Here is a 144,179-nt window from a genome sequence, read left to right on the forward strand (position 1 = left end):
AATGTAAATGAACTAACTGGTTAGTACAAGAATGCCCACTCCCTGCCCCCTCAAAAAAAATTAACCCACAGTTAGGGTGTCCGGTCAAAAGCGCACCGGGACAAAGGTGCGCCCAGACAATTGAGCGCAGCGCAGAGGTGCGCGCCGCTCAAAATTCATGTTTTTAGGCCTCCGACGGGGGTGTGTGTGGGGGGAACCCCCCCCCCACTTTACTTAATAGACATCGCGCCGCGTTGTGGGGGTTGTAACCCCCCACATTTTACTGAAAACTTCACTTTTCCCTGTTTTTAGGGAAAAAGTTAAGTTTACAGTAAAATGTTACAACCCCCCATAACGCCGGCACGATGTCTATTAAGTAAAGTGGGGGGGTTCCCCAACAAAACCCCCCGTCGGAGCCCCTAAAAAGCACAGTTACTTACCGTAACAGGTGTTATCCAGGGACAGCAGGCATATATTCTCACATGTGGGTGACGTCATCTACGGAGCCCCGGCGCGGACAGCTTTTCAAGCAAACTTGCTAGAAGTTTCAAGTTTGCACACTGCACCACGCATGTGCGTGCCTTCTGCCCACTAGAGGGCGCATCCCACCTCGTGGTCCTCAGTTCCATAACTAGCTTAGAAGCCATCCCCGGGGAGGTGGGCGGGTTGTGAGAATATATGCCTGCTGTCCCTGGATAACACCTGTTACGGTAAGTAACTGTGCTTTATCCCAGGACAAGCAGGCATGATATTCTCACATGTGGGTGACCTCCAAGCCAAACCAAAAAGGGCAGGTGGGAGGATGGCAATTTTAAGAAAACAGATTTTGTAAAACTGACTGGCCAAACCGGCCGTCACTCCTGGACAGAGTGTCCAGACAGTAGTGAGAGGTGAATGTATGAACCGAAGACCAAGTGGCAGCCTTACATATGTCTTCCATCGGGGTGGAACGGAGGAAGGCTATCGAAGCTGCCATTGCTCGGACCTTGTGCCCCGTGACTCGACCCGGGGGAGGAAGGCCAGCCTGAGTATAGCAAAGGGAGATGCACGCCGCCAACCAGTTAGACAGAGTGCGCTTGGAAACTGGGTGCCCTAATCGATTGGGATCGAAGGACAAGAATAATTGCGGGACCTTCCGATGGGACTTGGTGCGTTGAAGGTAAAATGCCAACGCCCTCTTACAGTCAAGCGTGTGAAGCGCCGTCTCGCCAGGATGGGAGTGGGGCTTAGGGAAGAACACAGGAAGGACAATGGACTGATTGAGGTGGAAATCAGAAACAACCTTCGGGACAAACTTAGGATGGGTGCGGAGGACCACCTTGTCATGATGGAATACGGTGAAGGGTGGGTCCGCAACCAAGGCTTGTAGTTCCCCAATCCGCCTAGCGGAGGTGAGGGCAATCAGAAACACCACCTTCCAAGTCAGAAATTTCAAGAGGGACTTGTTGAGTGGCTCAAAGGGTGGTTTCATCAGTTGAGCTAAAACCACATTCAAATTCCATACGACTGGGGGAGGTTTGAGCGGGGGACAAACCCTGAGTAATCCTTTCATGAAGCGTGTCACCAAGGGATGGAGAGACAGAGGGCGTCCATCCAGGTGTTGGTGGAAGGCGGAAATCGCACTAAGATGGACACGCACCGAAGTGGTTTTCAGGCCAGAGCGCGACAAATGGAATAAGTAGTCCAGAACCGAGGGTACCGGGGCCGATACCGGGTCCAGGAGGAAAGAAGAGCACCAGGTGGAAAACCTGGTCCATTTCTGCGAATAGCAAAGCCTCGTCGAGATCTTGCGGGAGGCTTCCAGCACTTCCCTCACTGATTGAGACAGGTCCGGAGGGGTCAGGGAACAAGAAACCAAGCTGTCAGGTGCAATGACTGCAGATTGGGATGTAACATGGATCCTTGATTCTGAGATAGCAGAGAAGGACCGACAGGCAGAAGAAGGGGTTCCCTGGCGCTGAGTTGGAGCAGTAGGGAGAACCAGTTCTGACGCGGCCACCGAGGAGCTATGAGAATCATCGTGGCCGTGGACGATCTGAGGTGTACCAACGTTCGCATGATCAGAGGGAAAGGAGGGAATGCATAGAGGAACTTCCCGTCCCAATCGAGAAGGAAGGCATCCGCCTCCAGACGATCCCGCGAGTACATCCGAGAACAATATAGTGGTAGTTTGTGTGCCTCCGGAGAGGCGAACAGATCTACCTGTGGCGTTCCCCAGCGAGCGAAGACCTCGTGCAGAACTGCTGAGTGTAGAGTCCACTCGTGGGGTTGCAGGAGTCGACTGAGTTTGTCCGCCAGACAATTCAGTTCCCCCTGGATGTAGACCGCCCGGAGGAAGATGTTCCGGGAGGCCGCCCACTCCCAGAGGCGAAGGGCCTCGGAGCAGAGGGGCCACGACCCCGTTCCCCCCTGTTTGTTCACATAGTACATTGCTACTTGGTTGTCCGTGCGGACGAGGACCACCTGGTCCTGTACTACGTGAACGAAGGCTCGAAGTGCTAGGAAGATGGCCCGAAGCTCTAGCACGTTGATGTGACAGCGACGGTCCTCCGCCGACCACAGGCCCTGTGTGCGAAGACCGTCGAGGTGGGCTCCCCACGCGTAGTCCGAGGAGTCCGTGGTCAGAACCTTGCGAAATGGGGGAGTGCGAAACATTAGTCCCGTGGACAGATTTGAAGAGTCTGTCCACCAACTTAGCGATTTCCGCAAAAGCGGAGTCACCGAAATGAGGCGCGACTCCGGATCGCACTCCTGGCGCCATTGTGATGCGAGTGTATACTGAGGGATCCTCAGATGCAGCCTCGCAAATGGCGTGACGTGTACCGTCGAGGCCATATGGCCGAGCAGCATCATCATGCGCTTGGCCGACACCCTTGGTAGTTGAGAGACCTGGCGGCTCATCCGTACCAAGACTTCCAACCGTTGGGTCGGAAGGTAGGAGCGCAGGCGCACCGTGTCCAGCACCGCACCTATGAATTGAAGAGACTGAGCCGGCCTCAACTGAGACTTTGGAAAGTTTATCTCGAATCCGAGGGTTTGCAGGAAGGCAATAGACTGTCGGGTCGCTGAGATAACCTCCTCCCTGGTCGGGGCTTTGATGAGCCAGTCGTCCAGGTAAGGGAACACGTGGAGCCCGCGAGACCTCAGGGCTGCCGCCACTACTACCATGCACTTCGTGAATACTCGTGGGGACGCGGCCAGGCCGAAGGGCAGGACTCTGTACTGGAGGTGTAGGTCTCCCACCTGGAATCGTAAGAATTTTCGGCAGGTGGGGTGCACCGGGACATGGGTATATGCTTCCTTCAAGTCGAGGGAGCACATCCAGTCCCCTTCCTCCAAGAGAGGATACAAGACCGGGAGAGATAGCATTCGAAATTTCTCCCTGGCCAGGCATTTGTTGAGCTTCCTGAGGTCGAGTATGGGGCGCATGTCCCCGGTCTTTTTTGGGACCAAAAAGTAACGGGAGTAAAATCCCGTCCCCCACTGGTCCTTGGGGACCGGCTCGACCGCCCGAAGCTTCAGGAGAGCTTTGGCTTCGGTCATAAGGGTCGGTAGTTGCGACCGGTTGCACCAGGCTAAACTTGGGGGACTGTCCGGTGGTGAGGACACAAAATTGAGCGAGTAGCCTTCGGAGACGATCCGGAGCACCCAAGCGTCTGAGGTAATCGCGGTCCATGCCTTCCGGAAGGACCGAAGACGCCCCCCGATAGGAAGGGGTTCTGGTGAAGGTGCGGAGGGGAACCCGCCCCGTCCGCTCAGCCCGTCAAAAGGAAGGCGCGGGCTTAGAAGGGCCCTGCGCCGGGGCTTGGGTTTGTCCCCCTCTGCCTCGTTGAGACGAACGTCTCGGAGGCGGTCTTGAGAAGGACGGGGTCGACTTCTGGGGGTACCGGCGCGGCGGAGGCCGGAAAGGTTTCTGTGGCGGGGGCCTAGGTTTGGGGCGGACCAGGGATGCTAAAGAGCGTTCCTGTTCCGACAACCGTTTGGTCGCCGCCTCCAAAGACTCGTCAAATAACTCGGACCCCACACAGGGCAGGTCTGCAAGACGTTCCTGCAGGTTTGGGTCCATGTCGAGGGTGCGAAGCCAGGCCAAGCGGCGCATGGCCACTGCGAGGGCCGACACCCTCGAAACCAGCTCAAAGGTGTCGTACACTGAATGGAAAAGGTACAACCGCAATTGAGACAGGTTGGACATAAACTTATCGAATCCTGCTCTTTTGGAGTCCGGTAACGAGTTCCGATATTGAGGAAGGTCCTTCACCATCCCACGCAAGTAGGAGGAAAAGGTGAAGGAGTAATTTAGAACTCTGGTGGCCATCAGAGTGTTTGAATAGAGGCGACGGCCAAACTTGTCCAGGGTCCGCCCCTCCCTGCCGGGTGGAACCGCCGCAGAAACCCGTGAGGGCTGTGATTTTTTAAGGGCAGATTCCACCAGGAGGGACTGGTGGGAGAGCTGCGCCTTATCAAACCCTTTCGGGGGAATCGTCCTATACTTTGATTCCATTTTTGACGGGACAGACGTGCCTGTAAGAGGGCTCGACAAGTTCTTCAGCCAGGTCTGCAGGAGGACACTGTTGAGAGGGAGTCTAGGTACCTCTCTAGGGGGAGTGGGAAGGTCCTGTTCCTCTAGAAATTCCTTGGAATATTTGGAACCTACCATCAGGTCAATCCCCAGGGCTTGGGCCATGTCCTGGACAAAAGATGAGAAGGAGGACGGCCTAGCCTGGGGGGACGGGGTTCTCGACCGTCCCACCGAGGAGCGGGGGGAGGCCTCATGGGAATACTGAGGATTCCTAACCGATCCTGAATCCCAGGATCCTCTCTCCACGGCCCTCGAGGGGGAGGGTGAAATCATCCTCCTAGGGGAGTCCCTGGGGGAGGATCCCGGGGTCCGTGGGGTCCTCTCCCGTTTCCTCGGCGAGGCGGCGTGGGAAGACTTTCCCCGAGGTGAGCGGAGGAGCCTCGGATTATCGAGGCGCAACTCCGACACCTGCAGCGCCTCGCCCCCGAACGACGAGGAACGATCGCGCCGAGGCGAGCCCCGGGGTCGCTTAGGCTTCCTCGATCGGCGCCTCGTCCGAGGTCGCCTCGAGGGCGAGGCGTCCGGGGAAGATCCCGAAGCCGAGGAGGAAAGTCGGCGCACTCTGCGGAACTTTTCTTTTGGGCGGACACTGCGCTCAGGAGGCTCCCCCGAGGTCGAGGTCCGGGGCGGGGCCGAGACCGAGGTGGACGGGGCCGCAATACCCGAGACCGAGGTCGCCGAGGCCGGGGCTCCCGAGGTCGAGGGAGCCGAGACCGGGGCCTCCGAGGCCGAGGGCGCCCCGGCCGAGGTCGACGTCGCCGGGCCCGCAGCACGCTGCAGCACTTCCAGGGCTCCCGACAGCTCCGATGAGATCAAGGCTCGAAGGAGATCCTGGAAGGCCGGAATCCCCACGAAGGTGGGGAGTTCCGAGTCCGGGGCACACTCCCTGGAGGGCGACCTCGGTCTCGAGTATTCCCTCGGGGTGTGCGGAGTCGAGGTCCGATGCGGGGCCGGGGTCGACCCACCCGCTTTGGCCTGACTCGAGGATGGCTTCTTTGCTGAAGGGGATGGAACAGAGGACTTACCCGAAGCTGGCTTCGATGACGACGGCTTCGAAGATGAGGGCCGAGGCGACGCCGAGGCCCCCGAGGACGCCGAGGCCGAGGTCAAGGCCGGGGCCGAAGCCGGGGCCGACGTCGAGGCCTTGGGCGGCGCGTCGACGGCGAACAATTCCGCCATTCTGGCCTTACGGCGACGGAGGGCCCTGTTCTGGAAGGTAGCACAGCGATCACACGAGGCTGTTGGATGTTCGGGCCCAAGACAGACAATGCACCACCGGTGAGGGTCGGTGATGGAGAGTAGTCTCTCACACCGGCTGCATTTCTTGAATCCCGTAACAGGACGGGACATCGACGAGAAAAAGAAGAAGGCCGGGAACGACCGACGTTCCCCGGCTCAGGCTTCCGGGAGCCCCCGGAGCCCAACGAAAAACAATTATTATTTTTTTTTTTTTTTTTTTTTTTTGTAAGACGGACGAAAAATAAAGCAGCACCGCGATTAATCCGATCAATAAACAAACTAAACGCGGCAGCTAGAAGGCAAAAACACTGGAGCTCAGATCCACAGGGCTTTCTTGCTCCGCGGAAAAATTTGAACTGAGGACCACGAGGTGGGATGCGCCCTCTAGTGGGCAGAAGGCACGCACATGCGTGGTGCAGTGTGCAAACTTGAAACTTCTAGCAAGTTTGCTTGAAAAGCTGTCCGCGCCGGGGCTCCGTAGATGACGTCACCCACATGTGAGAATATCATGCCTGCTTGTCCTGGGATAAACAGTAATTTTGAACGGCGCGCACCTCCGCGCTGCGCTCAATTGTCCGGGCGCGCCTTTGTCTTTCGCGCCGTTGTCTATGAATCCACAGTTAGTGTATGCACTTCCTAAAACTAACATGAAACACATTAGTGCATTCATCTTTTTTTTTTCTGCGTTAGACTCACTTAGCACCTAGTGCAGCTTAGTAATGGGACCTCTAAATGTAAAATTATACTTAATCTTTTTTCCCTCTCTCTCTTTTTTTTTGCAAATCAAACCAAACACACAAGTCCAAGTAGGATGTTGGACACAGAAGAGGTTCTGACACCACAGTCCAGTGCTAACATAAAATATATTATTAGAAACAGCAGCAAGAATAAAGAAATCCTCAAAATGCAAACACACTTTTTGTATAAATATAAAGAAACCAACAGCTTTTAGGGAGAATTCTCCACTGGCAAAGTTTTGCATGTTGCACTCATTTCTACAATGCTGATGACCAAAAATTAATTTCATGTTGGGGAGATTTCAGCTTGGTCTTGTTCTTCCTGCTCCTGTTCCAAGACTTTCTAGCCCCTATCACAATGCTAAGGCTGAGAGAACAGATGCCAACATCTGGAAGCTCTTAAGAAGGACATATGCGGTAAGGAAGGAGGAACATGGCACCTCCTACAGGCATTGGAACAGGGGAGCCTTTTAAATGGGGCAAACTTGAAAAATACATCATACTTTCGGATTAAGAGGGAGGATGACCAGTTCTATTCCAAATGCAAGGTAACAAGAGGCAGGGCAATGGCAAGGGGGGGGGGGGGAAGAAGAGACAAGGCCAAGACTAGACTGAAATCTCAGAAAATAGCCAGACTGGGTCCCAATCCCATGGACAGCTGACATTTAAAGCCTGCCTTGGAAAATCTCCATAACTGTGCTCCAACAAAAGGGCAGAGGGTGAAATATATAACTGTCCCACGTTCACACAGAGAACAAACATGTCATCAGGATAAAGCTGCAGCTCCCACAGAATGGGCCAACCAAATGAAAAGGAAGAGAGAAAAATATGGGGAAAACCAACAACACAACCCAAAAACTCCAGCATGGAGGGGACGAGAAAAATGGATTGTCTGACCTTCAAAGTCATTTTTTTCTGTTTCTTTTCTTTCTTAGCACCCGTACAATAAAACTGTACCATTTACAATAATAATAATAATAATAATCATAATAAAAAAAATCTCAGTTCAAAAAAGAAGTTAAAGTGTCACCATATTTACTTCTTAAACACATTGCTAGTCTTCTGACAAAGGGGCTTCCTCACTCCTTTTTGCAGCTGACTCGCTTATTCTCTCTCTCTCGCTGTTAGAACGCCTTTAAAAATTAGTATTTTTGCTTACAAAAGTAAAAAATAATGGAGGAGGGGCAACAAAGCCCCATTCCACCTCATCTGTCCCAACATGCACTGCTCCTGATACCCAGCATTCCCTTGTGACAGCGATCTTTGCGACTGATGCATTCCCATGGTCCATAAGGTAGCTCTGCCTCTCCAAGTTGTGTGTGTCATGCAGCACAAGAGATTCTGGGAATGCAGCTCAGAGCTAACAGCCACAATCTCTGCCTGAGGGGAAAGGGTAGATGGAAAAAGGTGGGGAGAGGGTGGGGGGAGGGAGACTGGATGGTGATGAACAACACTGCTATCAACAGATACTTTGTCCTCTGGAGAAATCTGGCACCTCCCTACCCCGCCCCCACCCCTTTTGTGTTTCTTAATGGTCCTTCTTTACAGAGTGCTTTTCTTTCCTAGGGTGAGAAGCTAGTCCTTTCCCCTCCCAAACCCAGCTGGCACAAATCTCACCCTCTTTATGCATAGAAAAAACACTGACACACCACTGCAGCTGCCAGCTTCACATCTGCAGGACACCTCAAACACTAGCAGAAGTGTTCTCTATGACAGCAACTTCTGGCTGCCATTTTTACCCTATGTATTCTGCACTTGTTTGGGAGAAGCAAAGAAAACTCCTTTTTGTTCTTAATCACTACTGTTTTGCTTCCTGCATGCTTACTTTCTTCAGAGAAAAGCAGCAGGAGCATTCCCTCTGGGCACACAAGTCTCTCTCCATCAGTTAGGAAGAGAAATTTTGGATGTGTAGTGGGTAAGGTGATGAGCCAGACTGTCACTGTGCTTCTGTTTTCCTGAGACTCACTATGCCACCAGGAGGCACTCAAATAATTATTAGGCAGACACCGTGGAAAAGGAAGATGAGCACAGACAATTCAACAGGGCAGAGCAGCAGGAGAGAAAAGTGGTTTGGTTTTAGAAGTGGGTGGCAACATTACAGGATGAAAAAGGGAGAGAGTGAGAGAGCAAGCAGCATGTTTTCCCTGCACAGTAAATCCCAGCTTTGGCCAGCACTGTCCCACCTCTCCAAGAGGATTCACTCAACTCCTCAGACCCTACAAGGGGCCTACACATCTTGTCAGCAGAGGCACTGGCCTAGTATAGGATAGAGGGCACATTCCTTCCCCTCAGAGCCTCTGCTACTTTTTTCTTTCTCCTCTGATACAGAAGTTCAGACAAAATTTAACTCTTCAGAGGACACTTCCTGAAGAGTCAAAGACAAGATGCAGTAGTGCCTTCCTCAGGCCTCACATGAACAGTTGCATCACAAGGCTCCTTAGATCACCTCCAGCACAGAGTGTGTACATCTCTGTCTTTTCACGTCTTCTTCACCAGTCAATGACAAGTCAATGTGAAAGGGTGGAGAGAGAATTAAAGTAAGGAAATACGCCAGTCACCATTGCTGGCATTTGTAAGGTTGCCTCCCATTGGTCCAGATTATTGCCTCATGATGCAGCAGATGCCAACCTGAAGTTTGTTTCCCCCGTCAGCTGCTGTCAGCGTAGAACTCCACCTCTGACCCCAGAAGCTTCAGCAGCTCTGGTTCATACCTCACCAACTCTATAGTCTCTCCACCTTCCTGTGGCCACATCTCAAGGCCCTCGGGCTGGGACAGCAGCTGGCTCGTGGACACCTGTCGGTGGAACTCCTTCTTAGACAAGCTGGCAATTTCAAACTGGGGGAAACGTGCCTGGAATATCCGGGAAGAAATTTTCAGCCTCTTGAGAACATCAGAGAACAGGAACCAGTTACTTGGCCTGTGGAGATGGATAAGATATAGTTATTCTTTTTGAAACCTTACACACAATATAACCCCTTGGCCAACTCCATGCTCTCAATTGTTTTCTTTATCATGCTGTGAGAGACACTACCAGCTCCCAGCCTCTCTCAGATCCACCAATTGCACAATTTAAAGGGCATAACATTACCTCACAAGGCTACATATACCACACCCATGGATAATATTCTTAGAAAACTAAATAATTTCATGAAAAGTAGATGTACTCGTGGCAATGGTGATTAACCCTATAGGTTACTATGACAACCACAAGTAGCTTGAACACAAGGAAATTTGGTTCCCTTAATTCTGTGTTATTATTTTCAGCTTTCAGTCTTCCCCATTTTCTTCACTGATGGCAAGACAAACACTTCACATGCAGCATATAATAAAACAACCTTCCAAAACCACTGCACATTCAAGCCCTTGCCTCAAATCCTCCAATTGAATGTGTTCTATTACTGCTATTTCAGCATTCCATATTCACAACTTTCCCACCCCTTCATACTCATGCAGAAACAAGGCTATCCCAGGTTATCTAAAGTCCTAGGCCTTCCTTGAACATCTGAAATGGGCTCAGGCAGATAGAGTGCACAAGAGCTGAGGGCACTGGTGTGGTATGGTGATGGTCAAACAGTAATTTGGAACAATTCTAAATCAATTGGGACTGCTCCCTTCAGTACAGTGGTCTCAAACTCAAACCCTTTGCAGGGCCACATTTTGGATTTGTAGGTACTTGGAGGGTCTCAGAAAAAATAGTTAATGTCTTATTAAAGAAATGACAATTTTGCATGAGGTAAAAAACTCTTTATAGTTTATAAATCTTTCCTTTGGCGAAGTCTTAACAATAATATTGTAATTTATAGCTAAAGAGACATGATCAAGAAACTTTTATTTTACTTTTGTGATTATGATAAACATATCAAGGGCCGTGAGTTTGAGACCACTGTTTTAGTACATACACCTGCATTTCCCGCTTCTTTATAGCAAGGGAATCATTTCAGTGCCTTTGTATTTTCGGAAGTTAAAGGTTTCCATATGTTCAACTTTGAAGATATGCTCATTAAGAAAGAAAGAGAAGCTCCAATTCTTTAAACAATGGAACATTTTGATATACCAATTAGAGTCATCATCCAATGTTTGTGAAGTTTAGTCAGTACAGAGAATCCACCAGAATAAAGTAAACTGAAGCCTGCTTGTTTCATGCTGTTCTTCCATACCACTGATGCATAAAATGAGACTGTTTTCATTCTGCTGGTTGTTTTGTACAACTAACTGACTTTTAAGATAGTAAATGACTGAATTTTTATAAATGATGCCCTTACATTTGTTTAGTTTCTAAGTGGAGATGAAAAATGGCAAATTGCTTGAGACATCCTACACCCCAAGCATGCCTGAAGAGGATATGGCCTACCTAATATAAGCCTACCATTGCAGAGCTCAGCCCCAAAGGCCATTTCCTGTATGGCCCTGTACCAGCTAGAAAGACTTCATACAATGGTCATGTAAATACAGGAAAAATCACAGGCTAAAAGTGTTCCAGTCTGTCCCAGAATTTATGAACTGTGTGTACTATACATTACAACTTTCAAAAAAGAGGAGAAAGGACTTTGGTCAACAACAGTGTCATGAGTGCTTGGAACAGAGCTCAGAATGAATGAGTCCTTTAATTGAATATGACAAAAGACTCCATTTGTTCATACTGTATTAAGTATAAGATATTATCTAAATCAAAGGTACAATACTAGCATCTTATGCCAAAACACAAACCAACTGATCTCAAACTGAAATCCAGATTAAAAATGTACTGAAACACAGAAAATGATGAAAGATAAAAATCATACAACCTATCCAGTCTGCTTATCCATATTAACCACTAATCCCTTTTACCTTACAGATCCTCTGTACCTGTCCCATGCTTTTTTGAATCTATAATTAAAAAAACGCTAAGCGCTCATGCGCACTCGCGCCGCGTGTTCCCTGATCCGTCGGGATGTGGCAGCACAAGTGCGCATGCGCTAGATGGCGCGGAGTGAGGGGCCGGGACTTAGGGGAAGGAGAGCAGGCCCGGGATTCGGCCGGCCCTGGCCAGGCAAGACCCCCTTCCTCACCGCACCCAGGCCCCGGCGCTCCCCGCCGGCAGAGGCGGAAAGAGATCTAAGCCCACAATTCTGTTCCTTTTGTACTCCCCAGAGAAGGGGGAGGTGCGAGGCTGCTGCGGCCTTCCTCCCCCGGTTCTCCCACGGTGATCAGCCTCAGTGTGTGAAGAGAACAAGCAGCGCTGAGGGTATGAAGTGAAGAAGCTGACCCGTGAGAGATGGGGGGAGGGGTAGCGGGGGCATGTGAGCTGACTGCGCAAGCGAAGGAAGCCTCAGTGACACTGAGCCGCGAGGGAGAAGGTGAGCGGAAGGGGGAGCGGCGGAGAGGCGGGGCCGGCCGAGAATGGTCCTGGAGACCCTAACCCTGCAGCGGCCTGGAGGCTCTCAGGTGCGTGTCCTGGGCAGGTCCCCGCTTTCCCTGCTTTCAGCGGTGAGGAGCAAAGGCCCAGGTAAGGGCTGCCATTGTTCCCGCAACGCTAAATTGACCTCACTCCTTCGCCCGGGCCAGGTTGCAGCCAGGTGGCCAAAGTTTACATGCTCCGGTCGGAGAACAGGCGGGTGGCGGTCGCTGCCTCTTGGTGTGCTGTCCCGTCTACCCGGTCCTAGCCTCTGACTCGGATCCTATATTTCTTCCCAGCAACTGGCAGGAAAATTTGTGTCACTAACTTACTGCCTGGCCATATGTCTGTTGCAGTTTCAGTTGGCTTGCAGATGGGAAATGACTGGTTCGGAAAGTTTTTGGGAAAGCTGCACCAGTGTCCTGGTTAGAAATGTTGAACAAAATAAATAAAATAAAAATTGTGCATTGCTCTGCAGTCTCCTCAGGCGCCGTCTCCATCCTCACTCCGAATCCCTACAGCAAACTCCATCTCTGACAGTGTTCAAGGCCCAGTTAAAAACCCACCTCTTTTTAGATTACTGTTTAAGCAAGAGGCTTAATATGGAGGGCAGACCCGAGAGGAGGTAAGGGGTGCTGCTGGACAGGGGAAGAGGTGCTGACGACAGAGGGGAGGGGCAGAAAAAGGAAGGGAGGCGTACTGCTGGACAGGGGGAGCAGGGATGGACAGGTGAAGAGGTGCTCATGGACAGGGGGGCAGAAAAAGGAAGGGAGACATACTGCTGAACAGGGGAGCAGGAAAGAGGTGCTGATGGACAGGGGAAGAGGTGCTGATGGACAGGGGGGGAAAGGAAGGGAGGCCTTCTGCTGGACAGGGGGAGCAGGAAAGAGGTGATTATGGACAGGGGGAGGTAAAACAAAGGGGAGGCCTGCTGCTGGATAAGGGGAGGGGTGGTGGTGGACACAGGGGACGTAAAAGGAAGGGAGAATGGACAGGGGGAGCAGGCAAGGGGTGGTGGTGGACAGCCAAGGAAAAAGAAAGAAAGAAAGACAGAAATACAGAAAGCGGCTAAGGAGAGAGAAAGAAATAAAGACAGACGCACACACATATATGCTAGTACCCGCTAATGTAACGGGCTATAAGACTAGTTCAGATATAATTCTCTACTCCAGCACCTCCACAGGTAGGCTGTTCTTCTAACCAGCCATCACTTTTTCATAAAGAAATATTTCATTATATTACTTCTGAACCTGTCCCTTTTCACCTTAATCCTAGGTCCCCTCATTCCAGAATTTTCTTTCAATTGAAAGGAAAGGGGAAAAGGGATTGGGACTTGTATACCGGATGAGATTAAACACAACTGCAAGGGAGGCAACACAGTTATCATGGGTGACATCAATTATCTGGGGATAGACTGGAACCTAGACACCTCTTGGTGCGATAGGGAGACCCTGGATGCTATAGGCGACTGCTTCTTGGAACAACTTGTCAAGGAAAATATGAGAGGAAATGCAATTCTGGACTTATTTCTAAATGGACTACAAGGACCAGCGCAAGGTGTGGAAGTAGAGGGGACGCTGGGAACCATTGGTCAAAATATGATCTGCTTCGACCTGGACACAGGGGCGAAACATCGATCCAGAACGACAGCCACGGCATTGAACTTCCGAAAAGGGAATTACGAAGGGATGAGACTCATGGTGGGGAAGAAGATTAAGAAGAGGATAAACACTGTAAAAACACTAGAGCAAGCATGGTCCCTTTTTAAGGACACAGTCACCAAGGCGCAAAATCTATATATACCATGTATCAACAAGGGATCCAAGACGAAAAAGTACAAGAAACCGGCGTGGCTCACTGTAGTGGTGAAGGAAGCGATCAGAGACAAGAAGACTTCGTTTAAGGAATGAAAAAGGTCAAAAACGGACGAAAACTGGAAAAAGCACAAACAGCATCAAAGCAGGTGCCATAAGGCGGTAAGAGGAGCCATAAGATACTATGAGGAAAAAATAGCCAAAGAGGCAAAAAACTTCAAGCTGTTCTTTTGATATATTAAGGGGAAATGACCCGCGAAGGAAGTGGTGGGGCTGTTGGATGACCATGGAAAAAATGGAGTGCTAAAGGAGGACAAAGCCATCGCCGACAAACTGAACACATTTTTTGTGTCTGTATTTACTGAAGAGGATATACACAACATACCGGAAGCCAATAGGCTATACGCAGAAAACAAAGATGGGAAACTGACAGGGTTGACGGTCAGTCTAGAAGAGGCATGCAGGCTTAAAAACGATAAAACCCTGGAACCGGATGGCATCTATCCGAGGGTAATCAAGGAACTGAAAGGGGCTATAGCTGAACTGCTTCAACTAATAGCCAATCTGTCGATCAAATCGGGAAGGATTCCAGAAGACTGGAAAGTGGTGAATGTTACGCTGATCTTCAAGAAAAGATCGAGGGGAGATCTGGGAAACTACAGACCGGTGAGTCTGCCATCAGTACCGGGAAAGATTGTAGAGGCGCTGATAAAGGACCGCATCACTGATCACCTTGACGGACACAATCTGCTGAGGACCAGCCAGCATGGCTTCAGCAAGGGAAGATCTTGCTTGATGAACTTGCTGCACTTCTTTGAGGGAGTAAATAGGCAGATAGACATGAGCGAGCCGGTCGACATTGTATATCTGGATTTTCAGAAGGCGTTCACAAGGTCCCGCATGAACGACTACTTCAAAAAATTGCGAGCCATAGAATCGAGGGTGAAATACTCATGTGGATAAAAAAACTGGTTGGCAGATAGGAAACAGAGAGTGGGGGTAAATGGACAATACTCGGTCTGGAAAAGCATCAAGAGTGGAGTGCCGCAGGGTTCGGTGCTTGGACCCGTGCTCTTCAACATATTTATAAACGACCTGGAAATCGGTACAACGAGCGAGGTGATTAAATTTGTGGACGATACGAAGCTATTCAGAGTAGTGAAGACGCAGAAGGATTGTGAAGACCTGCAACTGGACATAAACATGCTCGAGAAATGGGCTGCGACATGGCAAATGAGGTTTAACGTGGATAAGTGTAAGGTGATGCATGTCGGTAGCAAAAACCTTATACATGAATACAGGATGTCTAGCAGTACTCGTAGAGAACCCCCCAGGAAAGAGACTTGGGAGTACTGGTCGACAAGTTGATGAAGCCATCCGTGCAATGTGCGGCGGTGGAGAAAAGGGCAAACAGAATGCTAGGAGATCACGAAGGGGATCACAAACAGATCGGAAAAGGTTATCATGCCTCTGTACCAGGCCATGGTAAGCCCCCACCTGGAATACTGCATCCAACACTGGTCACCGTACATGAAGAAGGACACGATACTACTCAAAAGGGTCCAGAAAAGAGCGACTAAAATGGTTAAGGGGCTGGAGGAGTTGCTGTACTGCGAGAGGTTAGAGAAACTAGGCCTCTTCTCCCTTAAAACACATCTGTTCCTGAAATACTTAGGTAACTGACCTATACAACCTTAGTCCTCAACAAATGATCTCTAGTACTGTTAATCACTGTTAATCACTAATTTTGAACGTTATTTATTCCACTCAACCTGTAACCTCTTTAATCATTGTAAACCGCATAGAACTTTATGGTCCTGAGGTATAACAGTTTGTTCACCCTCTCCAAGGTAGGGAGAATGAAAGGGCACTTACTAAAGTTAAAAGGGGATAGATTCCGTACAAACGTAAGGAAGTTCTTCTTCACCCAAAGAGTGGTGGAAAACTGGAAAGCTCTTCTGGAGGCTGATATAGGGGAAAACACCCTCAAGGGAACCGGAACATACGCAGCTAGGGCTGCTCTCAGTTAGGGCACTGGTCTTTGACCTGGGGGCCGCTGAGGAAGCAGACTAATGGGCACAATGGACCACTGGTCTGACCTAGCAGCGGCAATTCTTACGCTCTTATGTACAACCACACTCACATATGGGTACTTCAAGCATTTACTGTGTGTTTATGCCATGGAGGTATTAAACGCCTCTATCATATAACATAACATAAAACTTTATTTCTATGCCGCAATACCTTGCAGTTCAACACGGGTAACATGATAAAGAGAAATGTACAGACAGTGAAATACACTAATATGACAATATCATTCCCTTTAAAACTTTCTAAACAGATACGTTTTAACAGATTTCTATAATGTAAATAAAAAGTAGATGTCATAATCAAAGGACAAAATTCTTGCTCCCAGTGAGTTGCCTGATAAGAAAGCGTTTGCTTTAAACATTTGTTATATGTACAGCCCTTAACTGAAAGAAACACAAAATAAGTGAAACTGTGCAAAGGACACTGAGAAAGATTATAAGAAAAACGATCAACTAAATATCCAGGAGCTAAACCATGAAACACCTTATAACGCAGGCAACCAAATTTAAAAATGGCCCTAGTATCTAAGAGAAGCCAGTGTAACTTGCAATAATAAAAGGTTACATTACATGGTGAAACTTACTCAGATGAAAAATCAAACATACTGCTGTGTTTTGGATTACACGTAATCTATGTAGATGTTTATAACAACCACCCAACAATGTTACAGTAATCCAAAATAGACAATACTTATAGATTGTATTAGATAGAGAATGACATGGGGAAAAAAATCTGTCCCCGTCACTGCACCATCCCCGGCCCACCGTCCCCTTCACTGCCATCCCATTCACCGCCCCATCCCCATCCCCACAACATCCATATAAGCCTCAGTACTGCAATATTTAGCTTATTCCTTCCTTATAAATCAAAGTTCTGGCTGCTGAACTGGAGAAAGTTTGTTCAGCTGGCAGGGCTTTGTTTATAAATTTTTATCAACACAACTAATATACTACTTTATCCTAAAGAAAGAAAAAGAAATATAATTTTTTTTTCTACCTTTGTTGTCTGGTTTCTGCTTTCCTCATCTTCTCATTCAATTCCTTCCATTCACTATCTGTCTTCTCTCTGCATCTTCCATTTGCTCTGTTACTGTGCCTCTCCCTTTCTCCCTCCCTTTCAAATTGGTCTGGCACCCATCTTCTTCCCTCCGCTCCCCCCATAGTCTGGCATCTCTGTCTTCTTCCCTGCCAGCATCTTCTCCCCACTCTCTCTTCCCCATTTCCCTTCAGCGTCTTCTCCCACTCTGTTTTCCCCATGTCCTTTCAGCGTCCTTCTCCTCCCTCTGTTTTCCCCATGTCCTGTCAGTGTCCTTCTCCCCACTCTGTCTTCCCCATGTGCTTTCAGCATCCTTTCTCTCCTCTGTCTACCCCATGTGCATTCAGCATCCTTCTCCTCCCTCTGTCTTCCCCATGTGCTTTCAGCATCCTTCTCCCTACTCTGTTTTACCCATTTCACTTCAGCGTCTTTTCCTCTCCACGCCACATTTCCTCTTCCCTGCTCCTTACCTTCGTGATGCTTCCCCCCCTCCCCTCGGACAACAGGCCCGGTCCGACAAACCTCTCTGCCCTTTACCTGTGGCCAGCGATGTCTAAACTGCCTTCTTACAGCAGCCGGAGCGTTGTAGTTGCATATGGCTGCTGTAAAGGTTGTCTCTGATGCAACTTCCGGTTGCGTCAGAGATGACCTTTATGGCAGCCACACGGAGCTTCAACGCTCTAGCTGCTGTAAGAAGGCAATTTAGACTCGCGGCCACGAAGGTAAGGGGCAGGGAGGGAAAAAGGGAGCTGTTTCAACTCAGCGGTGGCAGTAGGGAGGGAGCGTGATAGGTGACCGCATGCGTTCCTTCCCTTAACTGCGGGGACAAGGCCATTCACCGCTCCACGGAGCGGTGAATGACCTTGTCCCTGAAGCCACAGTGAACACAGGTTTTTCCTCACCGTTTTGACGGGCTACCCGCGGCTAGCCACAGGTAACAGCCACCGTGTCATTCTCTAGTATTAGAATCTGAAAGGATATCTCATCAAAATAAGATCTAATGGAGAGTAACTGCCAAAGCACAAAAAAGCTTTTTTGAGCCACAGCATCTACTGGTGCACCCATTTTCAAGTTTCTATCTAGCTGTACACTTCTCCTTCCGTATCCATGGTTTCCGTATCTGCGTATTCGCTTATTCATGATTTTTCAGCTGCTGACTCCGCCCCCCAAAATTACATCATCATTAAAGTACTTTTTTCTTTTACTTTACCATACTGAACCGATAAAAAAGTTTATTGCTTACCATTAACTCTGAAAGTCGCGGCTTATAAACTTTCTCCCAAAAATTCGCTGTTTCCATGCTTCCCAGTATGCACTGAGAAAAACACTGCTTCCCAGCATCCATAGAGAGAAAAGCTTCTTCCCAGCATGCCTGCCCAGAAATCGCTGCTTGCCTGCCCTGAAATCACTGCTTCCCTGCCCTGAAATTGCTGCTTGCTTGCCCGCCCAGAAATCGCTGTAGAAAAGTTATTCGCGGTTCCAATAATAAAAACGGAAGGCTTTTTCTAAAAACCGCAAATAACATTTAAAAAGTTATTTGCAGTTTTTCCATATTCACGCCTATGGTCCGCCTGCATCCCCTGTGAATACGGAGGGAGAAGTGTACTTCTAAATTTTTTTATAGCAGATTATATAGAATATACCATTTCATTCAAGTTCAGGCCATCCTCTGTAAGTCTAGTAGGAATGGCAAAAAATCTCTTATCCATTTTTACACTGTTGATATTATCTATTAAATTTGAATGCAATATGTTGATGGCAAAGACACAAGAACAAAAACACTGTGGAGAAGACGATGTCCAAGATGCAGGCTTTATTGAAAATACAGTCAATTAATCCACATGATGAGATGTCTAGGACCCAAGTTGGAGACTATGGGCCCAACACGGACTGTGTTTCGACAACCCTGTCTTCCTCAGGGGTTGCTGAAGGTCCTAATGCAAAAACTCGTGGTCAAATATGGGAGTAAACCGATCCTGGGAGAAAACTCTGCACAACTGAGAAATTCTCAATAGCTGGAGAGACCCAGGATGGCAAAGATGCAACAGATAATACAATTGTAATATCATCTGTAAAACTATAAAGTTTGACCCCAAGTCTAGACAACCAATGAAGACAGGTGGAGAAAGGGGCGATCCCTGTGGAAATCCACATGAATTACTCCATTTATGTGACAAACCTCCATCAGATAACACCTGATAGGTGCGAAAAAGCCATAAAATCATTGGTAAACATAACCTGTAATACCAATAGAGTCTAAACATTGTAGCAGTAGCCTAAAGGCACTGTTAAGATCGAATGTAAAATGTCTTAAAGCACCCTTTAAATTTAAAAGTTCAAGATCGTACCACTGGTTTGATTTATGTTGATATTTATTACGTACACATTTGGGCAATATCATCTAAAATATCAACAGAGTAAAAATTATATTGAGGAGATGGAGGAATTCTTAAATCATAACATCGCCCCTCTCCTGCCTTTCTTCGAAAGTATATTTAAATGTCCCCATATACTTTATGATGAAGACCACTGAAGCCAGAATATTGTTTAAGTTTAGTTGCACCTGTTTTAAAGTATTGTTTGGTATGGCTCCTAATTACTTGTCTTTATGCTTTGAGCGACACAGACCTAATAGGAATACTCGAAGGCAACGTTTATTTACTTTTCCAACTATTAAGCCCTGTCGATACAAGAGATTTTTTGATAAATTGCTCAGTTTTCAGGCAGGTAAAATGGATCAGTGGCTAAGAACCATTATTTCTCAAGCTCATTCATATATGTCCTTCAGAAAATTACTAAAAACTGATCTATTCAAAAAATTTGTAAACTGATGTCCCAGATTATTTACTAGTAAATTACATACTGATCTTATAGCTAGTACATTTTTGCCAAATTTTATTGTATTCCAACATATTGTATTTTATTCATCTATTGTATAATTCTAGTTCAACTTTTTAGAATATTGTATTTTATTCATTGACTGTATATTTTTAGTACTGTATGTGAACCGCCTAGTACTATGTGGTAGGGCGGTATACAAAAATAAAATTATTATTATTATTAGCCATCTTCTGGACTAACTCCATCTTGTTTACATGATTTCAAAGGTACAATCTCCAGAATGGTAGACAGTACTCACCTCCTTTTTCCTGCTGGTCATTCCTCTCACTATGCCCAAATCTTTCTGACTTTTGCTGTTGCCTCTTCTAACTGTATAAACTACCTTAAGATCATACATGCTCGCACCTGAATCCTGCTCCTCTTTCACACACAGAAGTACTTCATCCCCTAAACCAGGGCTACTCAATTCCAGTCTTTGAGGTTCACAGGCAGGCCAGATTTTCACAATATCCACAATGAATATGCATAAGAGGCAGTGCATGCAAATCTCTCTCATGCATATTCATTGTAGATATCCCGAAAACTTGGATTACCTGTAGACCTCGAGGACCAGAATTGAGTAGCAGGTTTTCAGGATATCCATACTGAATATGTATGATATTGATTTGCATGCACCGCCTCCTTGGTACAAAAATCTATCTCATACATATTCAGTGTGGTTATTCTGAAAACTTGACTGGCTGGGTGTGCCCTGAGGACTGGATTGAGGAGCACTGCCCTAAACTGTACCAACCTGTCGGGGTTTTGCAGCTCAAATGCATAACTATATTTTTTTAGCATTAAAACCTGGCTGCCAAATTCTAGACCAATCTTCAAGCTTCGCTAGACAACCCCTTTATTACTCACACCTTCTAGGATATCTACCCTATTGCAGATTTTGATATAATTTGTAAAAAGTCAAACACTTCCCAACAGCCCTTCCACAAATCTGAGTAAACGATAAAGGTCAAGAAACCAGTTGAAAATCTGTTGTATACACTGCCTTTTAATCCCTCTCTCCTCATCCTCTCCCATTGATGGAATGATCCATTAAAAAAAAAAAATAAAAAAAAAAAAGTGCATCTGTTAATCCTCTTTCACAACCTCTGGTCTGTAACTAAAGCTGACCACACCCTTAGCATCAAGGCCTCGATGATTCTTACTTTTTTCCTGTTTCTAGGCTCCTGTTAACAATTTAGCGAACTAGATGGTAGGTGTCAGAAGCAGCCATCCAAATAACTAACAGCTCTTTCGCACCATACATGCATCCTGTTTGAACAGAGATAGGCTAATCTTATATAGTTCAGATTCCACAGAGACAAGCTACTCACCAGCCAGATACAGAGATCTGGATGCTATAAGAGGGCAGAAAGGGTTTGTCTGAGAATTCAAACAAGAAGCTGTCTGATTCGGAGGGTTCTTCAGCCCCGTCCAAACTCTCTGGGGGGTTCAGTAAGATGTCGACACCAATCTCTTCCTTCCCCTCTGAAATATAAAAAGAACACTTGTTTCTCTTCCTTTCTTATTTATTCAGTTTTCTCTACCGTCATGTATTTATTCAGGTACTCAAGCAGTTTTCCCTCTCTGTCCCTGCGGGCTCACAATCTATCTAATGTATCTGGGGCAAAGGGGGGGGGATTAAGTGACTTGCCCAGAGTCACAAGGAGCAGCATGGGTTTGAACCCACAACCTCAGGGTGCTGAGGCTGTAGCTTTAACCACTGCGCCACACTCTCCCCTTCATTGTCAAAGTCCACGGGAACTGGGAATGACAAAGGCTCCTTAGAGCAGGACTTCTCAGCCAAGTCTTTGGGACATACCTAGCCAGTTGGGTTTTCAGGAAATCCACAACCTCCACTCTATGCAAATTATCTTATGCAAGTTCACTGTAGATAGAACAAAGCCTTGACTGGTTGGGAATGTCCCAAGGACCACAAACATAAGTAATGTATATAAGACAGAGTGAAGAGTGACCCATTACCTGTCACAATCTTCCAAAGTATGCAAATTAACTTCACTCTTAAACCAATACAGCTAGCTTGCTATACTGAAGGTGCCCAATTCAATCTTAGAGTCAGCTAGGGCACTGCAAAGACTGAATACTTTTCAGGTCCAGAAAGACTGTTTCAGCTTCCCTCAGGTAAAGCAGAAGAAAGTGTAGGAGAAATGCAGCTGAACTCACCAAATATAGCACTGCTGTAGAAATCCCAGGACGTGCGAGGGTCCCCTTCAGAGCGCCCTCGAAGGTCGGAGAGGTAATCTGGCAGAGAGAAATCATAAAGTCGCAAATGAGAAGGGCAGGGGCAGAGAGAACAAAATACAGGAAAAAAAAGGGGATTCTAGAGAGGATGAAGAAGCAAGCAAATGTTACTACTGAACAAAAAGGTCCTCGGGAACAAACACTGTAGGGATGACAGAGCAACAGCCTGGAAGTACTTACCACTGAGAAACCCCCTCATCACCTCGCTGCTGGCGAGCTTCATGGCTGTCTGTCCCGAATATGTGGCCAGGGTGGGGTCAGCACCATAGGACAGCAGAAGCCAGACTGTCTCAAGGTTGTCATTCACCACTCCATCATGAATGGGTCTGTCCAAAGAGAGACAAGCATGAATATAGGATTAAGAAAAAGCACAGTTACTTACCGTAACAGGTGTTATCCAGGGACAGCAGGCATATATTCTCACATGTGGGTGACGTCATCTACGGAGCCCCGATGCGGAAGCATTTTCAAGCAAACTTGATTGAAGATTTAAGTTTGCTCTGCTGCTCCACGCATGCGTGCCTTCCTGCTCCACTAGGGGGCGCATCCCCTCGTGGTCTCCAGTTCATTTAACTAGCAAAGAAGCCAACCTCGGGGAGGTGGGCGGGTTGTGAGAATATATGCCTGCTGTCCCTGGATAACACCTGTTACGGTAAGTAACTGTGCTTTATCCCAGGACAAGCAGGCATGATATTCTCACATGTGGGTGACCTCCAAGCTAGCTGAAAAGGGATGGAGGGAAGTTGGCAATTTAGGCAAATAGATTTCGCAAAACCGATTGGCCGAACCGGCCATCGCTCCTGGACAGAGAGTCCAGACAGTAATGGGAGGTGAAAGTATGAACCGAAGACCACGTGGCAGCCTTGCAGATTTCCTCAATAGGTGTGGACCTGAGGAACGCTACGGAGGCTGCCATCGCTCGGACCTTGTGTCCCGTTACTCGACCATGCAGTGCGAGACCAGCCTGAGCGTAGCAGAAGGAGATGCAATCGGCCAACCAGTTGGACAAGGTGCGCTTGGAGACTGGGTGACCTAACCGGTTTGGGTCGAAGGACAAAAACAATTGTGGGACTTTCCGGTATGGTTGAGTGCGTTGGAGGTAGAAGGCTAACGCTCTCTTACAGTCAAGAGTGTGGAGCGCCACCTCTCCGGGATGAGAGTGGGGCTTGGGAAAAAACACAGGTAAGACAATGGACTGATTGAGATGAAAATCAGACACTACTTTAGGCAAGAACTTTGGATGAGTGCGGAGTACCACCTTGTCGTGATGGAATACCGTGAAGGGTGGGTCCGCCACTAGAGCTTGTAGCTCACTAACCCGCCGAGCGGAAGTGAGCGCAAGCAGGAAAATCACCTTCCAAGTGAGGAATTTTGGATGGCATTTGTCTAGGGGCTCAAATGGAGGTTTCATTAGTTGAGCCAGAACCACGTTAAGGTCCCAAACCACCGGAGGAGGTTTGAGAGGAGGGTGGACATTCAGAAGACCCTTCATGAAGCGAGAGACTAGGGGGTGGAGCGAGAGGGCTTTCCCTTCCAGGGGCTGATGAAAGGCTGCAATCGCACTGAGGTGTACTCGAATGGAGTTGGTCTTTAGGCCGGAGTGAGATAATTGAAGTAAATAGTCAAGGACCAGGGGGATGGGGACCAACACCGGGTCCTGGCTGTGAGAGGAGCACCAGGCTGAGAATCTGGTCCACTTTTGGGAGTAGCAGGTTCTCGTTGAGGTCTTTCTAGAGGCCTCCAATATCTCCTTGACTGATTGAGACACGGGGAGAGAAGTCAGGGGGAAAGAAACCAAGCATTCAGATGAAGAGATTGAAGATTGGGATGTAACAGCGAACCCTGACCCTGTGATAGTAGAGAGGGAAACCGAGGCAGAGGTAGTGGATCTCTGACACTGAGTTGAAGTAGAAGGGAAAACCAAGGCTGGCGTGGCCAGCGAGGAGCAATCAGGATCAGGGTGGCTTGTACTGTTTTCAGGTGGACAAGCGTCCGCAGGATCAGAGGGAACGGCGGGAACGCGTACAGGAACCTTCCCTCCCAGTCGAGGAGGAAGGCGTCGGCCTCGAGCCGGTCCGGAGAGTACATCCGGGAGCAGAAGAGAGGCAGTTTGTGATTGTGGGGGGATGCGAACAGATCTATTTGAAGTGTCCCCCACTGTTTGAACACCTGTCGTAGGGTTTGAGAGTGCAGTGACCACTCGTGTGGCTGGAGGAGGCGGCTGAGTCTGTCCGCCAGACAGTTTTGTTCTCCTTGTATGTACACCGCTCGAAGGAAGGTGTTGTTGGAGATTGCCCATTTCCAGAGGCGCAGGGCTTCCCGACAGAGGGACCAAGACCCTGTTCCTCCTTGTTTGTTTACATAGTACATTGCTACCTGGTTGTCGGTTCGGATGAGGACCACCCGGTCGTGGAGCAGATGTTGAAAGGCTACAGCTGCGAGATAGATGGCCCGGAGCTCTAGCACGTTGATGTGACAGCGGCGGTCTTCCGCTGACCACATCCCCTGCGTGCGTAGGCCGTCCAGATGGGCTCCCCAAGCGTACTCTGACGAGTCTGTGGTGAGAACCTTGCTGTGATGAGGGGCGAGGAAGAGTAAACCTTTGGAAAGATTTGAAGGGTCGGCCCGCCAGCGGAACGATCTTTGCAAGGAAGGAGTCACTGTCACGGGACGGTCGATCGGGTCCCGGTCTTGACGCCATTGAGAGGCCAGGGTCCATTGAGGGATTCTCAGATGGAGGCGGGCGAAGGGTGTGACATGGACGGTGGAGGCCATGTGGCCTAGGAGAGTCATCATCTGTCGAGCTGATACCGAGGTCAGCAGAGAGATCCTTCGACTCAGACTTACTAACGCCTCTAGGTGCGGAGGGGGGAGGAAGGAACGGAGGCGAACCGTATCCAGCGTGGCCCCGATGAACTGTAGGGACTGCGAGGGGCGTAGTTGGAATTTTGGGAAGTTTATTTCGAACCCCAGACTTTGTAGGTAGGTAATAGTCTGTTGGGTTGCTGAGATAACCCCTTCCCTGGACGGGGCTTTGATTAGCCAGTCGTCCAGGTAGGGGAATACCTGGAGGCCCTGGGAACGTAAGGTTGCTGCGACCACCACGAGGCACTTGGTGAAGACCCGAGGTGATGATGCTAGGCCGAAGGGGAGGACTCGGTATTGTAGGTGCCAGTCCCCTACCTGAAAACGCAAGAACTTGCGGTGAGTGGGGTGTACTGGGACATGTGTGTACGCCTCCTTCAGATCGAGGGAGCAGAGCCAGTCGCCCTCGTCGATCAGGGGGTAGAGGGTCGATAGGGAAAGCATCCAAAATTTTTCCCGTACTAGAAATTTGTTGAGGCGTCTCAAGTCTAGTATTGGGCGTAGGTCTCCCGTTTTTTTCGGTACCAGGAAGTAACGGGAGTAGAAGCCCTTCCCCCGTTGGTCGGGGGAAACCTCCTCCATTGCCCTGAGGCGAAGCAGGTCTCGAGCCTCGGAGAGGAGTAGGGGTAGCTGCGTTCGGTTGGGAGGGCAATTCCTTGGGGGGTTGTCTGGAGGAATGGCCCGAAAGTTGAGAGAGTATCCTGATGAGATCACGCCAAGGACCCATGCGTCCGACGTGACTTGTTCCCAGCGAGGGTAGAAGGCTTTGAGGCGGCCCCCGATGGGAAGGAGGCCTGGGACTATGGCGGAGGGGGCCCGCCCCCTTCCGCGAATCCCGTCAAAAGGACGGGGATGGTTTGGAAGTCGCAGGCGGTTGGGACTTGGGCATGGCCCGGTGGTGGGCTTGCGGACGCCTGGGTGGAGGCCGCGAGAAGGGAGGGGTGGATTTTTGTGGGTAGCGGCGTAGAGGGGCCCTGAACGGCCTGGGCGCGGGCGGTTTAGGTTTTTGCCGGACGAGGGAGGCAAACGAGCGTTCGTGTTCGGAGAGGCGTTTTGTAGCCGCCTCGATCGTGTCGTCGAACAGTTCTTTTCCCACGCAGGGTAGGTTAGCCAACCGGTCCTGTAAGTTGGGGTCCATGTCGACCAGGCGCAGCCAAGCTAGTCGGCGCATGGCGATAGCAAAGGCTGCCTCTCTGGAGGAGAGTTCGAAGCCATCGTAGGCCGCGTGGAATAGATGGAGGCGCAGGTTGGAGAGGGACTCTAAAAGCAGGCCAAACGCTCCTTGGCGGGAGGCCGGTAGGTCAGTCTCAAAGGCTCTCAATAGTCCAATGAGGTGTTTGAGGTAGGATGTGAAGGTGAAAGTGTAGCTTTGCACCCTAGAGGCCATCATGGCGTTTTGATATAGTCTCCTGCCGAACTTGTCTAGGGTTCGGCCTTCTCGGCCTGTGGGGACCTCGGCTGAGACCCGAGATGGGTGGGCCTTTTTCAAGGAGGATTCTACTAGCAGCGACTGGTGGGAGAGCTGTGGTTGTTCGAATCCCGGGTAGGGTACTGTGCGGTACTTGGCCTCCATTTTGGAGGGTACGGCTGTGACCATGTAGGGGGTCTCCAGGTTCCTGAAGAAGGCCTGTTGGAGTACCGGGTTAGGCGGTAAGCGGAGGGACTCTCTAGGCAGTGATGGCATATCCAGCTCCGCTAGGTATTCCTTAGAGTATCTGGAGTCGGACTGGAGGTCTAAGTCCAAAGCATGGCCCATGTCCTGGACAAAGCGAGTGAAGGATGGGCGAGATGTTCCCGAGGCCCCGTGCGGGGTCGGTGAACGAGACCTCCGTCGGGTGGAGAAGGATGGGGAGGCTTCCCTCAAGTATCGAGGTTCCTGCTCCGATCCACGCTCCGAGACCGGGGAAGTACTGTGAAAGTGTTCCGGGGTCGTAGATCTCCGACGTCTCGAGGAGCCCCTCGGAGACGATGTCGGGGTTCGAGGTACCGATCGGTGTCGAATCGGTGACCTCGACCCGGACTCCCTCGGTGAAGACCTACAACCTCGGGTCGGAGTCCCGGTCCGAGGGGGAGTTTGGAGGATGCGCGGGTTGGAGAGTGATAACTCAGCCACCCTTAGCGGTCCCGTACGAGGTGTAGGTGAATGGCCTCGTAGAGTGGGGGAACCCCGGGCCTTCTTGGAGGTACCGCGGTTCGAGGTTTCTGTCGTTTTATCACTACGTTTTGCACCGCGGCGGTCTGTGGAGGGAGAGCGCCTCGGGTGCCTCGGTGAGGAGTCCGAGGAGGATGGAATGCGGCGAAGCTTGCGCGCTTTTCTTCGAGGTGGCTCGACGCGAGGCTCAGGCTGGTCTGGCACATGCGGGGTCGAGGTCGAGGCCGGTTGCAAATGGGCCATTGCAGCGGACAGCTCCGACGAGATCATCGCACGGAAAACGGGCACGGACAACATCGAGGGCATGTCCACTGCCTCGGTGCACTCCACCGGGGGCGACCTCGTATCAGAGTATTCCCGTGTGGTGGAGGCACAGCCCGAAGGCTTGGAGGGCTTCGCCGGGGCTGTAAGCATGGGACTTCCGCCATGCGTCGCCGGTGTCCCCGAGGCCGGTTTCTTTGCTGGTACAGAACCTGAAGAGGGAAGAGGGGACTTACCCGGAGCCGAGGTTTTCTGTTGTCCCGAGGACTTCGGGTTCGAGTCTCGAGGCGATGCCGAGGTATTCGGGGCCGAGGTCAAGGCCGGGGCCGAGGCCAGGGCCGACCTCGAGGCCGAGGTAGAGGGTTGGTCTGAGGCGAAAAGATCCACCATGCGGGCTTTCCTTCGACGGAGGGCCCGGTTCTGAAAAGTAACGAACTGGGGGCAGGAGTCGGTTGGATGAGCGGCCCCCAGGCAGAGGATGCGGGTCTGTGATGGAAAGAAGCCGCTCGCACCGGGAGCACTTTTTAAAGCCGGTCAAAGACCGGGACATAGAATAGAAACTGGCCGCGGCTCGAATAGCCACGCGGCCACGGGGACCCGGAAGCCTCCGGGTCGGTGAAAAACGAAGCAAGAACAGTTGAAACAAGAAAAAACTCGCGCACAGCGACTAAATCGAGATAAACAAGAAAAAATTGCGGTGCTAGTAGGCAGTTGGGGCAGAGCCTGAAAAAACACGACTTCTAGGCTCAGTGGAAAATGTTGAACTGGAGACCACGAGGGGATGCGCCCCCTAGTGGAGCAGGAAGGCACGCATGCGTGGAGCAGCAGAGCAAACTTAAATCTTCAATCAAGTTTGCTTGAAAATGCTTCCGCATCGGGGCTCCGTAGATGACGTCACCCACATGTGAGAATATCATGCCTGCTTGTCCTGGGATAATGCTTTCTTCACATCACAATGGCTCTAATCTACCTTGTTCCTTACAGGTATATGCAGGCTTTACTATAAAGCAAGAGGGCTTGTGCAGTGATGATGATGCTTTGGGCAGAAAAGACTGTTGGGGAGTGGGAATACTTGGTCCTGTTGAAGCTGCAGCCCCGGGTTCTTAGTCCAATATTCAAAATGATTTAAATGGCCAGGAAAGGCTCCTGGGAGATTAAAATGCCTGTCCAGGCTATCTGGGGATATTCAGTGGCACTTAACTAGTTAGTGCCCAAGCTAAAACCAATTATTTTGTGAGCATTAACCAGTTAAGAAAACTGCATAACCAGTCCTATCTTTATGTGGTTCTTTATATTTGGTTAAGTACCAAATATAGCACTTAACTATCTGTGTTTTAGCTGGCTCCCTATATTTGGAAACTCAATGCTGGAGCCCGGACATGGCCCAGCATTGAATTTCACAGTAAAAAGCCGGCAACAGTCAGCAAAACACTGATCACCACCAGCTGAATATTAGGCCCCTGGTTATTTGTTCCTAGCTAGAACTGGTGAGGGGCTGGAACTCTTTGGGATACACACACCAGTTAGCACAGTCCTCTGCTCCCGCTGGGACAACTGGAGCGAGAGGGATGCATACAACAGAGACTTTGGGGCATGAATTTTCTTTCTCTTTCCCAAAGATATTCCCAAGGTTGCTGCCTGGAGGCGAGAAACATCACTGGCAAGATTGAAGAGGAACTTTCTAAGAAAAATTGAATTTTCATGCAATAGAGAAGCAAGTTGTTGCATGAAAAATCAATTTTTCGTAGAAAGAGTTTTCTTAAGAGTTGTTCCTCAGTAGCAGATTCAACCATTAGCATTAACTTCAGATAAATATCAGAAGCAGATGTTAGAAAGCTTCTTCTGAACCTGTTGTTCCTAGTCACAAGACACCTGCAGGATAAGCTGGTGCCAGGGGAGTCTCTGCACTGTGGCAGCATCAGGAGGGAAGTCCAAGAACTCCATGCCAAACTGCAGTGCTATCAAATACCCCTCCCTTGCTTTCTATTATCCCCTGCAGTCTTTCTCCTTGACTTCAGAATCAAAGCACATAAGAGCGCCAGCCCTTATTCAATTTTCCCTTGCCATGCAGGGAAAGTCTTCACTCTCCTTACCTTGTACCATCCTGGGCACTGCAATTCACGTTTGCCCCATGGTCCAGCAGGATCTGCAGAATGTCCGTCCACCCTCGGGAGCAGGCCTCATGCAGGGCCGTGTAGCCGGCATTGTCCCTGTGATTCACGTCGCCCTGATCTCGCTGCAGGCAGTACAACACCACATCCTAGAAGCAGACACATCCATGCAAGAGATGAGTGAGAGCCTAGCAATTGCCTTTGGGAAGAGATGCTTTCATGGCACAATCTTTGCATAAGAACCTCTGTGCTTGAGAGCACAATAGACTACCTCATCATTCCCTTTTTGTGCTAGCGCAGCCTCAATGTGCCCACAACCACATCTGCAGAAATTGGGAGATGCTCCTGGGTTTAACCACATGTCTAGGCAAGTGTCACATGTACACTTCTCTTTCAACATTTCAGATTTTTGCAGATTGGGTTTCAGAAGGCAATCTTTAAATCTAATCAGCCAGGCCCCAAGTCTGTGCATACTTTTTCCCATGTACCTCATTTTGGAAAATGCAAAATTACATGAGCTATTCCGCCCTCTAGGTCTAAGCCCTTAATAGGGACACCCCCACTATCTGTGAAGAGGATGGGCAATATTTTTTTAAAAAGTCCTTCTATATGGTTTGTATCCTACAGAATTGCTCTGAAACTGTGCTCTATTGGGGTAGTTTTGAATTGCTCACGTAATATCTTCTTTTTGTTGTGTGTAATCTGCTAGATTTTCTGAGCAAAGCAATTCTATACCTGAGCAACCACCCCCCCAGGCAAGTATTGGTGTGCCCAATAGCTAGGCACCCACAGTTATACCACTCAGCTCGTTTAAGTGTGGATGTCTAAATGTGGCAAGCAAGCACATAACTCACATGCATGCAAGTGGGAGCCCCGCTTATGGCCCACCTGTGTATATGCCACCCTTACATTACTCGCTCTGAAATATTAACCCCCTAATTCTATTTTAAAAAACACTGAAAATTGCATGTGCAAATTTGGGCATGTACCCAATATGTGTGTCCAGCGAAAACAAAAACTCTGTGGAAATGGTGATGTTCAAGATGCAGGCTTTATTTAAGACTATACAATTTGATAATCCACATAAAATATATCTAAGACCCAAACCATTGGGAGTTATGGACCCAACACGGTCCGTGTTTCGACACTGCTGTCTTCCTCAGGGGTCCCTAAAAGTCCTGATATGAGAACACGTGGATTAAAAACGGAAAACAATACTGAGTGGTAACTCTGCACGGATGAGGATTCCTCAAAAGTGGGATTCGGGAGACGGGGACACATTTTTTCCCTGTGTCATTCTCTATGTGCATTCATTTGCAAGCTAGCTGTGAGTATTTCCACTACATCTACTGCTGCGTTATTGGTCACGTGCATTAAAATTCTACATAGAAAAAGAGGCATCCACTTCATTTATTTATATAATAGCATAGCCTTCGAATAGGCACTTTCCTAGAGTTTAAATCTAGGCATCCTGTTATAGAATTATTCCCATGTGGCTACTGAACATTTAAGGATGCAAATCTAAGGACTCCTAAAACCTTCTCTTTTAAAGCTATTATCTCCAATATTGCCTTTTAAATTACATTCTTTCTGCCTTTTTAAAATTATAAACTAAACTTAGATAAAGGATTCACAAGATTGCATCAGAGGTTTTGATGGATGGATTTTCAGATACTGTGCTGGTTCTGTTTTGCTGGATATTATGTATAAAGCTGACAGGAGCTTTGATTATTACAATGTTTTTTGGGGGGAAAGGGGCATGATTTTTATTTGAGTTTTGCAATTTGGGTTTCCGAGACTATGTTACATTTGGAGCAGTTTGGAGCCCTAGGTTAAATATGGTATTAGTATGCATTAACTGTTAGGAAATATGAATCATTATGTTGTTTTGTATGTTTACTGTTAGAACCATATTGGTTGTATTTAGTTATCTCGATACCAAGATTAACATAAAACTCAGGAAAAAACCCCATCTTTTAGTCAAGAGGCGAGCACAGTGACACATTCCTAGTCCAGACAACACTACCTGTTCAATACAGAGTGAAGATTCAGGCATGATGTTGGCACCACGGTGGAACTACAGTGGTTCCTCATTATACCATCACATTTACTGAAACTGGGGTTTGCAGGGAAAAACCCCCTAGGTTTTTTTTTTATGTTTATGTTATTTGTTTTTGCAGGCTGGTGATTTTTTTTTCTGCATTATGTTCCGTCCTGTACCCTTCCCCCCCTCCCCCCATAACATATCATCAGGTCATGATAAATAGGGTCCTGACCAAAAGGTGCAAACTGTGGCTCGTTTTATTACTGGAGCATGAATTCCAGAGTTTAATTACACATTTGAGTGAAGAAATATTTTCTCTGGTTTGTTTTGAATCTATTTAGTAGCTTCATCACATGCTCCCTAATATATTTGGAAAGAGTAAACAAGCGTTTCATATTCAAATTGTTACAGGACAACTCGCTGTCTGTTTTACATTCTGTTCTGCATGCGGACTGTGAAGAATTGCAGGCAGACCTTAGGAAATTGGAAAACTGGGCGTCCAAATGCCAGATGAAATTTAATGTGGACAAATGCAAAGTGATGCACAGTGGGAAGAATAACCTGAATCACAGTTACCGAATGCTAGGATCCACCTTGGGGATTAGCGCCCAAGAAAAGGATCTGGGTATCATCGTAGACAATAAGATGAAACCTTCCGTCCAATGTGCGATGGTGGCCAAAAAAGCAAACAGGATGCTAGGAATTATTTAAAAAGGGATGGATAACAAGACTTAGAATGTTATAATGCCCCTGTATCGCTCCATGGTGCGACCTCATCTGGAGTATTGTGTTCAGTTCTGGTCTCCTTATCTCAAGAAAGATATAGTGGCGCTAGAAAAAGTTCAAAGAAGAATGACCAAGATGGTAAAGGGGATGGAACTCCTCTTGTATGAGGAAAGACTAAAACGGTTAGGGCTCTTCAGCTTGGAAAAGAGACGGCTGAACGGAGATATGATTGAAGTCTACAAAATCCTGAGTGGAGTAGAATGGGTACAAGTGGATCGATTTTTCACTCTGTCAAAAATTACAAAGACTAAGGGACACTCGAAGTCACAGGGGAATACTTTTAAAACCAATAGTAGGAATTTTTTTTTCATTCAGAGAATAGTTAAGCTCTGGAATGTGTTGCCAGAGGATGTGGTAAGAGCGGATAGCATAGCTGGTTTTAAGAAAGGTTTGGACAAGTTCCTGGAGGAAAAGTCTATAGTCTGTTATTGAGAAAGATATGGGGTAAGCCACTGCTTGCCCTGTATCGGTAGCATTGAATGTTGCTACTCCTTGGGTTTTGGCCAGGTACTAGATTGGCCACCGTGACCTGGATTGGCCACCGTGAGAACGGGCTACTGGGCCATTGGTCTGACCCAGTAAGGCTATTCTTATGTTTTTATGTTTATCAGCTGGCGTGTACTTTACACTCTTCAGACAGGATGTGTTTGGAAGTGCAATACTATCCGTTCAGGCACCAGTGTTCTGGAATGCCCTAATCTTAGAATTAAAACAGAGTCTTACCTTTCTGCAGTTTAAAAAAGGTCTAAAAACGACCTAATTTGAGCACTGCTTTGCAAATTGAGGAGATAAGGAGCTAGACCCCTTTTCCCCCGAGATGAAGCGAGAATGCAAAAGTGGTTACACGGTTGTTATGGGAGACTTCAACTACCCCGGGATAGACTGGAGTCTTGGAAGCTCAAGATGCGCTAGGGAGACAGAATTCCTGGAGGCTATACAAGATTGCTTCATGGAACAGATTGTTAGAAAACCGACGAGAGGAAATGCCACTCTGGATCTAATCCTAAATGGGCTAATGGGTTCTGCAAAGGAAGTGGAAGTAGTGGGACCGTTGGGAAACAGCGATCATAATATGATCAAGTTCAAGGTTGAAGTAGGAATACCGAACGGAAAGAGAACCATAGCGACAACTTTCAACTTCAGGAAAGGAAACTATGAAGCAATGAGGGAAATAGTAAGGAAGAAACTTAGGAACACTTCAAAGAAATGGCAAACGGTAGAACATGCCTGGTCTTTTTTCAAGGACATAGTGAGCGAGGCGCAAAATCTGTATATCCCCAGATTCAGAAAGGGGTGCAAAAAGAGTCGAACAAAAGACCCGGTATGGACAATAAGCAATAAGAAAAATTCATTCAGGAAAGGAAAAAGGACAAAACTGAAGGGAACCGGAAGGAGCACAGGAAGTATCAAAAAAAATGTCACCGTGTGGTTCGAAAAACCAAAAGAGAGTATGAAGAGAGGCTAGCCAGGGAGGCACAAAATTTCAAACCATTCTTCAGATATGTTAAAGGGAAACAGCCAGCTAGGGAGGAGGTGGGACCGCTGGACGAAGGAGACAGGAAGGGAGCGGTGAAGGAGGAGAAAGAAGGCGCGGAAAGACTTAACATGTTCTTTTTGTCTGTATTTACAAACGAAGACACAACCAACATACTGGAACCTGAGCAAATCTTCAATGGAAATCAAGCAGAAAAATTAACATCCATGGAAGTGAGCCTTGATGATGTACACAGGCATATAGAAAAACTTAAAACTGACAAATCCCCGGGTCCGGACGGAATCCATCCAAGGGTTTTGAAGGAATTAAAGAAGGAGATAGCGGAGCTACTGCAGCAAATTTGCAACCTATCCTTGAAAACAGGCGTGATCCAGGAGGATTGGAAGATAGCCAACGTCACGCCCATCTTTAAAAAGGGATCAAGAGGTGACCCGGGAAACTACAGACCAGTGAGTCTGACCTCGGTTCCGGGGAAAATGGCGGAAGCACTGATAAAAGAAAACATCAATGAACATTTGGAAAGAAACGAACTTCTGATAACAAGCCAACATGGTTTCTGCAAGGGGAGATCGTGCCTAACTAACTTATTGCACTTCTTCAAAGGAATTAACAAACGGATGGACAGAGGAGACCCCATAGACATCATATACCTTGATTTCCAAAAAGCCTTTGACAAGGTGCCTCACGAGCGTCTACTCCGGAAACTGAAGAACCATGGGTGGACGGAGACATACATAGATGGATCAGAAACTGGATGGCGGGTAGGAAACAGAGGGTAGGGGTGAAGGGCCACTACTCGGACTGGATGAGGGTCACGAGTGGTGTTCCGCAGGGCTCGGTGCTCGGGCCGCTGCTATTTTAATATATTCATAAATGATCTAGAAACAGGAACGAAGTGTGAGATAATAAAATTTGCGGATGATACAAAACTATTTAGTGGAGCTGGGACTAAAGAGGAATGCGAAGAATTGCAAAGGGACTTGAACAAACTAGGGGAATGGGCGGCGAGATGGCAGATGAAGTTCAACGTTGAGAAATGTAAAGTATTGCATGTGGGAAGCAGAAACCCGAGGTACAACTATACGATGGGAGGAATGTTATTGAATGAGAGTACCCAAGAAAGGGACTTGGGGGTAATGGTGGACATGACAATGAAGCCGACGGCACAGTGCACAGCGGCCGCTAAGAAAGCAAATAGAATGATAGGTATAATCAAGAAGGGTATTACAACCAGGATGAAAGAAGTTATCCTGCCGTTGTATCGGGCGATGGTGCGCCCGCATCTGGAATACTGCGTCCAATATTGGTCGCCGTACCTTAAGAAGGATATAGCGTTACTCGAGAGGGTTCAGAGGAGAGCGACACGTCTGATAAAAGGGATGGAAAATCTCTCATACGCTGAGAGATTGGAGAAACTGGGTCTCTTTTCCCTGGAGAAGAAGAGACTTAGAGGGGATATAATAGAGACTTATAAGATCATGAAGGGTATAGAGAGAGTAGAGAGGGACAGATTCTTCAAACTTTCGAAAAATAAAAGAACAAGAGGGCACTCGGAAAAGTTGAAAGGGGACAGATTCAAAACGAATGCTAGAAAGTTCTTCTTTACCCAACGAGTGGTGGACACCTGGAATGCGCTTCCAGAGGGCATAATAGGGCAGATTACAGTACTGGGGTTTAAGAAAGGATTGGACAATTTCCTGCTGGAAAAGGGGATAGAAGGGTATAAATAGAGGATCACTGCACAGGTCCTGAACCTGTTGGGCCGCCGCGTGAGCGGACTGCTGGGCACGATGGACCTCAGGTCTGACCCAGCAGAGGCATTGCTTATGTTCTTACTTATTGTTACTATGTATGTCATGTTTAAGCTGCATAGAATTGTTGCATATGCAGGCTATAAATATTTAAATAAATAAATATCAACCCATTCCACTCCACTCAGTATTTTATAGACCTCTACCATATCTCCTCTTAGCTGTTTCTTCTCCAAGCTGAAGAGCCCCTCCAAGCTGAAGAGCTTCAGGCGTTCCTCATACAGATGTCGCCCATCGCTTTTATCATTTTCGTCGCCCTTCTCTGTACCTTTACTAATACTGCTAAATCTTTTTTGAGATAGTGACCAGAACTGCACACAGTATTCGAGGCGCAGCCGCACCATGGAGCAATACAAAGACATTATAACATTCTTATCTTTGTTTTCCATTACTTTCCTGATTACTCTTAACATTCTATTTGCTTTCTTAGCTGCTGCTGCATACTGAGCTGATGGTTTCAATGTCTTCTTAACGAAGATACCTACATTCTTTTGCTGGGTGGTGACTCCTAACATGGAATCCTGATTCACATAGCTATAGTTTGGGTTCCTCTTTCCCATGTGCATCACTTTGCACTTGCTTACATTAAGCATCATCTGCCATTTTGATGCCCAGTCTCCCAAGGTCATCTTGCAATTTTTCATAATCCTCTTCTGATTTAACAACTTTGTGTCATCAGCAAATTTAATTATCTCACTAGTTATTCATATCTCTAGATCACTGATAAATGTTATAAAGCAGCTGTCCCAGAACAGATCCCTGGGGAACCCCACCATTTACCCTTCTCCATTGAGAATATTGACCATTTAACCCTACTCTCTGTTTTCTATCTTTTAACCAGTTGTTAATCCATAGTAGGCCATTGCCTCTGCTAGCAGTTTCCAGTCCTCTCTAGGGACCCCAGAATCTGAAATCCAGCAATGTGAGGGCTGTATGTGTTGCTCCTTTCACCTTCCTACCCTCCTAGGAAAGCACACAAACCTATGGGCTGTTCTCTCACCTTGTAGCCCAGGCGGGCAGCACGCTGGAGCAGAGTCTCGCCTGCATTCTTGTTCACAATGAGTCTCCGAGCCTCTGGAGGGATATGCTGAGTAGGGCTGCCTGGGGAGCTGAATGCACTATTACGCTTCCCCTTGCATAGAGGAACTGTGTCACGGGACTTCCTGGGAGATGATGATTTCAGAGCGTGGCTTCTGGGTGACTGACCCCACCACTGTGCCTTTCCCTGGACAAGCAACAGAAAATCATTTGTTTATGCCAGAAAAAAAAGGGGTGGGGTGGGGAAGGTAGCAAGAATCAAACCCTGTACATGGCAAAATAAAGAAAGAGCCCCTCACCAAGGACAGGAAAAATAGTATAGAGAGAAATCTAGAAGTTAAACAATATAATTATGAAAAACAATTTATGAGGGTTAATTGGTACAGTACTTTCGATTGGTCTGAAGGACATTGTGCTCAGCCTTCACACAACCAAATATCAAGCTCTGAGTGCTGATACAATTATAATACTTTGTAGGTATATGCCGTTATACTAATGATTAATATATCTGCAAAACAATTAACATATTCAGATCCTCGTGACTTTCAGAATTATAAAAGTTTCAAAGGAATTTTACTAGTAGCCCATCAGGGACCCACTTTATACTCTTCATTAAGCCAAATTCCAATCATATTTTTATATCTTTCAATTGCAGTTAAAATCTCTTTTTTTGGCAGTTTTCACACTTATCATAGAAAAATTGACTGATGCGTCTCAAAAAATATATATGGCTCTGGAGACATTATTCCCCCAACATGAATCCATGTTTCACCACAGGTGAATCATGGGAGTCTCTGATTTCCTCCGTGGAGTTGAATATATAACCTGGAGGAAGTCAGAGACCCCCATAATTCAGCTATGACGAAACATGGATTCATGTCAGGGGAATAACGTCTCCAGAGCCACATTTACCTTTTGAGATGCTTGAATCAACTTTTCTAACTATGGAAATTGTCCAAAAAAAAGGTTGTTTTATACTGCAACTGAAAGATAAAAATGATTGGAATTTGACTTAATGAAGAGTATAAAGTGGGTCCCTGATGGGCAACTAATAAGATTCCTTTGAAACTTTATGCTTCTGAAAGTCACAAGGATGTGAATATGCTAATCGTTTTGCAGATGTATTATTGGTTTTTACTGGTTACATTTTGATATACAGTAGAATCTCCGTTATCCGGCACCCACGGAGATTGGTGGATACCACATAACTGTTTTTCTGGTTAATTGAGAGTGTGTTAGAAACCTACGCATCAGAGGAAAGGACTCGCCAGGGCTGGCCATGAGCAGCCTGTTTTGAGGCTGTCTTCTGCTGACCTCTCTCTGCCCTTTGGGTAAGGAAGAGAGGGAGAGAGGGAGGGAGCGGGGTACCGCCACCTGCTTCTGCCACTTCAGGGCTTGAGGGAGGGAGGGAAGAGGGCTTTGCGGCTCAGGATCGCTGCCATGCTAGTGCTTCAGCGTGGAAGGGAAGAGATTCAAAGCTGCTTGAGGGAGGGAGTGAGGATTTGCGACTCAGGACAATGCCACTGGTACTTCAGGGGATATTTTTTCATTTTACGCCGGCGATTTCTTTGCCGGTTGTGTGAGACTCTCGGTTAACTGAGACCCAGTTAACAGAGATTCTACTGTACCTGCTATTTATTGTTTTTGTACCGTTTATAACTTCTGGAAGATTTTATTAGCAGACACTTGGTGAAATTCACTGAAGGATGTTTGACTCCTACCCCAGAATGCTCCCTTGTCCCCTCCACATTGCTTCTGTCCCTTTTAAGCCCATTTCGCTCACACAGCTATTTTCTCCACCCTTTGTGCAGCGTGGAACACAGCCTTCATATATGCCTGTACAGCCCATGCTGCCTCTTTCTGTCTGAGCTGCCCATCTTGCTACTTCCTGGTGGCTGTTTTCTAGTGCTTCATATGGATCACTGACAACAAAGCTCTACCGCTGAAATGTATTTTAATACATGGCAGGTCCTTTTTTCAAGATACCTGCCGATTTAGGCGCTGTTTATAGAATCTGGCCCTGAGTGAAGAAATATTTTCCTCAGTTTGTTTTAAATTTACTACTTAGTAGCTTCATTGCATGACCCCTAGTCTTAGTAGATCAGGGATTCAGGGAACTGAGGAGTCTGGGAACTTTGTGACTGACTGGGACATCTGATGGGAGTGGGTAATGAGAAACTGAGCAGGGATTCAAGGACTGTGACCCAGTGAGTCCAATATAATTGGGTGGCAATATGTATAAGGGTATATTATACAGGCCGAAGTATTTGAGATAAAGAATTAAATGGTGGAATACTGTGACATGGATTATTTTTGGATTGAAATGAACAGATCACATCTCGCAGTATTATTATAAATTGCATTGGTTGACTGTTCAGGCCAGAGTGATTTTTAAGTTGGGATGCTTATGTTTTAAGGTTCTGAATGGATTGCTGCCTAGTTATCTTTCTGATTCTTTCAAATTTGTTGATAGGAAACATTTACGTATAGTATGTCACTTTGATTTTCCATTAATAAAGGGATGTATCTATAAACGTTTCCTTAATAAAATGTTGGCCTTCCAGGCGGCTTTATGGGAGAAAGAAATTGGTATTCATATATCATTTTATGCATCACATTCAGTCTTTAGAAAAACATTGAAAACATATCTTTTTGGGAAACATCATGATTAATCTTAGCTTTAAAAATTGTTGGAAATTTATTTTCTGTTAAATTCTTATGACTGTTTGTGATCTGCTACATTGTTAGTAACTCTTGACCTGTAAACCGCACAGAACTGTGAGGTCGCTGCAGTTTATAAGAACTAATGTAATGTGAAAAAGAGGAAAGAGAATGATTTGTGAGATGACAGAAAGACCTGGAGGGGAGGTATAAGGGAGCATAGGAAGCTTAGTAGTGGACAGAGACAAGAGAAGGGGCTGGAATCAGGGAGGCTGGTAAAGTGACAACAGAGGAAGATGTAGAAGGGCTGGAGAGGTGATCTGAGTACAGCATATCAGCAAACGGTTTCAGGGCGTGAGTGAAACACAGAAGGCTAGGGAAGGAGTGTGAGACAGAGGAAGAAATAGATTGCTTGGGGGGAGTATGAGTGAAAGTTGAAAGGTTAGTAGGTAGGTACAAGGTAGAAAAGAAAGATTGAGGACTGAAGCGTGGAGATAGGGAGTGAAACGATGTGAAATCTAGCTATTAGTAGATAGGAAAAGAAAAAAGAAATGAAGAAAAAGGATGAAAGGGAAAGATTAGAACCAGAGACAGATTGATAGGAAGGTAGAATTTTTTTTTAAAGGGGTCAATTTGGGGAATGTGTATTTCTTACATATTTGTATTTTGCTCAGTATACAAAAAAAAATGTTGTGTGCGTGTGTGCATGGATACATGTGCTACCAAGGTGTACACTGAAGACAGACTGACTCTAGGAGAACTGCACAGTCCACTTATAGGTTACTTACAGGTTGCTGAGTCTAAGTCTCATACCACTGCATAACACATTTGCCTGTCCCAGTCTGGAGGAACACTATAGAAATTCTAATTCTCAGCTTGCACATTTTCAGTTGCTGAATGTATCTCCCTGCTCACCTCTAAGTGGACTCCTCAAACTAAACAACCCCTTTTTCTCTGACATACTGAACTGCTGATCATACCTTCATTTCCTCCTCTGGTTTGCCCCCAAGGTGTTTGGTTTTGCACTTGCGTTTTCCGGAAGGCTTCTCTGAACTTGTGTGTCCTGGTGAGACCTCCACACAGTCCCTGGAGAAAGTGTTTTTGAAGTCAGAGTGCCTCCGTGAGTCCTGAGGAGATGTTCTGCCTCTTGCCCATATCTCCAAGGCTCTGCCCACTGGGGATTGTTTTCTCTTTCGAACCCTGAAATCTGATGTGTAGGAATCAGGTGAGCAGCCAGCCATCAATGAGAGAAACAACAAAGAAATCTGAAAACACAGCAGTTCCTAGCCACTAAAATTCACTGGTTTGCACCGGTATTTTTAAAATGTACCATTGTACCAAGAGAATCCCTAAATTTTAAGTCTCCTGCTCTGTCTCAGCTCTCTGAACACACAGCAGTACCCTGAGCTCAATGCTATGCTTTCGCTGGATTGTGAGAATGAAGGTCTCCATAACCAGGATGCCAGTAGGCCATATATAGATGATATCTAAATTCTGATCCAATGTTTCAACAGTTGGAATAATGAAATGCTCCGAGTCCTGTTTTTAGAGAATACCACAGAGAACTCATGTGTAGTCCACAACTGAATGAACAGAGAGATATTCTGTGTGAGTTAATAAACCTGGGGAGATGGGTAGGGAACATCCAGCTCAAACTGATACCAGAGGTAAAAATGAAAAATGCTGTGAATAATCCTAGATTCTTATTTTATCCCTAGAAACACATGTTAATGTGGTGATAAATAAAGCTCTTTTTAAACTCAAATTGGTAGGTCCCTTCATTCGGTTTTACGGATGGCTGATTTTAAAATGATAATGCTGAGCACAGTATAGTACTGTTCATGCTTACTACTGTAATTCTATTTAGTTAAGACTGACATAGAAAGTAATGAATAAACTTCAATAGTGAAAAATGCAGCAGAAAGATATTTATTATGTAAAAACAGATGGGAAAGACCATGCCATTATTGCCCTCATCACACTGGTTATCAAATGATCTGCAAACTCAGTTCAAGTTTTTAATTTTGGCTTTTACTGTAGAATCCTTTGTGAAATAGGGTTGCATTAACTGAGACAGAAGGTTCTATGCTATAAGCCAGGCTCAGGAAAGTTTTTTCAACTTTCAGCAGTGACAGAGTCTGTGCTAACGCGGAGATTCCCAAACCTCTCCTGGGAACCACAGAGTCAGTCAAGTTTCTAGTAACTTCATAAGGGGAGAATGTGGCGCAGTGGTTAAAGCTACAGCCTCAAAACTCTGAGGTTGTGGGTTCAAACTCACGCTGCTCCTTGTGACCCTGGGTAAGTCACTTAATCCCCCATTGCAAACCATTCTGAGCTCCCCTGGGAGAACGGTATAGAAAATTAAATAAGATAAGATAAATAAATATGTATATGCTGGGTGTCCAGTGCATGCAGATCTCATGCATATTCATTATGGATGTGCTGTCCTAGCGGCAGGTCTTGGAAGCCCTGTGCTAGAGCAAACCAGACAGGGTGCTTTTACTGGCACTGCACCCACATTCTGGAACCAGTTACCTGCTAAGCTTGGAGAGAGTAAGAGGAAGTTTTGCAATTCTGAAAATATTTTAAAGCCTGGCTATTCCCATCTCCAATAACTTGGTAAGAGACATATTCAGATATAATATTACAGTAACTATTTTGTCATTTTACTGTGTACCATTTTTGGAAGGAATTTTCTGATGTGGTGGGTTGTCTGTCCTATTTTTGTTATATGCTGCAATCCACTTTGCTCTAGTTTTTGGTTGGAAAAGCACAGAATATAAACACTATATTAAATTTAATTAAATATGGGTTCTGTATTGAGGAAGCTGGAAAGAGGAGCTTGTAATTTGGATTTTAAATTTAGCTCATACTTTTCTATTATCAGCTCAAGCCAATTTATATTCAGGTACAGATGGTGTTTTCCTGTCCCTGGAGGGCTTACAATCTAGGTTTGTACCTGAGCAAATGGAGGGTTAAAAGACTTGCCCAAGGTCATATGGAACATTAAAGCACAGTTACTTACCGTAACAGGTGTTATCCAGGGACTGCAGGCAGATATTCTCACGTATGGGTGATGTCATCCACGGAGCCCCGATACGGACAGCTGCACAAGCAGTGTTGCTTGAAGAACTTTAGAAAGTTCGCGACTGCTGCACCATGCATGCGCAAGTGCCTTCCCACCTGACGTAGGGCACGCGTCTCCTCAGTTCAGATAGCCAGCAAAGAATCTGGCCAGGGGAGGTGTGTGGGTTGTGAAAATATCTGCCTGCTGTCCCTGGATAACACCTGTTACGGTAAGTAAAGCACAGTTACTTACCGTAACAGTTGTTATCCAGGGACAGCAGGCAGATATTCTCACACATGGGTGACGTCACCAAAGGAGCCCCGCAGCGGACAGCCTCGAAAGCAGACTTGCTTGAAGATCTTTATAAGAGCTTCCGAGTGCTGCACCACGCATGCACGCGTGCCTTCCCGCCCGAACTAGGGGGCGCATCTCCTGTGAGGATCCTCAGTTCAGATACCTAGACAAGAAGCCAACCAGGGGAGGTGGGAGGGTTGTGAGAATATCTGCCGGCTGTCCCTGGATAACAACTGTTACTGTAAGTAACTGTGCTTTATCCCAGGACAAGCAGGCAGCATATTCTCACACATGGGTGACCTCCAAGCTAAGCATAAGGGGACGGAGGGAGAGTTGGCAATTTAAGAAAAAAGATTTTGCAAAACAGATTGGCCAAAATGGCCATCCCTCCTGGAGAAAGTATCCAGACAGTAATGAGAGGTGAAAGTATGAACCGAGGACCAAGTGGCAGCCTTGCAGATTTCCTCAATAGGGGTTGATCTGAGGAAAGCTACAGATGCCGCCATTGCTCGAACTTTATCGCCCGTGACTCGACCATACAGAGGAAGACCAGCCTGAGCATAGCAGAAAGAGATGGAAGCAGCCATCCAATTGGAGATGGTTCGCTTCGAGATAGGGCGTCCCAATTTATTAGGATCAAAGGAGACGAAAAGTTGAGGAGTTGTTCTGTGAGGTTGAGTGCGTTGTAGGTAGAAAGCCAAGGCACGTTTGCAGTCCAAAGTATGAAGCGCCACTTCTCCAGGATGAGAATGAGGCTTTGGAAAAAATACTGGCAGAACAATAGAGTGATTGAGATGAAATTCTGAAACAACTTTAGGTAAGGATTTTGGATGAGTATGGAGGACCACCTTGTCATGGTGGAAAAATGTGAAAGGTGGGTCCGCAACCAAATCTTGTAACTCACTGACTCGTCAAGCAGACGTGAGGGCAATCAGGAACACAGCCTTCCAAGTGAGATACTTGAGGTGAGCTTTATCAATTGGTTCAAATGGAGGTTTCATCAGTTGAGCTCTAACTACATTGAGATCCCAGACCACTGGAGGTGGTCTAAGTGGCGGATAAACATTAAAGAGACCTTTCATAAATCGGGAAACCATAGGATGTGCAGAGAGAGGTTTCCCATCAAGAGGCTGATGAAAAGCAGCAATCGCACTGAGATGGACGCGAATAGATGTAGACTGAAGTCCAGATTGCGATAAGTGAAGTAAATAATCCAAAACAGAAGCCAAGGAGGTAGACGCTGGCTCTAATTGACGGGTGGAACACCAGGTAGAAAATCTAGTCCATTTCTCGCCATAACACTGGCGAGTGGACGGCTTTCTGGAAGCTACTAAAATATCTTGTACAGACTGAGAGAACTGGAAAGAGTTGTTTAGGTTGAAAGGAACCAAGCTGTTAAGTGTAGCAAATGCAGGTTGGGATGGAGTAAGGAACCCTGACTCTGAGTAAGCAGAGAGGGAAAAACTGGTAGAAGTAGAGGCTCCCTGATGCTGAGTTGAAGTAGAAGGGAGTACCATGGTTGTCTGGGCCACCGAGGAGCTATGAGAATCATAGTGGCACGTGTTGACTTGAGGTTTACAAGAGTCCTGAGAATCAGCGGAAACGGAGGGAAAGCATAAAGAAATTGATCCCTCCAGTCCAGGAGAAAGGCATCTGCCTCCAGACGCTGAGGGGAGTATATCCGGGAGCAAAATTGAGGCAGCTTGTAGTTGAGGGGGGACGTAAAGAGATCTATCTGCGGAGTCCCCCAGCGAGCAAAAACTTGACGAAGTGTGGGAGAATTGAGTGTCCACTCGTGAGGTTGTAGAAGGCGACTCATGTTGTCCGCCAGACAGTTGTGTTGACCTTGAATGTAGACAGCTCTGAGAAAAATGTTGTGATGAATTGCCCAAGTCCACATCTGCAGAGCCTCCTGGCACAGGGAATGAGAACCCGTTCCTCCCTGTTTGTTGACATAATACATGACCACCTGGTTATCCGTCCGCACGAGAACCACATTGTCGTGAAGAAGGTGCTGAAAGGCTTTGAGGGCATTGAAAATCGCTCTGAGTTCCAACAGACTGATATGACAACGACAGTCCTGCGAAGTCCAGAGACCCTGTGTACGAAGGCCATCGACATGGGCTCCCCAAGCGTAAGTGGATGAGTCCGTGGTGAGTACTTTCTGTTTTCGACAATTCTTTGAACTCCCATCCTTATGTTTTTCCCTACCTACATTTCTATTATAAATTGTATTTCATTTCCCCTTTTTCCCTTCGTTCATGTTTGTTTTTATTTAATGGTTATATATTAATTAATTTTTTATTGTTAATTTTAAAAATGTAATTTTTATCTTATAGTTGTAATTTAAATATTTTCTTTTATGTATGTACATCGCTTTGAAGCAAGATTAAGCGATTAATCAAAAATTTTAATAAACTTGAAACTTGATGAGGCAGAGTGTGGAACAGCAAATCTCTGGAAAGATTGGAAAAGAGCATCCACCAGTGGAGAGACTGCTTCAACAAAGGAGTTACTGTAATCTGTTGTGAAGGCGGGTCGATCGCCTGTTGCCACTGGGATGCCAGGGTCCACTGAGGAATACGAAGGTGAAGTCTGGCAAAAGGAGTCACATGAACTGTAGAAGCCATGTGGCCGAGTAGTATCATCATTTGCCTTGCAGAAATAAATGGAAGACTATACACCTGATGACAAAGGCGGATGAGGGTATCTCGACGTGATGGAGGTAGAAACGCTCTGAGGCGGATAGGTATCCAGGGTGGCCCCAATGAATTGGAGAGATTGAGATGGGGTCAACTGGGATTTTGAAAAGTTAATTTCGAACCCCAGACGTTGGAGAAATAGAATAGTCTGTCGGGTCGCTGCAATAACCCCTTGTTGAGAGGGGGCTTTGATTAGCCAGTTGTCGAGGTATTTAAAAACTTGAAGACCTTGAGTGCACAGAGCTGCAGCCACCACCACCAGACATTTTGTGAAGACTCTGGGGTTAGAAGTGAGTCCGAAAGGAAGGACTCTGTATGAAGATCTCCCACCTGGAATCTGAGATACTTGCGAGAGGTTGGGTGAATGGGGATATGGGTATAAGCCTCTTTGAGATCCAGCGAGCACATCCAATCTCCCTGATTCATCAGGGAATACAAAAGTGGGCAATGAGAGCATCCAAAATTTCTCTTTGACCAGGAATTTATTGAGAACCCTGAGGTCCAAAATGGGTCGCAAATCCTCCATCTTCTTTGGAACCAGAAAATAATGGGAGTAGAACCCCAAGTTCTACTAAGAAAGAGGAATCTCCTTGACAGCTCGAAGGCGAAGAAGCGCTTGAACTTCCTGAAGAAGAAGAGGAAGTTGCGACCGATTGGAAGGACATTCTCTTGGAGGGTGATCTGGAGGTACTTGAAGGAAATGAAGAGAGTATCCCTCTCGCAGAATGGTGAGAACCCAGAGGTCGGATGTGATCATTTCCCACTGATGGTAGAAATGGGAAAGACGACCTCCTATGGGCAGAAGAGAATTCCGATGCAGGGAGGTTGGAATGCTCAAGCTGGGAACGTCAAAAAGACTGAGCTGGCTTGGTGGCAGCAGGAGTTTGGGACTTCTGTTGACGTTGCTGCTGCTGAGGACGACGAGGTGGAGGCCTGGAAAAAGCAGGAGTCGTTTTCTGAGGGTAACGATGTTGTGTCTGTTTGTATGCCCGAGCTGGAGGTGTCTTGGGCTTTGGTCGAATGAGAGAAGCAAAAGAGCGCTCATGTTCCGAGAGACACTTAGTAGCCGCTTCAATGGAATCATCAAATAATTCATTACCTTGACAAGGTAAGTTGGCCAATCGATCTTGAAGATTGGGATCCATGTCAACAATATGTAGCCAAGCCAGTCTACGCATGGCTACAGCAAAGGCAGATACTCGAGATGATAATTCAAAAGCATCATAGGAAGCCTGCAGCATGAAGAGTCTCAACTCGGAAAGAGTCTTGAGGATTTGCTTAAACTCCGGAAGATGTGCTTTGGAAATGTCAGGATAAAAGGAAGGCAACAATTTCAAAAAATGGTTGAAATAGGTAGAAAAAGTGTAATTATAATTAAGAACCCTATTGGCCATCATCGAGTTTTGGTATAAACGACGGCCAAACTTGTCCATGGTACGACCCTCCCTGCCTGGTGGTACTGCAGCATAAAGCTTGGAAGGATGAGCCTTTTTCAAAGATGATTCCACCACCAGGGACTGATGGGATAACTGAGATTTCTCAAATCCCTTACAGGGGACCGTACAGTATCTAGATCCCAATTTGGAAGGAATAGCCGTAATTGAATAGGGAGTTTCCATATTCCGCATGAAAGTCTGTTTAAGGACTGGAGTCATAGGCAATCTCAAAGTCTCTTTGGGAGGATGAGAAAGTTCCATGTCGGCTAAGTATTCTGGAGTATACTTAGAATCGGAATGAAGATCCAGATTGAGGGCCTGGCCCATATCAAACACAAACTTAGCAAAAGAAGTAGATTTGGTGGAGGACTCATCAGGTGAAGGAGTACGAGACCTCGGAGCCATAGAATAGGAAGGAGACGCCTCTCTAGAGTATTGAGACAAAGGTTCAGACATAGAAACATAGAAAGATGACGGCAGAAAAGGGCTATAGCCCACCAAGTCTGCCCACACTACTGACCCACCCCAATAAGTCTAGATGCTAGTGAATCATCTTACGTAGGGATCCCACGTACATGTCCCATTTGCTCTTAAAGTCAAGCACGCCGGTGGCCTCGACCACCTGCACCGGAAGCTTATTCCAGTGATCTACCACTCTTTCCGTGAAAAAATACTTCCTGGTGTCACTACTAAATTTCCCCCTTCTGAGTTTAAGCGGATGCCCTCTTGTGGTCGAGGGTCCTTTGGGGAAGAGGATGTCATCTTCCACCTCGACACGTCCTGTGATGTATTTAAATGTCTCAATCATGTCCCCCCTCTCCCTGCGTTCCTCAAGAGTGTAGAGCCGCAGTCTGCTCAGTCTCTCTTCGTACGAGAGACCCTTGAACCCCAAGATCGTCCTAATGGCCATCCGCTGAACCGACTCGACTCTAAGCACGTCTTTACGGTAATGTGGCCTCCAGAATTGCACACAGTATTCCAGATGAGGTCTCACCATGGTTTTGTACAGCGGCATTATGACTTCTGGTTTCCGACTGACGAAACTTCTATTGATACATTCCATCATTTGCCTTGCCTTGGATGTGGCCTTCTCTACCTGCTTGGCAGCCTTCATGTCTGCACTGATGACTACTCCCAAATCTCGTTCTACTGAGGTTCTAGCTAATGTTACTCCATTTAAGGTGTAAGTTCTGCACGGATTTCTGCTACCGAGGTGCACGACCTTACATTTCGTAGCATTGAAGCCTAGCTGCCATGTCGAGGACCAGTTTTCCAACGTTCGAAGGTCCTGTGTCATACTATCCTGTAAAAAGCTTTCACTTACTATATTGCATGGTAATGGAAGAAGCTGCACTCTCTACCTGAGGTGGAGTCATCGAATGTTTGCGCTTTAGACTCCACACAGGCGACGTCCCTGGAGTTCGAGGCACAGAATGTGTCGATGCAGGAGGAGAAGAGGCTCGTACAGTTGGCTTCGATGGAGGAGTCCTTGATCCTGAAAAACTCCAAGTCGAGGCCTCTCGAGATCGAGACTTGTGTTTCGCTGTAGAAGAACGAGACACAGACGCCTCGGTATCCATAGGAGACTGGGACACAGACGCCATTGCACAAAGCTTCGAAGAAAAATGGGCGAGACAGGAGAGACTTCGATGGAGGCTCCGGTGAAGAGTCACTGGAAGAGACTCGCTTCGGCTTATGAGATCTGCCTCGAGGCAACACCACTGGAGGATCAGGGTCGAGGACGGAAGAAGTTGAGCCACTGTCGAGGAAATCTGTGTGGTTAAGAAGGTCTTCAACATGTCCTCGAACATAGGCACCGAGACAGGGGGATCTGGTTTCATAGGTGCCACAGTGCGCTCCAAAGAGGGCGACCTCGAAGATGAGTATTCCCTACTCTTGGAGGCATGCTTAGAAGGAAGTCTCAAAGAAGAGTCTGGTGGCTTCTTAGGCACGGTACCTGAAAGAGAGACAGGAGACTTACCCAGCAAGGACAATTTCACTGGAGGCACCGTCGAGGCCTTCAAGACCGAAGTCGAGGCCTTAGCAGGAATGGAAGTCGTGGTCGAGATCGAGGCCTTCGAGACCGAAGCTCCAGCCGAAGCCGAGGTCGAGGCCTTTGAGACCGAGGCGGGTGCCGAAGTCACGGTCGAGGTCTTCGAGACTGAGGTCGGGGTCTTCGAAGCCGAGTCCAATCCCGAGGTCGAGGCCTTGTCAGGGGCTGGCTCCATGCTGCCAAAAAGTTGCTGGAACTGGTCGCACCAATGACGAAAGGCCCTAGACTGAAGAGTCCAACAGGATGTACACTCTTCAGGGGAATGAGAAGGCCCCAAACACCGAGAATGAGGGTCGGTAAGGGAATTCGTCTTTTTATACTGGTGACAGCGTTTAAACCCAGTAAGGGGTCGGGACACTGAAAAAATAAAGTCCGTGTTTCTTCTGTGGAGGTCTGGCATAAGACGCAGACTTTGGAGGATAATGCCTTTGATAAGAGATAGATGGTTTGTATCCTCGGGAAGCAGAAGATTTAGCCTTAGGTCATGCTCACACAGTTTCTTGGTGGCATTTTCTATGTAGTCCCCAAAGAGCTTGTCACCAAGACAAGGGATGTTTGCTAATCTGTCCTGGAGATAAGGATCCATATCAACAATTCGCAATCAAACCAGCCATCGCATGGCCACTGAAAATGCTGTAATTCGAGAGGTCAGTTCATAAGCATCATATGACGACTGCACCATATGTACTCGAAGCTGGGTGAGAGTACGATACATACGTTTGAAGGCAAATATTTGAAAAAGTTTGGCATGGTCTTTATCCAAAATTTCAAATATGAAGTAAAGAAAAAAATTATAATTCAAAATTCTGTTGGCCATCATAGAGTTTTGGTACAATCTGCAACCATACTTATCCATGGTGCTACCCTCACGTCCTGGGGGTCCCGTAGCATACACTTTAGAAGGATTAGACCTCTTCATAGAAGATTCCACCATCAAAGACTGGTGGGAGAGCTAAGGCTTCTCAAAACCCTTATACTGGATGACTTTGTAGCGAGAGTCCAGTTTCCCAGGAACTGCAGGAACCGAGTATGGAGTGTCCAAACTTCTATGAAAAGTTTAAGGATGCCATTTATGGGAAGCTTAAGCAATTCCTTAGGAGGATGTTTAAGTTCTAACTCCTCCATATACTCCTTGGTGTACTTGGAGTCTGCTTCCAGTTTAATTTTAAGGTCCATACTTATCTGATGAATGAATCGAGTAAAGGAAACTGGTTCAGATGGTGAAAGCTCCCTTTGAGAGGTGGAACGAGGAGAACTCTCTGTTGGGGAACCAGATGCTGCCATGTATGAAGGCGAAACCCCATGGGTATACTTAAAATGAATGTCCAAATCCTCATGCATGGAGGAAGAAGAGTATTGCCGGTCAGAACGGTGTGGAGTTGAAGGAGTGGGTGATGCAGGTGAGAGATGTTTAGATTTGGAGGCATGCTTTCCCGATGTTGAAGATGGTGATGAATGTTTTGAGAAACTGGACCCATGCCTCTAAACACGACGGTGCTACTGTCAACACTCCGAAGAAGAATGATGCTTCGGTGGAGGAGACTGAAGTTTTGATGAACAATTTTTAGGAGAGGGTGATCGATGTCTCGATGATCAATGTTTAGGAGAGATTGATCGATGCTTCGATGCTCATTGTTTCAGAGAAACTGATCAATGCTTCGATGGCCGATGCTTCGAAGAAGATGAAGACTGGTGCTTCGATAAAGGTGAAGAATAATGCTTCGGTGGAGAGCTATGCTAAAAAGAGCGATGCTTTGGTGAAGCAGATTGATTCCGAGAAGACTGATGCCGAGAAGAATGGCTCGAAGATGAGGATTCCTGTCGTCGAAACAGCATCGGTGTCTTGAGACCTTCAGTCGGCATGGACCAATTCTTAGGCTGGACTGATATTGGAGGTGCCGACATGGGAGTGACCATGGAGAACATGCTGCTAAAATCCAACTTAAAGAGAGCATCGAGCTTCTCTTTAAAGGCTTGCACCGATACCATAGGTGTAGACATCGGTATTACTGGTGTTCTGGCTCAGTCCGGTGAGGAAGACATCGAAGAAGATGCTCCATGAGATTTGGAGGAGAGTCGCATGAGAGGTCTCTGTGTGGCCAGCATGAATGGACTAGATGCCTGTATGGCCTGTGACTCTGTCTGGGAAGCTGGTGGCTTCTTTGCTAGCTTACCTGACTGGGATGGGAACATCGACTTAGACATCGGTGCTTCGGGCAATATCAAAATCTTTGAGGTCAATGGTTTACCCGATGACGAGGGTTTACCCGATGATGATGTCTTAACCGGAGTAGTATCCATATTACCGAAGATTTTAGCTTGTTGGATATGCAGGTTCTTTATGGATCTCTTCTGTAGTGTGGCACAGCGTAAACAAGACTCCACACAGTGGTCTGGGCCCAAGCCCTGAATGCACCACTTGTGGGGGTCTGTTAGTGAAATTGTGCGCTGACACCTTGTACACTTTTTAAAGTTGGTAATCAGGTGGGACATGGACAGGAATACCGCCTCAGTCAAATTAAAGTCGGAGAGCTGAGGTGGCGGACAAAGCCCCACTGTCAAGAACGTCCGAAAAAAGAAAAAAGAGAAAATATATATATATTATGTTTAACAAGAGAAAAAGATCAAGCACAGATGTAAACCGAAGGAAAAAACAAAACTCGTGGCTGAAAGGCACTAGTAAACTCTCACGCAGAACGTCGAAGTAAGGGCTTCTCAGCTCCGTGGAAAAACTAGAACTGAGGAGACGCATGCCCTACATTGGGCAGGAAGGAACTCACACTTGTGCGGTGCGGCAGTCGCAAACTTTCTAAAGTTCTTCAAGCATAGATTACAATTAATTCAGAATACTGCTGCGAAGCTGATCTTTGGCTCCCAGTTTTTTTAGAGTGCAATTTAAATGCGCTTGTATTTCTTTTAAAATTATACATGGTATCTTTAATCCTCTTATTCCTTTATTTTGGAATGTTTACCGATTCTCCTTTGCAAGAGGTATCCAACAATTTAAACTCTCCCTTCCTTCTAAAAAAGGGATTAAAGGAGTCAAGATCTTCAGTCAATCTTTGGTCTTTAATTCTCTCAACTCTGGAATGATCTCCCCTTTTTTTTTTTAAGGAGTTCCAGTTCGTTTCAATTTTTCAGTAAATCTTTAAAAACTACTCTATTTGCCAAACATTTTGAAAATTAATTCTTTTGAAATTTTGCTATTATCTTCTATTTATCATTTGTAAATCACTCCCTGTTTATTTAATTGTTGTAAACCTAGTCGAGCCTTCTCAGAATGATGACTCGGTATACAAAGTTAAGCTTTAGTTTAGTTTAGTTTGTGCAGGTGTCCGCATCGGGGCTCCTTGGATGACGTCACCCATACATGAGAATTTGCTGCCTGCTTGTTCTGAGATAATAGGATATACCTAAGGACACCTGCCTACTGCATGTTGAAAGGGCTTACCGCAGGATGTGTACTGCTGTCCCACGGTAAAACTGCCTATCTGCATGCGTACACCGCCTGCTAAAATAATTTTTCTGAATTTTCTCAAAGGGGGCTGTTTGGGGGATGGAGAGTAGGTGCTGCAGCGCTAATCAGTTAACATATGACGCATTGCTGCTTGCTAATTAATTAGCAAGGGGTAAATAGGTGTCACTAAGGGCTCTTGCAGAAACTCTTTTTAATGGCCACGCACCAATGACAAAATTAGCATGTGGCTACTAATTAAGAAAATGAGAATGTCAGCCATTTTCTGGCTGCGGTACAAGTAGTTTAGTAGGTGGGAAAGACACACATTAACAACTCGCTAAGGTCACTTTTGCCACAGCTTTAGTAAAAGGACCCCTAAGTCTCTGTCTTCATATCTTACTCCTTCCACACTGCTCCTTGTGACCCTGGGCAAGTCACTTAATCCCCCATTGCCCCAGGTACATTAGATAGAGTGTGAGCCTGCCGGGACAGATAGGGAAAAATGCTTGAGTACCTGAATGTAAACCACTTAGACTAGAAGTGGTATATAAATGCATAAATAAATAAAAAATAATAATAGTAAGATCAAATCAACTACCAAAATATTTGTGCTTTAAAATGTTAGTGCAGAAGGAAACAAACAAACAGCAGGTCCAAAGAAAGTGAGCCCAATGTTTTTGGCACAGTGAATAGCTGGCATGTTATATATTACTTGGTTCTAAATTAAAAAAAAAATAAAAGGCAGAAAAAACATAACCGTACAATGGTACCTGAACACTAAGCAAGAGAGCAGGCTCCAAAGTTGAAGAAAGCTATGCCACTGATTTAGATTCTACTATCTACCAAAGAATGTTGCCTACCAAACTTTATAATCCTGAACCATAAAGACCTGATGAAAACACAACAAACTTCTGAAGCACTATCACCTTATCAAAGTGGGAATGTTACCCATAATCTTCTGCTCTTCCTGAAATGGAAAGAATGAACATGGACCCAAACCCCCCCAGCAAAACTGGGAACATTTGGAGAAAGGTGATCCATTTTTACATGGTACACAAAATACATAAAAAATGATGCAAACTATCTTGTGGCACTTCCTCTAACATTTACCTTAAGAGTGGTTCTTTATCTCTATTATGTGTTGTCATTAATCAAAGAGTAGGTTCTTACCTGGATAATTTTCTTTCAGTTAATCTACTATGGATTCTGTACATGTAGTGATTTATCCCTTCTTGTGAACTGGCTTGCAGAGAGAGAATACTTACAGCTTTGAGCACCTCCCCTATAGAGGCGGAGCCCCAGTACACACCTCAGTTTAGTCCCAAAGCAATCAAGCTCCACTGGAACAAAAGACAAAAAAGGAGGGGAATGGGGAAAATCCCCACAATAATAAGAAATTCTGGTTTGCTCTGCAACTCAGAGCACAAGAATTAAAAGAAAACATCCTAACAACTGAAATGCAACCATAGAAAAACAACCTGCTGTGTGCAACTGGCATGAACATTAAGAAAGCCAGAGGCTGAGGAATATACTTATATATACCGGATTTCTTGGCATTTAGCCATCTGGCTGACAGGAGAAGAACTCCAGGCCTGGAACACAGAAATATCTGAGGCAGAAAGCAGGCAATACAGGAAAGGCAGAGAGCGGGCTGTACAGAATCTGTAATAGATTAACTGAAAGAAGATAATGCAGGTAAGCTACGATGCAAATGGGAAGAAAAAAATAGAAAACATGGTAATACAGGGGGAACAAAACAATTTTTAGACATGTTAGTGATAGAAGGAAGTGAAAAAGTGTCATTGTGAGACTCAAAGGTGAAGGGGAGGAATATGTAGAAGTTGATAAAGATGAGGCTGAATTACTTAAACTGAAATGCTGGGAGCAGGACACAGAAGACAAATGTAAATAGGAATGGTGGTGTGGTAGACTCTGAATGATTTTCAGAGGACTGTGTTTGTAAAGAGCTAGCTAAAAGTGGAGAAAGTGATGGGGCCAGATGACATACATTTGAGGGTACTGAAGGAACTTAGGGAAGTTCTAGTGGCTCCACTAGCTCACCTTTTCAATGCTTCTCTAGAGTAGAGAGTGGTACCAGAGGACTTGAGAAGGGTGGATATGATCCCTCTCTACAAAACTGAAAATAAGGAAGAGGTAGGGAACTACAGGCTGGTAAGTCTGGCTTCAGTGGTAAGTAAATTAATGGAAACATTTTTAAAACAGAGAACAGTTAAGGTTCTGGAATCCAAAGGTCTACAGGACAAGGCACTATGGATTCACTAGATGCAGGTCTTGTCAGACAAACCTGATCATCTTCTCTGACTGGGTGACCAGAGAGTTGGATAGAGGGAGAGGGCTTGATGTGGTATATTTAGATTTTAGCAAAGCATTTGACTCTGTTCTACACTGGTACCTAATAAATAAACTAAGTGCCCTCAATATAGGCTTCAAAGTGACAGACTGGGTCAGGAACTAGTTAAGAAAAAGGTTACAGAGCGTAGTGGTCAATGGAGATCGCTCTGGGAAAGGACTGTTACCAACGGTGTGCCACAAGGTTCGGTTCTTGGCCCTGTTCTTTTACGTGATATTGCCAAAGGGCTGTCTGGTAAGATTTGCCTCTTTGTGGATGATACAAAAATGTGCAATAGGGCAGACATCCCTGATGATGTAGAGAACATAAGGACCTACTGAAATTTGAAGAATAGTCTGTAATTTGGCAGATAAGATTTAATGCTAAGAAATACAAGATCATGCATTTGGGCTGCAAAAACCCAAGGGAACAGTACAGTTTACGGGGAGAAGACCTTTTGTGCAGTTACAGGGAAATACTTTTAAAACCAATAGGGGGAACTTTTTTTCACTCAGAGAATAGTTAAGCTCTGGAACGTATTGCCAGAGGTTGTGGTAAGAGTGGATAGCGTAGCTGGTTTTAAGACAGGTTTGGACAAGTTCCTGGAGGAAAGGTCCATAATCTGTTAATGAGAAAGACATGGGGAAAGCCACTGCTTGCCCTGATCGGTAGCATGGAATATTGCTTCTCCTTGGGTTTTGGCCAGGTACTAGTGACCTGGATTGGCCACCGTGAGAACGGGCTACTGGGCTTGATAGACCATTAGTCTGACCCAGTAAGGCTATTCTAATGTTCTTATATTCTTATGCACGAAAGAGGAGTGGGACATGGGTGTGATAGTATGTGATGATCTTAGGGTAGCCAAACAGGCTGAAAAGATGACAGCGAAAGCTAGAAGGATGCTTGGGTGCATAGGGAAAGGAATGGCCGGTAGGAAAAATGAAGTAATATTGTGTACAATTCCGGAGACCATACTTCAAAAATATATAAACAGGATGGAGTTGGTCCAGAATAAAGCTACTAATGGTCAATGATCTTTGTCATAAAGCATATGTGGACAGACTTACATATCTCAATATGTATACTCAATTATGTATGCTCTGGAACAGGGGTGGGCAAACTTTTTGACTCGTGGGCCACAATGGATTCTTAAATTTGACAGATGGGTCGCACCAAGAGCATCTTTCTATCCCTCCATCCCTCCGTGCAGCAGAACCCTTGTCCAGCTTCCATCCCTCCCTCCCATCCCTTGTGCAGCAAAACCCTTGAGCACCTGCCCAGCCACACAACTGAACCCCTGCTGACCCTCCATCCTTCTCTCCCATCCAAACCCCACCGACCGTGAGCCCTACATACCTGCCCTCCAGAGCAGCGTCGGGCAGAGGGAATTCCCCAACAAGAGAAGGCTGCGAAGCAGCCTGTTTAGAGTGCTGCCAGCCGACACTGCCCTGGAGGGAGGTATGTAGGGCTTGCGGTCGGCGGAGTTCGAATTGTCAGCGGGCCGGATTAAAAAAACTAAACGGGACAGATATGGCCGGTGGGCCATAGTTTGCCCATGTCTGCTCTGGAACATATTGCCAGAGGTTGTGGTATGAGCGGATAGTGTAGCTGGTTTTAAGAAAGGTTTGGACAATTTCCTGAAGGAAAAGTCCATAGTCTGTTATTGAAAAAGACATGAGGGAAGCCACTGCTTGCCCTGGATCGGTAGCATGGAATGTTTCTACTCTTTGGGTTTTGGCCAGGTACTAGGGACCTGGATTGGTCACCGTGAGAATGGGCTACTGGGCTTGATAAACCATTGGTCTGACCCAGTAAGGTTATTCTTATGTATTCTGGAGAAAAGGTAGGAGCGGGGAGATATGATAGAGACATTTAAATACCTACGTGACATAAATCTGCATAAGGCAAGTATTTTTCATTTGAAAGGAAACTCTGAAATGAGAGGGCATAGGATGAAGTAACCTCAGAAAATACTTTTTCACATAAATGCATGGAATGGCCTCCCGGTGAAGGTAGTGGAGACAAAAAGTGTATCTGAATTCAAGAAATCTTGGGACAAGTATATTGGATCTCTAAAGGAAGGGATAGTAGATGGCATCATTAGGTAGATTAGAAAAACCATATTATCTGCCTTCATTTTTCTCTGTTTCTATTTCTATATTTTTTCCCATTTATAACTCAAGATTTTGCCAAATCCCTGTCTAAATAACCAATATTCAAAATAGGAAGGGCAGGTTTTAGTGGTTACTTTAGTTTATTGGGATTTATTATCCGTCTTTATGAAGAGGTTCACCCCAATCTGAGTATGCAAGTGACGCCACACTAGTCTTGAACAGTACTGTAAAGTCTTGTATTTTCTGAATGACCCAGCAGGGTGGTTAGATGAGTGTAAGAAGTGTTACAGTATATGAGGCAGAGAAACTTAGCTTAGAGCAGAGAAAGAATGTGTAAATACCCCATGCTAAGCTCAGTAATCACAACAGTGTGCAAAGAAATAAGACCTAAATTGTAATCAGGCCGATAATGTGCCATACACAATGCAAGGAAATAAAAAAGCTTGTGAGTAAATCTAAGACTGTTCCACAGTAAACTCATTTAATCTGGCATGCTGACAACTTACTTATGCTTTTGAGACATTCAAATGGGACCTGGACATCTGGTTTCAGGTGAGGGAGGCTAAAAGGTTTAGGAGCCTTAGACATTGTGGCTACAGGAGATGGTTTTGTTAGTAGTGGGATGTGTGTGTGCATGATCAGTTCAACATCTCTACCTGCTTTGGCTCTCCTTCTTCGATAGCAGTAGGCCACTTCTTTCTCATCTGCTCGTTCAGTCAGATAAACTCCAGTCTGGTATTTCCTGTTTTTCTGCCGTCTCCTCTTCCTTCTTTTAACATGGCTTTCCTCCTCCTCCTCTTCATCTTCAAAGGTGCCCCAGCGCTTTCCTGCTGCTCCTGCTCTCCGAGAGCCTCTAAGGTGGTGGGAACGTCTCTCAAACACAGGCCCATCTTTTGCTTTCCGCTCACGATAACGAGACACTCGATAGCCCTTCCTCAGCCTCCGCCTCTTTGACAGCGCTTCTTTCTCATCTTCCCCCAGTGTTGGTAAAACATCATGTAGGGAGGAGTCATACAGTCCCGATACACCACCAAAATGACTGCTTCCTATGAGGAAGGGAGAGAGAAACCAAACCCAATTAGACCAGATAAAAGGCACAGGCCAAACCAAGTTTGCAAACCAACAAGAAATTAAAAATGCTGCATTGTGGCAAATCTCTTTTCTCCTATCCTCTTCCTCACTGGTAAATAAACAATTTAGGCCCCCTTTTACAAAGCCCGTGGCAAATGCTCCAACGCCTATTCAATTCCCAAGGGCGTTGGAGCATTTACCACGCCAGCCCATGCTGCTGGCTTTTGTAAAAGAGGGGTTTAGTGAGAAACGCCCTTCTGTTCTTCAAAGCAGCTACTAAAAACAGGCATCTTCAGGTACATTTTCATATCTACATAGTTATGGTACAACCATAAAAGCACAGTTACTTACCATAACAGGTGTTATCCAGGGACAGCAGGCAGATATTCCTAACGCATGGGTGACGTCACCGACGGAGCCCCGGTACGGACACTTTTAACTAGAAAGTTCTAGTTGGCCGCACCGCGCATGCGCGAGTGCCTTCCCGCCCGACGGAGGAGAGCGTGGTCCCCAGTTAAGATAAGCCAGCTAAGAAGCCAACCCGGGGAGGTGGGTGGGACGTAAGAATATCTGCCTGCTGTCCCTGGATAACACCTGTTACGGTAAGTAACTGTGCTTTATCCCAGGACAAGCAGGCAGCATATTCTTAACGCATGGGTGACCTCTAAGCTAACAGAGAGGGAGGAGGGATGGTTGGCCATTAGGAAAATAAATTATGTAACACAGATTGGCCGAAGTGTCCATCCCGTCTGGAGAAGGTATCCAGACAGTAGTGAGTAGTGAATGTGTGAACTGAGGACCAAGTGGCAGCCTTGCAGATTTCCTCGATGGGCGTGGAACGGAGGAAAGCCACAGAAGCAGCCATAGCTCTGACCCTGTGGGCCGTGACAGCACCTTCCAGTGATAGACCGGCCCGAGCATAACAGAACGCAATGCAGGCAGCAAGCCAGTTGGAGAGCGTCCGTTTAGAGACAGGGCGCCCTAGACGGTTAGGGTCGAAGGACAAAAAGAGCTGAGGGGACGAGCGGTGAGCCCTGGTACGGTCAAGATAGTATGCCAGGGCACGCTTACAGTCCAGCGTGTGCAACGCCTGTTCTCCAGGATGAGAATGGGGCTTAGGGAAAAGACAGGCAGCACAATGGATTGGTTGAGGTGGAAGTCCGAGACCACTTTGGGAACGAATTTAGGATGGGTACGCAGAACCACCTTGTCATGGTGAAAAACAGTGAAAGGTGGGTCGGCCACCAGTGCATGCAACTCACTAACCCTCCTGGCAGAGGTGATGGCAATGAGGAAAAGCACCTTCCATGTCAGAAATTTGAGTGAAGCAGAGGCAAGAGGTTCAAACGAAGGTTTCATGAGGGCTGATAAAACCACATTCAGGTCCCAGACGACTGGGGGAGGCTTCAGAGGTGGTTTGAAATTGAAGAGGCCCCTCATGAACCGGGAAACCAGGGGATGAGCCGTGAGAGGTTTTCCAAGGATAGGTTCATGAAACGCAGTGATGGCACTGAGGTGGACTCTGATTGAGGTGGATTTGAGGCCAGCATCGGATAGAGAGAGCAAATAGTCCAGTACAGTTTCCACCGCCAATGAGGTGGGATCGTGGTGATGCAGTAGACACCAAGAGGAGAACCTGGTCCACTTCTGATGGTAACATTGGAGGGTGGCCGGTTTCCTGGAGGCATCCAAAATGAGACGGACAGGCTGAGACATATTCTCTAGGGAGGTCAGCCCGAGAGAAACCAAGCTGTCAGGTGGAGCGAGGACAGATTGGGATGTAGTAGAGACTGATGCTGCTGCGTAAGTAGAGTAGGAAACACAGGAAGAGGAATGGGCTCCCTGGAGCTGAGCTGGAGCAGGAGGGAGAACCAGTGTTGGCGAGGCCACCGAGGAGCGATGAGAATCATGGTGGCTCTGTCCCTGCGGAGTTTGAATAGCGTCCGCAACATTAGAGGCAGTGGAGGAAAGGCATAGAGGAACCGATCCGTCCAGTCTAGCAGGAATGCATCCGGGGCCAGACGATGAGGAGAGAAGAGTCTGGAACAGAACTGGGGCAGCTGATGGTTGTGAGGAGCTGCAAAGAGGTCCACCTGAGGAGTGCCCCAGAGAGCAAAGATGGAGTGGAGTGTGGGAGGATCCAGGGTCCACTCGTGAGGTTGAAGGATGCGGCTGAGATTGTCAGCCAGGGAGTTCTGTTCGCCCTGGATATATACAGCCTTGAGGAAGAGACTGTGGGCCGTGGCCCAGGTCCAGATGCGGATGGCCTCCTGACAGAGGAGGGGAGATCCGGTGCCGCCTTGCTTGTTTATGTAGTACATGCCGACTTGGTTGTCTGTGCACAGGAGAAGAACCTGAGGGTAGAGAAGGTGCTGGAAGGCCTTGAGAGCATAGAACATGGCCCTGAGTTAGAGGAAGTTGATGTGATGCTGACGCTCCTGATGGGTCTAGAGTCCCTGGGTGCGAAGATCTCCCAGGTGAGCTCCCCATGCATAGGGGGAGGCATCTGTGGTTATGACCATGGAGTGAGGGGGTAGATGAAAGAGTAGACCCCTGGAAAGATTGGAGGAGTTCAACCACCATTGAAGAGATTGCTGAAGAGACGATGTCACAGAGATGGGATGAGAAAGAGGATCCGTGGTCTGTGACCATTGGTTGGCCAGAGTCCATTGAGGTGTCCTGAGGTGGAGTCGCGCCAGAGGGAGTACATGGACCATCGAGGCCATGTGGCCCAGGAGGACCATCATTTGCTGAGCTGGAATGGAGCGACGAAGGAGCACCTGACAGCAGAGATGGAGCAGGGTCCGTTGGCGGTCTGAGGGGAGAAACGCCCTCATCAGAGTGGTGTCGAGGACGGCTCCAATAAACTGCAGTCGCTGTGTGGGAAGCAGATGCGACTTGGGGTAGTTGATCTCGAACCCCAGGAGGTGGAGGAAGGAGATGGTGTGCTGAGTGGCTTGTAGCACAAGAGGAGACGTAGGTGCTTTCACTAACCAATCGTCCAAGTAGGGGAACACCTGGAGGTTGTGGGACCTGAGAAAGGCCGCCACCACAATGAGGCACTTGGTGAACACCCTGGGTGATGATGCGAGGCCAAAGGGTAGCACTTTGTACTGGTAGTGACGGTGCTGAGCCTGAAATCGAAGGTAGCGACGTGAAGACCGATGGATTGGAATGTGAGTGTAGGCCTCTTTGAGATCTAGGGAACATAGCCAGTCGTGTTGAGAGAGAAGAGGGTAAAGCATGGCAAGGGAGAGCATTCTGAACTTTTCCTTGACCAGACACTTGTTGAGGTTCCGGAGATCGAGGATGGGACGGAGGTCTCCTGTCTTCTTGGGAACCAGGAAGTAGCGGGAGTAGAATCCCTGACCCCTTTGGTCTGGGGGTACCTCTTCGATGGCATTGAGAAGAAGGAGGGATTGGACCTCCCTCAGGAGGAGGAGGGATTGGGAGGAGTGAGAAACAGACTCTATGGGAGGATTGTCTGGTGGAAGAATCTGGAAGTTGAGAGAGTAGCCGTGGCGAATGATGTTGAGGACCCACAGGTCTGATGTGATGACCTCCCAACGGTTGAGGAAGAGTTGAAGGCGTCCTCCGATCGGCTGAGGAAGAGGCAATGATGGTGGGAGACTGGCTATGCCCTGGAGAAAAGAGTCAAAAGGGCTGAGATGGTTTTGACTGAGGGAGAGGCTTGGCAGGTTGGTGAGACTGTGAGCGTGCCTGAGTTTGTTGTTGCTGACGAGGCCGGCGAGGTTGCTGTTGAGGCGGGTTGAGAGGTCTGGCCGAGAACCTGCGTTGGTAGGAAGACTGCTGTCTGTAGGGGCGAGCAGGTGGAGTCTTCTTCTTAGGTTTGATCAGGGTATCCCACCTGGTCTCGTGGGCAGAGAGTTTCTGGGTGGTTGAGCCAGGGACTCCCCAAAGAGTTCATCACCAAGACAAGGTGCGTTAGCCAGGCGGTCTTGGTGATTAATGTCGAGGTCAGAAACTCTCAGCCAGGCCAAGCGCCTCATGGCGACCGCCATGGCAGATGCTCGAGAGGTCAGCTCAAAAGAGTCATAAATGGAGCGCACCATAAACTTCCGGAGTTGGAGCAAACTGGAAATTTGTTGTTGAAAAACCGGGACTTTACACTCAGGGATGTACTTTTGTAAGGAGGAGAGTTGTTGTACCAAATGCTTCATGTAGAAGGAGAAGTGGAAGGTGTAATTATTAGCCCTGTTGGCAAGCATGGAATTCTGATAAAGGCGCTTGCCAAATTTATCCACCGTTCTGCCCTCTCTGCCAGGAGGGGTGGAGGCATAAACACTGGAGCCCTGGGTTTTCTTTAAGATGGACTCCACTAGAAGGGATTCATGGGGTAGTTGAGGTTTGTCGAACCCCGGGATAGGAATGACCCTGTATAAACTATCCAGTTTTCGAGGAGCACCGGGTACCGTGAGAGGGTTTTCCCAATTTTTGTAAAAGGTTTCCCATAAGATGTCGTGGACGGGTAACTTCAAAAATTCTTTGTGGGGTTGTTCGAAATCCAGGGCGTCAAGAAAAGCCTGGGACTTCTTAGAGTCGGATTCCAATGGGATAGACAGAGCCGCCGACATTTCCCTTAGAAATTTTGTGAATGAGGATTGTTCAGGTTTGGAACTGGTATCGACCATCGAGGGTTCCTCGTCCGTTGATGAAGCCTCATCATCGGTACCGGGTGGGGATTCTTCCCATAAGTCCGGGTCCCTGACATCGGTGTGCGCAGGACGGGACGGTGGTGTGGATGGCTCAGTGTGGCGAGTCTTAGAGAGAGATTTGCCAGAGCGCATCGAGACGGTACCGGGGGAGGAAGACCGGTGCCGGTCCTGGTCTCGGGGGGACTGGTGTCGGTCTCGATGTCGGGAAGGGTCGGCGTCAGAGCGTGGTTGCACGGGAGGATTGAGTGGTTCAGCCGCGAGTACCGGCATGGAGGTGTTCAACGGTACCGATGGTGTCGATACCGGTGGTATGGTGCGAGGCTCGGGCCGGTCCGGTACCGGAAGGAGCGGGGCCAATATTGCTGGCAAAAAGTGTTGGAGTTGTTGCTGTAGCTGCTCCTGCAATTGGCTTTGGAGTATGGCCGCAATGCGGTCGTCCAGAGGAGGCACTGGTACCGCTTTTTTCTTTTTCGGTACCATAGGTGCTGCTCCATGCCCCGGCGATGAGGATGCCGATGACGAGGCACTCACCGAAATCGGGGCGGAGCGTTTGCGGGGTCGGCGTGATGTCGGGAGGACCGGCGTCGCCGCTGTGGCAGGAGGGCGCTCAAGGGAAGTGGAAGGCTTCTTAGCCGGCTTACCTGGTGCCAGCGACCCCGAGGAAGGATCAGGCGGCATCGAAGTAGTCGGTGCCGACTTTTGCGGTGCCGTTGACGGCACGGCCGATTCCATGGCAGATCCGGTACCGAAAAGGATATTCTGTTGGATATGTCTATTTTTTAATGTACGTTTTTTTAAGAGTAGCACAGCGGGTGCAGGTGTCAGCCCGATGCTCTGGACCCAGGCACTGTAGGCACCAATTGTGCGGGTCAGTGAGAGAGATCGGGCGTGCACACCGCTGGCACTTCTTAAAGCCCGGCTGAGGGGGCATGAAGGGAAACACGGCCTCCGCAAAATCAAAACCGGAGGCCTGTATGGTGGCAATAGGCCCCGCCGGGGCCGGGCTGAAAAATAAAGAAAAAACAAAGTTGTTTTTTTTTTTTTTTCACTATTTAGAATGGAAAAGAAACCCGAAGGAAAAAGAACAAAAAGGAAGACAATTTCGCAAGCGGGAAGGCAAAAATCAGATATTTCAACAGCCGTTGAAAACACATGCGTCTTCTTCGCTCCGCGGAAACGAAGAAACTGGGGACCACGCACTCCTCCGTCGGGCGGGAAGGCACTCGCACATGCGCGGTGCGGCCAACTAGAACTTTCTAGTTAAAAGTGTCCGTACCGGGGCTCCGTCGGTGACATCACCCATGCGTTAAGAATATGCTGCCTGCTTGTCCTGGGATAAATTCAGGTATTTCACTATCAGATGCTTCACTTTCAAAACCCAGAAATGCACAGCTATATATTCCTGTTGAAGTGGGATACAATTTAAGTCCACTGCCACTGTGGACTACAGGAAGCTACTAGACACTCGTGTAAAGAAAGATTAATCTTTCTATAATTTGATCAGTACTATAGTCAAAAGAAATTATAATTGCTCCATTGTGGTAACAGCACTGCCTATGGGCCTCCAAGATCAAACCTTACTTTGTCCTTGTATTCATTTCTTTGCCTTTGCACTTAATCCTATCAAAATGTTTTATATTTAGTATTTTCACACTACAGTATTTAGAATAGCGGCCAAGCGTCTGTGACTTTGATCACATCTTGTTAAAATAAAGTGCTTTGTAAAACTCCTTCACACATTTTTTATATTCTAAAAAAAATACAATTGAAAATGCATTAAAGCAGGAGTTTGTTTCACTAATTTTACAAAATGTACTCAACAATTTCAAGCAAAAAGAATAATAACAGATCTGAGTAAAGATCTTAAGATAGCCAAACAGGTTGAAAAGGCAACAGCAAAAGCTAGAAGTGCATAGGAAGAGGTATGGCCAGAAGGAAAAAGAAGGTATTGATGCCCCTGTATAAGACTCTGGCAAGACCTCATTTAGAATATTTTGTACAATTTGAAAACTGCACCATCAAAAAGATATAAACAGGATAGAGTATCCAGAGGACTAACGAGTGGCTAGATGGATGGTGCAAGGAGATGAACTTTGGATTTCTAGACCATGGAGAGGCACTGCAGGGACTTCAGGGACCAGACAGACTCCACCTGACCAAAAGAGGTAAGAACGTCTTCAGACGTCGACTAGCCTGCCTACTTCGAAGGGCTTTAAACTAGGTAAGTTGGGGGAGGGTACCCACTCACACTCCGGAGCAGTAAGTAACTATCCTGAGGAGGTGAGTCGCCATTCTGAGTCTGAGGTAAGAACACACAATGAAAACAATACATTAGGGTCACACTAACTCAGGCGGGAAACTCTGCACAGGGACTTAGCAAACATAAAGTATGGAGGGCTATGTATGTCAATGCACACAGTTTGGGCAATAAAATTCTGGATTCAGAGACAGAAATAATGAACGCCGACCTAGACGTAGTGGCGATATCCGAGACTTGGTTCACGGACTCACACGGGTGGGATATGGTTATACCGAGTTACAACTTACTTTGTCGAGACAGGGAGGGCAAGTTAGGAGGAGGGGTAGCTCTATACACTAGAGAAGACATCAAAACTACCATAATCACAGATGTCAAGTACACCGGGGAATCCCTCTGGGTGAACCTGGCTAGAGGAAATGAAAAATGCCTTGGTGTGGTATACAGACCACCAAGACAATAAGAAGACAAGGATATGGAATTAATCGAAGACATAGAAAACATCACTTTGTGTGGGGATACAGTACTGTTAGGGGACTTCAATATGTCTGATGCAGATTGGAACACACTTTCCGCAACAACCAGCCGCAGCAGTAGGTTGTTAACCTCCATAAAGGGTGCACGGCTCAAACAATTGGTATTGGAGCCCACTAAGGACCAGGCGATACTGGACCTGGTACTCACCAACGGAGAAAGCGTATCGGAAGTTTCGGTAGGTAATACACTGGCCTCCAGCAACCATAACATGGTTTGGTTCAACCTTAGGAAAGGTTTCACCAGATCAAACACAACAACAAAGGTCCTCAACTTCGGGGCACTGACTTCAAACACATGGGAGATTTCATCCGTTGGGCGCTGCAAGACCAAGCTGAAACCAATAATGTAGAGGCTATGTGGTCAAACCTGAAATCTACCCTACATGAAGCAACAAATCGCTATATAAAAACAGTAAGCAAACGATGGAGAAATAACAGACCCCAGTGGTTCATTACAGAAATTTTGGACCTCGTTAAAAAAAAAGAAAAACGCATTTGTTTCCTTCAAACAATCAGGAAGAGGAGAGGCAAAAGAAGACTATCTGGCCAGGTCCAAAGCTGTCAAAATGGCAATCAGAGAGGCCAAGCTTCGAATAGAAGAGAATTTAGCAAAGGACATTAAGAAAGGGGATAAATCCTTCTTCAGATACATCAGTGATAGGAAAAGAAACACAGATGGGATAGTACGCCTTAAACAAACAAAACAAAACTGCAGATCTGTACAAGACGTAGGCAAAGTTTATTAATGACAAAAATATGCAAACCCTTTTACCAATCAAGGGACCCGACACGGTCCGTGTTTCGGACAAACCTTCGTCAGGGGTCCATGGTAAAAATAGAGGGAAAAAAACAAAAAAATCAAAAAAATCACAGAGATACTGTATAGTGGCGGCAAGACATAAGCGGCGTCAAGGTCCGTCACTGTAAAAAGCCGTCAAAAGAGTACAACCTTAAGAAAGCAGACGGGACTTATGCAGAATCAGATTCCGATAAAGCCGAACTACTAAACGAATACTTCTGCTCAGTCTTTACCTGCGAGGCGCTGGGGTCCGGTCCACAATTGCAAGCAAGGCAAAGCTCAGAAGACCTGTTCTGGAATTTCGAGTTTACACCCAGCAGCGTCTACTGCGAACTGTCAAGACTCAAAGTAAACAAAGCCATGGGACTGGACAATCTACACCCCAGGGTGCTTAGAGAGCTGTTTGATGTCCTGGCAGAGCCGTTATCTGTGCTCTTCAATCTTTCCTTGAGTACGGGAAGAGTCCCCTTGGACTGGAAAACAGCTAATGTCATCCCACTCCACAAAAAGGGCTGCAGGACAGAGGCTGAGAATTACAGACCGGTGAGTCTTACATCCATAGTGAGTAAACTCATGGAAACACTAATTAAGCATAAATTAGATACGATCCTGGATGAGAAGAATCTACGGGATCCCCACCAACATGGATTTACCAAGGGAAGGTCCTGCCAATCCAATCTAATTAGCTTCTTTGACTGGGTAACAAGGAAGCTGGATGTGGGGGAGTCCCAAACGCTTAATGATTCCATTCATTAGTGCATCAACAAGTGGGCTGGCAAATTTGAGCGGCCTGATGGAAGTAAGATATGCACACAGGGAAGAAATCGTTGGCAGAAGAACTCCCCTTGAAACACTGGTCTTCAGCCTGCAGCATGTCCAGTGCCACAGCAATTAATCAATCAGTCTCATCACCTTAATATGCTCTGCCATGAAAGCAATTTCATTTGAGCAGAAAGTTGTTAGGGAAAGCTTCTCACAGATATCATTGAGCACAGTTTCAGACTTCTCCACAACAGAATACAATTTGCCAACAGCATAATAGTGTGGTTTCCAAAGTTTTGTACACTATTTCAGCTGCCTGGTTGAAGACCAGTTACCAACTGAATGAATTCTAGTGACTCGACCACTGAGAAGGCTTGCATGTCCCCAATAACAAAATTCATGATGAGATCATTGATCCTTTTCTGTGACACAATGATGCTCCCATTACTGCTCCTTGAAGGGATTCTGATGCATCTGGCGAAGAACAGCTTGCTTATCTCCTCAACGAAAGCAGTTTATCATATGCATAGCCAGGTAGACGTTTTGCAGGTGCTTCTTAAGATTTGCTGTAGTTTTGGTTGCAGGTTTTGGTTGTAGGTCTGCTAAGAAGCTGATGGACAAAGTTTGCAACATACACAGATATTTCTGCTGTCTGACCCTACTAGTGTAAAAAATTCAGTGAAGACTGAATGCTCAAATGCCAGGGAGGGGCCTAAGGCTCTGATTGACCCAGGTACTTAAGGCCAATTAGAGCCTTAGGCCCCTCACTGGCGCATCTGAGGATGCACCAGGGAGGGGAAGACCTGCCATTTTGAAGAGGTGGGCCTGCCGGTCGGAGGGAATAGGCATCCCTCCGGCCGGCCTTGGACTGAGAGGTACAGGGGTGTTGGAGAAGGTGGGCATCCCTTCTGAAAGGGGTGTTGTCGGGGGGGATGAGAATCAGCAGCAGCAGGAGGGAGTGTGCACCCCTCCTGATGGGGGGGGGGGTAATCAGGGGGTGGGAATCACCAGCTGCAGGAGGGAGTGGGCATCCTTCCCACCAGATGTGTCAGAGGGACAGGAACCTCAGCAGGAACCTCATATTATATCTCCTGCTGTCCTTTAATTCGGGGGTCTTTTTTTTATGTGTAGGTGTAGTCTGCGCGTGTGCCAATTGCTATCATCAGCGACTTGTCACAAGCAAATACAGCGACCCTCAGCGAACCTCATTTGCATTAACAGGTTTTTGTGAATGACTCATCTTTTTGCAAAATGTTATATTTACGTCTGAGATAGCAGCTCATCGGATTTTACCGTAAAGTTTGAGAATCTTCCCCAAACTCAATTAGGAAGGAGGCGGGAGCTTGATAACAGCTTACCTGACTGACTGCGAGTTCTGCTGGTCAGGACCACAGGGATAAAGTCTTGGAAACTGTTCTTCGATTTTTTTTCAGGGTAGTCTAGGGAAGAAAAGACACACATGTGAGAAAATGCCAGCACAGGCAGACAGCAGAAAACTACAAAGCCTGTTCAGACTTAAGGGGTTGTACAGCCCTAATAAAAGACTGTAGATATCTTAGTGATGCCGCCTCAGTCACTGTAAATTTTCCAGCTAAACTTATTTTCCCAGTCATTTCTGTTTAACATAAGGAATGTCTGTACCTGTGCTAGGTTCCACGGGGCCTAGGCCTGCAGATAACGGCCTAAACTCTTGGGCTCCTGGTGATAGCAGCTGCCCTATGCTTGGATTAGTGTCATGCACAGGAAATGTGTCTAGAGCCATTTCCCAAGCATCTTCTGCTCCCTGCTCACAGTACATGCTGCCATCTCCTGGACTCTCGTATTACTGCAAGGCTCCTAAACTTGCCAGGACATGCTTTCTAACCACTCTCTCTCCCAGCTGGCAAGCAGTTTGCCTATTTAAGGGGAGATGCTCAAAAATTTGCCATGGAAGTAAGACTGATTGTAGCCAGTCTTACTTGCAAGGCAGCTCAACCTCTGATGTACAAAAGAGTTCTCGGGAGGCTTTTACCAAGCGTGGTAGCAGCCATTGAGAACCCTATGCAAATGCATTACAAGCAGCTCATTAGTATTAAGATAAGCACTTCTTGTAATGCACTGGAGGGAATGTCCACCTCTTACTGTGCAAAATTTTCTCGCAGGTCTGGAGATGCCAGTAGCTGTTTGTGCATGTTCTGTGTGAGCATACAACTGTTAGATGCAGGACATACAATCACACAAAACATGCACAACAGCTACATTCATATTGTGTGTGAAATGGAAACAAACAAAAGAAACTTGCTCAAGAGCTCCAGCAATCGGAATCTGTACTGGGCCTGCTCACAAAAGCCAATTCACTACCAACATTTGGAAGCAATGTTACAAAAAAGCTAGCTCTGTGGGTACTGAGCACCCCTCAATACTGAGCAAGCTATTTTCTTTTATGTCCAGGAGGAAATCTGTATTGTGTTTGGTACCCCTAATCATTTTGCAATGTTGGAGTCTATAAATGCCACCTCCATATCCTTTCTTTACCCCAAAATGATGCCCATATCATAAACAAATGAATTTGTCTTTTCATTTCTGTGCTGACAAAAGCTGGTGTTGACCATAGCACTGACATTGTAGATCTTTGCTCCTATATCATTACAGACCTTTGCTTCCTCCTGGCAGATTAAACGCTGTCTCTCCAACCTCTTAACAAAACTGTTTACATGAAGGAAATAACAAGCAGCGCTGGAATATAACCTACACACTAAGACACAGACTAGTTACAGGGGATCTGTAACCAAGTAACATCAGGAAGTGAGAGTGGGGACATAGGAAGTGCTGCAGCCTGAGTTACTGTGATTATGCAACAGCCTTCAGGCACTGGACACACACAACTGTGTTTTCAAAGTATTTTGAAAACTCTCAAGAGGCAGTAGCTCTTCTTAGACAACTACTAACAGCTGGAAAGTGGGTAGGGGCAAGGGAAACCCAAACTACTCTGAAGGAATATGCTGTTGCGCTGTAATGGTGAGCAGCAGGACAATACAACTAATTCAGCTGCAAAGGGCATGCTCATAAAGTCAAATGGTTTGCACTGCATGTCACAATATGATGGGAAAGCTACTCAAAGTTCAATTTCGTTGAAAAAGCTCCTGGACCTCCAATGGTGAAATGAGTACCATCACTTAGGGGCTGCCTGTAGGGATGCGAAGATATGTGGGGCCTTGTTTGCATATGTCAAGGGCTGAAAAGTAGGATCCTGTGTGAAATCAGTTGCTCAATGGTAGAGCGCCAGTCTCAGATTTTAGATTTATTATTTTCCAAACCTGACTCACAGTGAGCTTTGTTGGCTGGTGCTCACATAGTGCTGGAAAGGATTGGAGTATGTTATGGATCATATGCAGCTCCCATATTGTGGGAACTTTATAGAGAAGTCTTTTGCTAACATCTCAATAGGGTTATAATCTCTTGTGCTGCTTGTAACTAATAACTATTTGCTTGCTTAGCAGGATGATCAACTACTCATGCTGCAAGCATAGCACCATAGGCGACGAGACCATGAAACTCAAAATTTTAAATGGTCATGTCTGGCCAGCACTTAGCTGGAAGGTGTCCATAAGGCCCACATACTATAGAAAATATTGGTGGAGTACTCAGTAGAGAACGCCATTCTTTCTGATCCAGTGTTGAATCAGTGTGCAGAAATAATATATATTTTGCTAGTCCAAAATATGTTCAGAATGGAAGGGGGTTAGGGTGGGAAGCAAAATTCTTCCAGTAGGACTGGAGGGTCTGGCCGGGAAGGGAGGGGTTTAACATCTGAAGACCTTAAAAGTGGCCAAACAGGTAGATAAGGTCACAGCAAAGCTAGATGGATGTTTTGGTGCACAGGAAGAGGCATAGCTAGCAGGAGTTCTGTGTGCAATTCTGGAGAGAGACTTAGAGATCTCAATATGTATTTCCTGGAGGAAAGGTGTTGTAGGAGAGATGTAATAGTCACGTTTCAGTACTTCCAGGGAACAAATGCAAAAGCGGCAGAGCATCTTTCAGTGGAAAGGAAGCTCTGGAATGAGTGCACATAGATGAAGTTAAAAGCGAATAGACTCTGGCATAATCTAAGAAAATATTTCTTTATGGAAAGGGTGGTGGATGCATGGAATACCTGGTGGAAGTGGCAGAGACAAGGATTGTATCCAAATTCCAGAAAGTATTGAACAAGCACCAAATATCTTGGAGAGAGAAGGGCTTTAGAGCATTGCAGCTGATATGAATACACTGCATGGTCTTTATCTACAGTGATGTTCTATGTGAAACCCTTAACAAACTATCACCTCCCCAACACACACACACATACTAAAGAATTTAAAATAAATTCATACTGATCAAGTAGACTAATGGCTCTACCATATGAGAAGAGATGCGAACTGGTCAGCAAATGTGTAGACTGGTGATATATCTCTAAGGAAGGCCTGCAGTCAGCAGGATGAGAAAACAGGTCAAAACAAGTACCAATTTTCTGCCAACTGCTGACTCCAGACTCACACAGATCTTTAATTTTTCAGTTAGGGGTTATCTCAAGCCCAACTTCAGGAAGGCCTGTGAGATCAGTCAGCTTGCACTCCACTGAGGTAGAAGCAGGCCTCTGAGAAGAATATACGCTCTATCCCTGTACATTGATACCTAATTCTGCCTCTACCTGACCCCTGGGTAAGGAAAGTCTATAGCGGGATAAGTTATTTTCTTTTTAAACTGGCAGCTCTACATGTCGGCAACCTTGGTCTGATTTGCAAGACCAACTACTGCTATAGAGGCACTATTGACAGCCAACCCCTTGTTCAAGAGGGCATCTCAACTACTGCACAACAGTGACACCTATAGGTGGGATTCAGTACACAAGTAAACCAGGGACCAAAGGGAGAGGAGGAGGACAGAAAATAAAAATGGGGGGGAAACTCAAATGGGTATGATTGCGAATGCTTACAGTGCTGTAGGCCCAAACGGGTAGATTATAATTAAGCAAGAAGCTCAAAGGAGCAGCTAAAAGCTACCAGCAATAAACTAGTGTTTGATATGACGTAACTGTCAAACTCCTGTAGTAGACAGCAATACAGGGAAAACAAACTGGAAACAGTCAGGTAACATTTGGTTCTTTTTGTTCCTTTGTGCATTTTACCTTCTTCTTGCTGGAAATATTCAGGCTCAGACTTTATGGCCTTCCTCCGCCGGCGCTTCTGCCGAACAACAGCAAACTCCTTCCCATTCTCAGGCTGCTGTTTCCTCCACTTTGGGAAAGAAGAGAAGCATCTTTTCAGGCAAAGGACAGTCTTTAGGCAGATATCATACACATTGGGCTGGCACAGATTACAATCTTTCATGGAACAGCACAGTTTATTCAATTTTTTTAAATTTTTGAAAGACATAAGATATTATTTTCATGAGATATAATATAATGATATTTGAATTTGGGAGGGGGGTGGGGGTTAAATCTTCTTGTTGTATAATATTGTAGATTTTCAAGTGGTATTGTAATATGTTTGTTTGATATTTATTGTACACTTGTTATAAGATATAAAATGAATAAAGAAATTAAAAAAATAAAATAAAAGGAAACCACACAAGCATGGTAAATATGCAATTTAAAAGTCTGACTTGATCTTTTGTGTCAATCATTTTTGGAAAATGTCACCTGCACTTGCTATTACAAACCCCACATGAACTTTTCAGCTGCTCTAAGAGGGCAATTTTCAGACAGGTTAATTTACCTGAATGGTCAAAAAACTTCCCCACACTTCCAAAGACAGGGGTTAGTCTGTCCACAAGATCATTCTGGTTTTCATAATTTTTCTATTTTCCCCATCACAGATGACTTGACTAAGAGACTGTAGGTTCTGTCACCGACTGAATACCTGAGCAGGGATTTCTCCTCGGAGACAATGCTCCTCAGCACTTCTCTAAAACCAGCCGTCACTTTACACATGAAGTTTAAAAGCTCCTAAACCTAGGCCTACTGCTGATTCACAGGACCAGCTCCATGATACATCTTTTATCCAGTCCCAATTTTGAAGCTTTCTGTATTCAGAGAGATAAAAACATAAGAATTGCCATACTGGGACAGATCAAAGGTCCATCAAGCCTTTTTAATTCAGGTTGGGCATTTTAAAGCACCTATGTAGGCACAATTCATGTGAAAAGTAGGTGCTAGAAATGTAGGTCTTGAAAACCCTGGCCTACATTTATATATATATATATATATATATATATATTTATTTTCTTTTTTTGGGGGGGAGGGTGGTATTCTTGGTTAATTGTGCAAAACAAATTCAAAATCAGTCTGTTTGTGAGTCTGTGCTAAAATTCAATCCATAATGAAACCAGAAGCACTATTTATTCAGCAAGACAAATGCATGGGGGGAGAGTGTGGCACAGTGGTTAAAGCCACGTCCTCAGCACCCAGAGGTTGTGAGCCCACCAGGACAGACAGGGAAAAATGCTGAATAAATTAATGTAAACTGTTCTGAGCTCCCTGAGATAACAGTATAGAAAATTGAGTACCGTATTTTCACATAGATAACGCGCACTCGTGTAAAACGCGCACACAGGTATAGCACGCGGGGAACATAAATCTATGTAAAAAAAATTTAATATAGCGCGCACACGTGTATACCGCGCATGCTAAAACCTCCTCCCGCCTACTCCGAACCGGCATCCTCCCCCCCGCTCGCTTACCCGCATTTTACAACTTTTTTAAAAAAATCCGATCCGGCATCCCCCCTACGAACCGGCATCCTCCCCCCCGCTCGCTTACCCACGTTTTACAACTTTTTTTTTAAAATCCGATCCGGCATCCCCCCTACGAACCGGCATCCTCCCCCCCCCCGCTCACGTCACCCCCCTCCCCCGCGATCCTACATCCCCCCCAGCACCGCAAAACATGTCTTACCCGATTGGGCAGCGGCACCAGCACCAATGCACAGGAGGTGCCAGTGCCAGTGCCAGTGCCCGAAGATCCTCCCTTGTTGGTTTGGGTTGGGCTGGGCTGGGCGGTGCGGTGCAGGAGAGATCCTCCTTTTTCCTGCGCCGGGCTGGACTAGGCTTTGAGCATTTGCAAATGCACCGCACCGCCCAGCCCAGCCCAGCCCAAACCAACCCAAATCAACGAGGGAGGATCTTCAGGCACTGGCACATCCTGTGCATTGGTGCTGGTGCCGGTGCCCAATCGAGTAAGACATGTTTTGCGGTGCTGGGGGGGATGTAGGAACGCGGGGGGGGGGTGACGCGAGCGGGGGGGGGAGGATGTCGGTTCGCAGGGGGGATGCCGATCGGATTGAAAAAAAAAAGTTGTAAAACGCGCTCACACATATAACGCGCACGGTTATGCACGGTTTGTAAAATCGTGTATAACGCGCGTGTTATATGCGTGAAAATACGGTAAATAAATATGTCATTTTAAAGTACACTGGAATTCTCATTAGTATAGTGATGTCTTTTGTTCTTCCACACACATGGTCCCTCTCTGTGGGTAATTCTATAACTGAGACCTGATTGGTGCATATTCTGTAAAGGAAAGGAGAAAGACTATTTCCCTTTATGTAATACTGTACTTGCATTATCAGTTATATGTGTGCTTAGGCATGAAAACTTAACATCAGCTATAGAGCTGATGAATTTGTTCATGCCTAGTTTTGGAAGACACATTCATAACTTATAAATTACAAGTGTAAATGTGTGTCTGACACCCTGCCCAGGTGTACACCTACCAGAAAACTATGTACTACCAATGACAGAACACTTAAGTGCACTTTCTAAACAGTTATGTGCATAACTTGTGCACAAATGTTAGCATCTAATTTATAGAATAACCCTGTCTAAAACAGCTCTGGTGGTATTTACGAGGTAAATTTTAAAATGATGAGGCTGTTTAACTGTGAGACTTGGACAGCTAGATTAAAAACAGAGGGGTTATTTTACTAAAGCTCAGCACACGCTAATGGGCATTGGTGTGCACTAAGTGGCATGTGGCCCTTAGTTATAAAATAGAACACACAGCATTTAGCACACTAATGTCCATTAGCACACACTAAGCTTTAGTAAAGGGCCCCTGAGTGGGAAAGAACTGCTAAACTTAACTGCTCAAAAAAGTGGGCAACCAGGAGGCAGAGTTGGGATAGGGGGCAATAATTAGGCATAGAGTTAGGCTCAGATTCACTAAAGATAACGACTCAATCGCTGTTGGCCGATTCTCTGGCTGATTTTTAAACAGCAATTGATTCACTATCAAGTTTGCATGCAAATGATTTGCACGGAGGTGCAATTTATTTGCATGCAAACTCACCGACTCAATCTGTCAGTGAGAAGCAGCCTCATGTCACTGCTGTCAGGGTTTCTGCCGGGGTTTTTTTTTTTCTTTTTTTTATTGGGCAGATATTTTGCGTGTATTACACACGCAAAATATCTGCCCAATAAAAAAAAGCTCCCGACAAAGCTCCCACTCCCTCCACCCCCGACCCCCCAAAAAAAATGGCAGGAAGGATGCCCACTCCCTCCGACACTCCCCCCGAATATGGCAGGTGGGATGCCCACTCTCTCCTGCCATCGCCCCCTCCCCTGTGCGAAATGATATAGCAGGAGGGATGCCCACTCCCTAATGCCGTTGGGTCCCTTGGGTCAGGTCGAGTCTCCCTCCCCCGGTCGGGTCAGGTTTCATCGTCCTCCTCCCCCTAAGTTGGGAACAGGAACATAAGAATATAAGCAATGCCTCCGCTGGGTCAGATCTGAGGTCCATTACGCCCAGCAGCCCGCTCACGTGGCGACCCAACAGGTCCAGGACCTGTGCAGTAATCCTCTATCTATACCCTTCTATCCCCTTTTCCAGCAGGAAATTGTCCCTCCTGCTCCTCCGCTAGCTGCCCATCAGCAATATGATGCACAGGGATGGGCGGGCCTAAGGCCCTGATTGGCTCAGGTGCCTTGGGCTCCTCCCAAGGGAGTTGCCCGAGATACCTGAGCAAATTAGGGACTTCCTTAGAGAGGAGCCTAAGGAAGTCCTTGATTGGCCATTGTTAAACCCGATGCAAAATAGCCATGCAAATGTTAGTGAATCAATTGCTTGGCTATTTTGCATGGGGTTTTACATATTTGCATGGCCGGATCGGAAAATGGGTGATCGAGGAGAAAAACAGGCGATAGGCCGTTTTGTGAATCGGGTCGGTTAGCAGCGATTGTCGCTAAACCTGTAAAAAAACAGGTTTAGCGACAATCGCTGACTTTAGTGAATCGGGGCCTTAATTTCCAGTGACGAACATTAGGGAGGTAGTTGATTGTTGGTATTATGTGATGAATTTAGACATTCACACCTAGCTTCTACAGTAGCAGGCCTAACTCTGAGGCTCAATTTTGGCCATTAAAATTTAAGAAAATATTCAGGGGCAGGCCTAGCCTTGTAGGTTTAGTTGAAAATTCTACACTAATACCACCACCAGGCTGCCTAGATCAGGAGCTTAGATACAGCAGACAATCAGCTCTTCAGTGTGCAGTCAGTATTTGGACCTCAGGAAACAAGAGAGACTATCAAAAACAACTAAAATAATAAGATCTTGCTGAGGTCCCCAACAGGGCAGAGGAAGAGCAGTCTCACTTTATTTAATTCAGAGAAGCTTATGAGCCAAACTCCTAACTTACCTTCCTTTTGCAAGGACCTTTTCCCACTCTGCTGGAAGACTCATCTGCTTCCTTGGTTTTGCATTTCATTTTCTTCTGAACCCGTTTGGCCAGAAGCTCTTCCTGACATCTAGACTTGCACCTGCCACTGCCTTCCTTTTTAATTCGGGATTTTACCTTGATTTTCATATCTGTGTGTACTCCCGGCATCTCTATTGGGGACCAACCTGCTCTGTTATATGAAGTGGAGCAGGCAAAGTCCTCATAATCGTCCTTCTCGATTTTCACTTTACTTAAGTCCACCTCCTGGACACAGGGAAGAGTGTTGGTTGCAGAATTTTTCCGAAATCTGCCAAAGGCCTTACCATCACACAAGTCTGATTCAGAATCCTTCCTATTGCTAGTTCGGCTCAGCACAGGCTGATCCTGCATCTTTCTGTGTCTCTGCTGATCATGGGATAAGTATGCTCCTAATACTTTGTTTTTAGGCTTGGATTTCTGACTGCAAGTCATTTTAGGTCTATCAGCCTGTATCAGGGTATCCCTAGGGAAGGGATCACAGTTGAGTGCTTCAGAAGCACAGTTCGCAATAGGGATCTCTTTCCTCCCTTTCACATTCCCAACAAGTCTTCCTCCTGCCTCTGCTGCATTTGACTGATGGAACAAGGCAGAACCCTGTGATACTGGAGCTAAGAAAGGATGACTGGAGGCGTCCTTAGAGGACGTCAGCAGTGGGCCACAGACTCGGCCTTTTGCTGGTAGCTCCTGTTCCAAAGACTGGGGCCTCATCATTCTCTGCTGCCCTTCAAGCTTCTTTTCAGCAGTGGATTTCTGAGGAGGTATACTAGTTTCAGAGGGATGGATATTGGGACATGAGCTATACTCGTTCACTGGCACAGACACTTTGGAAGGATTACCTTGAGTTACATGTAGCTGCTCAGTAGTTGAAGCTCCAATTGACAGCAGAGAAGTTTGATGATATGAAGACCAAGTTACTGGCAGAACCTGAGGACTAGAGGGTTTTCCGTTGACTGGACATTTGGGATAAACAGTCCCATGCCCATGTGCATTCCATAAGGAGAATTCTTTTGAAGAACATACTGTGGTTCCAGAAGGGATTCGTCCATGAAGGTATCGCCTGGCTGGCTGTGGTCCCTCTAAGATGGTCTGATTGTCTTTCTTTCCACAGGCTCCTGGATTCTTTAGCTCCCCTTGATCAACGATAGAAATAGGTTCCTGCTTGGCAAGATGTCGCAAGTCATTACTTAGTCCTGTATTAGTGTCCTTATTGAGCAACAGAGAGGCAGGCACTGGGTTGGCCACCCCCACATAGGTGCCAGGGATAGTGCTGATCAAGGCGGCAGAATTTTTAACCCAAGCGCCTGATGTACTCAGAAGCTGTGAGGAGGCTTGCTCACCATTTCTTAGCAATTCTGGGAACATTATATAGGGAGAAGGTGCACGAAGACCTGGTGTAACACTGCTGCTAGTGTAGCTGTTCTGTGTGGCACGCAGTGAACTGCAGTCAGACTTTGACAGCACAGTGGAGAGAATGGCTTTCCCACTGGTGTGGACAGGTGTTAATATTGGCATAGGAGGTGTTTTGCGTTGGTTCGGTGGCATAAGCTTTTGGCGTTTGGATTTGGAGGACAAGTCAAGAGGCATTTCACTACAGTCCTGAGGTGAAACCATCTCTCGTTCAAGCTGTGGAGGAGACTTCAAGGGAGAAAAGGAACCAGGAGCCCCATCAGTGTGCTGATCAGAGTGACATGGAGGCCTGGCATACGAGGTGAGGCCTAGGAGGGGAACTGGGCTCCCACAAGACACTGGCAGAGCAGGATGGGGAGATGACATCTGTTTAGTACCTGAAGCTAGAGAGACATCTGCACAAGAGAGATTGCTCACAGTAGATGTGACATTATTACTGCAGCTGGGCGGATGGGCTGGCGTAGTGCCAGCAAGTCTGTTTATTTCCATGGAAACCATTTTGTGATCTGAAGTCAAGGGTCTGCCCACTGAAGAGGTATAAGGGTAGGAGCGCAGTTCTTGAGGTGCAATGATACCAGAAAGACACCTCTCCTGTAGATAAGAAGACAATACTGGGAAAGTGAAAGTGGGTGTGACCCCAAGTGTGGTTGGAAGAGTGGTCACACTGAGAGGCTGTCTACAGCTTACAGGCGGTATGTACACAAGAGGCTGGCTCTGTGTTAAAACTGTTCCAGGCTGAAAAGACAGAGGCAATTTTTGCACAGCAGGGCTCTGAGAGGTGGAGTAACAGACTCTGCTCATGCTGAAAGAGGTCAAAGTGTTGAAACTGGAAGACGCCACAGGGTGCACACCTTCCAATGCTTGCCCTGAAACTTTTACCCCAGTATTCAGGGTTGTCTTTTGTTTTCCAGAGTTCTCCGTTTCTGCACATTGAAGGCAAGCAGGTGGAATCTCCATCGGTTTCTCTGCGACTAGGGTCGGTGTCCTGCTGTTCTCTGGATCTGGGGTTCCTAAGAGCAAAGAGTCGAGCATCCTGAGATCTCTCTTGTCTGTCAATGGTGCAGCTATCTCATTGGTCTCTGGTGTTACTGCTTTGTCTGTAGATTCTAAAATCTGAGGATCCAGACCCCTGTCTGACCTACACCCAGCAATCTCTTCCACGCTTTCATCTTCATCCAGCATCCGGACATCAGCACAGTTCTTCACTGGTGTGAGCTCCACCTGAAACAGAAGAAAGAGGCTGAATTTCTGAAAACAATGGCTAGTGTTTCTTGCACACCTCTGCTAGTTCAAGCCAGACCTACTACTTTCTACTCTGAACACAGCTAGTAAAATGGATCCCTTCTTTTTAATGATGCATTTAATACTTAATTTAATAATTTCTTAAAGTTAGTAATTTTAATAGTTTACACCTTACTACTTAAATGTTTTCCATATTGTGTTTTTCCTTTGTTTTGCTTTTACTTAACAAATGTATTTCAATACCCTTCTTACCTTATGTAATGTAAATATGTATTACCCAATGTAATAATTTATAGTTTGTACTGTTTGCTTTTTATTGACTACCTTTTTAATATGTACATCGCTTTGAATTTGATTAAGCGATTAATTAAGAAAAATAATAAACTTGAAACTTGACATCTAACAATGCTTTGTGTTGTCAATGGGAGATGTCAGGTCATTAGAAACTCCTGCATTTCAGGCTCATCCACGTTCTAAGAGATGCAAAAGCAGAAGTGAAAGTTCACTTTTAAAACCTGGGAACTATTGTTGATCTTAATTAACAAATAAGTGTTTGGCATGCAGAATTACCACAATACCAGATACCAAAATCAGAGAGTGAAAAAGTAGCTTAGAGCACCAGGCTAACAACAAGGGAAGACTGGTTCAAATCCTGATACTGCTCCTTGTGGCCTTGGGCAAATCACTTCACCCTCCATTGCCTCAGATTTAGAGGGCAATTAAAACCAGGGCTGAAAATTACTGCTTGTTTTCGGCCAAAATCATCATCCCACCCCTCCCCTCCCTAGCAAGCCATTCTCCTGGGCCCTGGCTCAGCCTACCCCCCCCCCCCCCCCACACACACACACATAGGCCCTTCCTAAGCCTACCTTTGAAGCCCTGGTGATCTAGTGTCCTCTTTGGGACAAGGACAATTCAAAGTCACTCCTGCCCCTGCTGGCTCTGCAGTCAAAATAACTGCTGCAAATTCTGGTAGGCAGGAGTAACTGCCAGTTCGAATCCCAAAATGGCTACTACAACCTTCTGCAGCAATCTTGTGAGGCTGCCATGGAAAGTTACAGAAGCCATTTTGATTGCAGTGCCAGCAGAGGCAGGAACAACTCAGGATCGCTCCTATCACGAAGAAGTCACAAGACCACCAGGGATTTGAAGGTAAGCCCAGGAAGAGCCTACATAAGGTGGGTGGGTGGCACAGAGTGGTCGCAGGGGCAGGAAGTTTTGGTTTCAGCCGAAAATGCACTTGCGTTTTGAGCCAGAAACAAAGCATGGCCGAATATGGTTGCTTCTACTTAGGTTGTATGCCCTTAAGGGACAGGAAAAAACCTAGAGTACCTGAATGCAACTCAGCTTGATCTAATATTGAAAAAGGTGACAGCTAAATCCAAACAAATACATAAAATTAATTTTCAGCAGAGGCAGTGATTCTTAAATGTCAGTACAAGTGGCCTTGAATAACATTTTGGGTACTTGTGTCTCATTTTGGGTACTTGTGAAAGACAGATAAGTAAATAAGCACGAAGAAAAGGAAAACTCTCAAGGTACTGTTAACCCAGTAGTTTTAAGGTCCCATGATTGCTGCTAGCTGTTTTCAGCCATAGAAGGTCAATTCAATACCCATCCAGGAGAGGGAGCCAAGCTATGTCATAGATCTGCTTAAATAACAAAGTCCTGTCTGTACAAGGAGTCCTAGCAGAAATGCAGGCACTTATATTGCTGGGTTTATCTGGCAGTGGGTTACTGGTGGCAGGAAAGCCACAGGGGACCTTGGGAGATAGCCACACTAGGTTCAGTGGCTATTCAGTACAACAAGCTTTGTCGTTAGATGTACAAAGGGGGTTGAGTGTGAACTAAATAATGGATGTTGCATACTCATTTACCCCAAGAAACTGGAGTATAAAAGAGAGACAGTTCTGCCTTAGATACGGAGTGTTATCTTATATCCTATCTGTAGTCATGCTGTATAGCTAGCATCTGGGATACTTTTTGCAGTTTGGAGAGGAATAACTGGGTACACGGACTGGGTCACTGCTATCATCTACAGGCAAGATGGCCTCATTGATACCCTCCCCCCCAAAAAAACAAAAAACACCTCACCTTCCAAACTCACCTTGGAAAGGCCACCGCTTACACAACATTCCTGAGACCCAAGGTGCTCGGAGCTGCCAGTCTTGGACTCTTCATCAGACAAAGGTGTTCTTCTATAATACAGAATAAACAATGTTAAAAATACACACCAACAGAATATATACAGAGCTCACGCACAACTCATAAGCATCAGATTTGTTTTTAGAATTTTGACCCCTGCTCTAGAACTCAACAAGGTGACGTGGCAGCCACTTCCAACTGATGTCATAAAGGTGCTGAATGACATCACAAAGGTCTAGACAATGACATGACCCCAGTCTAAAACAGCCACAACAGGTGCAGAATGTTACTTCTTGGTATACTGAAAAGGGAATAGGCCATCTATGTGTGAAGGCCAAATAAGCATCTATTTTAAGTCAATTTTATAGGCACAAAGGCCCATAATCTATAAATGGCGCCTTAAGTTAGGTGCTGGTAGGTGCCCTACCGATGCCTAACTTAAGTTGAAAATGCCGTTTAAAAAAAATTAAAAGTGACTTAAAACAAAAAATGTACCAGCACTTTAAAAAATGGCACCTGCATCATACATACAGAAGTACTTTACAACGCCTAATGCCACTGTAGGTGTGGCTAACATCAAAACTGACGCTGGGTGTTTTAAAGTGCCTCTGTAGGCGCGACTCATATGAAAGGTAGGCACCAGAAATGTAGGTCTTGAAAACCCTGGCCTACATTTCCGGCACCTACCTTTCCTGAAGCTGCAATTCTATAAATGGTGCCGTCATGTGATTGATACACGATCAATGGCCATTTTTAAGGCCATCGCCGCCATTTTATAGAATCTATACCAAAATGCCTATGTATCTTTATAAAATGCTGATGGCAAAATGGCAGAAGTCTAATCTAATCTAATCTAATCCTTAGGTTTGTATACCGCATCATCTCCACGTTCATAGAGCTCGGCGCAGTTTACAGAGAAGAAATAGGAAGGAACTACAACAGAAGTCATGCTTACTTTGAAGCCATGGACTTTTATGCCACTCAGGAGCAGGTATAAATATTCCTTTCAAAATATGTACACATATTTTATAAACTATCCCCCAAATTCTATAAAGTTGGGCACCTACTGTAACTTTATGCTTAGTGAGCAAAGTTGCACATGCAATTTATAGAATAAGGTCAGCTAAGTGCCTAACAATTGTTTAATTAGTTGTTAATTGGCATTAACTAATAATTGCCAATTAATAATTAGCAGTTAGGCACAAAACCGACCTCTATAAAGAAACCCTCAAATTCTATATATGGTGCCTTATATTGTGGGTGCAAATTGGTACGCACAGTTGATGTGTGTACAACTTAATTGTTTAACAAGTCTAATTGGAGCTGATAATTGGTATTTAACAAGTCTAATTTGAGCTAATTGGCAATTAATGCCTCATAATTTATGCTAATTGGCTCTAATTAAAAGTTACACTCACAACTTGGTAGGCACTTTCTATAAAATGCTTCACACCATTTTTGTATGCGAATCTGAAAAGGGGGTGTGGCCTAGTGAGCAGCCTGGGAGGATCATGGGTATTCCTAGAATTTACATTTGCTGTTATAGAATACATCTGATATGTGTAAAAGTTAGGTGCAGGGATTTAGCCCTGTTTCCACTGGCCTAAGTGGATGTGCCTAAAAGTTATACAATACACTGGCACTTGGAGCTGTTCTAGTTGGCGCCAATTAGTTTGGATCTATACAGAGAATCAGGCCCTGATTGTGTAATTTTCATGGCGTGCAACTGCAAAGGGGCATGGACCTAGAAGGGGCATGGTTGGATCAAGAATGCCAAAGAGTTACATACACAGATTATATAATACTAACAATTACATGTGCAACTGCTTACTTTTAGGCACAGAACTGCATACTTACACTAGTATTCTATAATGGAAGTTATGTACAGAACCACTGTTATAGAATTTGTGCTTAGTGCGCATTATTCCAGTGCCTAAATTTTGGCAACCTTTTGAGAATTTGCCCCTATGTGAGTAAATTGAAAAAATTTGTCCACACCATGCTCAAACTCTATCCTCAAATATACCTATACCAGGTCACTTAATAAAACATAAATCTTTATTTATATACCGTGAGTGCCTTTCAGTTCAAGGCGGTTTACATAAAAATTGCTGAGAAGAGTCAGCGAGCTACATTAAAGGAGAAGAGAACTGAGAGACTGGAGGATCGCAGAGAGGGAATTAAGAGGACCTAATCGAGAAGGGAGGAAGTTCATAGTCTGAGAGTAGCAACATGGAGTTGGATCAATGGAGTCGGCAGAGTTTTTCTGGGGACTTAAGTACATACTTTCTCTTCACTTTACTTTTACACAATTGGGGCAATTTTATAAAAGCTCTTATACACTAAGTAAAAAAAGGCATTTATATGTGAGAAAATCTTCTTTAAGAAATTATCCCCAAAATGAAATTCATATGCGGCAAAAACATACTATACTGTATACTACTGCCTGTCCATTGTAGCAGTACTAGCAAAATAACTTTTCAATAATTCTACCAGTAGCTAAAACAAGTCACTAAGATCTACCCCCATCCTCCCACACTTGCGGCCTACTGAGTATTTCATTCCTGAGAAGCTATTTGTGTCTCAAACAGCAATACTAACTAGAGTCTTCAAAATATTAACCTGCTTATTTCCTGGCTCTGTTCCCTCCTCTGTGAATCTAATTTATAGGTCTCCTTTATATTCTGCAACTTTTTTCCCTTATGGCCATGCAGCCTGTTAAATATCTCCACCTTTCCTTCACTCGTTGAATAAAAACATTCTTTACACATATTGGTGTGACACTTGCAAAGGAGTCTGATAAAAATCAGTACAGTGCCACCCCAGGTATAGAGTATTTATCAGAGCTTCTAAAACCTGTCCTAATGAGCCCCATAGCCAGTCCAGAGTCTTCAGCTATCTGCACTGATTATGCTTGAAGCATATCTGCAGACACAGAAGATACAGCATATGCAAAAGGTTTCTTCTGCATATTCAGTATAGATTGCCTGAAAAATGGCAAGGCTGTGGGCTCATCAGGCCAAGTTTAAGAAGTTTAATTTACATTCCTAATGTACAAGGAATTGTTGGAAATTTAAGCAAAGTCATCTCCTCGGGAACAGAATCTAAACTAGAACAATGAGGGTGCTTAAAGAGATTCTTCTTTTAACTGACAACTAAAGTACGTAAAAGCTTTTTTTTTAACACTGTTCCTTTAAAGTTTTTGACAGCTCCTCCCATTTGCCTCCACAGCCACTCCCACCACTATGACCCATAGGTTTAGGAGCTGCTGTGAGTACCAATAGCCCCCATGCTGGTATCATTGTGTAAAGCATACACGCAAAAAAAGAAATAGAAGGGTTTACTTAAAGAGAATTTTAAAAATTAAAAGGACCATAAGAAAACTGTGCACTGTTTATTAAGAAAAAAAGTATAAAATGCAATTTAGTAGGCTGAAAAAAAGAAGACTAGAAATAAAACCACGAGAATAAAAGTAGAATCAATAAAAGAGCAAATTGATATTTGTTCAGGATCTAGCTAGCAATGACACTTCAAACTCTGGTTTTATTCTCTTTGTCCTTTTTCAGGAGAAGACATTTCCAAAACTAGTTTTCAGGCTTTGCAACTTATGAGTTACAGAGCATCATTCTTAAGTTATTTTTAGGCAAAAATTAATGGGCCATCATTCCACATTCTCTGCATCTCCACATCTAATCTGCCTCTCTCTCTCTCTAACCTGTACAGCACATATGAAAAAAAAAAAAGAAAGAAATCAGTGACTTGGGGTAAATTCAAGAAATGGTGCCTGTAAGCCGATTTTAGTCTACAAGTTGAAGGGAGTAAAACGAGCTGTAATATTTTCTCCTTAGAGTCTGGGAAAATCAAATAACTTTAACCAAAACAGCAAAAACCCAGAACTCTATTGACAGAAACAATAATATATACCACTCAAAAAAAGGCTATATAAACTTCTTCAAAAAGTAAATGCTCAGAGACATGGAGACCATGTAGAAAACCATATGTAGGGTCTCACTATCCGATCACTGCAAACTTTTGAACAAGTGAAAATTGCAACTTCTTAATATCAAGAATCAAAATAGTTCCAATCTCAATAACAGGTATATAACATTATACGATGACTTATCTGAAAATATATTGAAGGGTCCCGACATGGGCCATGTTTCGCTAAATGCTTCAGGGAATCCCACTCGTTGGATTTTAAAAACCGGTAATGATTCCGCTGGAAGCTCAAAACGTGCAAATTTTTGCAATGAAGACAAAAGGCGGTGAAGATTCGGACTTATCTCTTAAAGACTTCTCAAATCTAAACTTCTCATGATAGATTTAGCAGGTCTCTGAGCATTTACTTTTTCAAGAATTTTATATCGTCCTTTTTTTAAGTGGTATATAATTGTTTCTATCAATAGAGTTCTGGGTTTTTGTTTTTTGGTTGAAATTTAAGTGCAAGAATGATGCACGCTAAACCTGAATTCTATTACGGTAATTCTTCGTGGATTTGCTGTTGGTATTTTCACACCAAACTTTAGGCACAAGCATGTACACCAGCTCAAAGGCTAGTGTACATGCTTACACCTAAGTATTGGAAGTGAGGTAGTATAACATTACTACCGTGTTTCCCCGAAAATAAAACCTACCCCGAAAATGATCCCTAGCAGGATTTTCAGGGTAGGTCTTAATATAAGCCTTACCCCAAAAATAAGCCCTAGTCCCGGGATTTGCCGGCAGTTTCCCTTCCCCCCATCCCTTGTGCAGCAGGACCCTTGAGAGCACCCCCTCCCCACCCAAGCACCTGCACCCACCACGCAGTCGAATCCCCATCCTTCCTACCTCCCATCGAAACCCAACTGCGAGCCCTACTTACCTCCCTAAGCAGCGTTGAGCCAGCAGCACTCTAACAGGCTGCTTCGGCCTTGTCCGCCCATGAATTCACTCTGCCACATTACTGATGACATCATCAGAAATGTGGCAGAGTTCACGGGCAGACACAGCCGAAGCAGCTTGTTAGAGTGCTGCTGGCCCAATGCTGCTTAGGGAAGTAAGTAGGGCTTGTGGCCGGGTTCCGATGGGAGAGTGGGAAGGATGGGGATTCGGCTGCGTGGTGGTTGCTCAGGGAGGAGGGGGTACTCTCTCAAAGGTCCTGCTGCACAAGGGATGGGAGGGAAGGGAAGCTGGGCAAGGGTCCTGCTGCACGAGTGATGGGAGGGAAGGGAGGATGTACATACCCCGAAAATAAGACCTAGTGCCTTTTTTGGGCCTAAAATTAATATATGACACTGTCTTATTTTCGGGGAAACACGGTACAATATTGCTGTATAACATCATGCCTAACTGCTTGGCATGCTCTTGATCTACCCATGCTCCTCCCAGGTACATCCTCTTTGGAATTGCACACCACAGAAATTAAGTACAGTGGAACCTTGGTTTACGAGCATAATTTGTTCCAAAAGCATGCTCGTAAACCAAATTGCTCGTATATCAAAACGAGTTTCCCCATAGGAAGTAAGGGAAACTCGCTTGATTCGTGCCCCCCCACGAGGCCACCGGTGCTGCTCCACCTTACCCCCACCCACGAGGCCACCAGCGGTACTCCACGCCTCCCCCAAGACCCGGCATCACCCCCCCTCTGCTCACGTCACGCCCCTCCCCCCCCCCCAGCGATCCGGCATCTCTCACCCACCCAAATACAATCCCTTACCCCGATCTGGCACCGGCACCAATGCACAGGACATGCCGGTGCCAGAAGATCCTCCTGCTTGCCTGGGCTAGGCCTTAAGCATCTGCGCATGCTCAAGGTGTTATGGTTATTGCTCTCTCCGAGATTCTCGGAGAGAGTGAGAACCAAAAGGCCTTGAGCATGCGCAAATGCTCAAGGCCGAGCCCAAGCAAGAGGGAGGATCTTCAGGCACCAGCACGTCCTGTGTGTTGGCGCTGGTGCCAGATCGGTGTAAGGGACTGTGTTTGGGTGGATGAGGGATGCCGGATCGCCGGGGGAGGGCGTGACATGAGTGTGGGGGGGATGCCGGTTCGCGGAGGGGGGGTTCGCAAATCTAGTCAATGCTTGGTTTGTAAGGCACGATTTGCGGGAATGTTTTGCTCATCTTGCAAAACACTCGCACATCGCGTTGATTGCAAACTGAGGATTGACTGTACTCGGTTTATAGACTAGGGGTATAAGCCAGTTATGCAAGTAACTACAAATTATTGCCAACTAGTCCTTGTTACGGCCAATTATTGATATTTAAGTGCCAATTTAGCAAATGAAGTTACACGCATAACCAACCGTATTCTATCACCTTGCTTCCAATTGTGTGTCTAACTTTGGGCACCATTTATAGAATCTGGGGGTAAATTATTAACTGTTATTCTACTAAAGTACACACGAGGGTTGCATCTTCACCACTACAGTACGGAAGTTCTGAAACTGGATGGAACAATACACTCATCCATGAAAGTACCTTGGCTCCATCAGAGGGGAAGCCTAGCAATTACAGCAGTAGACTGAGAACCAGGAAATTAGAAATCAAATCTTACTTCTAGCACAAACAATCCTTGTGACCCTGGGCAAATCATTTCATCTCCTATTGCCTCAGGTACCCACTTAGATTGTAAGTTCTTGGGAACAGGGGGATTATTATACCTAACAATGTCAAGAGTTGCCTTGAGCATTATTTTGAAACTAGTGTTTAAGCCCGTTACATTAACGGGTGCTAGAATAGATGTGTAGAATTTCTTTTTTTCTGTCTCTCTCCCTCACGTTGTCTATCTACCTATCTTTCTTTGTCTCTCTCCGTGTCCCCGTCTTTCTTTCTTTCTCTCTCCCCCTGCCACCTCTATCTTTCTTTCTCTCTCTCCCTGCCTCCATTCTTTCTGTCTCCCTGCCCCCTCTCTGTCTGTAAGTCTTTCTTTCTTTCTTCAGTGGCAGCGCTGTAAACAGGCTGATCGCGGCCAGCCCCGACAGGGCATTTCCTCTACCGCATCCGAAGTAGAGAGCTGCATGGGAACGGGGACGAAGGGGATCCCACGGGTTCCCCTTTCGGGTCACGGGGATCCCGTGGGGACGCCCCCTAGGGTCGCGGGGATCCTGTGGGGTTGGATGTACTCGAGCCGCGAAGCTCGTCTTCTTTTCCCTACCTATCCTGCCGCAGCACACAGCCGACCGGAAGTCTTCCACGATGTCAGCGCTGACGTCAGAGGGAGGGCTTAAGCAAAGCCCTCCCTCCCTCCGACGTCAGCGCTGACATCGGGAAGACTTCTGGTCGGCTGTGTGCTGCGGCAGGGCGGGTAGTAAAAATTCAAGGCAGTGGCGTACCAAGGGGGGGGCCGTCTGCCCCGGGGCAGCCTTTTACTTATTCCCTTTTACTCACTGTTAGACCTTTGCATGCCTGGCTCCTCATGTTCAGAACACAAGACTTTGTGGATTTTGGGATGCGTATGGGGTGGTTATATAAAAACTTTTTTGTTATGTTAACTTGCTGAGCTGGGGGCAAATATGGAATTTATTTTGCAGTTTAACTTTCTCTTCATTTATTTTTAATTTTGTGTGTGCCATGCTTTGCTGTGTTACAGGAAGGCAGTTTATTTAATCTGTGTATAGACCATTTCTCTCTCTTGGGATTCATTCCATTATTTGCCTTTATTGTCCATGTTTGTCTCTTAGGCAGAGTTTGCATTGTTCAGTGGATCACATGTGGAAAAAGATTTTGTTGAAGCTCCATCCCAGATGCTGGAGAACTGGGTTTGGGAGAGCGAGCCACTTCAGCGCATGTCCAGGCATTATAGAACTGAAAGGACATGGGGAAGACAGAGGGGGGAGAAGGATACTGAAAGCACATGGGAAAGATGGGGGGAGAAGGACGCTGAAAGGAAATGGGGAAGAGAGAATGGGGAGAAGATGCTTAAGGGAAATGGGGAAGAGAGAGTGGGGAGAAGATGCTGAAGGGAAATGGGGACGAGAGAGTGGGAAGAAGACAGAGATGCCAGACTATGGGGGGAGCGGATGGAAGAAGATGGGTGCCAGACCAATTTGGAAGGGGGGAGAAAGGGAGAGGCACAGTAACAGAGCAAAATGGAAGACACAGAGAGAAGAGAGATAGTGGATGGAAGGAATTGAATGAGAACATGAGGAAAGCAGAAACCAGGCAACAAAGGTAGGAAAAAAAATTCTATTTCTTTTTTTTTTTTTGCTTCAGCATAAAGTAATATATTAGTTGTGTTGATAAAAATTTATAAACCTTAGAGGCTCTGGTAGAAACCCGTTTACAAAGTATGTATTCTTCCCAATTAATATTTCAAAATTAATAAAGTCTCTTTGCTTATTTGTAAATGGGTTTCTACCAGAGCCTTTAATTCAGTAGCATAATTAAATGAAATAACTATTTCTGAAGTTTATAGGGACGGGCGGTGATGGAGGGGATTCCTCGCGGGGACGGGTGGGGATGGAGGGATTCCTCACGGGGACGGGTGGGGACAGGTGGGATTCCTCACGGGGACGGGTGGGATTTCTGTTCCCGCGCAACTCTCTAATCCGAAGTGATGCGGAAGAGAAAAGGCCCTGCCAGGGCTTGCCGCGAACCGCCTGTTTACAGCACTGTCACTGCTGCTTTGGAAAAGGAATGGGGGGTTGGCAGGTCAGGACTGCTGCCACTGCCCTGAGATGCTTCCCTGCTCGGTGGTTCCTCCCTGCTCGGCAGTTCCACTGTGCTGAGATGCTTCCCTGCTCGGCAGTTCCTGCTGCCAGTGCGTTGAGATGCATCCCTTGCTCGGCGGTTCCTCCCTTGCTCGGCAGTTCTATTCTACTTCACATGCAGAGGCACACGTTGAAAAAAACCACCCGAGCTGCTACTACCATGTCTCTGCCTACTCTGCCACTGAGCTACGGATCACGGAGGCAGGGATCACGGAGATAGGAGTGCGCATGCGTGCTTAGGGTTTTATTATTATTGAAGGCAGATTAAAAAAAAAAAAAAAAAAAATCCAAAAGTTAGCAAGTCAAACGGCTAATAAAACTACCATTACCTTACTGTATGGCAGGTCCACGTTGCTTCACTAATAAAATGCAATAAAAACATGCCTGATTGAAAAGCAGCAAACTTTGGATTTTAGAAGATGCCTAGCACGCCCATGTGTTAATTTCAGAGGACATGTGATTTGCGCTTGTAGAACCTGGTCACAATTAGTGCAGCTGTTTTAGGGTCTCTTACTGAGGAGGTGCTAAGTGAAGTTAGAGCGTGTTAAGTACTGTGTGCTCACCACATTATGAGATGCACAGTCTAGTTCAAGTTCATTTTATTTACGAGTAATATATCGCAAATATAAAACCAAGTTTAAAATCTAAGCGGTTTACAGACTCATCTAAAAAAAGGAGGGTGGGGGAACAAACTAAGACCAATTACAAGGTCAACAAACATTAGTAGGAACATGAAGAGCGAACAAAATGGTTGGTTACAATGAAATCTAGGGTACGAAAAAAGGGAGAAGGATAAAACATAAGGCTAGGAAATAAAAGGAAATCCCTTTTATGTTTTGTTTTTTTTCCTTTAATCTGCTCTATCTGATTCTGAACAGAAAGCCTGTGAGAAGTAGTAAGCTTTTAACTGTGCCTTGCATTTTGAAAATGAACTTGTAGTGTAGTAAGGAGTTCCAAAGTGTAGGTGCCATAACCAAGAAAGAATTCCTGTGGATGTAAAGAAATAGCTGTCTAAATGAAGGGACAGTTAGCAGTTGTTGTTGTGAGGATCGGAGGGCTCTCTTTGGGGAGTAATAAAGCAGAAGACTGAATAGGAATGAAGGAAGACCACAGGATAGAATCTGGTAAGAAAGAACATTGAATTTGAAAGGAATACGATATGAAATGGGCAGAATGTGTTCAGCTTTTAGAAGAGGAGTTACGTGTTCGAACTTTGGTTTCTATCCATGACCTGCCTAACACAATATACGGTATCAGGTCAAAAGCGCGCCGGGACAAAGGCGCACGCAGACAATTGAGCACAGTGCGGAGGTGCGCGCCGCACAAAATTACTGTTTTTACGGCTCCGACAGGGGGGTTTTGTTGGGGAGCCCCTCCACTTTACTTAATAGAGATCGCGCCGCGTTGTGGGGGCGTTGTGGGGGGTTGTAACCCCCCACATTTTACTCAAAACTTCACTTTTTCCCTGTTTTTAGGGAAAAAGTTAAGTTTACAGTAAAATGTGAAGGGTTACAACCCCCCAAACCCCCCACAACGCCGGCGCGATCTCTATTAAAAGTCAAAATGAATGCTTACCTATTTATAACTGGATATGCCAGGGTTATTTATTTCAGCATTTAGCTCACAGCTTTTCAGGGGTAGTTCATGGTGAATTACACTTAAATAGATATTTCCCTGCCCCCAGAGGGCTCACAATCTAAGTTTGTATTTCAGGCAATAGACGGTTAAGTGACTTGCCAATGGCCACATGGAGTGTCTGTGGGATTCAAACGCTAGTCTCTCTGGTTCGCAGCCTGCTGCTCTAGCCATTACATTACCCCCACTGTATCTCTGCTTGTACTGGCAGATAATTTTCAAATTGAAACTGTTTGCATGGTTCTTGTTTGAAAAATACCAATCACAAAGCACATACACTAAAAATACTTGTGTACATTACACTTGCTATCTGTGCAGGTAGCATGGGAATGAAGGGTAAATAATGCTCATATACAGGAGAGACCAAATGCTCAAAGCCTAGTCCATCCCGGCGCAGGAAGAAGGAGGATCTCTCCCGCACCGCACCGCCCAGCCCAGCCCAGCCCAAACCAACGAGGGAGGATCTTCGGGCACTGGCACTGGCACATCCTGTGCATTGGTGCTGGTGCCGGTGCCGGTGCCCAATCGGGTAAGAGATGTTTTGCGGTGTTGGGGGGGATGTAGGATCGCGGGGGAGGGGGGGGTGACGCGAGCGGGGGGGGGGGGGAGGATGCCGGTTCGCAGGAGGGATGCCGGATCAGATTGAAAAAAAAAAGTTGTAAAACGCGGGTAAGCGAGCGGGGGGGGAGGATGCCGGTTCGAAGTAGGCGGGAGGAGGTTTTAGCATGCGCGGTATACGCGTGTGCGCACTATATTAAATTTTTTTTAACTTAAATTTGTGTTCCCCGCGCGCTATACCCGTGTGCGCGGTATATGGGTGTAAATACGGTAATACAGTGGTGCCTCACACAACGGACGCCTCGCACAGCGCACGCTGTGCACAACGAACTTTATGTCTTGATTCGTACAACGAACTTCGTTTCACACAACGAAGTCGCCCGAGCTGCATCCTTCCGCGCAGGCACTTCCCTCTTGCCCCCCCGACTCCCCGACACGATCGGGGCAAAAAGGAGCCCAAGCCCTCTTGCCCCGCCGATTCCCCAACTCCCCGACAATATCGGGCCAGGAGGGAGCCCAAGTCCTCCTGGCCACGGCGACCCCCTAACCCCACCCTGCACTACATTACGGGCAGGAGGGATCCCAGGCCCTCCTGCCCTCGACGCAAACCCCCCCTCCCCCCAACGACCGCCCCCTCCAAGAACCTCCGACCACCCCCCCAGCCGACCCGCGACCCCCCTGGCCGACCCCCACGACACCCCCAACCCCCTTCCCCGTACCTTTCTGTAGTTGGCCGGACAGACGGGAGCCAAACCCGCCTGTCCGGCAGGCAGCCAACGACGGAATGAGGCCGGATTGGCCCATCCGTCCCAAAGCTCCGCCTACTGGTGGGGCCTAAGGCGCCTGGGCCAATCAGAATAGGCCCGGGAGCCTTAGGTCCCTCCTGGGGGCGGGGCCTGAGGCACATGGGCCCAACCCGACCATGTGCCTCAGGCCCTGCCCCCAGGAGGGACCTAAGGCTCCCGGGCCTATTCTGATTGGCCCAGGCGCCTTAGGCCCCACCAGTAGGCGGAGCTTTGGGACGGATGGGCCAATCCGGCCTCATTCCGTCGTTGGCTGCCTGCCGGACAGGCGGGTTTGGCTCCCGTCTGTCCGGCCAACTACAGAAAGGTACGGGGAAGGGGGTTGGGGGTGTCGTGGGGGTCGGCCAGGGGGGTCGCGGGTCGGCTGGGGGGGCGGTCGGAGGTTCTTGGGGGGGGCGGTCGTTGGGGGGAGGGGGGGTTTGCGTCGAGGGCAGGAGGGCCTGGGATCCCTCCTGCCCGTAATGTAGTGCAGGGTGGGGTTAGGGGGTCGCCGTGGCCAGGAGGACTTGGGCTCCCTCCTTGCCCCGATCGTGTCGGGGGTGCCAGGGACCACACGGAGTCACCCACCGTACCACCCGATTCGGGTAAGAGCAGGTATCGGTGGGTGGCTTATTTGCGGGGGGGTGCCTTATTTTACATTTTTTTCTAAAAAGGGGGGGCTGTCTTATTTGATGGCCCTGCCTTATCATCGGGGAAACACGGTAGAAAAAAAAAAAAAAATGAACAGTTAAGTCCCAGTTTTTGCCGCTGAGACTCTGCCCTCTCTCACTGTAAAATTAGACTCTACTTAGTCTGTCTTTAAATTTAAAAAATGTGTGTTGTTTTAAAAAACAATTATGTTTTTAGATGTATCTAAATAAAAATAATAACCAAAAATTTATCTTTTTTTATGTCATCTTAGCATATTTTATGCTACAGAACGAATTATTTTTTTTAACATGTATTGTTATGGGAAAACGCGTTTCACATAACGAACTTTTCGCATAACAAACTTGCTCCTGGAACGAATTAAGTTCGTTGTGTGAGGCACCACTGTACTCTACTATCCAAAAGATATCAGTGTTTGGTGACACAGGATCACATAGTCACACAATATTCCAAAAAAGCTCTTAACCAATCAGCACATTCCCTGTAGTCCACACTTTGTAAGATACATCACAAAGATGTTGATGGGCTAAAATGTGAAATTATTTTCGCAAAAAAGGGTAACATGCAAAAACCATCAGCAAAAAATGCCAGAATTTTGGCATTTTTGTCTACTTTTTGCATGTATTGCTCCCTTTTTACATAACAAGTTTGCAAAATGTGGCCTTCGCTACATGAAAAAGTATATTTAAATCCATAAATAATTAGCTGCTTCAAGGAAAAAAACAGCAAAGCAGCTCATTAAAATACTGTAAAATCTGCCATTGACTTTGTTGCTTATTTATCTATATGCCATACACAAGCTAAACAGGACTTAGAAACTGATTTGAAATGGCTTTACTCCTACTAAATGGGGAAAAGCCCTTAGTAAGTGCACATACATAGCTTTCTACAGATACAGAAGGTATTTGGACAGTGAAGCAACTGTATAGAGGGCACCTTCACAAATTACTTCTGTACCCCAGCATCTAGGTGATTTCTCTTCAAATGTTTGCTAGATGAATATGGGTACAAGAAGTACCTGTGAACACTGTCCCTGCTATACTTGTGAATGGGGTTAGGCAAAGGAAATGGCTCACATATACTGGAATATTCAACACACTTGTGCAATTTTTTTGTCAAGTACACACAGTTTAAAGTTGCTAAATCTAACAAAGCTAGGAAGCAAGATTTAGATGTAACATGTAGGGTCATTTTCAAACAAAGCCAGCAGTTAGGCAGCAAGATCCTTTTTGAAAATTGATTTTCTAATGATTTGTTGGCAGCTTTGTGCCTCATGTAACATATGTTAACCAAAGGGATGAAGACAAAATTTGTCTCAAAGCGAGCTTGTTAGTTAAGTTTGATCAGGTTTTTCTGCTAATGCCCAAAGGCCCAGCCCCAAAAGCTAACAAAATTCAAGAGTTGTGTTAAAAGAACATCTACCTTATATGCTTGAATAAAGGATGAGATTCTGGGCCAAAAAAAATGGTCTCAAAATGAGGGTTTCGTCCTAGATTCTGGATGGGATCCCTCCCGTCCCGGCCAAAACTAACAACTTTTTTACCCCCTACCTAGCTTTTCTCACATCCCTGGTGGTCCTGCGCTGTATAAGCAGGAGCAAACCTTCTGTGCTCCTGCCCTGCGCTCCTCCTTCCGATCTCATGGCTCACAGGCACACAGGAGCGAGCTTCTTGAGCTCCCGCCTAGCCCTGCGCCACTCGCTGAATGACTGCCACCAGTTCTCGAGACTTGTGAGAACTGGTTGGAGCCATTCAGTGAGCAGTGCAGGCCCGGGTGGGAGCTCAAGAAGCTTGCTCATGTGTGCCTCTGCGCCGCTGGCCGTGAGATCGGAAGGAGGAGCAAGAGGCAGGAGCACAGAAAGTTCGCTCCTGCCTATACACCGCTGGACCACTAGGGAGGGGCCTACCACTAGACCACCAGAGGGGGAAGAGGGTACAGGGCAGGAAGGTGAAACATGGTGCAGAGCCTGGCAGGGAGGAGGGGACAGGGTGCAGAGCCTGGCAAGTAGTGCGGGGGGTGGGGGTGGCTGGGTTCAGAGACTGGCAGGGAGGGGCTGGCTAGTAGGGCAGTTAGGGAAAGGGGCTGGGTGCAGAGCCTGGTAGGGAAGAGGGATGGGTACAGAACCTGGCAGGGAGGGGGGCTGAGTGCAGAGTCTGACAGGGAAGAGTACGAGGGAAGGGATACTGAGTGCAGATCTTGGCAGGGCATGCACTTGAATATTAAGCCCCTGTCTTATATTCGAGTCAACTATTTTTCCTCCTTTTTGGGGGAGAAATGGGGGTCTCGACTTATATTTGAGTAAATACGGTATATCCATTTAATAGTAATTTAGGTTTTTATTGGACAATTAAAAAGTAATATTGGAAATGAATATATCTAGAACAGCTAACAGCTCTATGGAGATTTAGATATGCACCACTCTGGGCAACAGACTTATTAAAGGATCCTCCAACTTTCTGCCACTAACATCTTCCTTGTTTTGCAACTAGAATCATTGGCTTATGCCACACTAATATACTGATCCCTGCTACCACTATCTGTAGAGGTATCTATCTGCCCATAAATTACAAAAGAGCAGCGTTAACTCATCACAAATGTTGGCAGTTCTCAGATAGACTGTGGAGCATTGTCAATCTAAAATCAAGAAAAGGTTAAACGTACTAGAGGCCAACCGAATTTCAGTTTCAGATTTGGCATCAAAATCGACCTGAAATCTGGGTTTGGGTTTCAGCCAAAAATGCCTGTGCATTTTCAGCTGAAACCAAACCTCTTCACCTCCTACCATGATTGCTCTCCTGTGCCCCCCTTTTGCCCAATCACCTGTAGGCACCTGTAGGTCTGTGGTCTAGTGGTCACTGCTCCCTAAAAGTTGCCTCTTCGTCGGCAGAAACAGAACCCACTTGTTCCTGCTCTATGTACTGCTCTAATCCAAATGGCTGCCAAGACAGGAGGTCCTGGCAGCCATTTTCTGACTGGAACCAGCCTTTTTGGAATGGGACAGTAAATGCAGGAGGGGGGCTTTTATGGTTGGGGAAGATGGAGTGGAAGGCATAGCCTTAGCACTCTGAGGCTCTGGGTTCAAAACCTGCACTTTTCCTTGTGACCCTGGGCAAGTCTACTACTACCAGCGCTGTACATTTTGACATTTATAGACTGTCTCTGCTCTGAAGAGTTTAAAATCTAACTTGGAGAGACAGAGTGACATATAGGTTTGGGGATGCAGAACCCAAGTTTAGAGGACTTAGGAGTCAAAAGCACTTTCAAAGAGGTGGGCTTTTAACTGGGCCTTGAACACTGCCCCAGGTACATTAGATAAGATTGTGAGCCCACCAGGACAGATAGAAAAAAATGCTTGAAGTACCTATATGTAAATTACTTTGAGTGTAGTTGTAAAACTACAGAAAGGCGGTATGCAAGTTCAAATCCCTATCCCTATTCCTTATTTACTGTTTCTGCCAAAGCAGCCAATTTCAGTCACAAATTCAGTTTTGGTAGAAACCGAAGATCCTGGGTTCGATCAGGCTCTAAAATGTAACACTAAAGAACTGAACTGTCTTACTGGATTAGTATATAGCTTTCTGAAATACTGGTAACTGAAAAATACAGGATTAGACTTTTTTCATTTCTATCAGTTATGCAAGGCTCAAAAAGTCTTCCCCCCCAACCTTAGACCAGATGTTTAGTTCTCTATAATGAATAATGTACTCATTAGCGGAATATATTTTTTTTAAACACTCTCTCTAGATGCTATCATTTTTAATTCAAGACAAATAATGCTTGTTACACCTAGTCACTGAAACTCTTGCTATCTAGCTTTATACCTCCTGACATATTATAGGGGTGCTGTCATAGCTAGTAAAGCCATGTCAGAAACAGCAAGGATTATCTGCAAGGATCATCATCTACACATACCAAAGACTATGTTCCTATAAGAAAGAGAATCAGATAAATGCCTGAACACTCTTCAGCATGAACGAATATTGCCCTGGTAACTTTGTAGACGCAGACAAGTTAGTTTCTATTGCAAGTCTGGCCAAGGTATACCATGGTTCTCACCTGTCTTCATTGATGCCACACATCCGGATACAATCTCCACTGGTCCAGTTGTGCACACCACTATAGAGTGGAGCTGCTGAGATCATGACAGATGCTCACTATCAAGGAGCCACTGCAGTCGTATTAGGCCCCAGCTTTGTCTGACTGCACTTCAGTGATTTCACCTGCAAAATGTAAACAAACATGAAGAAGTGCTTTTAATTTGTGTTCATTTTATTCTTCTCACTTTATCACAGCTACTAGAAAAAAAGAAGTAAAATTGTCTCCCTGGACTGGTTGTTGGCAAGACTTCACCTGATTTATGTATCCAGTTCTGGAGACCTTACCTAAAAAGCGGTAATCCAGAAAAGGGGTACCAAAATGAACTATATGAAAAGCCACATGAAATTTAAGGGATTAAATATTATATTCTACAGGAGAAATAGAGTGATAATAACATTCAAATACTTCAAAGTATAGATAATGTACAAGTTTTCAAATGAAAGAGCGTGCTAAAGCTCGAGGTCACAGCATCAAGAAAGCAAGGAGAAGGGGAAAAGTCACATCAGATGGCTCTATAGGCAGACTCGATGGACCAAATTGTCTTTATCTGCCCTCATATTTGGTGTTTCTATGTTTAGAACAATCAGTTTTGCTACCAGCTTCTTGGAGGGACAATTCTGGGAGACATTATCCAGACCAGTATTTAGAAAGGCAATCCACCTCCAGGCAAAAGTAAGGTTACAATACAACCCTTGTAGTCAAAAATTTAGTTTTTGGAAGTCAACAAATGTCATGCATACAAAGAAATATTCTTCTTAAGAAAAAAATGTTTTGACATTAAATTATTTTCAACCTCCAATTTTTTAGAGTTTTTAATTTTATAAAATTTAAATTAAAAAAATAATATGAATAAAGTAAATGTAAAGCTTATTTGCTTCGTCAAAAGCAAACAATGCAAGGATACTGACATCCAGCATCCCTAGGTCATGATGGTGAATTTTATTGCCACCAAAATAAATAAATTCAAATCCCAATATAGGCATGATCTTAGAAGTTTCTTGCTAAGAAATCAGCAATGTTTTGGTGCCTCTTGACATCTGCTTGCTTTAAACCTTACTCCCAGTGAGGAAGAGAATTTTGCAATAAAAACTAGATCACAGACTATCTTTTCCTACGGTGCAAAGCAGCTGCATTTCCGACCTGTCACATACATATTTTGCACATGATGGTCACATAATAAATAAAAAAAATTGAACTTATAAGTTGAGGTCCAACGGGCATCAGCCGCATCATGCATCTAACCCAGTTCTCCGTGAACTGCTGAATTTCTACTTTTCTACTGCACGTTAAAATATCACATGTGCATGTTCCAGTTTTCAGGATTAAAAGTTTCCATAATAAGAAGACATCGGATTAAAGACGAGGCTCGAACTGGTAACCAAAAAAATAACGTTAGTCCCGAGCAACCGAAACAAACTCCCAAAGCCCTAAAAACCAAAAATATTTGAAAAAGAAAAAGAAAAAAAAAACAACCAAACTTGCGTACAGGGAGAAGCGAAAGCTCAGCGCCGGCTCGGGAAGTCTGGGCGGCAGAAAGTGGGTAAGCAGCACCCGGTGGAGATCTGCCAGCACGTCCGGAAGCAGCGAGCCCTCCGGGGGCCGGGGTCAGCACACGTGCCCCCACCCTGCCGCATGTGACAAGGGAGGGCCAGAAAAAGCTCGACTACAGAGCATCACCCCTCCCTCGTCCCTAACAGCGAATCCTCCCTCTCCACACTCCACCACCCCCAGACGATCTCCGGACAAGTCATTGTACCAAGGCAATATAAATATAAGGCCCCCCCCCCCCCAACAAAAAAAAAAAAAGTCAGAGTGGGTATGGGCGCACACCTCCCTTCCTCAGGTGAGGAAGGAGATGCTGCGGTCTCTGGCACTACCTTCCCCGGACATCCCCCTCCCCCCCAGGAGATACGGACGGATCTCGTCGTGATCCGGGCAATACAGCTCGTAACGCCCGGTGTGCAAGATGGGTAGAAGCACACGTCCCCCCCCCCTCCCGTTTCCATGGAGACCCCCCGCCCGAGGGTGGGAGAGAGGAAGGCAATGGGGAGTGGGGGCGGTGGAGAAGCAACGAGTCCTTCACTCCATTCCCCTCCCCCCCCCCCCAAAAAAAAAAAATAAATAAATAAACCGAGAGATCAACACCTAAACTGGCGGAGAGAGACCCCGCTCTCTCCCAGTACCCGAGGGGAAAGCCAAGGCCGAGGGTCCCTCCCCGGGGCAGCAACAGCGCTCGGCGGGTCGCGGCCGGCCAGCCAGTTCGGGGGTTTAAATGTCCGGAGCGGCGCGGACACGGAGAGGACGGGGGATCGGAAGGGCTCTAGGAGGAGAGGGAAAGGGGGGCTGGGACACGCACCTGTTCTCGGTCCGCTTCGGCCGGCTGGGGGGGCTCGGGCCGCCCCTTCCCTGCCCGCCGTGGGTCGGACTCTCCGAGCTGCGAGAGGAGGTTCGGCGGAGACACTGGGAAAGAGGAGAGAGCGAGAGAGGAGGGGGAGAGTGGAGGGGTGAAGAGAGAGAGAGAGAGGGCGAGCGAGCCAGTGTCGCTCTGGGGGCGTGACGGGAAGTGTAGTCCCGCAACTGCGACACCCCTGCGGCCGCCGAGGCAGGGCGAGGCCGGCAGAACACTACGACTCCCACCGTGCACCGCGCGGGCGAAAAGAGTGTTAAAAAAAGGCAGCCCAGGGAGAGACCCAGAGGGGGAGGGAGAGAGAAGGACAGGGGATCGCTGCGCTGCCGATGTCTCAGTTCCGTAAGGAGTAGATTCGGAGGGGTGGAGGGGGGGGGGAGAAAGGTGTATAAAAATAACCCCAAACTCCTGCCTGCCCACTCCCAAAAGGTGGAAAATACCAGCAGCCGGGAAAGCATCTGAAGAAGGATCTCTCAAATACTGACTCAAACTATTTTATCAGTTGAAATTACAGTTGGAATAAGTTGGGGTACTCATGCCTTCCCCCCACCCCAAAATCATTCCTTCTCTGAAACAGACTCTAGCAGGTGGCGGACCAACAGAGTGGGAGGTTCAGTGTTAAGTTCGTCAGAAGGAGACGCTTTTCTGAATCCAATACGCAGAGAGGTAAATTGTCAGGTCTCCCCGCTCGGCTTCGAAGTTCATCACTCTTTTCCCGTAACTCCAACGAATAGAGGTGACGGCAGAGCGGACCGCGATGGCTTGGAAAAGCCGTAGAATACGCCCAGCGACCGGGTGCCAGGCAGGCAAGCCCTGGGTCCAGGTGCCGAGCGGACCTACCACGCCGCAAAGCGGAATACCCCTCGCTCCCAAATAGAGAGAATAATAATACACACACACATCCCGATCTCCCAGGCCTCGGCAGGGAGGGTTTGGCTCCATCTCACCGACTCTAGTCTAGATCTGTCCCCGCTGCTTGGCCTCCATATGCCAGAGGGCGAGCTGGCATGGTGGTCAAATGGCTGACGAGTTTATGGGGGGGGGGGGAGGGGTCGCTGAAGAAAACGGAGAAAGAGGGGACCTGTCCTCTAAACACTACTACAGCACTACTAAACAAAAGTATTTTCCCTGACCTCTGCTTCATGGGAAACCCCCCCCCCCCAGCTTCAGGCAGATGCTGATATGAAATGAAACCCACTCCTGCAAGGGGGGGGGCAATGTCCCAGCTCTCGCGCTCCCCCCCCCCCAACTGCACACATGGAGACAGAACCAGATATGAACACCCAGACTGCCCGTCATCTAATTAAGGAATGCGCCCTGGATCTCTCTGCAGCCCCGAGCAGCCGAAGCCTTTTCCCGGCTGCTGTCCTGCCCGAGGCCTCAGAACCTGCCAAGTCAGAGAAAGGGAAGAAACCAGCTCAAGGCGGATGTGCAGCCGGGGACTGATGCCATTTCACCTCCCAGCCCCAGAGGGCCTGTATGGAAGAAGAGGCAAGGGGTATGGGCACTGCCAAAGGCCGAGGATGGTATCAACGGGCATGCAAGGAAGATCAGCCTGTGCCAGAATGTAGAAGGAGAAATGTGTAACTAGTGCTGAGAAGAAAGAAAGGAAAAACAACCGAAAGTAAAGAGGGGGGAAGCACTCCCAGGTACATAGGGAGAGGTGAGAACACCGCTAGGTAGAAAGGGATCAAAAGGAAGAGCGCTATAGAAAAGGGGAAAGGAAAGTGCAGAAGCTGGGAAGCAATGCCAGAGAGGGAGATTTAAAGGGCAAACGGAGAGGGGTAGTTGAATACCTAGTGGCAAAGAGCATATCTGGAGGGAAAGGGCATAAGTGATTAAAGGGCTTTGAAAAATGGCGCTGTCGGGTATAAGTGCACAGTAAAAAGAGAGGGGTGCTGAAAGTGCCTATGCCTAGATAAATGGGAGACCGGGTCTATTGGGTGCAGAGAGAGGAAACTCCGCAGAGTTCAAAGGGAGGAAAAGTGCAGAGGGAAGACACACTTCAGAGGCCAAAGGGAGAGAGAGAATACTGTAGGGTGCAATGGAAGAGGGCACCGCTAGAAAAAACAAAAACAGAAGGGTACTGCAAGTGCCCAGAAAGAAGAAACACTGCATGGTGCAGAGGGAGAAAGCTGCTATATAGGTGCAGAGAAAGAGAGGGAAACATTGTAGAATTCAAATAGAGCAGGCACTGCAAAGGGACGAAACCGCAGGACTTAAAGGGAGGAGACACTGCAAATATGCAGAGATGGAGTACTGCAAGTGCCCTGCCCAAAGAAAGGGGGGGCCACTGGAAGGTCCAGAGATAGGCAACTGCATATTGCAGCGTTAAGAGGGAAAGAAACACTGCAGAGCTCCAATGAAGCAGGCACTGCAAAGGGACCAAATCACAGGGCTCAAAGGAAGGAGACACTGCAAAGATGCAGAAAGAGAGAGAAAATGGTAGGTGTAATGGAAAGGGCACTCTAGGAGCAGATGGAGTTGTACTGCAAGGATGCAGGGAGATGAAGGATCCTGCAAGTGCCCAGATGAAGGGGGGGGGAGGGGAAGCACTGTCCAGGTGTGGAGAGAGACTGCACTGTTGAAATGGAGCAGACATCATTAAGGGACAAACAGGGCTAAAAAGGAAGCACTGCATAGCTGTAGAGGTCGATAGACGGGTACACTGCCAGGAGGAGATGAAAGTTCCCAGAGAAAAGGGAGGGGCCATTCCAAATGTACGGCGAAAAGAAACACTGCATGGCCTCAAAAGAGCAGGCACTGCAACTGTGCAGAAAAGAAGGGGACACTGCAGGGTCTAAAGGTAGAAAGCGCTGCAGAGGTGCAAAGAGAAAATACTGCAGGGTGCAGTGAAAGGGGACGCTGGAAAAAAAAAAAAAAAGGAAACCTGTAGGGGGGATGCATGCAGGAGAGATTACTGGAAGGTACACGAGGAGAAGGTCACTGCAATGTTGCTGAGCCAGGAATCGCTGCAAGGTTGCAGGGGAAAAGGGTATTGCGAGGTACAGGGGCACTGCACGAAGCACTGCCAAACTAGATAGGGCACTTTGATGCACTTCGATGTGGAAACTTCAGGGTCAGAGATGAAGTGGGGGGCACAAGTAGACCGAAAAGGAAAGAGGCAGCCTTTCAGGGTGCAGATGGAGGGGCGCTTCAGGGTTAGAGGGGGGAAGGGCACGGGCCGAACTTAGAAGGTAGGTCGCAGCTGTGTGCAGAGAGGAACTGGGCACACCAGGGCGCAGAAAGAGGGACGAGCCGCGCTGCGGACGCTTTGTCCGGAGGGAGGGGGCACAAGAGGGCTTAGACGTCAAAGGGAAGGAGAGGCGCTCCGGAAAGGAGGGGGGGGGTGCTGTCTCCACCCTACTGTCGGAGACTCAGATATGGGACACTGTGGCTGACGGGCCCGTTTAGAAAAAGAGGAACTGGGAGATGCAGGGCCCGACTCACCGGCCCGGTGACGCCGAAAGTCCCCCCTCTCCCCCCCCCCCCCAGTCAGTCGCACAAGCGGCGAAACCGGCCGCATCTACTCGGACCCGAAGTCCGGATTCATTCGAAGGCTCAATATATATTTTAAACTCTGCTTGGCGATCAGAGAGATTCACCTTGATCGAGCCACAAAAATAGTAATAACACAGCAAGAGATTAAGGAAACAGCCCTTGGGGTGCAAGAAAGGTGACCACAGCAATAGATTCCTTAAAGACCTGGTTCTCGGCAGAGCTAGAAGGCCGGCTGGGGGGGTCTGGCGGTCGGAAGGTGCAGGAGATCGCTGCGGGGATCTGGGAAAAGGGAGGGCACGGGGAGGAGGAGGAGGAGAGGCGGAACTCGTCGGACATGTGCACTTGGGGGGGGAGGGGGAGGGGGCACTGCGGGGCCCTGGGATCCGCTCCGAAAGACCATCCCCCACCCTTCCCCCGCCCTCTCCCGGGACGTGCAGCGACGAGGAGCCGCAGCTGGGAACTCTCTCTCCTCCTCTCTACACTCTCGGAAGCTTTCGGTCTCCTCTTTTACCCGGAATCAGTGTGAAGAAAATGAGGAAATCCTCATCTCGAGACGGCCACCTTCAACTGTAGGATATTTCTCCAAAAGCTAAATCACATCCTGAGAAGGAACACGTTGGAGTCAACCCCCCCTCCCCCCCAACCCATAACCAGAATCTATAAAAGTACCCCAATCAGACGCTCCCTGAATCTTTCTTTGCCCTTGACACTCTAAATTGTACATTACCCTAGGAACCATTAATTTCCTCCTTTGCTCAGATCTGCTAAATCTGTCCCTTCCACTCTGTGGCCTTGAACCTACCTTAGGATGCTTAAAGCTGGAACAAAAAAGTGCTGCTTTCAGCCCAAGACCCAGCTCCAGTTCCATTTGTCCTCTCCTGAGTATACCTCTCACAGTACAAACAAAGGGAAAAACCAACAAAATCTGCAGTGAAGGATGCGAAACAAAACCAAAAAGAACTGCAGAAACACGCACAATGATGCAGGCTAAATTTATTGGTATAAAATAATTGAGTGCGGTTAATAATGCCACCTTAAAAACGAATCTAGGGGCCCAACACGGTCTGTGTTTCGGTTAACATGCCTTCATCAGGGGTACCAGGTCAATAAGGGATCAATTAAAACCGCAAACAAGAAAACTGTACAAATAACCCGTAGCCTGATAAAATGACAAACCGAGAACAGTCGGTGGAGATTGGAAACACAAGGCCATAGCCTGTGAAGTAGCAACCATCAGGGGACAATCCAAAGGAAAACTCCTGCGTATACCTCTCACAGTGCCACAGGTCTGGTGCCTTTCAGTAGCAGGTGGCATCTTCTACTGTACCTAGGCCTCTGAGTAGTCTGCTGAGTAGTGCATTATTTACTCTTCCTCCCTGCACTGCGCCACCAAAAGGTTCTGCAGGGCCATTCCTGTGCAAGGTTGGTGTTAGATATCCTGGAAACCCGGAAAGAAATTGGGGAGGCACAAAGCTTACTAGCAGTCTGCCTCCTCCAGCTTTAGGCAGGCTTGGAGCCTGCTTACCCCCCTCCTCCCTCCATAACTCCAGCCCTGTCCCTATGGAAAGCCCAGCTTCGCTTCGCCATGCTCCTATTGCTACGGCTGTTCTTCTTGCAGCCTATGTTATCATCAACTGCTTGAGCCCAGCCTTTCATACAGCAGATCTAGAGATGCCCTGTCACCCCGCGCTATGGGTTGTCAACTGGTTCTGTTTCTGTTGATTATGTTAATGCTGTCTTGGGTATGTAGTTCTGATTTCTATAAGATCAACCTGAGCATTAGAAATGGAGTTAGTTGTCGATTATCTATGCTTCAGCACCAGATTGATCAGATCTATGTAAAATGTAAAGCTAGTTATCCTCTTCATAGCCTCTAATTTCTTATATGTCCTTCCCTCATTTATTGAATTACCTGTAAACCGTGCCGAGTTCTATCTTTATGGAGATGATGCGGTATACAAACTTAGTTTAGTTTAGAGCAGTGGTCTCAAACACGCGGCCCGGGGGCCACATGCGGCCCGCCAGGTACTATTTTGAGGCCCTCAGTATGTCTATCATAATCACAAAAGTAAAATAAAACAGTTTCTTGATCATATGTCTCTTTAGCTATAAATGACAATATTATTATTATGACTTAGCCAAAAGGAAAGATTTATAAACTATAAAGACCTCATGCAAAATTGTCATTTCTTTAATAAGACATTAACTATTTTTTCTGAGGCCCTCCACATACCTAAAAATCCAAAATGTGGCCCTGCAAAGGGTTTGAGTTTGAGACCACTGGTTTAGATCATTCCCATTCACAGCTGGATCCATCCCCACCAATAACAAAAAAACTCCCCCAAACTTCTTTGAACAAGATCTAGCTTTGATCCTACATCTTTATTTCCGTTATATACTTACGCAGCTTTTGGGACATAAGATTTGGATATTCTCAGATTTGGCGAAAACAACGCAGGAGAAGAGGAAATTATTTCTTGCTATGCGTACTGAGACACGCTCTCTTGGTACTTTATTTTATTTGAGATATCCATGTAAATGTCTTGTTAAATATTTGGGGAATAACTATGGGCTCCTTTTACGAAGCTACGGTAGCGGTTTAATGCGCGTAATAGCGCGTGCTAAACCACCGGCCGCGCTAGCCGCTACCGCCTCCTCTTGAGCAGGCGGTAGTTTTTCGGCTAGCGCAGGGGTAGCGCTTGATTAAAAGTCACGCGTGTTAAAGCCGCTACCGTGGCTTTGTAAAAGGAGCCCTATGTTTTTTGTTCACCTGGCCGTTTGAGAAGTTTTCTTGATGTTAGAAAATCATTAATTCCAGATGTGTCCTCTGGTACTCCTGTTGACGATATAATTAACTTTTGTGATTTATTTCCTTTTAATTCCCTTGATATCACTACTCTGTCCTTTATTAATAGGGGACTAATGGAGTTTTGCTTTTTCCTTTTTTTTTTTTTTTAGGAAGTTTTTTCCTTTCATTTTGCTTATTAAACGAGAATGTATATCGTTGTTTATTATTTTAAAAAATCAAGAAAGATAAAATAAAATAAAAACTTATTAAAAAATTAACAGGCAATTTCTTCACTGGCCCTAGGGCTCAGGCTGTAGCATGTAGTGTTGGAGCCTCTTGTATGACAGGGCTAGTAGGAGTCAGGCATGCACAGAGATGCCTGGGACTAAGGGAAGATGACTGTTGCTCTTGTTCCTGTCAGAACAATGCTGAAGGAGTGTCTCAAAGGAGACTTTTCATTTTCAGGTGATTAGAGCAGCAGGTTATAAACTAGAGAGACTAGGGTTTGAATCCCTGTATCCTTGGGCAAGTCCTTGAATTCCTTGTAGCCTTGGGCATATCACTTAACCCTCCATTGCCCCAGGTACAATCTTACCCCCCCCCCTTTATAAAGCCACATTAACATTTTTTATCACCAGCCACGTTGGTAAAAGCTCCAATGCTCGTAGAATTCCTATGATCCCTCTGGGGACATGGAAAGCTGAATACTAAATAGATGTCCCCTTTAATCCTTGGGGCTGGCAAATGTAATTTTACCATCTGACCATGCCATTAAAGAGGGTATAAAAAAAAAATAAAAATATGAAAGCTATTAGCCACTTCACACTGGTTCTTTCCATGCTTAATCTGTCATTGGATTACTCTATACAACTCCTCTCTGTCCCCCTTCCTCCCTACACAAAAGATAGTGTTCATTGTAAATGAATATCAGTATCTTCTGCACAGATGGGACCTCAGAGAGAATGCAAGTAGATGTATATGGCAACTTCTTCAGACAGGCTGGCTTTAGGAGTGTGAGACCCATGTGGTACCTCAGAGCACCAGTGCTTAAAAAGGCCACTGCCAACTGCAGCACTTGGTGTGTGTGTTGGGGGTGGGGGAGGGAGGTTGAACTTCCATGGTTTAAAAGGGTGCTGTCTGGTATGAGAAACCTCCCCAGCCATGGAGCACATTTTTCTGTACAAGATGTTTCTGATCCTAAAGCTGGCACTCACTTTGGAAGAGTTTTGGGATCAAGAGCAAAACGTGGGAAGTCAGAGATCATGCTGTTTACCTTCTGTCCTCTTCTCTTTTTCTTACATTTGATCAACATCTTGGGGATGTAATTGAGGGAAGCAGAGCAGCTCCAAAAATGATGTGAAGAACATCTTGTAAATGTGACTCTGAAACTAGGACTATAGAAACAGAAAGGGGCAAGATTCTGTGCTCTAGAAAAATGTTCTATGCTCCACTAGCTTGTTGTCCTCCAGCAGCAGTGACAAGAGCCATCACCAGGACAGTTTTCTTCATCTGAAGCTCTGAGATGGATGCTGTGAAAAATGCAGTTCTTTTCAAGGAACCAACCCTCAGTATCATACTTTGTCTCCAGCCTGCCACTGCCAATCCTTCAGGTTTCTGGGAAATGATAGCCTACTGGTACCAACTCTGCTACCTTCTGGCCTACAGCATGACTGGCTTACGACAGTTCTGCTATTGGCTTCATCTTTCGTCTTGAGCCCATTGATGATTCTCTACCGTAAGAATGCATATTCATTTAAAATGATTTGAAAAAGAACCTGTAGGGTTTTTTTCTCTTTTGTCATAAATTTTTATTTTATATTTATTATATTAAAAAATGTATAGTCTGCACAATTTACAATTTTAGGTGGACTACAATAAAAACATACACAATAGAAAAGTAACATTACACATATTTAAACACTATGGAGCTCATAATCGAAAGAGAAAAACGTCCAAAAACCGGCCTAAATTGGCACTTGGACGAACATTTCTCTAAAACGTCCAAGTGATGATAATCAAACCGGGTTTTGGACGTATTTCTAAACGACTTAGGCCTTCATAGAGCCGCTCAACGTCCAAAGCTAAACAGGGCATTTCGGGAGGCATGTCTAGGGCAGGAGTTGGGCGGGACGTGGGCCGGCTTAGACTTAGTCGTACAGCATGTATAACCGAAAGTTAAACAACAGAGCCTAGAGGAAACTTGGTTGTTTTGACTTAGACCATCTAAAACATGGTCTAAGTCACTAAAACCCACCTAAACTCACCAGGTAATCACTGAAAACACATAACACAGACCCCCACACACTACCCCAGTGATCACTAACACCCCCCCACCCCAATAAAAATTTTAATCATAACTTGAAATTTCATCCTCCAGGGGTGTCCTCGAGGGCCACAATTCAGTCGGGTTTTCAGGATTTCCCCAATGAATATGCATTGAAAGCAGTGCATGCACATAGATCTCATGCATATTCATTGGGGAAATCCTGAAAACCCGACTGGATTGCAGCCCTCGAGGACCGACATTGGACACCCCTGCTTTTCTAGACCATCATCACCTGGCTGCCTAGCATAGGAAAGCCTAGTCGTCCAGCCCAGAGGCAGCTTAAGTCATCTTGGGGGTGGGTTTGGACCCATAGAGAGATGGACCCATGCCCATAAGCTCCTGTAATCACTGCATTGTTACTGAAACATGTGCACTCCCCTATACACCCCCAAAACTCTTTTGTACTGGCATATAAGTGGCTCCTGCATCCATAAGGGCTATAGGGGTGGTAGATAAGTGGGTCTAGTGGATTCTGGAGGTGGTTTGGGGGGCTCACCGTCACCTATAAGGGAGCTGTAGTGAGGTGAAGCCATGGCACCCTGTTTGTGAAGTTCACAGCAGTGCCCTGTAAGGTACCCAACTATTTAGGTGCCCTGTCTGGGTGTTCTGTCAATCACTTTGCAGACCCCTCCCACGTCCAACAGGGCTTGTTCTAGACGTTTTTGACTTGGACGGACATTTGTACGAAAATGGACTATAAAGGTAGACGTTTTAGATCAGATCTGCAGGACGTATAATTTGGATGATTTTCGAAAGTCAAAAGAAGTTGGACGTCTTTCGAAAATGTCACTTAGGCACTTTTTGACTTTGGACGACTTGTGAAATGGACGTAAACAGACTTAGACGTCCCTTTTGATTATGCCCCTCCACAAGCACTCGTATACTACTATAGACATTATAAACATGCATTTTAGTACATTTCAATACTATTGGAAATATCATCATAATAGACAAGTTCAGGCATTTACTAATTTCTTGCCAAATGCATGCAGAAATAGCAGTTTTCAAATACCGTATTTTCACGCATATAACGCGTATACGTGTATAACACGCATATGCATATAGCGTGCGGGTCCAAAGCATTTCTGTAAAAACATTTTTGTATAACACGCACACGCGTATACCGCGCATGCTGCTATAACCTCCTCCCACTCCCGCTTACTCTTCTGGCCTGCGAACCGGCATCCTCCCCCCCGCTCGCGTCACCCCCCTCCCCCGCGATCCTACATGCCCCCCAGCACCGCAAAACATCTCTTACCCGATTGGGCACCGGCACCAGCACCAATGCACAGGACGTGCCAGTGCCAGTGCCCGAAGATCCTCCCTCATTGTTGCTGGGCTGGGCTGGGCTGGGCGGTGCGAGGGAGATCCTCCTTCTTCCTTGTGCCGGGCTGGACTGGGCTTTGAGCATTTGCGCAGATTGAATCTCGGAGAGAGCGAGACCAGAAGGCTTTGAGCATGCGCAAATGCTCAAAGCCCAGTCCAGCCCGGCACAAGGAAGAAGGAGGATCTCCCTCGCACCGCCCAGCCCAGCCCAGCCCAGCAACAACGAGGGAGGATCTTCGGGCACTGGCACTGGCACGTCCTGTGCATTGGTGCTGGTGCCGGTGCCCAATCGGGTAAGAGATGTTTTGCGGTGCTGGGGGGGATGTAGGATCGCGGGGGAGGGGGGGTGATGCGAGCGGGGGGGAGGATGCCGGATCGGAATGAAAAAAAAAATTGTACAACGCGCTCACACGTATAACGTGCACGGTTATGCACGGTTTGTAAAATCGTGTATAACGCGCGCGTTATATGCGTGAAAATACTTTTTAAATGTTTCCAGATTTCTCAGAAAAGGCAATGTGTTCCAAAGTTTTGGTCTTGCTATATATAAGGTAGAAGACCTATGTTCTTCTACACAAATTGAATGAAAGGTGGGAGCATTTAATAAATTTGATAATGCAGATCATAATGTAATGGATAGTTGATACAGATCAGAGCTTGAAGAGATTACTGATGGAACGCTATTAGTCAACGCCTTAAAAACTATCAACAGAAATGTGTATTGAATTCTATATTCAATTGGCAACCAGTGTAACTGCATCATGCAACTGAAGAAACATGATCAAATTTTGATAAACCTTATACAGTGAAACACCCGCTGTAGCATCTTGTGCAATTTGTAAAGACTTCAACATTTTTATCGGTGATCCTAATAACAAACTGTTATAGACATTAAGGGCTCCTTTTATCAAGCCGCGCTAGCGGGGTTAACGAGCGCGACGTTTCATCATGCGCTAACCCCTGCGCTGGCTAAAAAACTACCACCTGCTCAAGGGAGGCGGTAGCGGCTAGTGCGGCCGGCGGTTTAACGTGCACTATTACGCGCGTTAAACTGCTAGTGTGGCTTGATAAAAGGAGCCCTAAAATGTGGAATGATAAAACTCTTCAGAAAGTGTATGCATCTGATAGGCTACACATGCAAAAGAGTGTGCATTATTTTTGACATTGATCCTGAAAGAAAAAAATTGTAAAAATGAAAATTCCTATAAATGATACAGGAAACTAAACAACAAACATTTTTAGGCTGCACATCCCTAATCTAAACTACTATACTACTACTGCTGTTATGTGTCTTAAATTTGTCATTATTTTATAATCTGCTTTGGAGTTACTGTATCATTTCTATAGTGCTGCAAGGTGTACGCAGCCCTATCAATTAAACATGTAATAGACGATCCCTGCTCAATAGAGATTACAGACAAGACAAATGGGGCAAATAGGGGTTGGGGAGTTTCTTGCAGAAGGAATGATAAGATTGATATAGGTATCTTACGGTGAGTGAGTGTTAGAGATTGAAAGCAACCTCAAAAAAAAAGTGGGCTTTTAGCTTGGATTTTAATAATAATAATAATAACAGTTTATATACCGCAATACCGTGAAGTTCTATGCGGTTTACAAAAGATTAAGCAAAGGTACAAATTGACTGACTTCAAGAGGGGAAGAAGAAAGAGAAGTAATAAGACAGGAAATTCATTGTTGAGGAGAAAAGTGATCAAAAGGACAGTAGGTCGCTATTGAGGAGAAAGAGATAAGTGGATCAGTTGTCAAGATGTTTTAGGAACAGGTGTGTTTTTAGACGTTTCCTAAATTCCTCATAAGTAGAGGGCGAAAGTAATTGTTCTAGGTCTTTACCCCATGATGCTGCTTGGTGTGAGAGAAGGAATTCATGGTGTTTCTTCAGTTTGAATACTGCTAGAGACAGAGCTTGACGTATTGTCTCAGGCAGTTTATTTCAGTCATATGGTGCAGCAGGATAGAAGGTATGGCGTCTCGATTTGGAAGTGCACGAGAAGGATGTGGACTTACCCAAAGAATGGAGTTCATGGGGGAGAATATGGGGTGGTGGGGGATAAGTGAGGAGAGATACTGATGGAATGCAGAGGGAATGTAAGTCAGTAAAAGGAGTTTGAACTGTATGTGGATGGGGAGCAAATGAAGTGACTTGAGAAGGGTAATGTGAGTATGGTGGCTCTGGCAGAATATAAATCATCGTGCAGCAGAATTTTGAATGGATCAAAGGGGAGAGAAATGGTTGAGTGGTAGACCTGTGAGAAGCAAGTTGCAGTAATCTAGGTGAGAGGTGATGATAGAGAATGACACGGGGAAAAAATCTGTCTCCGTCACCGCCCCGTCCCCAGCTCACCGTCCCCTTCACTGCCCCGTCACCGCCATTCCCTTCACTGCCCCGTCACCGCCATCCCCTTCACCGCCCCGTCACCGTCACTGCCATCCCATTCACTGCCCCGTCACCGTCCCCACAGCATCCATATAAGCCTCAGTACTGCGAAACACCATGAAGACAGAAGAGAGTCCTGCCACTACTACTACTGCACTGAGAATCTGTTTCAGTGCCTCTGCCCTGTAGTAAAAACAGAACATAAAATAAATCAATTGACTTGTCCACCCTTGCAATGACGTGTCCCCTATGTTCACCTATAGCTCGAATCAGGTCAATTGTGTACACTAAAAATGCCTACCTGAGCACATAATCATGCCGATGCTGCAGTACAATGAGCAACAGGAGGATCTGGAGCATGAGCGCAGGCAGGCAGTGATACAAAAACGGCAGACACCCGACCGATTGCAGCGTTCCGCCATCTCCCTCCCTCCACCTCACCTTAGATGTAGAGTATGCCGGCTTTCTTTTTCGCCCAGCCAAACGCGCGGCTGCTCATTTGTTCAATATTCTCCTCTGACGCAACCAGAAACAGGAAGTTGCAGGAGAGGAGAAGATTGATCAACTCGAGCATCCGCGCATGCGCGGCTTTTTGAACGCGTGCGGCTGGGCGAAAAAGAAAGCCGTCATACTCTACATCAGTGTTTTTCAACCTTTTTACACCCATGGACCGGCAGAAATAAAAGAATTATTTTGTGGACCGGCAAACTACTAGGACTAAAGTTTAAAAACCCCATTTCCGCGAGCTTGGTCACCTCAGTAACTATAGAAAAATAGACAAATATAGTGCAAAATATAGACAGCAGATATAAATTCTCAAAACTGACACGTTTTGATCACTAAATTGAAAATAAAATCATTTTTCCTACCTTTGCTGTCTGGTGATTGATTTCATGAGTCTCTGGTTGCGTTTCCTTCTGTCTGTGTATCCTTTCTTTCATTTCTTTCTTTCTGCACTCAGGCCCAAGAATTGTCCCTTTCTATTCCCTCCCTCTTTCCTTCCTATGTCCTTAGTGCCCCCGGTGCCTCCTTCCCATGTCTTTAGTGCCCCCAGTGCCTCCTTCCCATGTCCTTAGTGCCCCTTCCTGTCTTTAGTGCCCCCAGTGCCCCCTTCCCATGTCTTTAGTGCCCCCAGTGCCTCCTTCCCAAGTCTTTAGTGCCTCCTTCCCATGTCCTTAGTGCCCCTTCCTGTCTTTAGTGCCCCCAGTGCCCCCTTCCCATGTCTTTAGTGCCCCCAGTGCCTCCTTCCCATGTCCTTAGTGCCCCTTCCTGTCTTTAGTGCCCCCAGTGCCCCCTTCCCATGTCTTTGGTGCCCCCAGTGCCTCCTTCACATATCCTTAGTGCCCCTTCCTGTCTTTAGTGCCCCCAGTGCCTCCTTCCCATGTCTTTAGTGACCCAGTGCCTCCTTCCCATGTCCTTAGTGCCCCTTCCTGTCTTTAGTGCCCCCAGTGCATCCTTCCCATGTCCCTCTCACTGCCTTCCACACTTTGTCCCACCCCCAAAGCCTGCCTGCCTGTCTACCTCTCTCCCTCCCTCCCTAGTCATAGTCAGCCTGCTGCCTCCCTGCTGCTCAAAAAAAAAAAAGCCTCCCTCCTTCCTTTCCCCTGCTCTTACCGCATGCTGCAGCTGCTAAAGCCGACAGGAAGTCTTTCTGACATCAATTCTGACGTCGGAGAGGACGTTCTGGGCCAGCCAGGCAGCGATTGGCTGGCCCAGAACGTCCTCTATGACGTCAGAATTGACTTCCTGTCGGCTTTAGCAACTGCAGCAGGGCGGTAAGAGCAGGGGAAAAGGAGGGCGGCTTTTTTTTTTTTGTGCCTGTCCCTTAATCTTGCCAGCCTTGCGCGGACCGGCAGAAATTTCCTGTGGACCGGCAGTTGAAGAACAGTGCTTTACATCTAAGGTGAAGTGGAAGGAGGGAGATGGCAGAATGCTGCGATCGGGCGGGTGGGGACCGCGTGATCCTTGATTGCCTCACTGCGGAGACAAGTCCATTCACCGCTCCACAGGGCGGTGAATGGCCTTGTTCCCGTCCCCGCAAAGGCCACTATTTTTTCTTCCCCGTTTCGGCGGGTTACCCGCGGCTACTCGTGGCTAGCCGCGAGTAACAACCACCGTGTCATTCTCTAGGTGATGAGAGTGTGGATAAGGGTTTTGGTAGTGTGCTCAGAAAGAAAAGGTCAGATTTTAATAATATAGAGGAAGAAGTAACAGTCTTTAGTGGTTTGTTGAATCTCAACAGAGAAAGAGGAGTTAAAGATGACCCCGAGATTGCTGACAAGATAGGGAAGATGAGAGGTGGGAGACTCAAGAGCAATGTAAGGAAATTCTTCTTTACGGAGAGGGTGGTGGATGCCTGGAATGTGCTCCCGAGTGAGGTGGTGGAGAGGAAACAGTGACGTAGTTCAAAAAAGCATGGGATGAACACAGAGGATCTAGAATCAGAAAATAATAGTAAATATTGAAGAACTAAGGCCAGTACTGGGCAGACTTACACAGTCTGTGTCTGTACATGGCCGTTTGGTTGAGAATGGGCTTGATTCCTGTGGAGATTTCTGGTCTGGAGAGGTAGATCTGGGAGTCATCAGCATGGAAGTGATGCTGAAAACCATGGGAGGAGATCAGTGCACCAAGGGAGTGAGCATAGATGGAGAAAAGGAGAGGTCCTAAGACAGAACTTTGAGGCACACCAACTGAAAGTGGGATAGCAGTGGAAGAGGATCCACTGAAAGTGAGATGGGAGAGATAAGAAGAAAACCAGGAGAGAACAGAGTCCTGGCATCCCATTGAAGACAGCATATTGAGGAGTAGGTGGTGATCAACAATGTTGAAAGTAGCAGATAGATCGAGAGGGATGAGGATAGAGTAGAGGCCTTTGGATCTGGCCAGGAACAGACCATTGGAGACTTTAGCAAGGGCAATTTCAGTGGAATTCAGTGGGCAAAAGCCTGATTGAAATGGGTCAAGAATAACTTGAGATGAAAGGAAGTCTAGACAATGGCGGTGAACAGCACTTTCAAGTAGCTTAGTTAAGAAAGGAAGAAGAGAGATGGGGGAGATAGTTGTAGGGGCATGTAAGGTCTAGTAAGGATTTTTTTGAGGAGAAGTATATCTATAGCATGTTTGAAGACATCAGGAACAATTGCACTGGAGAGTGATAGGTTGAGGATGTGACAGCTAGGAAAGACAACATGTGTTCCTTAGTGAAAGGGAATTAAGTAAATTAAACTAAACTAAATAAAACTGTATTTATCTATGAGGGCTGATTGAAAAGTAATGAGACTTTTTTCTTATTCAGAATCAGATGACTCCACAGGATCTGAACATTTTTTTTTCAAAGCAGTGTCCTTAACATTCAATACATTTTTTTGCAAAACATGCAGTAGACATTTTTGTGACACCACTTTTAGTGCTATGGTGTTTATCACTTCATCATCTGAAGAGAACTACTTTCCGCGCAATTGTTTTTTCAGGGTCGGTAACATTTCTAGGGTTACAATATGGCTCCAGAAAAAAAGAGGATGGATTGAGATATCTGGGTTTTACTTCCATTGAAAGCAATGGAAGTAAGGAGGATTAATTCTTCAAGGGCCCTGCCCATGCCCCACCCACACCCCGCCCCCCTGCCCCACCCCATTTTTGTACCTGTTTTCTGAAAGTTAGTCAAAAATGTATTAAAATTAGTCCAATAAAAGGGCCATCATTTTTATTTCTAACCATTTATCAAAACATCTACAATACTACTTTATCCTAAAGCAATAAAATTTTAAAAAAAAATTTTCTACATTTGTCATGTGATTCTTGCATCAAAAATGTAATGCTGTAATGCTTCTTATTATTTTTACTATTTTTTTAAAAATATTTTTTTAATGCTTTCTTAATGCTCTATATCCACAACCTTTGTTAAGTGAAAGACTCTTTACAATGTGCTCAGTGCTCCTCCACCCAGGTCATTAGCAAAATGCTGTAACCGTGTATGTGACTGCTGGGAACCATCATTGCACATGTATGTTCCCACCTATATATTACCTAAACTTCACAAAACAACCAACCAACTTTAAATTGCTACTTATCTTATCTTTAGCATAGATGTACCTCATGAAAGACTTCTGAGGAAATTAGAAAGTCATGGGATAGGACGTAATGGATTAAGAACTGGTTGAAAGACAGAAACCAGAGAGTGGGTTTAAAAGAGTTTTACCTCATGCAAAATTGTCATTTCTTTAATATGACATTAAGTATTTTTTTCTGAGGCCCTCCAAGTACCTACAAATCCAAAATGTGGCCCTGCAAAGGGCTTGAGTTTGAGACCACTGGTTTAAATGGTCAATATTCTCAGGAGAAGGGTAAATAGTGGGGTTCAATAATCACTACTAACTATTCCTACACAGCTAGAATTCCCATTCAACCAAAAAAGCAAAATCTGTGAATCAAAAAGTGTAACAGCTAATACACCATTGCTAAAAGGAGGAAAAAACCTCAGAATCCCGTTAGGGAAGAACCCCTCTCTAACTAGACAGGTAAATAACGTCATCGGTCGAAAACCTCCTTAGACCTAGTTTTAAAGCTAGTGTTGGTTCTTAAATTAGTACAAGTCCACACTGAAAAAGCTAGTGTTAAAGCTGGTGTAAATTCTTGAACTGCTATAAGTCCACACACTTTATTCACACTGTTAATGGCGATTAATAACAAAACTTATCAAATCGTACAGCAGCTCAGAACATGTCAAAGATCTTATGGCATTTTCTGGCATGTTCAGGCACAGGCTGCCACCCAAACCAATGATGGCCAAAGCATTTTGTCTTGTGGCTGCTTCAGGGAAAGGGAGGGTGAAGCACACAATAACAGTTCATTCGGTACCAACGTACTCACTTTGGCCATCGTCGGTTTGGGCAGGAGCGTCAATTGTTGAGGATACATTGAAACCCTCAGCTCAGAGTGTGGTGGCTGCTAAGAAAGCAAATAGAATGTTAGGAACTATTAGGAAAGGAATGGAAAACATGAAAATGTTATAATGCCCTTGTATCGCTCTATGATATGGCTGCACCTTGAATACTGTGTGCAGTTCTGGTCACCCTATCTCAAAAAAAGATATACAGTAGTGGAATTAGAAAAGGTACAGAGAAGGAACGACTTCCCTATGAGGAAAGGCTAAAGCGGCTAGAGATCTTCAGCTTGGAGAAGAGATGGCTCGGGGCGATATGATAGAGGTCTATAAAATAATAAGTGGAGTGGAAAGGGTAGATGTGAATTGCTTGTTCACTCCAAAAATACTAGGACTAGGGGACATGCAACGAAGCTACTAAGTAGTAGATTTAAAACATGCTGGAGAAAATATTTCTTCACACAACATGTAATTAAACTTTGGAATTCATTGCTAGAGAATGTGGTGAAATCATTTAGCTTAGTGGGTTTAAGAAAGGTTTGGATAATTTCCTAAAAGAGAAGTCCATAAGCCATTATTAAGATAGCTTGGGGAAATTCACCTCAGAATCCCCATAAGCAGCATAACATCTGTTTTACAACTTGGGATCTAGCTGGTACTTGGGACTTGGGTTGGCCACTGTTGGAAACAGGATACAGGGCTTGATGAACCTTCAGTCTGTCCCAGTATGGCAATTCTTATGTTCCTTATCTGCCATGATGAAACGTACTGCTGTACTGCTGTGACTCAGCAGTCCAACTGCAGGTTCAGAAACATCGATTTATGAGCTTCACAAGAACCAGCACAGCATTGCCATTTCTACTTCTTGGAAAGAAAACCAGAGTCAGTCTCATTACTTTTCAATCAGCCTTCGTATATTCTGAAAATACACTGAAGACCCGATATTTATTTTATTTATTCATTTTTAATATTTCTATACTAAGTCCTAGGCGGTTTACAGTATATCCATGTACATAATACTTAACAGCAGTACAAAAGATATTTCAATGTGTTATAAGTGAATCCTTGTTATATTGCATTCACCCATTTTTTTTTTTTTTTAATTCTTTATTTATATTTTGAATATATTATCAAGAATAAACTTCTTTTACAGAATATGATTAAGTCAACATAACATAAAACAAATGAAGTAACATTTATATAACAAAATTACTATTTACTCAATCAAAATTAAAGTCCCAAAATTTGAGATCCAAGATGTTCCTGAGTGAGAAACTATTTAAAAGAAAAAGAAAAATTCAAATTACAAATTAGGCGGTCAGATGAGAATGGACCAAGAGTAAATTTATGCATTGAGATTTTCTTAATCCCCTTCAAGGCCCCTCCTGGAGAGAAATCCTGTCAGCTGCGAGGGTTCAAAGAAAATATAATTGCAAGATTTATACTTTACAATGCATTTGCAAGGATATCGTAAAAGAAATGATGCCCCCATTGCAGCAACCCCAGGCTTAAGAAGCAAAAATTCCTTCCTTTGTTTCTGAGATTCCCTTGTCACATCCGGAAATATTTGAACTTTATATCCAAGAAATTCTTTATGTCTATTCTTAAAATAAAGCTGTAATATCCAATTTTTATCTGGTGATAAAACCACCGTAGCCAATAGGGTAGCTGGAATAGCTACCTCCCTCATTGAAGATTCCAATAATGATGTTATGTCCATTTGTTCGCCCTGACCTTGTTGTTCTAATTGATGTTGTTCTTGCAAATTTTTGGATGTTGGCAAATAATATATTTTAGAGAAAGGAGGAAAAGCATCATTAGGAACATTAAGAACCTCACAAAAGTACTTTTTCAAAACTTCTTTTGCTGATAAAGAAGGAATCTTTGGGAAGTTCAAAAATCTAAGATTATTCAACCGCATATTATTTTCCATCATTTCCACCTTTCTCCTAAGGTTGAGATTGTCTTTAATCAATGTCGTTTGGACTTGATTTACTTCACTTATCTTTTTATCTATTTTTTCCACATTATTTTTCATCAATATATTTTCCTGTTTAAGTCCATTTATTTCATTTCTTTGTTCTAGGAATTTGTCTTCTAGTGCTTTAATTTGTGGTGACAATGTTTGTCCCAGAGTAATTACCAAGTCCCAAATAGAGTCTAGGGTAACATTCATGGGTTTAGGAACAGAGAATATACTTGCTTGCATTGTCCCAGCTTCCACAGCAATGACAGTCTTCTCTCTCTGGAAACCTTGCTCCATTTCATGTCCCCTCGTTGTTCTCACCGCAGTCTCATCTTCCTCCAGTGCTTCGCCCATTTCAGCCTCCCGGGAAACGAAGTCTGCCTCCTCGGACTGACTACTCTCCCGTGGAGAGCTAGCACGCTGCGGCTGAGGGGGCGGGGTTCTAGCGTCGGGGCTCAGAGTTGACTCTAGCCCAGGGAAGCTTGCCGCGACCTCACTCCTTCCCGGCGATTCCAGCGGGCGACTCCCCGATGCAGCTGCTGCCTCTTGGTTTAGACGCCGCAAGAAATCCTCCATGGACATCTGAAGAGGAGTCTCCGGGCGCCTCGAGGCTCCAGAAGCACCTTTCCCTCTCCTTTTCGGCATCGGTAAAGCAATAAGTAAACGTTGTTACGTTAGAATCTCTGGCGGCGTCTCCCTCACTCTCATCAGCTCGCGGCCATCTTGGATCGGTTCTCCACCCATTTTTTATTACATGCAGTGACAGCTGACATCATCAACCTACCTGAAAGGAATGATATTGCAGAACAATTATCTAAGCACAAATAGCTGAAAAAAAGAGGAAAAAGTACTTGTTTTATTTTTAAAAAAGTAAAACTAAAAAAAATAGGTGCTAACCTTTGACTGCATTATAAGCAATCCAGCATTTCTTTCTTTCATTCATTAAACAGTATATATTTCATCCACTTCTGTCAAAGATTGTCCATGGCAGAATTACCCCATACAAATCAAAAACCTGAACTGAAGGCCTCCACAAACAGCCATCGTTGGCTTGCATAAAACTCTAAAGTTCTCCTACCTTAGGGCTTTAGGCAATGAGTTCTGTAAATCCATGTGAACCTCCTAAACTGAGGGAACATACTAAAAATTAGCATCCTGTGATTGTAACGCTCCACTGGAAAATAAGGCATTAAACAATCTTTCAAATGGCTGAGGCCTATCCTTTAAAACCAAGTGTTAAACTTAGACTGCTATATAATGCCTGTAACTTCAGGCAAATATGCGTACACAAATTACAGTCTGTAATTAGTGGGTTGCAGCATTATATCAAGCTGCCTAATATCAGGCCTATCTATAATCTGCCATGCAAAACAAATATGTAATTTGGTTTTCTCTAGCTGCAGTGTATCTAATGCTGATACTGAATAAGAACTGTTTAAAGTTATAGTTCAACTCTTTCAGAATGGAAATTCTTTTAGTAACCTGCCAATTATAAAGAAAATTAATCAGTAGTTATTTGTAGTTGCAAGGTATTCAGTAATTTCATTTATGATTATTTTTATAAAATGTATAATTTTGTAATCAACCAATTTTATTTCTTTATTAAGACTAGAAAAAGGAACAGCAGACTTGCATTGGAGTCTTTTGTCTGACAGGACTGGGAGGCACCATTTGAGCCTGGGGAGGGAGGGCAGATGGCTTAAAAAAATATTTTTATTTATAACAACTTTCTTATTACAATCAAGCAGAATGATTACAACTTGAATAGATCAATTAAACATAATAGAAACACCTAAGAACAGGAAAAACAAATTATTTAGATATCTAGTCCATAATATTTTGAGCAAATCAACAGGAAATAAAATTCAAATGAAATATCATAACACAATAAGAAAGCGGCAATATTCTGAATTACCTACAGCCAGTATAGCAAGTTATACATTATTTGCTACAGATGTTCCTCCTTTTCTTGATTCAATAAACTCTAACAGCTGTTTGGGTTAAAAAAAATAAGAAATTCTTAGTTTGATAGGTAATGAAACACTTTACAGGAAATTTTAACAGAAAAGTTTTCCGCCCAAGGCAAGGATTCTTGGCCTTAATGCTAAGAACTCCTTTCTCCACCTCTGGGACTTTTGAGCCATATCAGGAAATATACAAATTTTGGCCCCCAAAAACTGATAATTTAAATAACGAAAATACAAACGCTAAATATATTCACGGTCACTTTCAAAAGCTAATGTAACTAATAGGGTTCTCCTTTCAGTTACCACCTCTAGTGAACTCTCTAAGAAGGTTGTCAAATCCAAATCCCCTCCCCTTATCTCCTTGGATCTCATTAGGAATAGAAGCCTCCCCAGAATTTTTTAGCTGTAGATAATTAACTCTAACTATAGGAGGTAAATTATCAGGTGGGATACATATTTCCTTAAAATATTTTCTAACCATCTCAATAGGGGAGATCACAGATTAAGGAAAATTCAAAAGTCTCAAATTATTCTTCCTCAACTGTTTTTCAAAGCTCTCTATTTTTCTAGCTATGTAAGTGCTTTCTTTTAAGAGTCCAAACTCTGTTTGTTTCATTTTGGAGAGTTTTGTCTCCTGTTTCTCTAATTTTTCTTTTATTTGAGCTCAACTTTGGAAAAGACTGTTCCATAGTTAGTAGATAAAGTAGAAAAAGATAACTTAAGATTAACATCCATAACCGATATAGCTTGCCATAGTGCCTCCATGTCAATTTTTGCGGGTTTCTTCAACACTCCAAATTGTATGCTGGTCCTTCCCGAAGCACCTCTCACTTCAAACCCAGTGTGGGGCTGTTGATCTTCTCCCTGCTCTCCCTCTACCAACGGGGCTTGAGCTGGGCTCCCTCCAAAGCCGGAGAATGGGGATTCCAATCTAAGGAACGACGCTTCCAGCTCTCCCTCCACCGGTGTACTTCCGGGTTGGAGTGGTATCATCCGCTGCTCAGGGCTCAATGACACCCTTTCTGCCTGCATGGGTTCGCCCGAACAAACCAGGCTTTCCCCCGAAGTAAGAACTGCAGACTCACCCGAATGGGAGAACGCTTCAATTATTGTTGCCTGCACCATCCACTTTTGGTTTGCCGGCACCGCCAGAGGGACAGTGTGGGTCTCCCCCTTTCTCTTCCCCATATCCTCAGGTAGGGGAAGACTCCTCAGCAGCAGATGGCTCTTTTCACTCCTGCAATGGTCAGCATTAATAGAAGAGTGCTAAAAGCAAATCTTTAAGGAAACTTCCCTTTAGGCCTGGGGATTGACAAGGATGCTTGTGTCACCTGCATATGCTCTCCAACTGGGTGTTAAAAGACAACCCACAATATTCAGCCAGTGGTGGACAGCAATTTTTTGTCCACCACCAGCGCTAAAACCAGAAATTTAATGGTGTGCCCTGTCTGGGCTTTGGCATTGAATTTCCATTCTTTTTAAAGCTGGCTAGCGCAAGACCAGTTAACATAATATTCAAACTTAACCAGCCATGTATAGGACAGCTATTTATGCAGTCTTATTTATCTGCTAGACCTGGCCGGTTAGAACATAAGAATAGCCTTACTGGGTCAGACCAATGGTCCATCAAGCCCAGTAGCCCATTCTCACGGTGGCCAATCCAGGTCCCTAGTACCTGGACAAAACCCAAGGAATAGCAACATTCCATGCTATCGATCCAGGGCAAGCAGTGGCTTCCCCCATGTCTTTCTCAATAACAAGATTATGAACTTTTCCTCCAGGAAATTTCCAAACCTTTCTTAAAACCAGCTACGCTATCCACTCTTACCACAATCTCTGGCAATGCATTCCAGAGCTTAACTATTCTCTGAGTGAAAAAAATGTATGACCATTTAACCCCACCCTCTGTTTTCTATCCGATAACCAATTCCTAATCCACAACTGAACTTTGCCACCTATCCCATGACTCTTTAATTTTCTCAGGAGCCTCTCATGAGGAACTTTATCAAAAGCTTTCTGAAAATCTAGATACACTACATCAGATGTCTCACCTTCATCCACATGTTTATTCACACCTTCAAAGAAGTCAAGTAAATTGGTGAGGCAAGATCTCCCTTGGCTGAACCCATGTTGACTCCATCTCATTAAATCATGTTTGTCTACTTGTTCCACAATTTTATTTTTTATAATTGTTTCCACCATTTTGCCCGGCACTGAAGTCAGGTTTACTGATCTGAAATTTCCTGGATCTCACCTGGACCCATTAAAAAAAAATCAGCAATAAAATGGGCCACCCTCCAATCTTCAGGTACTACAGATGATTTTACCAACAGGTTACAGATCACTAACAGCAAGTCAGCAATTTCATATTTGAGTTCTTTTAGTACCCTGGGATGTATACCATCTGGTCCAGGTGATTAATCACTTTTTAACTTGTGATTTGGCTTAGTACATCTTCTAGATTCACTGAGATTTCTTTCAGTTCCTCTGTATCATCACCCTTGAAAGCCATTTCCAGTTCAGGTAGATCTCTTACATCTTCTTCCATAAAGACTGAAGCAAAGAATTCATTCAGTTTCTCTGCTATGGCCTTATCCTCCCTGAGTACAACTGGACTCTGTCCCTGGAATGCTCCCAGACTGCCCCTGACATAGCTGGCATGACGTTTGGTGCTAACCGGTCATTTTCAGTGGCACTAACTAGTTAAATGAAAATGATCTGATAGCTGCGAACACATTAGTTAACTAGTCAGTAGCTGTTCCTAGCTAGTTAACTTGCTTTTAATATTGACTGGAACAACTTCTAAGTCATATCACTTGTGAGACTTTCCATGCCTGGCCTGGCCTGCCATCATACTACTCTGGAAACTCCACATTTTTCCTCTGTTCCACACTCCAAAATGTTGTCCCAGTCTTTGAGTCAGCATCTTATCACATCACATCACACTCACTGAGAAACCTTAGCCATATTTCAGATGCCTCTAACTCTGCCAGCTTTATCAATACCTATCTTTTCTACAACTTCAAATAGTTCACCTCTGCCTAAGTGATTTAAAGTTTTGCTAAACTATTCTAAATACAACTCTAATCTTAGCTAGTTCTTTCCTGCTACTCTTGGTCACACCTAGATCTTATCAACACCCTTAATCTCTACTAGGTCTTATCCCAAAATCAAACCCAACTTGCAAACACTCATAACCATACCCGGTCCATCCATATACTTTTATATTCAACTAATATAGTTCTTTTTTGACTAGTTGTCAGGAGCTAGTCTGACCCTAGGAAAGGGATGATAGCTCCCCCAAATTAAACAATATCACAGTAAATTTGTTTCCCTCTGGCATCCTAGCCCTTATTCTCCCTCCCCAATAAGCAACTACCCCTAGTCTTATGGAATTGACTCAACATATTAGCTGAAATGTTATTCCCAAATGAGATTACCTATATGATCCAGTTTAATTTTAACTTATGTCCTACTCAGCTCCTGGAGCCATGCATCGTTCTACTCATTTCTCCATTAACATCACATTTCTTATCCAGCACCCCTAACTCACTCCAGAACTTAACCACCCTATAACTTCTTAGCTTGTCCAGTGCTAGTCACCTTCACAAGATACCCCTATTCCATATGAAATATCTTCCAAGTTATCTCTGTTCATCCAGTTTTCTGCTGTACATTGGTAAAACGGTCCCGCGCGCTTTTGTCTTGCGCGCATTTGACTTGCCACCTGGTAAAACATACCATATAAACCAAGATTTTTGGGCCCAAAAATGAGGATCTCAGTTTATATTTGAGCCAACATCTGACCACCAGCACCACTACCTTGTCCTTCTCCCCAACACTGATGCTGTTATCTTGTGCTCCCCCTCTTTCCTGAACTCCAGCACCGCTATCTTGTCTTCCTCCTGCTCCCTGAACACTAGCACCGCTTTCCTACATACATGCCTCCCCCTGCTGCTATTATCCTGCAAACATTGCCCCCCATTCCCCCCCCCCGGTAAACCCCACTGCTTCACCTGGGAGGTCAGAAAGCCATTCAGTGATTGGGCAGCCCCTTGGAGCCAGTATCCTTCATACACACTCACCCTAGAGCTGCTATCCTCCATACACCACCCCCCCTAGCATTGTGCTTACTCGTTGGTGCTGCTGCCAATCCGCTGTATGCTGATCCATGCTCAAGGCCTACTGGCTTCCGCCTCCTGCAGGATTCTCAGAGAAGGCGGGATCCGGCAAGCTTTGAGCATGTGATGGCCCCGCACTGATCAGCATATGGAGTTGGCAGCAGCAGCTTTCTTCAGTACTGAATGGTGTGATACCGTCTGGAGGGAGGTGATGAGAAAGGGGTCTGTAAAGCATCAAGGTGACCTAGATCTGCTGAGTCTTTTTTAAGCAACTTAATTACAAGAGAGTTCCTTATTGGTAGGAAGTCAACCAATCAGCAACAACATTGATATCCTTGGGAGCGGCCTCCTGAGCACGATGGACCATTGATCTGACCCAGCAGCGGCAATTCTTATGTTCTCTCACACTGGTGGTGAAATAGCCAAGCAGTATCTTTAGCTGAGGTTGGTTTGTTACACGGTCATTATAGAAGACTGTTGTCACCGGATCTCTCCGAATAGTGTATCAGGAGCTATTTAAGGGTCTTCTGAGAAGTTTTTTTTCACAATTATTTTACAAACTTGACAATTTACCTTCTTTTGCTATTGCTTGTTCTTCCCTTGTGAGATTGACATACCCTCACCCTCCTTGAGAAAGCTTGTGACGGTGAAACAGTGCAGTGGCGGAAGTTAGAGGACTGTTCAAGTACTGTATGGGGTGTAAGACTGCATCGCCAAGCAAGGGACTGAGTGTATTTACTTTACATACAGATATAATTAAGGTGGTTTTCACATTGCTTCATTTTTTAGATGATATAACATTTTGTGAATGTTAGAGAGGTTCTTTTTTTTTTTATGAGTCAAGTAATGATTAGAAATAATTATCTGACGCTGTTGTTTGCTGCTATGGCCTTGTTTGAGCTTGGCTTGTGAAGTAGACTGGCTTACTAGAATCACCCAAATTTCTAATCTCGGTTTATATTTGAGTTAACCTTTTTTTCTTCTTTTGGGGAGGGAAAGGGTCACCTTGGTTTATATTCGAGTATCTGTTGAGCAGAATGTAGATTCCTATAACATACTTACCAAAAGAGAAAAAGGTATGACTTTATCTTAATCTGTGTTGCTTGGCATTTTTTCATCCAAATAGGAATAGTGTAGTTACTTATGTAGTAACTTTGTGAATGTGTGTGAGACTGTGTGAAAGTGTGAAGTTCTTTGTTTGCACTTATGGAAGATGTACCTGTGTCTGGATATTTGTCAGCATCCGAAATTCTGTGTTAAGTGTGTGAAAGTGTGTGTCTGTGAAGATGCCTAAACTGCACATGATTATCCGTGGAAAATCCTAAAACATCCTCGTGTTGACTGACCGATTTTGCGTTTGTGCGAGGTCAAAAGAGAACTCTCGTGTACTTTTCCGAGGCAGTCCTGTTTTGTGTTGTTTTTTTTTTGAGCGCGAACGTCCCGGAGGGACGGTCTTCTTATTCATAAATAAGTTACTTGTCTGTGAAGCTCCCGTCCCGAATTCATCCATCTTGTATCCAGCGGTGGAAGTGCCGCTGATTCTTGCAGGACAGGAAACGAACTGATGTCACAGGTTGTTCGCGCTCAACAGCCCACGCGCAAAATTTTCATGCAAATTCAGTACCACGCACATTTATTTATTTTATTTTATTTAACATCTGTAAAGGTCTAGGGTAGAGATGTGTGTGTGTGCGTGTGCTGACGTTGCATATAAAGCTTGAGTTGCGAGTGTTTTTATAGGGGTGGAAATGGGCGAGGCTTGGCATGTGTGTGAGTTAATGAATCAATGCTATTGTGCAGCAGAGAGGGAGGGGCAGGGGGATTGCAACAGGCTCGATTTGTGTTTGAGGTTGTGCTGGGCTCTGGAGGGAGCATGCATTTTTTTTTTTTTTTCAGTTGTGACTAGTACCACAGTAACTGTAAAAAGCGTTGCATCGCTTTCTGTTTATGAAGCGGAGGGAGTGCGATGGGAAGACTGGATATGGGATGCCTTGTAAAATTGGTTGGTTTGGGGGGGGGGGTTTCTGCGAATCTGTGGAGCTGCATGCATGTTTTGCAGGTTATGGAATGACTGGCCTTTTATCTGCAACTATAAAGGCTGTATCGTACGCTTGCGTTTAAGGATTTGTACGTAAAGGTGTGTGGTTTTTCGGGTTTTCTGCATGTTTTTTTTTTTTTTTGTCTCCGGCTATGTGAGGCTCCGTGTGGGTGTGGGAGCTTCAACTGCGTGTCTTGACTTTCATAGTGAGTGAAAGCTAGTGAGAGCTTGTGGTGCTGTGTTTGATTTGTAAGGTTATTTCTTTATGCTAGAGTTTTAGGGTGTATGATGTCTTTTAATGCTCATATCGGATTCTGGAGCCGAGTAGACACGTGACTGTCTCCGTGCTTGAGTATGTTTATGCGTGGTATATGTGTGCATAAGGCTCTGCCTGTGAACTGAAATCTAAATGTGAAGTGAGTTGTCAAAGGTCAGGTTATATTTATGTACTATACTTACATTATTGTAAACCGAGTCGAGCACTTTTTGGTTGAAGACCCGGTCTATAAAATTAAGTTTTAGTTTAGTTTAGAATAGAGCATCAGCGAGATTTGACCCCTGAGCGGCCCTGGTTCGTTTGCCCTAGCCATTAGGCTCCTCCTCCTGCTGCTTGACATTGCATATTATTTTTAATGTAAACTGTTCGGATGGATTATTATTCAGCTCACTGTCATAGGATCCATTTAGCTTCCAACACGTAAAGAAGACCGACTGCTGTTTTGTTTTCGCAGACTCTGTAATTTTTATCTAATAACACATTCAAAACATCTGAAAGGTCTTTGTCATGGCCCAGCTTGCCTCCATGCTGACCTGGTCGTTCCCTGACCTCCTGGTTACCATTAGTCACAAACGTGTAAATCCTAGTGAACCTCACCAGCACAGTCTCATCAGCTGTAAACCTGGCTCTCTCTCAGTTACAACCCACACTCAGACTGAAGCTCTTCCTACATGCCCAGAGTGTGGCATCTGCTGTTTGACACACCTTGAAGTAGTGTCCCTGATATCACCTCAGTGTAGGGGTCTCAAAGTCCCTCCTTGAGGGCCCCAATCCAGTCGGGTTTTCAGGATTTCCCCAATGAATATGCATGAGATCTATGTGCATGCCTTCTTTCAATGCATATTCATTGGGGAAATCCTGAAAACTCGACTGGATTGCGGCCCTCAAGGAGGGACTTTGAGATCCCTGCCTCAGTGTGTGGTTAGGTTACCTTTCTACTAAGCCAGGGGTAGGCAATTCCAGTCCTCGAGAGCCGCAGCCAGGTCAGGTTTTCAGGATATCCACAATGAATATGCATGAGATAGACTTGCATCTCAAGGAGGCAGTGCGTGCAAATCCATCTCATACATATTCACTGTGAATATCCTGAAAACCTGACCTGGCTGCGGCTCTCTTGGACAGGAATTGCCTACCCCTGTACTAAGCTACCGAAATCTGCCTTTGATGAGCATACAAGAGTAGACCCATCAAAGCAAGCGCCTGCTTATTGCATCCCCTGGGGATATTTTAGGTTCTGTTGTTTACTAAGGGGTCTTGCTTTTATCCCAGGACAAGCAGGCAGCATATTCTTAACGCATGGGTGACGTCACCGACGGAGCCCCGGTACGGACCTTTTTAACTAGAAAGTTCTAGTTGGCCGCACCGCGCATGCGCGAGTGCCTTCCCGCCCAACGGAGGAGTGCGTGGTCCCCAGTTTCTTCGTTTCCGCAGAGCGAAGAAGACGCATGTGTTTTCAACGGCCATTGAAAAACTAATTTTTGCCTTCCCGCTCGCGTATTTTCTCACTTTTTTCCTATTTTTCTTATCGGATTCCCTTATTTTTGTTTAAAAAAAAAAAAAAAAATCGTCGAGTTTTCCTTATTTTTTCAGGCCGGCCCCGGCGGGGCCTGTTGCCACCATACAGGCCTCCGGATTCAATTTTGCAGAGGCCGTGTTTCCCTTCATGCCCCCTCAACCGGGTTTTAAGAAGTGCCAGCGGTGTGCACGCCCGATCTCCCTCACCGACCCACACAATTGGTGCCTCCAGTGCTTGGGTCCAGAGCATCGGGCTGACACCTGCACCCGCTGTGCTACGCTTAAAAAGCGTACTTTGAAAAATCGGCAGATCCAACAAAATATTTTGTTTGGTACCAGATCTGCCATGGAACCGGCTGCGACGTCGACGGCACCACAAAAGTCGGCACCGACAACATCGACACCACCGGACCCTTCCTCGGGGTCGTTGGGCCCAGGTAAGCCGGCTAAGAAGCCTCCCACTTCCCTTGAGCGCCCTCCTGCCACGGTTGCGACACCGGCCCCGCAAACGCTCCGCTCCGATCTCGGTGAGTGCCTCATCATCGGCCTCCTCATCGCCGGAGCGTAGAGCGGCACCTATGGTACCGAAGAAGAAAAAAGCGGTACCGGTGCCTCCCCTGGACGACCGCATCGCGGCCATACTCCAAACACAGTTACAGGAGCAGCTGCAACAACAGCTCCAACAACTGTTGCCGGCATTGCTGGCACCGCACCTTCCGGTACAGGACCGGTCCGAGCCTCACACTGTCCCATCGGTGTCGACCCCCTCGGTACCGATTAATACTTCCATGCCGGTGCTCTTGGCAGAAACACCTACAGTACATACCCGTGATGCTGCCGACCCTGTCCGGTCCCAGGAACGACATCGGTCTTCCTCACCCGGTACCGCCTCGGTGCGCTCAGGCAAATCTCTTTCAAAGACCCGCCATGCCGAGCCCTCCACACCGATGTCCAAACGTACGCACCCCGACGTTAGGGACCCAGATTTGTGGGAAGACTCCCCTCACGGTACCGAGGAGGACGCTTCATCAACCGATGAAGAACCCTCCATGACCGACACCGTCTCAAAACCAGAGCAATCCTCTTTCTCCAAATGCCTTAGGGAGATGTCAGCAGCTCTTTCCATTCCCTTAGAGTCCGACTCTAAAAAGTCTCAGGCTTTCCTCGATGCCCTAGACTTTGAGCAACCTCCCAAAGAATTTCTGAAGTTGCCCGTCCACGACATCTTACGGGAAACTTTCTATAAAAACTGGGAAGCTCCCCTCACGGTTCCTGGAGCCCCTCATAAATTGGATAGCTTGTACCGGGTTATTCCAATCCCAGGGTTTGACAAACCTCAATTGCCCCACGAGACCCTCCTGGTGGAATCTACTTTGAAAAAATCTCAGGGTTCCAGTGTATATGCCTCCACCCCTCCTGGCAGAGAGGGAAAAACCATGGATAAATTTGGTAAGCGCCTTTTCCAAAATGCCATGTTAGCCAATAGAGCCAACAACTACACCTTCCACTTCTCCTTCTACATGAAGCATCTGGTGCAACAGCTCTCCTCCTTACAGAAATATCTTCCTGAACGTAAGGTCCCTCTTTTCCAGCAACATATTTCCAGCCTCCTCCAACTCAGGAAATTCATGGTTCGCTCCATCTACGACTCATTTGAGCTGAACTCTCGCGCATCTGCCATGGCGGTGGCCATGCGCCGTTTGGCATGGCTGAGAGTCTCTGACCTAGACATTAACCACCAGGACCGCCTGGCTAACGCACCTTGTCTGGGTGATGAACTCTTCGGAGAGTCCCTGGACTCAACAACCCAGAAACTCTCAGCACATGAAACCAGGTGGGACACTCTGATTAAACCTAAAAAGAAGACTCCACCTGCTCGCACCTACAGACAGCAGTCTTCCTACCAGCGCAGGTTCTCGGCCAGACCTCTCAACCTGCCTCAACAGCAGCCACGCCGACCTCGGCAACAACATCAAACTCAGGCTCGCTCTCAGTCTCACCAACCTGCCAAGCCTCTACCTCCGTCAAAACCATCTCAGCCCTTTTGACTCTTTTCTCCAGGGCATAGCCAGTCTCCCAACATCATTGCCTCTTCCTCAGCCTATCGGAGGACGCCTCCAACTCTTCCTCAGCCGTTGGGAGGTTATCACATCAGACCAATGGGTCCTCAACATCATTCGCCACGGCTACTCTCTCAACTTCCAGACTCTTCCACCAGACAATCCTCCCGTAGAGTCTGCTTCTCACTCCTCCCAAACCCCCCTCCTCCTGAGGGAGGTCCAATCCCTCCTTTTTCTCAATGCCATCGAAGAGGTGCCTCCGGACCAAAGGGGTCAGGGATTCTACTCCCGCTACTTCCTGGTTCCCAAGAAGACAGGAGACCTCCGCCCCATCCTCGATCTCAGGGACCTCAACAAGTGTCTGGTCAAAGAGAAGTTCAGAATGCTCTCCCTGGTCACGCTTTACCCTCTTCTCTCTCAACACGACTGGCTATGTTCCCTGGACCTCAAAGAGGCCTACACTCACATCCCCATCAATCTGAATTCACGTCGCTACCTCCGCTTTCAGATTCAGCACCGCCACTATCAGTACAAGGTACTACCTTTTGGCCTCGCATCATCGCCCAGGGTGTTCACCAAGTGCCTTATTGTGGTAGCGGCCTTCCTCAGGTCTCACAACCTCCAGGTGTTCCCCAACTTGGACGATTGGTTGGTGAAAACAACTACGTCTCCACTTGTGCTGCAAGCCACTCATCACACCATTTCTTTCCTCCATCTCTTGGGGTTCGAGATCAACTACCCCAAGTCGCATCTGCTTCCCACACAGCGACTTCAGTTCATCGGAGCAGTTCTCGACACCACTCTGATGAGGGCGTTTCTCCCCTTCGACCGACACCGGACCCTGCTCCACCTCTGTCGTCAGGTGCTCCTTCATCAAACCATCCCAGCTCGACAGATGATGGTCCTCTTGGGCCACATGGCCTCGACAGTCCATGTACTTCCTCTGGCGCGACTCCACCTCAGGACACCTCAGTGGACTCTAGCCAACCAATGGTCACAGACCACGGATCCTCTTTCTCATCCCATCTCTGTGACATCGTCTCTTCAGCAATCTCTTCAATGGTGGTTGAACTCCTCCAATCTTTCCAGGGGTCTACTCTTTCATCTACCCCCTCACTCCATGATCATAACCACGGATGCCTCCCCCTATGCGTGGGGAGCTCACCTGGGAGATCTACGCACCCAGGGACTCTGGACCCCTCAGGAGCGTCAACATCACATCAATTTCCTGGAACTCAGAGCCATGTTCTATGCTCTCAAGGCCTTCCAGCACCTTCTCTGCCCTCAGGTTCTTCTCCTGTGCACAGACAATCAAGTCGCCATGTACTACATAAACAAGCAAGGCGGCACCAGATCTCGCCTCCTCTGTCAGGAGGCTCTCCGCATCTGGACCTGGGCCACGGACCACAGTCTCTTCCTCAAGGCTGTCTACATCCAGGGCGAACAGAACTCCCTGGCCAACAATCTCAGCCGCATCCTTCAACCTCACGAGTGGACTCTGGACCCCCCAACACTCCGCTCCATCTTTGCTCGCTGGGGCACTCCACAGGTGGACCTCTTTGCAGCTCCTCACAACCATCAGCTGCCCCAGTTCTGTTCCAGACTCTTCTCTCCTCACCGTCTGGCCCCGGATGCATTCCTGCTCGACTGGATGGATCAGTTCCTCTATGCCTTTCCTCCACTCCCTCTGATGTTGCGGACGTTATACAAACTCCGCAGGGACAGGGCCACCATGATTCTCATCGCTCCTCGGTGGCCTCGCCAACACTGGTTCTCCCTCCTGCTTCAGCTCAGCTCCAGGGAGCCCATTCCTCTTCCTGTGTTTCCTACTCTACTTACACAGCAGCATAAGTCTCTACTACATCCCAATCTGTCTTCGCTCCACCTGACAGCTTGGTTTCTCTCGGGCTGACCTCTCCAGAGAATCTGTCTCAGCCTGTCCGTCGCATTTTGGATGCCTCCAGGAAACCGGCCACTCTCCAATGTTACCATCAGAAGTGGACCCGGTTTTCCTCTTAGTGTCTCCTGCATCATCACGATCCCACCTCATTGGCGGTGGAAACTGTACTGGACTATTTGCTCTCTTTGTCCGATGCTGGCCTCAAGTCTACCTCAATCAGAGTCCACCTCAGTGCCATCACTGCGTTTCATGAGCCTATCCTCGGAAAACCTCTCACGGCTCATCCTCTGGTTTCCCGGTTCATGAGAGGCCTCTTCAATGTCAAACCACCTCTGAAGCCTCCTCCTGTCGTCTGGGACCTGAATGTGGTTTTATCAGCCCTCATGAAACCTCCTTTTGAGCCTCTTGCCACAACTTCGCTCAAACTTCTAACATGGAAGGTGCTTTTCCTCATTGCCATCACCTCTGCCAGGAGGGTTAGTGAGCTGCATGCACTGGTCGCCGATCCACCGTTCACTGTTTTTCACCATGACAAGGTGGTTCTGCGTACCCATCCTAAATTCCTCCCCAAGGTGGTCTCGGCTTTTCACCTCAACCAGTCCATTGTGTTGCCTGTCTTTTTCCCTAAACCCCATTCTCATCCTGGGGAACAGGCGTTGCACATGCTGGATTGTAAGCGTGCCCTTGCATACTACCTTGACCATACAAGGGCTCACCGCTCGTCTCCTCAGCTCTTTCTGACCTTCGATCCTAACCGTCTAGGTCGTCCTGTCTCTAAACGGACGCTTTCCAACTGGCTTGCTGCCTGCATTGCGTTCTGTTATGCTCGGGCCGGTCTCTCACTGGAAGGTGCTGTCACGGCCCACAGGGTCAGAGCTATGGCTGCTTCTGTGGCTTTCCTCTGTTCCACGCCCATCGAGGAAATCTGCAAGGCTGCCACTTGGTCCTCAGTTCACACGTTCACTACTCACTACTGTCTGGATGCCTTCTCCAGACGGGATGGACACTTCGGCCAATCTGTGTTACAAAATTTATTTTCCTAATGGCCAACCATCCCTCCTCCCTCTCTGTTAGCTTGGAGGTCACCCATGCGTTAAGAATATGCTGCCTGCTTGTCCTGGGATAAAGCACAGTTACTTACCGTAACAGGTGTTATCCAGGGACAGCAGGCAGATATTCTTAGTCCCACCCTCCTCCCCGGGTTGGCTTCTTAGCTGGCTTATCTTAACTGGGGACCACGCACTCCTCCGTCAGGCGGGAAGCCACTCGCGCATGCGCAGTGCGGCCAACTAGAACTTTCTAGTTAAAAAGGTCCGTACCGGGGCTCCGTCGGTGACGTCACCCATGCGTTAAGAATATCTGCCTGCTGTCCCTGGATAACACCTGTTACGGTAAGTAACTGTGCTTTTCTGTCTCTCTACTCTGTTACACCATATATGAAAATAGTTCTATAATGAATGGCAGTGACTACAGAAGGGAATATATTTTTTTTCTCTGAGTTGTAATTACTAATGCTTTGTTTCCCACAAAGCTTAGAGAAAAAATGAATCCTATTCCTTGAAAGTCAACTCCTTCTTTTTGTCAGAAACTATCATTTCCTGGGGGGGGGAGGGGGAAGGTGTATTCTTCTTTGCCACAAATGTGGAAGTATTGTTTATTGGATGGATGGCTTATTGTCAGAACATACCAAACTGTCTAGCATGAAGGAGTCTTCCCATTTAGAGATTCTCCGTTTCTATGCTAGGGAAGGGAACAAGTCCGTGTTAGTTGTTTGAATTTAGCTCACACCTTCTCATTGTACAGTAGATATTAACGTGGAGAGTGCCAAAACGTGTCATTATTTTCTCTACAATATCACTAAAATCTGGCCTTTCTGAGCACACTGCCAAGACCCTCATCCAAGCTCTCATCACCTCGCGCCTGGACTACTGCAACTTGCTTCAAACAGGTCTTCTGCTAGGCCATCTCTCTCTCGCCTTCAATCTGTTCAGAATTCTGCTGCATGCCTCATATTCCACCAGTGTCATTATGCTCACATTATCCCTCCTCAAGTCACTTCACTGGCTTCCTGTCCGTTTTCACATACAGTTCAAACTCCTCTTATTGACATACAAGTGTATTCACTTTGCAGCTCCTCAATATCTCTCCCCATACTCTGCCCCAGGAACTCCATACATTGGGTAAGTCTCTCTTGTCTGTACCCTTCTTCTCTACTGCCTGCTCCCAATTCCACTCCTTCTACTTGGTTGCGCTGTACACCTGGAACAAACTGACTGACTCAGTATGTCAGACTACGTCTCTGACAGTATTCAAATTCATGCTAAAGGCTCACTTTTTTGAAGCTGTGTTCAGTGGCGTAGCGAGGATAGGAGACGCCCAGGACAGTGGTGTCCCCCCCACACACACACACCCTCTGCTCTGCCCCCTCACTCCTTCCCCATCCCCCATGCCACACTCGTGCCCTCTCTTCCCACCATACCTCTTTAAATCTTTGCTAGAATGAGTAGCTTCTCCGGCCTGCTGCTCGCACTGGTGTTGGCTTTCCCTCTGATGTTCCTGACCCCAGGACCAGGAAGTGATTTCAGAGGGAAGCCAGGCTGGTGTGAGCAGCAGTCTGGAGAAGTTGCTCGCGCTAGTGAAGATTTAAAGAGGGGTGCACAAGCGTTGCATGGGGAGGCAGAGAGGTGCTGGTGCCCTCATCAAGATGGAGCCTGGGGTAATCCACCCCCCTTTATTATGCCACTGGCTGTGTTTAAGTCCTAACCTAACTCACTTGTAAAGCACCCATATCTGTTTGTCATTCCCTCTATAGTCCCCTACCCTATCCACCTCATCATTCCCTTTGTAATACCCTACCTGAGCAGCATGTATAGAGTCACCCTTTTAGACCTGTTTTTCTGTCATAATTAGATTGTAAGCTTGTTTGAGGCTAGAGTGTTTAAATTTGGATGCATTTGTTTCAAAGTTTTATTTGACTTAGCACCAGCTTACCTTGTTTCTCATTTTAGTTTTTTAATTTCTAAGAAAAATATTCGTAGATCTGGTTGGTTTTATTTTTCTTCAGCAAATGCATGTCGTTAGAAAAATTTTTTGGATAGGACCTTAGCATTCCAAGCAGGATTAATGAATTCATGTTTGAATCTTCTTGTTTCTCCATTTCTTACTTACTATCAATTTTGAAAAGAACTTAAAACCCACTTATTTAAACAATATAATATACATTACTGATTTTCATATTATCATGTAGTTATAATGTACTTTTAATCTTTTTATCTATACTTATATTGTGTTTTTTTTATTCATTAGTTTTAATGCTTGCATTAATTACTTAGAATTTTATTTAGGTATGATGTTATTATTATATTGTATGCTGAGAACCTATTGTGTAAACCGCTATGAACTGCTGGTTAGATAGTATATAAAAATAAATTATTATTATTATTTCCAGCAGGGATTGTCCCTTGCATGTTTAATGTACTACACAGGGGTAGGGAACTCTGGTCCTCGAGAGCCGTATTCCAGTCGAGTTTTCAGAATTTCCCCAATGAATATGCATTGAAAGCAGTGCATGCAAATAGATCTCATGCATATTCATTGGTGAAATCTTGAAAACCCAACTGGAATACGGCTCTTGAGGACCGGAGTTCCCTACCCCTGTACTACACTATTTGCATCTGGTAGTGTTATAGAAATAACAAATAGTAGTACAGTATTCCCCCGATATCCCCCGCGAATCTTGAAAAACTGTGAATACAGTTTTTCGTGGGGGAGACGTGGGGATAGGCGGCAGCCACTTCCCGGCCCGTCAGCAAGTCTGAAGAATGCTGAACAGAAAAGTACGTGATTTGGGCACCTCACAAGAGACACGCGCTCCGGCGAGGAATCTCGGACCAGCTGTGTGTGCACGAGGCAGGAAATCCAGTGGTTGAAGTCACTTCCGTAGGTGTTTATAGTGGGGGAGACAGGAGCGAGCAGACGGAGCGCCTGTGAGTGAAGGAAATCACTCACGGTATGCTCCGACCGCCTCTTCCTGCACCAAAGTCAGGCCTCACCAATCAGGAGCTGCTTTGGCAGGTGCTCCGGCTGCTCTCTCCTGCCCGGTCATTCGCGGTCGCAGCCTCTCGTGGTCCTGGTCATTCACGGTCAGAAAATACCATGAATGACGGACCATGAATCACCGACCGCGAATGACCGGGGGAGTACTGTACTAGTAGTGGTTACTGCTTTGCTCTGTATGTCATCACTGTCCCCCCACACACACACCTAGTCATTAAATACCATGTATATAACCTTTTCCAGTTATCAGCTTTATGCTCTTTATCTTATTAGCCAATATACTCTCCAAAATATGACAAATACTCATATTAGACAATCAAATAATTACCGGTACAATCAGGCTAGAAATGGTATTAAAGGGAGGATTGTAACTTGTGTACTGCCTTTTTTGTAGTTTTACAGTCATACTCTAAGCGGTTTACAAAGGCCACAGCTTCATTTATTGTGAACCATCAACACCTGAACTGAAACTATGATTATCCAAACATTTTACAGACCTTGATCAACCAGCCTGCCACACACCATAAAAGCAAGATGGCTTTGCCACTCCCACATGGCATCTCCTTGATGTTCGGCAGATTGGGCACAGGAACATAAAAAGTGGATTATAGGGGTCAGCCAGGGTTGGGGTTTGGTACGCCTACAGAACATGAGATGGGAGGGGTGAGGGTATTTAGGGCAGTGGTAGTATAGGAAAAGACAGCTTCACTGGCAAGACTTACATAGAATAGTGTTCAAGAGGAGGGGTAATATGGTGGTGGAGACAGCACAAGGGTCAATAGCCTGAAGGTTTCTACACATCTTGGTAGAGAGTGGCTGTGTGAGTGGAAGAGGAGGGTGATGGGTTTTGAAGGTTATCAGGTGATAGTTAGAAGGGGGGAAGAACTGAGGTGAAGCGATTAGCGATCGACCATTTGGAGGAGAGAACAAATTCAAGGCAGTGGTCCTTCTGCTGTTTAGGGGTGGTGGAGAACAGCTGAAGGTTGAATGAGGATGTAGGAGTTAGAGGGATCGTTAGCATGGATGTTGAAGTCACCAAGAATGAGGGAAGGGGACGAAGGTTCAAAAAAGAAGGAGACCAGGAGTTGAAGTCTGTGAGAAAGGAAGAGAGGGATGTCAGGGGGTCACTAAATGACTGCTATTCTGAAAGGTAGAGAAGGGAATAGGCGGATGGAGTGGACTTCAAAGTAGGAGAAGCAGTGAGCCTGAGGTGGAAGAAGGGGTTGAAATGTACAAGAAGGTAAGAGCAGTAGCCCAACACCACCTCCATGACCAGCTGGACGAGGCGTATGGGAGAGAAGGTAACTGCCTTAGTATAGGGCAGCGACAGAAGCAGAGTCTTCAGGTCAGAGCAAGGTTTCAGTTAGTGCAATCGGATGAAGAGCATGAGAGATAAAGAGGTCATGGACATAAGCAGTGGCGTACCAAGGGGAGGGAGGGGGGGGGGCGGTCCTCCCCGGATGCAGGCTTAGGGGGGGTGCACAGCCGACCAGGTCCGGAAAATTCCATGGTGAATTTGAAACAGCTCTCTTTCTCCCTCCCTGCCCCTTACCTTCGTGGCCGCAAGTCCTTACAGCAGCTGGAGTTGCGTGTGGCTTCCATAAAGATCATCTCTGACACAACCGGAAGTTGCATCAGAGACGACCTTTATGGCTGCCATACAGCAGCCGGCTGCTGTATGAAGGCAGTTTAGACGTCGCCGGCCACAGGACAGGGACGTTTGGCGGACCGGGCCTGTTGTCCTGGGGGGGGGAAAGAAAGCGCCACGAAGGTAAGGGGCAGGGAGGGAGAAAGGGAGGAAAGGTGGGGTGGAAAGGAAAAGATGCTGAAGGGAAATGGGGAAAACAGAGGGGGGGAGAAGGACGCTGAAAGCACATGGGGAAGATGGGGGGGGAGAAGGACGCTGAAAGCACATGGGGAAGACAGAGGAGGAGAGAAGAACGCTGAATGGACATGGGGAAGACAGGGGGGAGAAGGACACTGAAAGCACATGGGGAAGACAGAGTGGGGAGGACGCTGAAAGGACATGGGGAAGAGAGAGTGGGGAGAAGACACTGGCAGGGAAGAAGACAGAGATGCCAGACTATGGGGAGAGCAGAGGGAAGAAGATAGGTGCCAGACCAATTTGACCCCATGTTTTTACCTTTGTATTTTGAATTTAATATAGAATGTAACCATTAATGAACTTTCCCGTTGTTTCAATATAATACGTAACAACTTAATTCTTATTTTAAATTGTGTTTGTTTTTGTAACATTGTTTATTTATACAATATTTTACCTATGTTTATAATTATTTGTATTATTTTGTACATCGCCTTGAATGTAGAGAAGGCGATTAATCAAATTATTTAATAAACTTGGAAAACTTGGAAACTTGGAAAGGGGGAGAAAGGGAGAGGCACAGTAACAGAGCAAATGGAAGACGCAGAGAGAAAAGAGACAGTGGATGGAAAGAATTGAATGAGAAGATGAGGAAAGCAGAAACGTTTTTTAGCGCCAGACGTGGTGGTAGCAGCTCTGATGCTCAGAATTCTGTGAGCGTCAGAGCTGTTACCACCGTGGCTAAAATCCACACTACAGCTTTGTAAAAGGGGGAGGGGTTAGTTTGCGATGACATATTCCATATTAAGCGAAGGTGTTTTCTGTGTTCTGTGTGTTCGAAAGACATGGTTTTCTGTTAGGATTGATGGTGTAGGATTGATCTATACTAGTCTGGCTTGTTTAGTTTTACAATGGGTGTATTGATGTTGTACTGCTCACTGCAGTATGCAGTATGAAATGTGGCTTGTTACTAAAAATCATGTTTTTCGTACAGATGGGGGAGGGGGCTGCCAAAAAATGATGGGCCCCGGGTGTCACATATGCTAGGTACGCCACTGGACATAAGTGAGTTTGTTGGAGACAGAACGAGCATTCCATAGGGCACACGAGAAAGGGAGAGGAGAGGAATAGAGAGGAGACTGGAGATGCTGCGATGGGACCTGCATGAGTAGGGGAGGAGTTGATTAGGACGGAGGGTCAGAATTGGGATTGATTTCACTGGCAGAGAGCATAAGAAGAAGCAAGAGGATGTAGGAGAGGCATGGGGAGGGTGGCGCCGTGGATGAGATACATGCAGGGAGAGGGTAGATGGCTGAATGAGAGGGAGAAAGTGTTGAAGCTTTAGGGCTGTGAAGAGGGTGGAAGACAGAGAGGGTGAGGTGATGAATTAAAAAAATGACTGCTGATGAGGAGTTCAGTGGTTTGGGGTGAAGAAAAAGATTGGGAAAAGTCAGTAGCAAGAGGAAGAGGTGTACAAGAGCCATAAAAGAGGAAGGGTGAAGGAGTGGGCACTTTGTGCCACTTTAGCAGACTTAGATTAGTGAGACTTCTGAGGCAATGGTGGCCCAGGAGTGTGCTGTGTGGTCAAATTGCTTGGGAGGTAGTATCATAGAATGAGGGTGAGAAGAAGCTAATAGAAGCAGACCTACTGGAAGGGTTTGCATGTGAGAAGCATGGTTAAGTATGCAGCAGAGGTGAAAAGGTATGGGTTAAAATGAATCTGCTTGTGCTGTCCCACAGGCAGATAATAATCAGGAAGTCTGCAAACAGCTCTTTTAAGCAGCTGGAAGGTGAGGAGTGGGTGTGGCTCACTGGGCTTTAGGCTTTGGTCAAGAGACTGTGATCTTATGCTGGGAGGCTTAGAACAGAGGCCTGGATGCACTAAAAATGGTTGCTTTGGGCCGATTTTTTTGGATGATTTTAAAACAGCAATCAGTGTTACAAGTTTGCATGCAAATGAGTTTCGCGGAGGTAAGCTGTAATCCCATCCGATCGATCGTTCAGAAAGCGACTCTCATACATGCGCACAGCCAGCAGGGGAAGCCTGAACAGCTGAGAGAAAGGGGAAGCCCCGAATCAGCCTCTGGCCACTCAGCTGTTCAGGGCAGGAAGATTCTTTTTTTTTTAATGGCACAGATGTGCATGTGTTACACATGAACAATACCTGTCCACATTGAAAAAAAATCTCTGCCACCCCCCCCCCCTCCTGCCTCTGCTTCCCCGACAATGGCCACCTCCCCAAAAATGGCCCCTGAAAAAAAGAGCAACAGAAAGGATGCACACTCCCTCTTGCCACTGGGTAGCCCACCACAGAATTGACCTCCGATGACGCGAACCCTCTGATGCTGCAAACCGCTTCCCCTTTCCCACCCTGAACTTTGAAAAAACTTTCAAGTTTCAAGTTTATTATAAAATTTGATTAATCGCTTATTCCAAATTCTAAGCGATGAACAAATTGATAAAATTACAAAATTAGGGGAGACAAACATAACTAACAAAAAAGACTAAATCTATGAAACATAATAAAAACCAACTTTGCAAACATAATAAAACACAAGGAAAGAATAGGAAAGAAATACAATCTGATTAATAAAAAGAAAGATAATTAAGGTCAAAAACAATAGGAAGGGGAAAAAAAATCGGCTGATGCTGATTTTTTTCAGTTCAGGGGTGGGGAAGGGGAGGTGGTTTGCGGCATTGGGGTTCGGTTCTACAGTGAGTCACCCGACGGTAGGAGGGAGTGGGCATCCCTACTGCCTCTCTTTATTTTTGTTCCAAGATAACATCGGGGTGGGGTTGGGTAGCATAGAAACATAGAAATAGACGGCAGATAAGGGCCACGGCCCATCTAGTCTGCCCACCTCAATGACCCTCCCTCTACCTTTCTCTGTGAATAGATCCCACGTGTCTATCCCATTTGGCCTTAAAATCAGGCACGCTGGTGGCCTCAATAACCTGTAGTGGAAGATTTTTTCTTATGGGGCAGATATTGTGTGTGTGTGTGTGTTACACATGCATATCTGTATCCATTTAAAAAAACATGAAAAAATATGAGAGACTTGTCATTTTTGGGGTCATTATTAGCTGTCGCTAAATTTAGTGCATGCCTTAGTGATGTTAGGCCATCAATTGGAGTGCTTATTGTAATATTAATAACTTCATTATAATACTAATGAGATCATTTGCATGGCAGTCAGAGAATGTACGAACGCATGGAAAAGCACGCGGTAAGCCATTGTGTATATCGAGACTGCAAATTAAGGTCATCGCTAAACCAGTCAAACTGGTTTAGTGACAATCCCTAGATGATCGGAGACTTTGCGCATTCGGGCCAGAGAGAGCATGACTGCATATATAGCTACTCCTCAATGACCAAGTTCCGTTCATACAACTAGGTCATTAAGTGAGAAGTGTCTGAAGATTGCTCCCCCAAACAGTACATCCTGGACCCCTCCACAGCTTACCTTAAAGCCCTGGTGGTCTAGCAGAGAAGCAGTGCAGGAGCGATCTTCCTATGGTTATAAGAACATAAGAATTGCCACTGCTGGGTCAGACCAGTGGTCCATCATGCCCAGCAGTCCGCTCTCGTGGTAGCCCTTAGATCAGGGGTGTCCAATGTCGGTCCTCGAGGGCCGCAGTCCAGTCGGGTTTTCAGGATTTCCTCAATGAATATGCATGAGATCTATTTGCATGCACTGCTTTCAATGCATATTCATTGGGGAAATCCTGAAAACCCGACTGGACTGCGGCCCTCGAGGACTGACATTGGACACCCCTGCCTTAGATCAAAGACTAGTGCCCTAACTGAGTCTAGCCTTACCTGTGTACGTTCTGATTCAGCAGGAATTTGTCTAACTTTGTCTTGAATCCCTGGAGAGAGACTGCCACAGTAACTTGTGGCAGCCATTTTTAATCACATCTTTCATGGGGCAGGAGTGTAAGAAGATCTTTCCTGTCCTGCTTTACTCTGGCAGTCATTAACTAGGTAGGTTGTTAAGTGAGGAGTAGCTGTACAATTAATAAATAAAGCAGAGGAGGTACAGTATATACACTCTGTATAGTAGAGAATCCATATGTAATTTACAGAGAAAGCAAATATATTTACCATGCAGAGAGGGAAGATTATATTATTTTAATGAAGGTAGGGAAGAGACCCACAGGTAGATAATAATCAGGAAATATGCAAACATCTGCACCCTAGAAGTTGCTGCCCTGTGTGAATGCCTAGTCTACCTAATGGTTAAAGCCAGCCCAATCTCTGCTCTCAATGGTCGTTAATTCTCCTCTGTTGTCAGAAGTCTTTTCCATAGTAATGAAGGTGAGATATGGTGTCCATATGATTATACAGTATACATGAGAAACATAGGTTTTCAGAATCATTGATTAATAGTTTGAAGACCACGTTATTTATTTTATAGATTTATGTATCAATGTCCCAACAAACTGACCACGGTATTTTCTTTTTTAAAAACCTTTATTAAGCCAATCAAAACATAATACAAAAGCTGAAAAAAAGGAACATAGCCTCCCCTGACACAGCAGGGGGCATAGCACAGCAAATCCTGACATAACCAGATTCTTTGGTGCTTACTAAGAAAACACAATAAAACTACACCCTCCCCACCCTATCCTCCCTCCAGTCCCCCCCACCAGAAGGATGTGTGTCAGGAGTACACTCCTAAAACAGCTAAATAAGTCCTCTCAAGAAGGTAAGTGTCCAGAGCCAGTCTGTGCAAGCTGCCACTGATCAAAAGCGGACCAGATCTTACAATAATTCTGCGATTGGTTCCGTTGAAGAGCAGTCAGTTTCGACATTTGTTGTATATAGGTCACCTTGGCCACCAGCACCTGTACTGGAGGAAGGGTCAGCTGCTTCCAAGCGGCAGCCAATAACAGCTGGCCTGCCATCAAAACCAAATGTACCCATTTCCTCTGATGGACGGGCCAACCTGCCAGTCCAACATTCAGCAAACAACATTCAATGGATTTGGGGACATCCCGACCCACCACTTCCCCCAGAAAGTGCCACACAGTATCCCAATAAGATTGAGCCTTGGGACAGGACCATCAAATATGTTCAAATTTACCCCCCCCCCCTCCCCCAGTTGCACCA

The 144,179-nt window shown here is 46.1% G+C and overlaps 1 protein-coding gene across 5 annotated transcripts; it reads right to left on the reverse strand.

Moving 5' to 3' along the window:
* Positions 1–6,641: 6,641 nt before the first annotated feature.
* Positions 6,642–103,880, reverse strand: BCORL1 (BCL6 corepressor like 1). 5 transcript variants are annotated; one of them, XM_033945888.1, is made up of 14 exons: positions 103,829–103,880; positions 97,675–97,838; positions 81,251–81,341; positions 76,435–79,122; positions 71,930–72,038; positions 68,145–68,225; positions 57,342–57,731; positions 40,193–40,419; positions 36,514–36,738; positions 29,360–29,526; positions 22,169–22,314; positions 21,911–21,988; positions 21,061–21,214; positions 6,642–9,452 (listed from the first exon to the last, which is right to left on the reverse strand). In XM_033945888.1, exons 2-14 carry the CDS (start codon positions 97,758–97,760, stop codon positions 9,182–9,184), a joined length of 4,713 nt encoding a protein of 1,570 aa, XP_033801779.1. In that variant the 5' UTR covers positions 97,761–97,838; positions 103,829–103,880; the 3' UTR covers positions 6,642–9,181. The 5 variants fall into 5 exon arrangements, with proteins under 5 accessions (XP_033801779.1, XP_033801778.1, XP_033801776.1 ...); XM_033945887.1 differs by lacking the exon at positions 103,829–103,880 and adding an exon at positions 103,729–103,748; XM_033945885.1 differs by lacking the exon at positions 103,829–103,880 and adding an exon at positions 100,073–100,627.
* Between the last annotated feature and the right edge of the window lie 40,299 nt (positions 103,881–144,179).

The sequence above is a fragment of the Geotrypetes seraphini genome, chromosome 5, assembly GCF_902459505.1.
Source record: "Geotrypetes seraphini chromosome 5, aGeoSer1.1, whole genome shotgun sequence".
In the NCBI taxonomy this organism is placed as follows: Eukaryota; Metazoa; Chordata; class Amphibia; order Gymnophiona; family Dermophiidae; genus Geotrypetes; species Geotrypetes seraphini.

What these genes read in the sequence shown, in the direction of transcription:
- BCORL1 (XM_033945888.1), bottom strand. Translation starts at nt 97,760, where the DNA reads ATGATCTCAGCAGCTCCACTCTATAGTGGTGTGCACAACTGGACCAGT. An exon ending in AAGGTCCTTGCAAAAGGAAG is followed by an intron (nt 72,039 to 76,434) that starts GTAAGTTAGGAG and finishes TCTTTCCCAAAG; the next exon opens with TGGAGGAAACAGCAGCCTGA. An exon ending in CTGCCCGCCTGGGCTACAAG is followed by an intron (nt 29,527 to 36,513) that starts GTGAGAGAACAG and finishes GTCTGCTTCTAG; the next exon opens with GATGTGGTGTTGTACTGCCT.